General features: G+C 53.6%; 13 protein-coding genes across 18 annotated transcripts in view; 8 read left to right on the top strand and 5 right to left on the bottom strand.

Annotated features, from left to right (window-relative positions):
* LOC129210551 (arf-GAP with dual PH domain-containing protein 1-like) overlaps window positions 1–3,335 on the bottom strand; it is a 7,235-nt gene extending 3,900 nt beyond the window's left edge. Inside the window, exons 1-4 of one of the 2 annotated variants that reach the window (XM_054836362.1) lie at window positions 3,001–3,335; window positions 1,863–1,993; window positions 872–963; window positions 700–782 (exon numbers count right to left, since the gene is read on the bottom strand). In XM_054836362.1, coding sequence (XP_054692337.1) covers window positions 700–782; window positions 872–963; window positions 1,863–1,993; window positions 3,001–3,091 — 397 coding nt within the window. In that variant the 5' untranslated portion in view covers window positions 3,092–3,335. The remainder of the gene's footprint in view (window positions 1–699; window positions 783–871; window positions 964–1,862; window positions 1,994–3,000) is intronic. The other variant, XM_054836370.1, reaches the window with a different exon arrangement.
* A 2,038-nt stretch (window positions 3,336–5,373) lies between these two features.
* NOL12 (nucleolar protein 12) lies at window positions 5,374–8,908 on the top strand. 2 transcript variants are annotated; one of them, XM_054813351.1, is made up of 6 exons: window positions 5,374–5,472; window positions 5,574–5,679; window positions 5,880–5,928; window positions 6,366–6,508; window positions 7,412–7,465; window positions 7,547–8,908. In XM_054813351.1, exons 1-6 carry the CDS (start codon window positions 5,396–5,398, stop codon window positions 8,303–8,305), a joined length of 1,188 nt encoding a protein of 395 aa, XP_054669326.1. In that variant the 5' UTR covers window positions 5,374–5,395; the 3' UTR covers window positions 8,306–8,908. The 2 variants fall into 2 exon arrangements, with proteins under 2 accessions (XP_054669326.1, XP_054669327.1); XM_054813352.1 differs by having other exon boundaries at window positions 7,412–7,512; window positions 8,163–8,908.
* Window positions 8,909–21,270: 12,362 nt separating this feature from the next.
* Window positions 21,271–35,932, top strand: TRIOBP (TRIO and F-actin binding protein). Of its 2 annotated transcripts, XM_054804531.1 has the most exons (14): window positions 21,271–21,530; window positions 25,451–25,507; window positions 25,861–25,929; window positions 26,383–26,472; window positions 27,304–27,413; window positions 27,874–28,432; window positions 29,076–29,186; window positions 31,182–31,329; window positions 31,741–31,852; window positions 32,313–32,472; window positions 32,828–32,941; window positions 33,254–33,340; window positions 34,242–34,405; window positions 35,133–35,932. In XM_054804531.1, exons 1-13 carry the CDS (start codon window positions 21,525–21,527, stop codon window positions 34,401–34,403), a joined length of 1,785 nt encoding a protein of 594 aa, XP_054660506.1. In that variant the 5' UTR covers window positions 21,271–21,524; the 3' UTR covers window positions 34,404–34,405; window positions 35,133–35,932. The 2 variants fall into 2 exon arrangements, with proteins under 2 accessions (XP_054660506.1, XP_054660514.1); XM_054804539.1 differs by lacking the exon at window positions 25,861–25,929.
* Window positions 35,933–41,258: 5,326 nt separating this feature from the next.
* On the top strand, window positions 41,259–42,204 carry LOC129212157 (histone H5). Its single transcript, XM_054840365.1, has one exon. The coding sequence runs from the start codon at window positions 41,444–41,446 to the stop codon at window positions 42,017–42,019; it is 576 nt and encodes a 191-aa protein (XP_054696340.1). The 5' UTR covers window positions 41,259–41,443; the 3' UTR covers window positions 42,020–42,204.
* A 1,969-nt stretch (window positions 42,205–44,173) lies between these two features.
* Window positions 44,174–50,134, top strand: GCAT (glycine C-acetyltransferase). Its single transcript, XM_054812721.1, has 9 exons — window positions 44,174–44,404; window positions 44,495–44,625; window positions 45,224–45,325; window positions 45,851–45,997; window positions 46,292–46,446; window positions 48,240–48,322; window positions 48,704–48,875; window positions 49,289–49,410; window positions 49,796–50,134. Exons 1-9 carry the CDS (start codon window positions 44,197–44,199, stop codon window positions 49,945–49,947), a joined length of 1,272 nt encoding a protein of 423 aa, XP_054668696.1. The 5' UTR covers window positions 44,174–44,196; the 3' UTR covers window positions 49,948–50,134.
* A 2,639-nt stretch (window positions 50,135–52,773) lies between these two features.
* On the bottom strand, window positions 52,774–53,778 carry LOC129197478 (noggin-like). The gene has a single exon (XM_054805975.1). It carries the CDS (start codon window positions 53,721–53,723, stop codon window positions 52,956–52,958), a length of 768 nt encoding a protein of 255 aa, XP_054661950.1. The 5' UTR covers window positions 53,724–53,778; the 3' UTR covers window positions 52,774–52,955.
* Window positions 53,779–55,656: 1,878 nt separating this feature from the next.
* On the top strand, window positions 55,657–58,219 carry GALR3 (galanin receptor 3). The gene is made up of 2 exons (XM_054843795.1): window positions 55,657–56,715; window positions 57,328–58,219. Exons 1-2 carry the CDS (start codon window positions 56,315–56,317, stop codon window positions 58,217–58,219), a joined length of 1,293 nt encoding a protein of 430 aa, XP_054699770.1. The 5' UTR covers window positions 55,657–56,314.
* Window positions 58,220–66,464: 8,245 nt separating this feature from the next.
* On the bottom strand, window positions 66,465–74,502 carry ANKRD54 (ankyrin repeat domain 54). The gene is made up of 8 exons (XM_054839400.1): window positions 74,073–74,502; window positions 73,605–73,652; window positions 71,096–71,194; window positions 70,586–70,657; window positions 70,134–70,181; window positions 69,884–70,008; window positions 68,908–69,015; window positions 66,465–68,238 (listed from the first exon to the last, which is right to left on the bottom strand). Exons 1-8 carry the CDS (start codon window positions 74,311–74,313, stop codon window positions 68,164–68,166), a joined length of 816 nt encoding a protein of 271 aa, XP_054695375.1. The 5' UTR covers window positions 74,314–74,502; the 3' UTR covers window positions 66,465–68,163.
* A 196-nt stretch (window positions 74,503–74,698) lies between these two features.
* Window positions 74,699–84,450, top strand: EIF3L (eukaryotic translation initiation factor 3 subunit L). 2 transcript variants are annotated; one of them, XM_054839383.1, is made up of 13 exons: window positions 74,699–74,816; window positions 74,908–74,956; window positions 75,087–75,297; window positions 75,863–75,942; window positions 76,227–76,288; window positions 77,468–77,537; window positions 78,244–78,317; window positions 79,286–79,457; window positions 79,723–79,877; window positions 80,673–80,843; window positions 81,845–82,342; window positions 83,359–83,439; window positions 84,194–84,450. In XM_054839383.1, the coding sequence occupies exons 1-13, from the start codon at window positions 74,784–74,786 to the stop codon at window positions 84,230–84,232; spliced, it is 1,695 nt and encodes a 564-aa protein (XP_054695358.1). In that variant the 5' UTR covers window positions 74,699–74,783; the 3' UTR covers window positions 84,233–84,450. The 2 variants fall into 2 exon arrangements, with proteins under 2 accessions (XP_054695358.1, XP_054695365.1); XM_054839390.1 differs by lacking the exons at window positions 74,699–74,816; window positions 74,908–74,956; window positions 75,863–75,942 and having other exon boundaries at window positions 75,219–75,297.
* Window positions 84,451–87,869: 3,419 nt separating this feature from the next.
* On the top strand, window positions 87,870–109,064 carry MICALL1 (MICAL like 1). 2 transcript variants are annotated; one of them, XM_054832867.1, is made up of 16 exons: window positions 87,870–88,074; window positions 94,229–94,277; window positions 96,119–96,260; window positions 97,372–97,475; window positions 98,199–98,335; window positions 100,653–101,233; window positions 101,740–101,803; window positions 102,895–103,277; window positions 103,615–104,093; window positions 104,529–104,663; window positions 104,989–105,115; window positions 105,472–105,562; window positions 105,944–106,017; window positions 106,378–106,492; window positions 106,823–106,869; window positions 107,185–109,064. In XM_054832867.1, exons 1-16 carry the CDS (start codon window positions 87,929–87,931, stop codon window positions 107,304–107,306), a joined length of 2,796 nt encoding a protein of 931 aa, XP_054688842.1. In that variant the 5' UTR covers window positions 87,870–87,928; the 3' UTR covers window positions 107,307–109,064. The 2 variants fall into 2 exon arrangements, with proteins under 2 accessions (XP_054688842.1, XP_054688849.1); XM_054832874.1 differs by lacking the exons at window positions 87,870–88,074; window positions 94,229–94,277 and having other exon boundaries at window positions 96,121–96,260; window positions 97,376–97,475.
* Window positions 109,065–109,113: 49 nt separating this feature from the next.
* C1H22orf23 (chromosome 1 C22orf23 homolog) lies at window positions 109,114–113,546 on the bottom strand. The gene is made up of 6 exons (XM_054832880.1): window positions 113,317–113,546; window positions 112,954–113,016; window positions 112,404–112,589; window positions 111,809–111,943; window positions 110,371–110,471; window positions 109,114–110,067 (listed from the first exon to the last, which is right to left on the bottom strand). Exons 1-6 carry the CDS (start codon window positions 113,477–113,479, stop codon window positions 109,960–109,962), a joined length of 756 nt encoding a protein of 251 aa, XP_054688855.1. The 5' UTR covers window positions 113,480–113,546; the 3' UTR covers window positions 109,114–109,959.
* On the top strand, window positions 113,528–117,019 carry POLR2F (RNA polymerase II, I and III subunit F). The gene is made up of 5 exons (XM_054832893.1): window positions 113,528–113,664; window positions 113,831–113,900; window positions 114,051–114,181; window positions 115,630–115,701; window positions 116,832–117,019. Exons 1-5 carry the CDS (start codon window positions 113,645–113,647, stop codon window positions 116,920–116,922), a joined length of 384 nt encoding a protein of 127 aa, XP_054688868.1. The 5' UTR covers window positions 113,528–113,644; the 3' UTR covers window positions 116,923–117,019.
* Window positions 117,020–120,262: 3,243 nt separating this feature from the next.
* On the bottom strand, window positions 120,263–131,095 carry SOX10 (SRY-box transcription factor 10). Its single transcript, XM_054813343.1, has 4 exons — window positions 130,959–131,095; window positions 129,344–129,798; window positions 123,148–123,413; window positions 120,263–122,759 (listed from the first exon to the last, which is right to left on the bottom strand). The coding sequence occupies exons 2-4, from the start codon at window positions 129,751–129,753 to the stop codon at window positions 122,044–122,046; spliced, it is 1,392 nt and encodes a 463-aa protein (XP_054669318.1). The 5' UTR covers window positions 129,754–129,798; window positions 130,959–131,095; the 3' UTR covers window positions 120,263–122,043.
* Between the last annotated feature and the right edge of the window lie 2,214 nt (window positions 131,096–133,309).

Below are 133,309 nucleotides of genomic sequence, written 5' to 3'. Positions count from 1 at the left end.
GCCACTTTTAAGAGCATTCTTCCACAGGCATGGTAGGCATCAGACAGCTGCATGCAGCCTGGGGTCCTAGCCACACCTCTGGGATAACGGACTTGATGTACTATTGCTGAGAACAAACATCTGAGAAGGAGAGGTCTCACCTCTGACTTGCAACTGAAGATGGTGGTGTTCCTGGGTTTGCAGCCCAGGTAAATGGTCACCAAAATACATTCCCAGATGCTTTCCACCTCCTCTGACAGCGTGAGAGCCGTCTCTCCAGTGAACACCAGAGTCCTGGCCCACGCAGACCCTGGCATGGGACCAGAACTGTGCCCACTTGACTCTGCAGGCCCTTGGGCTCCAGCCCCTTGTGTCACAGCACTGGCAGCGACATTTCAAAGACAACTGCTGTGATTAGAGGGGGTGGCATGCAGCAGGACAGAAATTCCTTACTGCAGAGGTCTGGCTCCACCAGGACAGCGAATGCCTTCGAAAATGCCAGCTGGTAATACCAAGCTTGGAAGCAATCCATGGCAGTGCTAACCTATGCTCCCCACAATTTAAACTCCCCCAAAACAATGCCCTGTAAGTACCAGATGGGTTCTCAGGAGAACGTGTGGGATTTGCAACACTGACGCTATGAGCTTTCTCCTCATGGTGCTGAAAAGCTTCCAGCGAAGGCTACAGGCAGGATATTTTGATGCTGTGCTCTGCTCTTACCATCAGAATATGGTAGCTGTTTTCCCGGCTCGGTGAACTCTTTGCGTTCGTATTTGGCCCGTATCCACTGTTCTCTCAGCACTCTGGGGAGAGAGATGACAGGTAGATCAGAAACAAGCTAGAGGAACCCAGAACTGCCCTTCCCCCTTTTCTTCTGTATGCAGCAACTTACTGGCAGTCATTGTAGGTTGGCTGGTAATAGTAAATAGGGATGTGAGCTTCATATGTGGCTTTAGCCACAGCATTCCCGTGCTTGGCCAGAAACTGCAGAGTTAGACAGAGAGTTAGTGCCTTCGCTTTGATGCAGACTCATGTTGGGCTTTTTGTTTCCTGATCTGCTACAGGGCTAGATGCACATTGAGCTCTAATGGAGCATTCTCTTTCCTATCCATTGCAACATCCCAGCAAATTTGGCTACAGAAAGGTGGGTCTCAAAGGTCTTGTCTACTCAGAAGTTACATTGATTGCACCTGAATCAACAGAATGCCATAAACATCACTTCCGTGGGGCTGGGTACACACACATTCAGTGGATTTGCTGCCGTGTCCTACATCTCTGTGGAGACAGAGTTCAATGACAGCTCTGCAATGTCATCTGGGAGGACATTCCAAACCTCTTCGCTCCTCTCCAAAGGGCAGTGAGATACAGATTATTTTCTTTGGATCTCCAGAAAATATTTTCAGTCCCCTGAAGATTAATGGGTTGAGGGGGGTGTAACAGGGTGAAGTCAAGTTCCCATAAATGCCATTTTTCTCAAGAGATCACATTATATCTGGAAACTCTTCTCAGAGCATGGAATTGCCCAAGATTTTCCCCTTGGACTGCTGAAACATTGAGGCAGGACGGACGGTGCTAGCGAGTGGGAAATGCGTAACCTGGAGTGGCAAACACCCTGAGCCTTGGCAAGATACGTTGCAAGAGCTCTGTGTTAGCCATAAAGTAACAGGACATGGGGACAAACATCAGGCAAGCGCATCATCCCTCTCCCAGTGGGTTATGGGGAATTATCCTCGCTTAAGTATCCAGAGCATGAGTAGCAAAGGGACTACATATTAGATTAAATCTCCAACTCTGTGAGGTCAAGGGGCTGATTTTCCCAGGACATGTTAGTGCATGGCCTAGACTCAACCCACCTGACATACTAGTGGGGATAAAGATCTCACCTGCACCTGAGTGTCATCCCACTGGTCCATCTTCAGGGATTTGACTTTGCTGATGCTAGGGATGTTGCGGTGAATTCCTGAGCAGCTGAGGCATATAAAGACACCCAATGTAGAGGATGCCCAGTCAGGATCTGAGGGTATAAAAAAAGGGTATGACTAGAGGTGTTAAATTCCCCTGGAAGATATGCCTCAACTGAGAACTTCGTCTGGAGAAACAGAGAGCTCGGTGACCACAGTTTCATCCGAGCTGATTAATTAACATCCAAGGTACAGGCAGGAAAAAGCATAGCTATTAGTCCCTCATTACCCCTGCTTCAACCACTTCATCTGAATCTCTATTGACCTGAACCTTGAAAAATTCCAAAGTGCCCCGCGAACTCTCTTTGTGTAAAGGGTTACCCAAGATGAAACTGAAACCGCCTCTGGGAAAAGACTCCAGGAGCTGTTCAGTGCAACACAGCAAATCCCCAACATGATTTATCTTGGGAAGTGGAAAGCGGCCTTGAATCCAAAATTCTCCAGGGACAATTTAAGAAGGTAAAATGGTACTAATTAGCCCAGGTTTGGGTTGGATGGTACATTCCACGTGCCCCTTTTAGGAGGAGTACGATGGGTGTTTTTAGCAGCGCTTGTAGGACCTCAAACTGGATTCCCTTTTGAGAGGACAAGCCCTTCAGTGAAAGAAATCTCCAAGGTGCCTGTGGCAGGTTGTCAGTTCACAGCTGAGTCACAGAGGAGACAATGCCCTCCTGAATCATGCCTTCTTGCTGGAGCGGTTAGGATTTCACCAGGAGCTTTCCTGTCAGGTCCTGACTGGGAATGACCTTGATTTGTATTTGAGATCTGACACGACTACAACCCACAGTGCTGCAGCTACACCCTCCCCGCTCATCTGGCGCTACCATGTCCCTGTCCTTCTACCCACCGTCCTTCTCCCCACGAGCACTGCAGCAGCACCTCCTTCCTCCCTCGCCAACTCACCTCCAGGGAGAGGAAGCGAACATCCAGACAGAGCAATGCTTCTCCTCCCTCTGCCCCAGGCTCCTATGCAGTCAGATAGCCAGCACCAAACTGCTGCTAGAGACCAGCCCCAGCTCCCTGCTTCTGACCCTTCCTCCAGCAGCCTTCGGGGACTCACCTGGTTTCCCACAGTCTGCGCACAAAGAGTTTTCCGCTCTTCTCCACACTTCCTTCAGGGTCTTCACGCTCCTCTCATTGCCTCCAGCCATCGCGTCCAAATGCTATCTCTATGGGCAGGGGAGGGTAGGGCCAGGAGGGCAGCTGCCTGCACCTTCCACACCCGTGGGCAAACCCGCCGGGTTGCCCAAGGGAAGAAGGAGCCACCAAGACAGCCAGAAGCTCTTGCTGACAGAAGAAAAAAGGGGAAAGCAGGAGAGGCCGTGAGGTTAATGGAAGGAGTGTGGAGGCCTGATGGGCACACTGAGCCGGCTGAGCACAGGCAGGGACGAAGAGGCTGGAGGCTGAAGTGCACCCAGGCTGTGAGTGAGGAGGAGGAGACCTGCCCCATGGGCGTGGAGGGAAGTGCAGCAATTAACCACAGAACTGGTTTTTCCGCATTTCTGCTGGTGAAAGGACAGGCCAGGAAAAGAGCACAAGCAGCAAGTAAGCTGATAAAGGCGAGGCAGCCTTGGACAAGCGGCCGCCGGGCTCTGTCAGGACTCATCATGCTCTGTGGGCTGGGGAGGTTGGCTTTGGCTGCTCCTGCAGGAGCTTCCACCAAAGTCTGCTGGCCACCACACAAGCATTACACCCATTTTTAGGGTGAGGACTGGAGGGCAAGAAAGGTTTAAGAGTTCAGCCAAAGTCACTCAAGCCAGCAGCCCGGAACACAGCAGTCCTGATGCCCCCACCTACTCATGTCCATTCCTCTCTCCACTATCAACTACAGCAACCACGGCTGTTCAGTCAGACCCTGCTGCATCTTGGAGACTCGGTGTCAGAACTGAGACCCATCCCCGCACTTGCCTCCCCCAGCTAAAAGCAGCAGAGGTGCCACTGACACCAAGCAATGACGATAGCTTGAAATAAACTCTCAAACCTTTATTGAAGAAGTGCAGATGTTAAATATTTGGAGGAATGACCTTTAATAAAGAGATGCAGATGTAAAATACTCAATTGGGTGCTACGCTGTCTGCACAAGACAGCGCCATGAGCCTGCTGTGGCTTAACCCAGCAGGCAGCTAAAACATCCCCCACAGCCAGTGGGATGGGGGAGAGAATTGAAAAGAAAAAAGGTAAAACTTGTGGGTTGAGATAAAGACAATTTTGTAGGACAGAAGAGAATAACAATAATAATGATGATGATAAAAGAATATACAAAACAAGCGATGTACAGCACAACTGCTCACCACCAAGAGCCAATGCTCAGCTAGTTCCCAAGCCGTGCCATCTCCTGCCCAACCCCCCAGTTATATACTGAGCATGACGTCATGCGATTTGGCCAGTCTGGGTCAGCTGTCCTGGCTGTGCCCCCTCCCAGCTTCTTGGGCATCCCCTGCCTTCTCGTTGGCAGGCCAGTATGAGAAGCTGAAAAGTCCTTGACTGCTTGGAAACAACTAAAATCATCAGTGTGCTGTCAACATTATCTTCATCCTAAATCCAAATCACAGCACTATACCAGCTGCTAGGAAGAAAATTTAACTCTATCCCAGCTGAAACCAGGACAATATCCACCCCTTATTCTATACCATCTACGTCATGCCCAGGTCCCACACTTCCCAATACATGGCAATTAATCACCATCACTGGTGGTGGCTCCAGGTCTCATTTAAAATCATTCTTCTTCTGGGTCACTTGATAGAGAGGGCTTACAATCAGACTATAATTTGCAATACGCATTCTCCAAAAGCCCACAATGGCTAAGAAAGCTTGTGTTTCCTTTTTGCTTGTCTGCGGAGACATAGCTGCTATTTTGTCAATGACATCCACTGGGACCTGACAACGCCCGTCTTGCCATTTTATTTCTAAAAACTGGATCTGTGCAGGTCCCTTCATTTTACTTTGTTTTATGGCAAAACCGGCTGTCAGAAGGATTTGGGTTATTTTCTTCCCTTTCTCAAAAACTACTTCTGCTGTGTTGCCCCACGTGATGATATCACCGATGTATTGCAGGTGTTCTGCAGCTTCACCCTGTGCATCCAGTGCGGTCTGGATCACGGCAAATGGTGGGCCTGTGTCTCCCCCCTGGGGCAGTCGATTCCAGGTGTACTGGACGCCCCTCCGAGTGAAACCACACCGGTGGGACAAGACAGCCCGATGCCGGCCCCGCTCCGCTCCTTCAAGCCGCTCCCGCAGCCAAGGCAGCGGCCCTGGCGTGCCCCCCTCCCACTCAGCCCACCGCCGGCGGTGCTCAGGGTCCCCTCACACCCTCGGGCCAACAGCGGCTCAGACGATAAGTCCCACGGGGCCCTTCACCCCGGCGACACAAAATGGCGGGCGGGGCAGGGGGCCGTCCCTCACGGCCGGGCGGCGGCGGAAGGGGCGGGCAGCGGCGGCAGTAACGTGTTACCGGCATGGGTCGTAAGAGGAAGAAGGGTCCAGGAGGCCGTGAGGGGCGGTTGGTGGTGACTTTTGATGAGGAGAGGCGGAGGTGAGGCCGGTCTGGGCCCCGGAGTGCGGGTGGGGCGGGCATCTCCCGGTGGTGGGGGGGTCGCTAAAAGCCAGGGGGGGTCTCTGTGTTGCCGGCGGCAGGGAGTACCTGACCGGCTTCCACAAGCGGAAGGTGGAGCGGAGGAAGGCGGCGCTGGAGGAGATCAAGCGGAAGCTGAAGGAGGAGCAGAGGAAGATGAAGGAGGAGGTACCCCACACCCACCCTCAGCCGGCCGCGTCGAGAAGGGGGTCCCCCTTCCCGCCATGGCGGGCTGGGAGCGGGGCAGGCCGCGGGTTCGAGCCGCGGGGCAGGAGGGGTCTTCGGGCTTCCCCTGCACCGCTTGCAGGGGGACGGGGCGGGCGGCTGGAGCGGCAGAGGCGCCGCAGTGACCTGTTTCCATCCCTCAGCGGCACCAGGAGTACCTGAAGATGCTGAGCGAGAGGGAGGAGGCGCTCGGTACGTGCAGTGAGGCGGCAGTATGAGGGGCGGGAGGTGGGCACCTGTGGTCCGACACACTTGGCAGGGAGATCGGAGCTGGAGCAGGGATGCTCACACACCACCCTACGGGGTTGGTTCCTCGTGTGTGCCCCTGGGAAGCTAGGCAACGATCTGAGTGGTGATCCCCTCAGCCCTTTGTCCCTGGTGGGAAGGGGGTCAGGCAGGTTGTACAGAGAGGAATGTGCAGGAGGACACCTCTAAGGTGCTAATCTGAGCCCCCCTGCTGGGAGAAGCTTGCCCTTCATGCATCTAATGCCGGTGTTCAAGCCCCTCTGCCCTCTGACCCCACATGCAATGGCTGGGTCTCCCACCCCCAGTGTGGCAGTGCAGGAATGAGCAACCATATCTTGTGGAAAGTTGGGCGCTTTGCATTGCGTTATTTCTTGTTTTCCCAGATGAGGCTGATGAACTGGAGCACTTGGTGACATCACGAACAGAGTCTGTGAACATCGACCACCCAAACCACATTGTAACAGTGACCACCATCAGTGACCTGGACCTCTCAGGGGCGCGCCAGCTGGGACTGACCACCCCTATGGTAAAGCCTTTTGCTGCTTCTCTGATTGTATCAGCTGTAAGCATTCTTAGGACTGGCTAGGTAGGGCTGGTAGTCCATGAATATGCTCAAAGACATGCAGCTGTCTGGGGGCAGGGATGAAAAGGGAAAGTCATAATTGTCGCATTTTTCCACAACTTATGTTGGGCCTCTAAAGAGGAAGAAATATTCTATGTGAACAGCTCCAGACCTCCCTGGAATCCTTTGCTAGTCCCATCTGACCTTGTGTAAGTGAAAGGTGCCACAGGGATGGATGGGGAGAACGTAGTATTTTAAAAGTAGGTAAAACACAAGCAGCAAGATTTCAGGTCTTTGCTGCATGGGCTGTCCTCAACCTCTTTCCTGTGTCCTGTCTGGGAAATACTACTATTAGCATGGGGAGGGATTTCTCCCTCATTGATCCTGTGCTTGGACCACAAATAAGGAAACCAGTTCTGGTTGTGATTGCTTTTATTCTCAAAACATATTGTAACTAAGGTCTCATGTTCGTTTCATAGAGGCTTTCAGGCACTGGTTGACTTGATCTTTTTGATCTTCATGACTCATGGCTGGATTTGAGCTCTTTGGGGAAGTGTCTGTGTTAACCTTTTTCAATTGTAAGGTCATCTAATCGGAAAATCCACTTGAGGTTTTGATAGTAATTTAAGAAAAAAGCTGAAACCTTCAATTCATAGTTCAGACTTCAGTTGCATGGCCATTAAGATCATGCTCAAGAAACCTTGAGATTTGGACAGCAAGGGATGTGGATAATTAAAAACTTCATCCATGACTAGATGGTTCACAAAACAGGATGAAACCAAGAAGGCAGCAGAAACACTGGAATCACAAGACTGCCTGTTTTAAAGCATCTATAGAGATTTTTTTCTCTTTTGCTTCCTTTTTAAGGGAAAAAGTGATGGATTGGAAGAAGAAAAAGGGGAAGAGGTGGTGAACAAGCCTGTAAGAACAATGCCCAAGAAGTCCAGAAACCCCTTCCTATCTGAGAAGTATGTATGAATTCATTCAGCTCTTTGCTGCTAGGCTCCGCAAGCTGGGCAGGAGGATCTTGGGTTCCCAGATGAGCGGTGTGGTGGCAGGGAGAGGATGACGTGCTGCCTGGGCACCCGTGGACAGGAGCCAGCAGAGGGCACTGGCAGAGCACAAGCCTGTCCCGGATACTCTGTTCCCATCGCATTAATCCTTGGTGACAGTAGGAGGAGGAGAATGCAGCGAAGGGCAGGCTTTGTCCTGAACTGTTTACCTAGTCCTTCTCCAGATACTGCAGGGAAGGGTGTATTGCAGGGTGCACAGTTTGTCTCTAGGATTGAAGGTCAAAACACCGTAAAGCTTTGGCATTCTCCACGTTTTTCAGTATCCAGGATTTACAGCTGCTTTGGGGATTCAGAGAATTACTTAACTCTGCAGTGGCTGGGCAGCCCACTGCTCAGAAAATTAATTTTGGTGGTTATTGCACATGTAGACTTGGAGGTTTCCTGCCCTGTCAGGATGATGCCCAGCACAGGAGTTCCCCTGGGGCTTGCTGTGGCTGGTGTCCGCTCTTGCTGGGACATACAGGGCTCTCCTGCTGTTGCTGTGGTGTTGCCTTGCTCCTGCAGACTTTGGTCCCAAAACTTTTCTCTCTTCCTGCCTTGCACAGGATCTCCTCTCTTACTGCCACACTGCACATGCACAGCCGGAAAAAGACGAAAGGAAAGAGACCCCAACGTGGGCAAGGCCCACGCAAGAAAATCCAGAAATCCAGCACAGGGCGAACCACTAAGACTCAGCGACGAAGGCTGACGGGCAAATTGGGCTGTGATCAAGATTAACAGAGGAACTACTGCTCAGACCAGTGGCTGGGACAGCACTCCACATCTGGCCTGCTGCTCTTTGCAACCCCTTCATTGTGGGCAAGGGCCTTGTTTACTTGGCTCTCTGACCAGCACTGAGCTCAGCTCAGCCTTTCTCTTGCCTCCTGAGCAGTGGCCAGGGTGACTAGACACTCTACCCATTTATTTCTGCAGCAATCTCCAGCTAAGTGTCTGAGTGCCACGGAGTTTCTAGAAACTTCTGCTGGATGTCAGATTCTGTATTTGGTGTAACCCTTCTGCCCTTGGGCCTCCACTTCCAGAGCTGATACTTGGCTTTATCAAAGGAGAGGAGGCTGAGCGCAACGGGCACATCGTCAGGGCAATTTATGTGACTAGGAAGAGCTCTGCTTCCACTCGTGCATCAGTGCCCTGGCATTTCTGCTGTGCGGTAAATCCTTTTTCCATGGAGACATGGTGTCATCTTGCCTTGTGTTTCTTCTCCAGTGCTGGACCTGAATGCAGGGGTACTTTTTGTTTGGTGCCTGTGCCAGGTGAAATTTGGTAACTTTGTGAATAAATCTTTATGAAGTAATTTTGCTAAGAGAGAAATATTTGTGACTTATTTGAAGCATAACAGCAACTGTGCTAACTCCAGTACCAGCTGGAAAGAGGGGAGATGATTCCTGTTGCTTAAAGGATCTTGAAATTCACTGGTGCTCAGAAAAGGCAATAGCTAGGAGCTATTTCTATGGTAATACAGAACCAGCCAGAGCAGGAATGGCTCATTCCATTGTCTGCTGAATGTGCCGATGTTAATTGCGATAGCTCCGAGGAGTATGAAATGCCCTAATGCCCTTGCTCTGTGTGTGTGGCCCTCTCGAGGATGGGAGCAGCAGGGGCTGCCCTTTACCTCGGGGCTGCCGCAGTCATCAGCAGTTGATTGCCTTTCTTCTTGGGTCCTCAGTGTATGTTTTTTACCAGGATGCCTTCAGCAAAGGAGGGGGGTGGGGGGAAACCAAAGGTTTGCATGGTTGAGGAATACTGGTAGCAAAGCCAGGAGTGAATCCTCTGAGGAGGAGAGTGAGCCTAGGCAGCATGCTTGCCTGTGTCCTGGAGTATTGGTAGGCAGTAGTGGCTGTTCTGCCTCTGGCAGCCGTGTCCCCTCCCTTGCTGCCTGTGTACTGCCAAGGGAGTGACAAAGGGAGAAAAGGCCTGTGTGGCCGAATCCCACACCAGAAAATTGGCAACACAGCAGTGGGCGAGTACATAGATTCCTCATGCCAGAAATGGGAGGGGGAAGAGTAAACCAGTGCCTGAGGCTTTGTGGAGGAACATCAGAGTAATGGTTATGGCCAGCAGCTGCTGAAGCTGAGGGCACTGGCCTGATGTATCTCATCATTTCTTGGAGCATGTGCAGGCAAACAGAAATTCTTCAGAGTGTTGGGGGGGTGTCTGATCTCAACGCTGAGAGCACCTACACAACTTCTGCTGGAGCATGTTCCTCTGGAGGGAGCTGTGACGCATATGCTTATGGTGAGGAATGGGGTCTTCTTGCACCTCCCTTTCTCCTCTGAAGAAGGTAAATGGCAGGGAACTGGATTCTGTTATCCCATGTGCCACCGGCACCTTGTGTGCTTGGACTCTGAGTCCTGTCCTAGGCTGAGGCTCAGCACTCTCAGGCGCTAATTCTGAATAACCCTGGTCACATCATGAAAGTGTAGCGTGTGTGGTTTCCTCATCTCCAAAATAGCTGTGGTGATCTTCTCTTGCTCTGCCTTAAAGGCCGCTCCAGAAAGCTCACAGGGTTTATACGTGTGACCTCGCCCATCTTCCTGTCTCACCTCGGGGTGCTGGGTGTTTCAGAGCTGCAGAAACACAACTTGGGACCAAAAGTCTCACGCGTCCAAAGCGTGCGAGTGGTGCCGTGTGTGGAGCACGAAGTGTTTCTAGTTCTGGTTTGGGAGTTATGTGCTCTAGAGCTCTTCTGCGGTGGTTGGGTTTGAGAGGGATGTAGGAGGGAAGGAGAGAGAAGTTCTGTTAGGAGTGGTGTACCACACCAAGAGGACTGTGGCTCAAAGCTGGAGCACGGTGTGTGACACCATCGATCTGGGTTGCACAGCAGCTTTCCCTTCTCCCCAGGAAGTAGGGCCTTGCAGAGTGACCACAGGCAGAAGGTGACTTGCACTTGCCCCCACTCCAGGAGTTTGCTCTGGAGCTGGAATGGCTGCTGTTAAGGAAATGTACAGTTCATGTGTTTGTGAAATCTGCTGAAGTGTGGAGTCTGAACTGTGGGCTGGGTTGCCTTCTGCAGCCTGTAGACAGCGTGGCATGGTAGTTGGGACAGCAGTGGATTACCTCTTTATAATCCTGCTGGGATGTTAAGAGTGACCTCAATAGCACTTCAGTGTTTGTTACTTCGCTGCCAGGTGATTTAGAAGAATCTCTCTTTTAGTTTGTTTCCCTGGCCTTAATAACTTCCAAGCTGTTCTCAAGCGTCAGCTAAAATCTCCAACGGCCTCTTCCATGCTCTGAAAACTTCCAGTTCCTTCTGGAAGCTGCATTTTCACATTAAAAAAAAAAAGCACATATGGAAAAACTGAGGACTGAACTGTTAAATCCTGTACGGCATTAACCATCAGGATTGTTCGCTGTGCTATTGATTTCTCCATTTGATCGATTAAAGCTTTATTTTGTAATGTAAATTACTGACTCAGCCCTAGCCTGCTGTCTTTGTTATGCACAGGGTGCACGGTCAGGCTACCCCAGGATATATTGGATCAAGGATATGAGCTCCCACATGCAAGTTAGTGCAGCAAGTGTTTGCCAGACACATCACAGTTCATACCAGACTGTGGCTTAAAATTCTTCTTGTTTGCTGTTTCCCCATGCTATCAAGATTGATTTGAGCATTTTTATTGTTTTGTTGTTTTTCCCCCCAGCTGCTCACAAATTCCAGCTGTTCAGGAGGAAGCTGCTTCCAAATATAAGGTACTCACAAAAATCAACGTGCTAGCGTAGCTGCTGCTCCGTAAAGGAAAAGCAGAGACCAGCAGCTTCCTGCGCGTGCTCCCCCTTCCACGGCTTGTGCACACACTTTTCACGCTTGGCTCTGCAGCTAGGCCACCTCGGGCACCTGTGCGTTACTTATGCTTGTGCCCGAGGGCTCTCACGGAGAAATGCAAGGCTTTGATGTGGGCTGCCATGCTGGGGTTTCCACGCATGATGGCTTTCACTGGCTAGACTGCGATTCCGCACACATGCACACACAAAAATATAATTGGGATTACAGAGGATCAAAACCAGATCGGGAGCCAAAACGGTCAGACAGTTGGGGAAAAATAGGAGTGCAGTGCAAAGGAGGCATGGCTGCAATGTGTGCATGAGCTGTGATAGTGCTCTGTATTTATTGCTCTTATGCAGCATACCAAGCTCAAGGCTCTACCCAGTACAGTCCCACTGCTGCTTAGAAAGGAACTGGGGAAAAAAGTTCCTGGGAGAGTGACAAGGGCTTTTGGGGGCTAAAGGAGCTGAATAACTGGGGTTTGCGAAAGGCAGGGTTGGAGAGTGAACTGCAGACTACCTTCAACTGGTACACAAAAAATGAAATTAAGTTGTTGTTTGTTTTTGGTTTTTAAATGCTCACCAGGACCATGAAGAGAAGGAAGCTGAATTGTAGCAGGGGCAATGGAGGACAGATGTTAAGCACATTTTACTAGGAGTAGCGAGGCTCAGGCAGGGCTTGCGCTGTGGGCGGGGATGACCTCCCGTTGGAGCTGTGATGGGGACACGGTGACGTTTGTCTGTCTCGGCGCTTGCAGATGAGTCCACTGCTTTGGCACGTGTTTAGGGTTCAGGTTAACTAACCCCTGGGGTGATACCTCCGAGGGAGCACTGGGGCAGACCCTCGGCAGGCGGTGGGGTGGTCCCAGGGGAGATGCAGCCGAGGGGAAGGACAGCGAAGAGGCCGAGGTATGAGGGCGCAAGGCGGGGGGATGAGCCGCGGCCCGGTGCCCCCTCCCCAGCCCCGGGGCCGGCCGGGTCGATCGCCCGCCCGCTGCCACCGACACGTGGGTGCCCGCACCCGTGGGCGCCGTAGCCGCGCGCCTCCGCCAGCCACTCAGAGGGCGATATTCAAATCACTGCTCGGTGGCAGCCAATGAGAAGGGAAGGGGCGGGGCCTCGCTCCCCGCGGTTCCCACGGCGAGCTTCATTGAGGGGGGAGCTCGGCGGGCGGCGAGGTGCTGGGAGCCATAGGGAAGCTGAGGTACTGGGGGGCACTGGGAGCACTGGGCATGGCTGGCTGCGTGCATGCATGCATACATACATGCCAGAGGCCCTGGGGATCACAGCATTATCCTGGCAGTCGGCCCCAAGGGATGTGGGAAGCAATGATTTGCCCATCAGGCAGTGGGGTGCCATGGGCTCCAGCCATGGGTGGCACTTTGAGGGCAGGGGTGGGCAGCGATGTTGGGGTGTTTCATGCTGCATCCCTGGCAGGTTAGTGCTTAGGCTCTTGTCTGGTTCTTGGTGTGAAGGAGTCAAGAAAACATGTCCCAGTGTGATGATGGAGGCTGCAAGGCTGGCACTAGTGCAACTTGCTGCATTGCAAATGAGTGCACTGACAAACAAAAATTATAGCTTGGTTTTGGCATTGACAGTTGGCTCTGGTTGTTTTGGGGAGCAGCCATAGCCTTGATCAGCTGCTCTGACTCAAGTGCCCATGTTTAGGGGAGCAGTGGCACATTCACATCAGGGATGCTGGACTCATCCCACATTGATTTCCTGCCTTCTGTTGGTGCTTCCTCGAGACAAATTAAGATGAGCCCTCCCAGCATGGATTACATCCTCAAATCCAAGGACTTATTCTCAAAGCCTGCAGGACAGAGGAGGTGATGGTGGGCAGGATGCTTGTGAAAAGCCAGGACAGAAGTGTGGAGCCCAGCTGTTGTGCTCGCAATGCTTTTTGATCTTCACAGTTTTGCAATTGACTGTCCTACAGGTCTCAGAAATTTTAGTGGGATCAACAAGTTTAGGAAGAGTCAGTGGGTTTCCAAATTTCCTAAGCTGCTTATAGCTATCCTTTTATAAGCAACATAGTCAAGAAGAAAGGTTTCATTTTTGTGACTTTTAAGAGAATTCAAAGGAAGAAAATTTCCATCAAACAAAATAGCAGGATGTGAGCATCATTCCCTCTGTTCTCAGGGATTCCCAAATTGGGAGGTGTCAGCAGTCATTTGAGGGTGCAGTGCAGTGCCCCCTTCTGAAAGAGCTTCCTGCCAGAGCATACCCTTTTATTATCTATAATTATATGGATCATACTGATGGCCTTGCACCTGGATGCCCTGTGATTCCAGTATTGCCAGCTGAGAGCAGCAAAACAGCCTGGGAATAACATCCCTGCTTCCATAGGAGCCTGAGGCTGAGGAACCAAAAGCTCTTGTCTTCTGCTGCTGTTGCTTCCTCCTTTTCCTCCTGGCTGCCCCCTGCCAGCAACCCATCAGCCAAAGATCTTCGTCCCTGCTATGAACAATGTCTGCTTCGGTAGATGACGTGCCATGCATGAACTTTGAAGCCAACATATTTGCAAAGAGCCTGTGCCAGCACTGTTTCCGAGCCTCAGGGGCTCACCAGCACGCTATCCAGGTGAGCTCCTTCATCCCACCTGGAGGCTATGAAAACTTCATTAAGGGGCCCTTTGTTCCACATTGGAACTCCATGTGCCTTTGTAGAGATGGAAATCCCTAACACAAAGGCTCAGCCGGGCTTTCTAGATGTCTTTGGGGGAAGGCTGCATGGGGAGTGAGTCTTCCCAGGCATGGGAATCCATCATTTAGCTGTGCCCAGACCCGAGCTGGGAGCCACCTTAGCTGGGAAGGTCTGGACACTGGGTAGAAGGGGCTCAATAGATCCTGGAAGGGAAAACAGGGGTGTTGCAGATGCAGAGCTACAAGGAGGGAAGAGGGGACTGGCAGAGCAGTGACCCACCCTGGATTAATCTCTGCTTGATGCCTCCTGGCATTGACAGCCTGCCTCACCTAAAATATGGTCCTGGTGGATGTCCCTGTGGCCCCTGGCTGTTGGCTTAGGGCTGGGGCTGAGACTTGTCCCTGGGCAGCTGCAGTGAGCTGTTTCTGGAGGGGAAGGCAGGAAGGGGGATAAATCCCATGAGATTTTGGGCTCTGGATACCTCGATCCAACATGGTCCTTTAGTACAGGGCTGGACGCACAAGCCACTCCGACTGGGAGACAGCCGGTTTCATGTTCACAGAGGGTTTCATGTTGTTCTCCTTCCTCCAGGAGCAACTGGCCTGGGATGATGAAATAGTAATGAGCCTCCCTCTCTCTTTCTCACCCTCTCTCTCTTTCCCCCTGGCCCCAGGCCCTCTAAGGTTACCTCAGCCCTTCGCCCGCGATCTGCTCAGAGCTGTCGCCTCTGAGTGAATCCTGGCATGGGCGAGACACTGGAGGGAAAGCGGCGCAGACAGCCAGCTCCCCGGAGCCTCCCCCACTGCTGCTTATAAGCCCCGCAGGTAACGGGGCTGGGGAGGATGCTGAGACGCCTGCAAGCCCTGACAGAGAGAGGCAGAGGCTGGGGCTACGGTCTTCTCTGCAAAAATCTCCTTTCTTCTTGGCTCCATTGCCTCTCTCCGGGCTATACGGGTGGTGAGGGAGAGTGGCTGCCAGCAGCATCAACGTCAGCGGAAGGGGGCAGTTTCCCTGAGCCTTCATCCACACGTACTGTACTGTCTCTGGGATGCCTGCAGCATTCAGCATTAAGTAGGAGTGTGCTGGGCCTCTCTGGCCTCCTGAAGTAGGAGAAAAATCTCAACGGTGGGTTGGGAGGGGCATCAAGAGCCCCAGAGGCCAGGCTGCTCTCAGAGGAGGTAGAAGAAGCAGGCATTTCCGAAGGGCAGCCTTCCTTTTCATCCTTGACACAGCAGCACCATTGCATCCCCTTCTTCCTCGCAGGACCATGCTGTGGAGGTGGCAGGGCACGATGGCAGCAGTGACACAGACTCAGGCGGGCCCTGGGATGCCCTCCGCATTTTAGCTCCCCAGTGCGAGGTATACGTGTGCGTCGGTCCAGTGGAGGGGACGGAGCGGTGAGTACCAGCCGGGAGCCGCGCTGCTCCAACGAGCAACCTTGGTGGGAAGAATGGAGGAGGGGGAGTGGGAAGCCAAGCAGGGGGAAATCAGATGCCTTTTCCCTGATGCTCTGCCTGCTGGTGCCTGGGAAAAAGAGCTGAGCAACCCCCACACCATGCCCTCTAACTGGGTTCCTCCTGACTGTCCCAGGAGAGGTCAGGGGGCCGTCAAAAGAGTCTCCTTCCTCCTCACTGCTTCTAGAGCAAGGCTGGTGATCCCAGGATGGGCTCTGCCAGCCTGAGCCCATCCAGTGGAGAGGGAGCTGGTGTGGCTTGGGCTACCAGTGCTGCAACCCACCCCTGAGCTCTGCGGGCTGTGCTGACCACCAGCTGTCCTCTCTCCCTGCCCCACAGCTGGCACGAGAGCAGGGGATATCCCCCGCTCAGCCCTGGAGCTGAGGGTGAGCGCAGAGAAACCGGCACCGACCCCAGCGCCTGTGCCGAAGCCAACTCCGCACCTGCCAGGGTGAGATGGGGATGTCTCATGGTTTGGGTTATTTTGGTCTCCCCAGCCCCCTCGGCCCTTCAGTGCCACTTCTGCTGGGCACATTCAGAAGATCCTGAGATGCAAGGGGAGATCAGCTGAGATCCTTAGTCTGCACAAAGAAGGCTCTCCCCCTAAAGAGCACATGAGATTTGCTCTTGGATTCCCCCATGCAGACTTTCCTATGTTGTTTCTTGCCATGACCATTGATGCTGGGCTGGGGTCATCTTATCCTCACCCATCTCCTCTCCTGGTTCCTTTTTACCAGCAGCTTTGGGCTGAACAGGCTGTAACTTCTCATATATGCTTTTAACTCCTAGCCCACAAAAGCTACCGGTCCCCATTGCAGACATCTGCCCTATCTTGTCTCCCAGGACAAGGAAATGACCCGGTTGTGGGACAACGCTTTGGGATCAGGCAAACGGGACATGATCAGCTACACAGGCCACAAAGAGGAGTTGCGGCCACGAGCCCCACAGGCAGATAGACCCAGGTGGGCTCAGCCCATTCCCTCTGGATCCTGGGTGAGAACCAAGGCCCAGGGCTTTAGGCAAGAAATCTGCCCGCTGAAAGCAGGTACACTTGGTTTGCTCCCGTGTGAGATCCTAGTTCTGGTTTGCTTTCCACCCAGGGGTGTCTGAAGTTCACAGCAGATCTCTATTTAGATTTAGCATCTCTTCACCCAGTTCTGGTCCCAGGAGGCATTCAACACCTCTGTGGGCACCATGCAAAAAGATAAGGCCCCGAGTCCATGAGATGGCATCTCTGTGTGGGCTGACCATGAACGATGGGCCTCCTGGGTGTTCTCTGTCTGCATGGTTTGGCGTGCCCTCGGCTTGCAGTGCCGTGTCCCAGCACTCCCACCCCACCAGGAGGGAGTCTGGGTTTTATCTCTGCCCTCCTGGACCGTTTCTAGCTCTCCTCCGAAGACCTGCTTTGCCGTGGACGTGGTGGCATCCCGCGTTGCTCGTGCCTCCCCCAGTAACGGCCTTCTCCCCGTCCCAGAGCGCCGTCCCACCAGCCAGAAGCTCGAGGAGAGCTGGCCGAAGCACCGCATAGAGAGTGGCTATTTCTCCCTGGAGCGCCGGAAAACCGACCCTCCCTGGGCGTCCACTCCGCCGCGTGCTGCCGCCGGCTCCTCACCGGCCCGCAGCAACCCATTGGGTGGCGGTGGGCACCTCACCAGCTCCCAGATTCGGGAGCCCTGTGGGCACCCCAGCAGCAGAGGTGTGGAGGGGCGACACGGGCTGGAGAGGCAGGAGTACACGGTGCTGGCAAACCTGCCCAAGCCCAGGCGCCTCGGCCAGCGGGATGCTGTCGACCACTGCAGCTCCCGCACGCTCAGCCCCGGCCGGGTGGAGGTGGAGAGGATATTTGGCTGCGAACGCAGGTGAGAAGCAACGGGTCTCCACAGTGGTCAGAGGTCCTATGCTGTCGGGGGGGCACCGCTGAATCACTGTGCCTCAGAGAGAGAGTAGGGCTGGATGGCAAAACTCAGCTTTCAGCTGTGCTTAAATTTCCCTTAAAGCAAGGGTTGGGTTTAGGCTCAGTGCCTCCCGGCCTGGGGAGCTCCCCCATTGTGGCATGCAGGCAGCTGAGGCCATTGGAAAGGTGGAGTGAAGCTGTGCTGCTGGAAGCAGAGGGAGCAGCCCACCTTCCTCATCCTCACAGCCACCTCCTGGAAGCTGCAGGATGGGCTGAGGAGCAGGGCAAGCTATGGAAAGGGGGAAGGAAAGAGGCGGTCCCCAGTCCCAGAATAAATGGCTCCCCAGGCATTCAGGGTCCACTGTAGAAGCCACTCAGGAAGTGACAGGGGATGCTAAGAAGTACCCAGTGCTGGTTGGGTCTTGGCTGGAGAAGCAAGAGTGGCTCCGGCATCAGTGATACAGGGCAGGAGGGGACATAAACAGGGACCAGGGAAGTATCGCAGGCAGGTGGGTGGGATGTGAATGACAAGATGGAGAGAAGCTTAAGGAATAGTGTGAAGAAGTTATGGGTGAGGCAGCAGGACATGAAAACTGGGGTGGTTGACATGATGGGGACAGGGAGAGGCTACAGCACATACAGTGTCTGGGGCAGGCAGAGGTCTGCGGGGTCAGGCTTAGGTGGAGCAGGGCCCATAGGGGTTCTATCTCCGAGCTGAGCCTGGCAGCAGCCGGACAAACTCTGTGTGCCCACAGGAAATCGGAGACCCTAGAAGCCTTCCAGGCCCTGGAGGAAGGTCGTGTGGACCGGCTTGATGGCAAGACCCCGGTGCCACCCAGCAAAGGCTGCCTAGTTCGGAGGCAGTCCAGCCCCAGCCTGCCCAGGGAGGTGAGGCTTGGCTGTGCAGCAGGACCCCATCCCAAATCCCCAAGTTGGGTTACTTTTCCCTGCCACATTTTCCTCTATTTCTGCCATGTGCTTCTCTTTTCTATCCCCTTGCTCCCCCTTCCCTCTATTCCCAGCCCTTCCTTTGCCGTGGACTGGGACTCTTGGCACCCTTTGGGTGTAACAGGCTTCTCTTCAGTATGGGCTGCCTCCGTGCACGGGGATGCAATTGCTGTCTGGGGAGTTATTTAACCAAACCATCTCCCAGCCCTAACCCCATCTTGTTCCCTCTCACTGGCTTTTTTTTTTTTTTTTTTTGAGGACTCTCTGCTCTCTCTCCCCCATGTCCCCAGGGTCAGCGGCTCTCCTGGCACCTCGAGCAGCACAGCAGAGACCCCAAGGAACCCCTGCGCTCCCCCAGCCCAGCTCGGCACCCCGAGAAGGCCAGCAGGAACCGGGGGGACCCCCCGCACCCTGCCAGCCCCGGTTGGCTGCTGGAGAGAGGCAGCCAGAGCCCACGCTCTGCAAGCCCGGCCCGCCGGTTGGAGAGGAGGGCAGGGGAGACAGCAAGCCCTCCCTGGTGCTCAGAGAAAAGCTGTAGGAGCCGAGGGGAGCCTGGCCGCCCCCCAAACTTGGAGAGGGGCAGAGCCACCTGGCAGGCTGGGCGTATGGGGAAAGCCCCGGAGAGGAAGAGCCAAGGGGACTCCCTGCACCCGGTGGGCCTTGGGAAGGGCTCGGATAACAGCGGGTTGAGCCGGGCAGGGCCGCCGCTGCGGTCCCTCAGTCCCGGAAGATGTACGGAGAGCACATGGAGAAGCCAAAAGGAAATCTCCCCTCCCAGCTCGGTGCGGGGGACAGAGAGGCAACGGGTGAAGCTGGGGGAGCCGCTGCACCTTGGGGGGCCCAGGAAGCCATCCGAATGTGGCTGGCAGAGCCTCCAGGAAAAGCTGCCTCCCTCCCACCCTGGGAAGGGCACCACCACTGACCGGAAAGGCCGAGGCAAGCCCCTGCACCCCGCGAGCCCAACACGACCACTGGAGCAGGACTGGAGGGGTCGGGGGGATGCCCGCCAAACACAGGTGTGGGAGAAAGACTGTAAGCGCCAAGAGAAGCCCGTGTGCCATGGAGACTTGATGCACCAGCTGAAAAGGGAATGGAAAAGCCCGTCTAGATGTCTGGATGTAGGACTACGGCCAGATGACAGCTGGAAAAGGCCTGAGAGTCCAGCACAGCGGCTGGAGGATGACTGGAAGGGTCCTGAGCACACCCGAGACACAAACAACCCAGAGAAGCCATTGGAAAATGACTGGGGGAACAAGAGGCTTCTCATTTACCACGTGAGTAGGGCAGGAGCCAGAGGTGATGGGGACCCTGCCAGGCATAAAACTGGGAAGCTCAGAGTGGGTGGGTCCCCTGGGCTGCAAGTCTGCGCACCCCGGCTCCCCTGGATCTTCTGCTTCTCCAGGGGAGCCACGCTGCCTGCCGGGCACTGGGAGGAGGGAGAATGCTTCTCCCTCTGGCCAGTGCTGGGAGGCAGATGCTCAGATCTGGGAAACCGCGGTAAGGACTAAACCCCCATAGCTTCAGCTCCTGCTTTCTCCCCCTGCAGCCCCAGCTGAGTGGAGGCTCCTTCCCACCACAAAGCAGCACCGGCTCCTCAGGAAACCCGCAGCCACGTTTGAATGCCAGTGAGAAGCGCAACAAGGTAGGGGCCAGGCCCCAGGAATAGTGAGGACAGGCAGCTGCCCTTCCCTGGAGGCCACCGTGGGCAGCACCTGGATCTCCAGCACTTGATCTGAGCAGGCTCAGCATGGTGCTGCCATCCCGTGACCTCCTGAGCACCATGCTCACTCACTAACATCCCCCTTTCCTTCATCCTTCACACATTTCTTGGGTGGGGAAACTGAGGCACTGAGCCTTTTTTTTAAAGCCAGAGAGTGGTGAGCAGTAGACCTAAGACTAAAATCACAGTGTAGCTGCTTTCCTTCCCTTTATTATTGCCCGGTGCTATAATGGCACCGAGGATTTTACAGGGATGAAGCAGGCTTTAGTGGCATGAAAGAAGATACGGTCAATTGTGTTGGCGTTCTTGGGATACCAAAAATGGCGCGAGGGCGGCTTTGGAGGGCTGCAAAAAGTGTCCCGGGAGCCCATGTAGCTGGCAGCTGCACCCAAGTCCCTGCCTCCGTCCCCCTCAGTGTGCGTCAGTCGTCTTGGCCAGGTTGTCCCCTGCTAGGGCCTGGCTTTGTGCTTCACACAAGGACAAACTGCAGCCAGGCAGGAGGCTCCCAGATGTCTCTGAAACTTGAAACGGGTGACATGTCTTCCCTCGCTTCCCTACCCCCCGCCAGAAAGGAGCCCAAAGCCCTGAGCTCCCCCTGCACAACTGGGCTGGTTCACCTCACCTATTCCAGGTTTCTTCAGCACTGAGCTCTGGGCCAGGCACCTTCACTGTGGCGTAATTGCACAGTGGAGCCTGGCATTTCTTGATGCGCAGCCCCCCGCCCCGTTTCTTTTGGGACCCTCTCTAGCAATTCCCCTTCCCGATGCCAGCTGGCTTTCCGGGGACACCGGAGCTCCCCCCTGGACCTCCTACCCCATCTGCCAAGATTGCAAATTGCTGCTTCAGGGGTTCATTTGGGGGGCCACGGGGTAAAACCGAAGGTGAGGACTCTACTGTGTGCACACGCATGACGGGACTGCTGAAAATCCCTGCCTGTAAAAAATCCCTGCCTGAAAGAAAACCCTGCCTGGATAAGGGCTGGGCTCCCGGCGGTCCCTTCCTGGGGCAGCAGCGGTTCAGCTCGTCCCTCCCTGGGCTTCAACTTTGCCCGGGGCCAGCGGGGAGGGAGGGGGACAAGGCTCAGCTCCAGCATCGCCCTGGTCCTACACCGCCCCGGGGCCGGCCCCCCCTTTCCGTGCGGCTCGGCGGCCTCGCCCGCCCCGGCGGCTCCATTGGCTGCGGGCGGCCGGGGCGGTGGCGGCTGGCTGCCATTGGCCTGCCGGGCCCTCCCAGGAAGTTTGGGGGGAGGAAAGAAAAGTTTTTTTGGGTGGTTTGTTTTTTTTTCTTTTTCCTCCCCCCTTTTTTTTTTTTAATTAAAAAAAAGGGGGGGAGGAAAAAGGCGAGCGGGGAACGCGGGGCGGGCGGCGGAGCGGGCATGGTGGGGCCGCGGAAGCCGCCCGGCCGCTGAAGCCGCCCCGCCGCCCTGGCTGCCAGCGCCCGGCACCGCCGCGACCCCGGCCCCGCCGCCGGCCGCGGCGCCCCCGCCATGACGGTGAGTCGGGACCGTCCCGCAGCGTTCGGGATTTGGGGGGCGGGGGTCCTCCACCCGATCACTCTCCTTCCCCTCGGCCGGGCCTTGGGGGTGCCCGCCGGGACCCTGTGGGGTTGGGAAGGGGCGGCGGGGCCCCGCAGCTGTCAGCCACCGCCTCCCCGGGGTCCCTCCGCTCCCTGCCCACCGCAGGTACCGCTGGTCCCCGGGGGACTCTGGCCCTGCCGGGTATCCGAGGCTGTGGCTGAGGCTCGGTGCCTCCTTGCCTCCCTTCCCCATCACCGCCGCGCCCCCCTCCAGGGCTCGCCGCGGCCGCTCGGTAGAATCGCTTCGTTAGCGGCGGGCACCACCCAACCTAGATAGAAATCGGTAACGCTGCGCATAAGCGTCAACCGGGCTGAGGCCTGCCGAGCTCATTGCATGGATGACCACAGTCGGATGCGAAATCCGGATCCCCCTGGGCATGGGGAGCTCCTGCTCCCTGTGGGAACCAGATGTGGTTTCAGGGCAGGGAGCGTCCCACCCCTGGGGCGAGCCTTGCCTCTGCGCGGACGTCTGCCGGCCCCAAAAGGAAGGCTGTTGAGCAGACTGGGGTAATGGAGGTGACAGGCCGAGCTGTGCCCGCCGGCGTTTCACGCGGGGATGGTGGGAAAGGGAGAGCCTGTCACCCGCTTGCTTTTGTGGCATGTATAGATTCAGGACCTGCATGTGTGCTCCAGCCTGGGAGCGGTTTTGCTTCCACCAAACTGAGCTGGAGCAGTTTTGCTTTGTGTTTTGGCCTGGGGCCCATGCCTTGTGGAGTGGGTTCCCTTTTCGGAGGAGAGGAGACATTGTGCTTTCTGGGAGGCCAAAAGCCCCCCCTGCACCATCTCTCAGAGGTGAGAGGAAGCAGCGCTCCAGGACCTGTGGTTCTGAGGAGCTTTTGGGAGCGGGAAGAGCAGGAGGCACGGCGATGGCAGAGGCTGGCGATGGAAGGAGCACACCTGACCATCCCATCCCTCCCCTCAGACACTGAGCTTTCTCAGCCTGCCACAGCTTCTTCTCTGCTTCACCATCCCGGTGCCTCTGTACCACCCAGGAGCCATTCTTTCGCTCCCACCCCATCCCCTTTCCTTCTTTGGTGTTTACATTCTTCAGATACTTGTAGGCTGTTATCACCTCCCCTGTAGCCCTTCTTCAGCCAGAGCAGGCAGCTGCCTCTCCTTAACCTGCTGTTGTAAGCCAGTCCTTCCAGACATCACCTATGTCCCCGGCTGCTTGGGACCCTCTCTGGTGCCTCTACCTGGCCAGCTGCGGGGCTGAACATATAACTCTGGTGGGTACGGATGCAACCAGGCAAAATTGCTGCTGCCACCTCCCAAGCTGAAGTCTCGCCATCCGCAGCCCAGAGCTGTGCTGCAGGGCTGTGCGTTTTGCTGGGGGTGCATCCTGCTGCATCCTTGCCTCTCCGGCATCCGGATCTCTCCCAGCGATTCGGCTTTCCTGGACGTTTCCTCCTCTCACTGCCAGGCCGTTTCCTCTGGATGGGGGGTTTGGTTTGAACCTCGCTCTCTTCTCTGCTGGTATCCTGAGCTTTTTTATGCCACATGAGGAAACTGGATTTGGTTGTGGGGAGGGAGAGAAAAGTGGCTTTAGGCACTTCATGCATCAATTAATGCCTCATCCTCTGGTACCGGCCCCGCTATGACAAGAATAGTTCAAAGCCAATTCCAGAGCTGCGGCTCTGCATCTGGGGGTGGCAGTGAAAATGGGGCTGGCAGGGAAAACAGGAGCCCTGTGCAATTCTGCTGCTTGGGAGAAGCCCTCCAGGGGTATTTTCCAGCCCTGGTGTTGCACTGGGGGCAGTAACAGGGCAGCACATGGCAGCAGCAATTCTGGCAGGGCTTTGTGTTGGTTTTCCCAGCGGCATATATCCCATTAATGTTCCTTATTTCAGCACCTAATGCTTTGGGATTGTAAATCCTCAGTAAGATGAGACCCAGCTGATCTGTACAACACCCCCAGCCAGGAGTCCTTTTGCTCCCTCTCTCCCTATAGTGTTTTTCCGCCTCCGTGGAGCCTGCCCGGCTCTCTTCTGCCGAGTGCACATGTGTCCTGGGAGGGGGAAGGTTGTGCTTTGACGTTTCGCCTCCTTTCCTTCCCTCCTGCCGCTCCCAGTTCAGAGCCGGAGCTGAAGTCACCGGATTGGAAGGGATAACGGGAAAAAGGGTGGAGCTGCTGCCACGGGGAAGGAATTAATTTTCAGGGCACTTTTTCAGGGCAGCAGCAGAGCCGGCGGGACATTTGGGTCCGTAGGGGCAGGGACGTGTGCGTACCCCTTGTCTCCTAGCCACCGGCAGCGCCCATCACCTCTGCAGGAGGTGAGGCATGGGAGCCCCCTGTGCCATTTCACTCTGGTTTCCCTGCCTGCCCCCCTTCCCAGGCAGCTCAGGGCCTCTGTCAGACACTTCTGGCCAGGCCTGAAGCTGTAGCAGCCGGTGACCCTCCCCTTGGCGGACCTCCCCACGCCTGCTCAAACCAATAGCCGGAGTGCCAGGGTGGGCTGGCACGTACTGGGCTCTTGCTGCCCCATAACCTTGGGTGTAACCCAAGAGCGGCAGCTTGGGGAGATGAAAGCAGGGGAAGGCTTGGCCCGGCTGGGCGGCCAGGGAGCAGGGCTTGTGGGATAGTCACGGCCAGCCACTGGGCTTGTTTCGGGGTCGTGGAGTGGCTGTCAGCTTGCCAAGCCACCCCTTCTTGCCTACTCGATCTCGAGTGGTGATTGTGGCACATGGGGACTGCTGGTGGCTCCTCTGGGGCTGGCAGCTCTGGTGCTGGGAGGTCCATCTCTGGCACCGTCACCTCTCCGGCACTGTCCCCACCTGGTTCGGCTGCAGGAGAAGGGGCAGATCGACAAATTCTGGCTCCCCAGGGAGAAGAGGCGTTGGGCTGAATTATTTGGTGGTGCAACTTCTCCAGCGTCAGCAGAGTTGGGAGGAGGGACCAGCTCGAGCCTGTTTGGCTGACAGCAAAGCCAGGGAGAGCGGTTCCCCTGAGTCAGCTCTCCGGCACTTCACCTTGGGAAGGAGATAAACTGGTTGGGATGCCGCACTGGTGGCGTGAGGTTAGGAGGAGGCGGGGAGCGGGGGGAAACTTCTTTCTACCATGGGGTCATCTGTGTGGAACTCTGTTCATCCTCATCTTCAGCAGCAGTGGCTGAGGCTGGGCAGAGGGCATGCTCTGCAGCAGGAGGGAGCAGAGAAAGAGCGGGGCAGTAAGAAAGGAGCCCCCAGCGTCTCGGAGAGGATTGAGTCTTGGAGAGGGTCGAGTCTCTGAGAGAATCAAGCGCTGCTTCTGACTCTGATTTCATCTCTACCCTGGGGCACATTATTTAAAGGCAATGTGTTTTCACAGCTGTTGAATTGCCTCTTGTACATTTGTGGTGAGGGCTGTTTTGTAGAGAGCTACTTGTGTCTTTAATAAGTAATCGGTGGTGAAGTTACCAGAGGGATGTAGCTCTGGGGCATGGATGGCCAGGGTTTGGACAAGGTGAGTCTGGTTCTCCATCTCCGAGGCAAGCCCTGTCGGTGGCAGAGGAGCACTCCATTCTGTCTGCTTTCCTTGCCTCTGCCTCCCCCTCTCTGAATAAATACCTCTGAGGCACCTTGTGGAAACCTCCCTGCTGCGTATTTTCCTTTTTTTTTTTTTTAAACCTCTTTCCTTATCTCCTCCTTCCTCTTATAGGAATGACTGCCTGCTGCTGAGAGCTAAATCCAGCCCTTCTCCACCGGGTCCTACACCCCCATGAGTTTCCTAAAAGTGATGCCAGGCTATTCCCACTGTTGTTCTGACAGTGGGGACTCGCCTTCCACTCCCTGGCATGAAAACCCCTTTTGTGGGTCACTCCCAGACAGTAACCCTCTGTTTTGTCCTTTCCTCTCCAGCCGGATCTCCTCAATTTCAAGAAGGGATGGATGTCCATCCTGGACGAGCCAGGAGAGGTAAGCCTGAGGCAGGGGTCTGCCTCTTCCCCAGCCCCTGTTGCTAGAGATCCCCCAGTGAGCAGCCGATTTCCTTCTCTCTCAATCACTGAGGTCACTCCCGCTAGGAAAAGCAGCGGGAAGCCTTTGGTGGAGGTGCCTCGCTCTGTGTGTGGGCATGGAGATTCACCCAGCGCCCCTCTCCCAGCCAAGGGGTGCAATGGGGAGCTGGAAGGGGCATGGAGGAGGGGGAAGAGAAGGCCAAGAGGTCGCGGCGCAGAGCGTCCCTCCCTGTTCCTACATTTCCCCCGGTAACTGCCTATCCATTTCCCTCCTGTCTTTTCCCTTCCCTTCCCCTGCCCGATCGCCTGCAGTGGAAGAAACATTGGTTCGTGCTGACCGACTCGAGCCTGAGGTATTACCGGGACTCGAACGCGGAGGAGGTAAGCACGGCCAGCCTTTCTCCAGCCCTCTCTTCCTTCCCGGCCAGGGAGGAGAGGAGCGCAGCCCTGGCATGACCAGCGTGCTCCGGGGAGAAGTGGCAGCGTCCTGTTCTCCTGAAAGGCACCGGAGGTGGCGAGCCGCCCTTTGCCAAGGGATGACAAAGAGGACGGGTGTCTGGTGGGGTGGTGAAGTCTGTGGGGGCTGTCAGTGGCTGAAGTTGAGGAGAAGGGCTGGTCCTGTGGCTGGGCATCTCTGACGCTCTCAGTCCACACTGCTGGCTGCCCCTCAGATTAAAAGAGGCCACACTGTGCCGGGGAGCTGAGACTGGCTCCTGGAGAGCTGTGGGGTAAAGGCAGAGGCGGCCTGTGCTTTGGTTAGGGTGCCGGCAGGTGACGGGGCCTTTTGCAAAGCCGAGTTTGCACTGATGTCCTAGCGGGTGGCTGTGCTTGCAGGCTGATGACCTTGACGGAGAAATCGACCTCCGCTCCTGCACGGACGTGACAGAGTTTGCAGTGCAGCGCAACTATGGCTTCCAGATACACGTGAGTGTCTGGCACCACATGGACGTACAGTGGAGGCACCAAGAGACACTGGGTGGGAATGCACGCTCCCTCCCTGTGCTAAGATGCCGAGAGGCAAGCCGTGCAAACCTTGTGCCAGGATGGTGGCCTGGCAAGGCTGGTTGGTGACACGAGTGCTGCCTGCCTGCAAAGGAAGGAGTAGAAGGAGGCTTTGCAGGGCTGGCCAAAGGCTGTGCTGTAGGCTGCCCAGGAGCAAAGCTAAACACCAGGAGTGTATACTTAACCCGTTGGCTGAGGCAGCTTCTTTAAAGCCATAGGGAGGGAGTGGTGAGCACTGCAGATCTCCATGTAGCCTAGCTGACTGCGCTCTGAGTAACAACCTGTACCCTGGATCCAGCCCCAGTACAATCCTGTCCTCTGCTACTTGCTGTAGCAGCAGGAGGTGGCTGCTAAGGCAGCACAGAAACCGGTATTTCTGTGGGTGTGCAGGGTTGGGCACTTCACGGTCTGGATTTCCCTTGGCCTGCTGCTGTACCTCAGCGCTAGTGCCCAGCTCCCAGCGCCTGGATGGCTGGATTGGACCAGCTCATGTTTGGCCAGTGTGCCAGCAAAGTTTCTTTTGCCTTTGCTTGGAGATGGTCTCATGGAGGATGTGTAACAGGCTTCCCCGCAAAGAGGTGTCTCCACTCACACCACTCCACCTGACCACAAGAGTCTTTGAGACAGCGGGTGGCCTCTCTAGCACTGTCTGCCACCCGTGCGAGCAGGTGCTTGGGGGTTTTGGGGAGCGAGTGGGAGCTGCCTGCACCTCTGCCAGGCGCTGACAGAGCCTCTATTGCCTCCCCGGTGCAGACAAAGGATGCCGTCTTCACCCTGTCAGCAATGACCTCGGGCATCCGGCGCAACTGGATCGAGGCCTTGAGGAAGAACGTGCGCCCGGTCAGTGCTCCAGACGTCACCAAGTAAGAGCTACCTGGCGCTGCTGCTTCTCTTTCCCCTCTTGCTGACCCTCTCCCCTAGCAGGCAGGGACCAGGAAGGTCCCTCTGGAAATGCAGCTGCTCCCAGATCAGCCCTGCCCTCCTGCCCTCCGCTCGTCCTGAACATGGCCTGGAGACACCAGCCAGTGGCAGGGGTTGAGAGCCTGTTGGCTCCCGCTCTTGCACCCGCTTTTTTTTTCTCACCACATCAGTTTAGCCCAGTTTCTCCACCAGCATGGCTGGAACTGGGGGTGATCCTCCCCGCTCCATGGAGGAACCCGTTTCCCTGAGGGATGGGATACTACAGGCCCAGCCCCATGCTCAGGGTGGGGTTTTGTAAGGCTGGACTGAGCAAGAGCTGATCCTTGGGGAGTTGGCAGTGCCTCCATCAGCATCCTTTCCCACGCAATGCCTCTCCTTCACCAGCTGCTGCTCTGGTTTCAGGCTCTCTGACTGCGACAAGGAGAACTCCTTCCGTAACTGTGTCCCCCAGAAGGGCTCACTCCGGACAGAGGAGCAGCAGCGGCCGGGCTCAGGCTCCGAGGGGAACTCAAAGGGCGGTCACTGGAAGGCGGATGGGCAGCGCCATGCCTTTGACTACGTGGAGCTGTCTCCCTTGCCGCAGGACCCCGGGAATCAGGGGTCCCTGCAGAGGACGAGAGGGAGCTTGAGGACCTCCGACCGAACTCCCAAGCACGAGGAGCTAGAGCGGGATCTGGCTGTCCGTTCGGAGGAGAGGCGGAAATGGTTTGAGACCCCTGACGGCAGAGTCCCAATTAGTGATGGCCTGACAGGGGACTCTTCCCGCAAGGCGGGGGAGCAGGACCTCCCCGCTCCCCCGCTTTCAGAGGACCAGCGGATTCGGCTGAATGAGGAGATAGAGAAGAAGTGGCTGGAGCTGGAACGCCTTCCCTTGAAGGACTCACGGCAGGTGCCCTTGACAGCACTGCTGAACCAGAGCAAGGGGAGCCACGGAGACACCAACGAGGCACTGAAAAAGGAGGTAAGAGCATCCCTCCTCTCTGAAACTGGGATTCTGGTGGCCACTTAGTGTGGTCCCTGGCAGCAGGAGGCTGCAGAAGAGCAAGTCAGAGGTGCAGGGAGATGTTCGTTCTTTCTGGCTCCATTTGCCACCCCTTGAGTGCATGGGAGCTTTTGCAACCAGATAATGCAAGGATGGAGACCTGCTTTCACACATCTGGAGAGGTTCCCCAGGCCACGTTTTGGTCCAGAATAAGTTAGTTGATGGCACTGCTTGCATGGAGTCTGCATTTCCTGGGAGTACCTCCACAGCGTCTCTTCTCTGGCTGTTCCCAAGCCTGCAAGCACTTCACCTGGCAGCCTTTGAAAGGAGCCATGCACTTGTCTGTCATCCCAGCTACATGTGCAGCAGTGGCTTCCTCCAGCATGGATCCACCTCTGGAAGTTGGGATGTCTCCTCCCCTCCTTGCTAGTGCTTACTGGGCTGGGGCTGGCTTTGCCGATTTGGTCCCTTGGCAGGCTGCCATTCCCGTGGGAAGCAGATATTGCCATTGGCTGAGCACAGTCCTCCTCATCTCTAAGCCTGCTGTTCAGATGTGGCATGTTGGTCGGGTTGCGGCACTTTTCCACCCCGGCTGAGCATCTCTCTCCCCTCCTTGGCGCAGGTCCAGTCGCTGCGGGCACAACTGGAGTCCTGCCGGGCCCAAAACGAGAGCCTTCGGGAGGCAGCAAAATCCCAGGGAGGCAGCCACGTGCCCCGGGGGTACATCTCGCAGGTGAGTGGGGCACTGGACAAGAGACTCTGGGGTCACTCACAGTCCCAAACTGGGAAATGTCAGGACTCAGCTCATTGCCAAGCAGGTATCGCTAATCATTGGGTTGCCATGGTGACCCTAACTGGGCCCACTTGTAATCAATGTTAATTACATAAAGGCTGGTGTGTGTGGGCTGGCTTTAAAGGGGACAGAGTATAAACGGGAAGGAGAGTTAGGGGAGAGGTGTAGGATCTGTGCACCGTTTTGTGCGTGGGTGTGGTGCTGGCCTGGCCTGGGCTGGGGTGATGAGCTGTCCCCCTGCTCAGGAGTGGGTCAGCAGCTTTCTGCTGAGCCGCCTGCGTGTTCCTTGGCGGTTTGTAGCTCACCACATGTGGTTCTTGCTAACAGGGGCTCCTGAATCCCTTGTTAAGAGCAGTCCATCAGGCCCTGGGGAGCTCCTGTGCCAGCCAGCGCCACCCGAGTCCTGAAGGTCACTCTGACAGCACAGCCTGTTTGTTTGCTGGGATGGCACGTGGGAAAGCCCCCAAAGCAGAGTTTGCTCACACTTGAGTCTCTCGCTTCTCTTTATTTATTTCGCCCCCCATGGAGTCATCCAAAGCAAGCAGAATCACATTCCGCAGGGATTTCCTGGAGGGAGGCTGCTGTTCCACCACACTGCGGGGATTTCAGGATGCACCCTGTGCGTTGAAAGATGCTAGGGGTTGGGGCGGGGGAGGAAATTGGGGCTGGTGAAGCCTGTTGCAGCAGGCAACCTAGCCCAGATAAAGAAACCCACAAGTCCCGTGGTGCCCAGCCCAGCCTCTTACCAGTCACTCTGGCATCTTGATTTAATATTTACAGCTCACAGGCCTCTTTATGGTCAAAAAAAAGCAAAAGAAGTGGGGAGGAGTGACACCTTATCTTCCTAATAACTTGGCTCAAAAGGGATTTCACATCTGAGGCCAAGCTTGGCCTTTCCCCAAAGGGCTCGTTCTCTCTCTGTCTGCCAAGGTTCACAGCCAGTCTGTGGACAGATCACCAAATTGATCCCTCACCTTTTACTCTCCTTGGAACGATCTGTGAAGCTTCCCAGCTTCCCTTGTCTCAGCAGGGAGGAGTAGCCAGCAAGGACTTGTGTTCCCACAACGTGCTGCAGTGCCCTTTATATCAGCCTTTGCCTTAGTACTAGGGGAAGGAGTGGGATGACAGGGGGCTGTTGGGGGATGCGATGGCTTCCTGGCTCTCTGCTGTTGTCTTAAATTATATTTTGGCATGGTTTGGTGGTGAGCAAATCCTGAGAGGCTTGTGGCTGTGCTGCCAGTGTCTGGAGGGAGAGCGGAGTCATAGCTCCGAGGTGGGAACCGCTTTGCTTTGTTGTAACACCAGTTAACCACAGCGCCCAGTGCTGAAAGAACCATCCCCTTGGTCTCAGAGCCGTCAGAAAGGAGGGCGAGCTGTGTGAGGAGGATCCCTACCCATTAGGCTTTGGGGAGGGCTCTTTGGCAGCCGTCATCAGGCCGCAGGGCAGTACAGGGTGTCACTTTTCAGGAGAGCCGGCTCAGTTTTCATTGATTCCAGGGGATGCTGCTTCATTTAAAAGGCAGATACCGAGATGCAGTTCCCGCTGTTGATCTCCTCCAGCCAGGCAGTGCAGCCTGGTGGAGGGTCTGGATGGGGTGTCAGGCACATTATTTCCAGCTCTTGGCACAAGAGGGACATTCCTGTCTTGCTGCTTCAGTTTTAAGAAGAGCAAGAGGAACGTTTCTTCCTCTGCAAAGCTCGAGGGAGTTGCAAGATGTGTGGCCCTGTCAAATGATTGTGTTCAGTGATAAAAGTGCCACCTCGCTTTCAGAAGGAAAAGATTCTCCTGGGAAGTGGTCTCACTTCTCTCAAAATGGCCCTGGACTTAGGTGAGGTTTGGAAAGGCAAACATCAGCCTAGCCAGGTGCCTGTCCTGGCCTGAGCCCTTCCTCCTGCCCTCCTGGTCCCTCACCCCTCCTTTCCCTGGCACGGCAGGAGGCCTGTGAGCGCAGCCTGGCCGAGATGGAGTCGTCCCACCAGCAAGTGATGGAGGAGCTCCAGAGGCACCACCAGCGGGAGCTGGAGCGGCTGCGGCAGGAGAAGGAGCGGCTGCTGGCGGAGGAGGCTGCGGCAACGGCAGCAGGTAAAAGTGGACACCAAGCTGTGCCCCTGCTCAGTGGGTCCCTCCTGCCTCTCCCAAATGTCTCTTGTGAGAAACCAGTCATCCCAGTCATCTGGAGCCACACTACTGACCCTACTGGTGTGATGCTGATGCTCAGCACATTCTTGTAGGCAGGCAGGACTGGCAGAGATGGCAGAGAGCTCCCACGCTGCCCTGTGTTAGTCTCCTTGGCAGCGCTTGGTGCATCAGGATAATCCTGGGGCGTGGAGAAGATGGGGCATGCCCCAAGGGCAGAAGGGATGAAGGGGGAACCTGCAAAGACAGGCCTAGGAGCCTGCAGCAGCAAGAGCTTGGCTGGTTCCCTGGTGTGGTTTCTCCAGATGTGCCAGAGCTGGCACAACCTGATCCCCTGTCTCTCGTTCCCCTCTGCAGCCATCGAGGCACTGAAGAAAGCCCACCGGGAGGAGATGAATAAGGAGCTGGTCAGGACACGAAGCTTACAGCAGTGCGGCTCAGTCTCAGATGCCCTCCAGAAGCAGCACCAGTAAGAAACCACCTCTCCTGCTCCCCTTGCCCAATGCTGCTGCCCTGTGCCGGTGTCACCGCCCCCCATCTGCAGTCATAGCCCCCAGCTGTCCCCCCTGCCGCCTCCCCAGCTCCCTCCCCAGGGATGGTGGGTGCCCAGTGGTGACTGCCAGGGCTGCTGCCGGGGCAGGGAGGTCTATCCCCTGCTTCGCTCTTTTCCCCTGTAGCACCTCTGTTTTCCCTATAGCTTCTTCCCTCTACTTTCTTTACGGAAAGCTCCTCCATTTCTCCTGCATGGCTTGAAGCTTCTAGAAGCACTACACACACATGTGGGAGGGTGGAAACTGAAGCCTTGGTCCACAGGGGACGTTATTTTGTGCCAATGACTGATGTGGGCAGAGGCTGCCCGTGGCAGGGGGAAGGTGGCCAGGGACTGGCGAGGATTGTGAGGCAGTGATGAGTTGGTGCCTCTTTGACAGGTTGGACGTGGATTCCCTGAAGCGGGAGCTGCAGGTGCTTTCTGAGCAGTACTCCCAAAAGTGCCTGGAAATTGGGGAGCTCACCCAGAAGGCAGAGGAGCGGGAGCAGATGCTGCAGTGCTGTCAGCAGGAGGGGAAGGAGCTCCTCCGGAAAAACCAGGCAAGAGAATGCCTTTCCCTGCCAGCAGAGACCACAGAGCACATTCCTCCCTCGCATAGCACAGCCCCTCTGTTAAAACTCCCCTATTTGTTCATATTTCTTCCCTTCTGAGACTTTATCATCAGAAAGAAAAATAATCAAGAGTTAGAGGCTGTAGATGGGCCTGTCTTAACTATGCTGTTAAATCTGGCAACTGTATTCTTTTCTGCTGGTTGTAGGTGCTGCCATCACCTACGGGCAGGGGGTTACTAGAAGATGTCTAAGCTGGAGTAGGGCTGGCATGAAGATGGAGAGGTCAGGACAGCAGAGACGCCTGTGCCATGGCTACTCTGACGTCATTTGGTTTTTCCCGCAGGAGCTGCAGACCCGCCTCTCAGATGAGATCGGGAAGCTGCAAAGCTTTATTTCATCACGGAGCTCTGGGGACCGCTCTCCGCACAACAACGAGCGGAGCTCCTGTGAACTAGAGGTATGATGGTCCCCCCGGGCTGCCCTGCTGCCTCCAACCCCACCCTGTGCTGGGGGTCTCCTCCTTGTGGCAGTTTTGACTTGGAGCAGGTAGGAGGGGGGTGCCGGATGGAGCAGCAGGGCTAGTGCAGGAAGGAGGTACGCGCAAGCTTCCCCTCCGTTGCTCTCCCGGGGCGCTCACGCCGCTTCCTGCCCCGGCCCTCCTGGTCCTTCCTTCCTTTTCCACTGCTGCGCTTGCGCCGGGGCCCGCCGGCCTTCCTGAGGCGGTGGCTCTTGAGTCACCTCTGGTTCCTCTCCCCCCTGCCTGGCCCAGGTGCTGCTGCGGGTGAAGGAGAACGAGCTCCAGTACCTAAAGAAAGAGGTACAGTGCCTCCGGGAGGAGCTGCAGATGATGCAAAAGGTTGGTGTTTACTGGAAGCCATTGGGAAAGCGGCGGGAGAGGGGAGGGAGGGGAGCACCAGGGCTGCATGTCAGCAGGGTTTGGCTGGGTTTGATGGGATGCTCAGGCCAAACCCTCTTGTCACCTGTGCTCCTCATCCTTGCTTGCTCCCAAACACGTAGCAGCCACATGCTCCGAACAGCACAGGCTGGTGTAGAATTGCCTTGTACAAGGGAAACGTCACGGAGACTTTGCTGCTGGTTTCCCCAGATGTATATACATATAAGCATGGACAAGCCAGGAGCCCTTTCCCAGGTGGGAAGCCTGGATGAAGCCTGCCTGGCACTCCACTTCCCCAGCTGCCTTCTCTATCCCCTAGTTGTCCCCTCGCTCAGTGGATGTTTCCTTGGACTGTTGCTGCGTGTGCTGCTCCCTCCGCTGGCAGCAGCTCCTTCAGAGGGGTTTTCAAAGACCACTGCCGAAGGGGAACCTGAAAGAGGCTTTGAGATTCAGTGATGCTCCAGGAGTTTATAACTAACTTTCTCACTTAAGCTTTTTGTCATATAAGTGGCTGAGACCGGCCCTTTCAGTGGCCTGCATCTCTGGTGGGGTTTATTTTTCCCATATGGCTGGCCCAAACGCACATGAGCCATGGTAAAGCCCACATTGCCTCCTCCATCTCATGCTGCAGATCCCCGCTACTGCAGGACCAGCGATTCTGCCTTCCTCCCCGGCCCAGAGTTTGGGAAGCACTACCTCCACGCTCTTCTGAATGGTTTTTGTGTGGCCCAGATTGGGATGGGCTTCAAACCTGGGGCTGGCTCTCCCCTCCTCACCTGCTGGTCCTTTGACTGGGCTTGCCTTGCAGCCCCCCTCCCTAATATCAGCCCTAAAACCTGTTAACCTCTCTCTCCTCTGGCAGGATAAGAGATTTGCCTCAGGGAAATACCAAGACGTCTATGCAGAGCTGAATCACATTAAGGTGCGCTCAGAGCGAGAGATCGAGCAGCTGAAGGAGCACCTGCGCCTGGCCATGGCGGCTCTGCAGGAGAAGGAGTCACTGTGCAACAGCGTTGGCGAGTAACGGTGAGCACCGGAGATGCTGGGACGTCCCCCGTGGGTGCAGGTGGCTGAGACCGTCTGCCTTGCTTTGACAAGGGGATAGAAGCTGCCAGTTCCTCCTGCTCCACTCATGCTGAAACTTTAGGCTTAAACTTTTCCTTCTCTGGTTCTTGCATCCTTTCGTCCTGCACCCTTCGCCCTCCTGTTGTCCCTGATGTTCTCCCAAGGTCCCCAGCCCCCTTCTTGCCACCCTCCTGCAGCCAGCACCATGTGCTGCTCATCCAGTCTGGAGGTGAGAGCCAGCCACATGCTGGCCTTTGCCCCATGGCTTGGGTGACGGCGTTGGGGGCAGTTATGCGCTACCTACATAGGTGATGTTTCTGCTGCCTTCACCTTTGAAGTGGTTTCCCTATCGCAGCACGGAAACTTTAGGTCTGCATCAAAGCAGCCCTGACTAGACCCAGCCCTCCTCCTACACTCGCCTGCGGGAATCCCTGCTGCGGCTGGGGAGGGAAGCAGGGTGACAGAAACGAGGGCATCCTGTCATCCGGAGCACTTCTGCTTCTTGCTTGGGTGCCATGGGCATCAGGATTGGGGTCACCCTGCTCCACCAGCGCTTGCTGGTGGGCATGGAGATGAGTGGGTCTGTAGCAGGGCACCAGATGGCCATTTCCCAGGGGAGCAGGAGGGACGGTGTTTCTGCACCTGGTGGGAGTCTTTCTGAACCGTTTCTGGTTTTGTCTCTCTCTAGGTCTGCTCTTCATTTGTTTATCTGTTCTTGTTTTGTATTTGCTCCATTCCTCACTTGAGGGGAGAGGGAGGTTGAATCCCATCCGTTATCACCTTGGCAAGGAGTCCCACCCACCCCCCCCAGCCTCCTCACTCCCCTTCCAAAGCTTTTTTGATGAACCCCTTTTGCCTGCGTACCTGAGCACATTGTTTGGACTGGCTCCTTACATGCACCTTCTTCAGGATTTTATATGTGAAAATTATATTTTATAGAGGAATTTTTTCCCCTGGGAAGAAGGGGAAGAGGAAAACTTTTACTACATCACCAGCATTTTCTAACCTGAAAAAGAGAATCTGGTTTTCCCCCCCTTCCCCAGCCCCGTTGCTCCCGGCCACACAGCCACCTTCGGCACGTATTCCCTCTCTTCCAAATGTCTCCACGGCCTCCCTGGGATGTACGGCGAGGAGCATGCTCCCCCTCCTCCCCGTGCCACCCCCAGGGACCTGCAGAGAAGACACGGAAGCCATAGGAGGGAGCTGCTGGCGCAGTCTGCCATGGACGTGCTTGCCTGGGACTTTTGAAAGAGGAGACCTTGGCAAGAGTCCGCATGATCGAGCTCACTCCGTGACTGTCCTTTGGCTCCTTCAAAAACCCGAATTGGCAGGAGCCCAGAGCCACGGGGCTTCTCCTTTCCAGGGAAGAGCTGTGAGGCTGCTACTGCACCCGCTGGAGCCAACCCCCCCCAAGGTGGTGGCTGCTGCTGCTCTGCTCCACCCTTCAACTTTTAACTTAATAAAATCTTCCCCTTTCGCTGAGAAAAATGTATTTGTTGAGGGAAACATTTCCCAGTGTGGAAGTGTGTGTGTGGGGGACATTTTTCCAGGTTCCTGTGTGATTTTGGGACATCCTGACCTGTCACTTCCCTCCCTCTGGATTCAGGGAGGGAAAGCAACGGGAGCACACCCAGCTGGAGAGCGAGAGGAACCCTGCAGTGCCATTATCCAGCTGTCTGCCCCACTTTGGGGCTTGGGGGGGGGGAAATAATCTGCTTCGCAACACCACTCTGAAAAATCCCACATGGACCCTCAGCCCCATGGAGGAAGAGCCGAGCCTGGGCTGCATTAGTAAATCCAGTGTTTGGCGGGGGCAGGTGCCACTGAAATTACTGGCAGAGTAAACAGTATATACAGATCCTGGGGGAGATCAGAGGGATCGCAAATGCTTTCCTCCTCCTGTTTTGGGTGAAGCACATCATTGCTTTTTTGGCAGGATGGAGGACCTGGGTGTGACTGCTCCTCATTCAGCCCCATCCAAATGTAAATGTGAGCTGTTGCTCTGCAGAAAGGCTGCTGGCAATCATGGAGGAGCCCTGATTGTGGGCTTGTGCCGGCGCTGCGCTGTCTGCAGAGGGGAAAGCAAAGGGCTCAAGGAGGACTTGGATGGAGGTGATGGATGCGTTGGCTGGGAGGCTGGAGTACTGCGAGACACAGGGATGGGAGCAGGGCTTAAGGACGTGGTGACAGCCGCAATGAGAAGAGTTAGGGCAGCACATCTTCGCTCAGTGTGCGGTAACCTCACCGTGGTGTTGGTGACCCCTGGGGCAGTGGGGTGCAGGCAAATACAGACCCACTCCTCCACGGGCATGGCTGCAGCATCTGCTTTCCCTAGGTAAGGCAAGCTGTTTTGTAAGTCACAAATTCCGGTAAAAGTGGGTTGCAGGCTTTTGTCACGTGCACAAGGCCCTTGGGCAACCCCGTGGATGGTGCAAGAGGCCACACGCTGAGCTCAGCAGCTGGCTCCCCGTTGCACCCATGCAGAGCCAGGGCTGGCTCTCGCTGGTGCTTGGCCTCCTGCCTCTGGCCTAAAAACCCTCTCGTCCCTGCGTTGCCCAAGGTCCAGGCTTTTCCCTCTGCCTCCCAGCAGGACGTGGCTGTTGCTATCAAGTTTGGGACAGAGCGAGCATTTGGCACGCTGGGGTCTGAGATGGGAAGGCAGGCGAGAGGTGACAGAGCAGCTCAGGGCAACTGCTTCCAGGCTGCAGGGCTTGGTCTTGCCATGGGGGATTGGTAGGGACCAAGAAAGGAGGAAAAAAAGAGGAGTTCAGGGCACAGTGTTGCAGGCTGGGGTGTGTGTACGTGGTTTTTAGAAAAAACAAACACTGAAACGACAGTCTGCATGGTTGTACCTACTCCTGGGGGAGGAAACCCCCAAAAGTGGGACACTGGAGGCAAGCGGAGGGTGAGCAGGGGTTGAACCACAGACTGCAGGTGCGTGCGGCTCACCGGGGGTTCGGTATCTTGGGTTTGTTTGGGTTGGTTTGTTGGCGCGGTGTTTTGTTTTTTTTTTTTTTTTCCCTTCCTGACTGGGAGCTGCTGACCCCGATAAACATGTCGTGTAAGCGCGGGCAAAATGTGTGGGTGCCTGACAGGCGCCTTCTCCAGGCTCTGTGGCTGCAGATCAGCCACCGGCTGGGCAGGAGTGTCCTGTCATCCCAGGGTGACGGGGGACCGCCGCCTCCCAAACTGGCATGGTGTTAATCAGGCGGCCCCCATCTCCCCTGCGGCGGGGCGATACGGTTACTCCGACGTCTCTGCATTGCTATCTCCTGGGTGCAGGGGAGCTGGGCGGGAGGAGGGTGGTAGGGAGAGGAGATGACCAAAATGCCCGCGAGCAACAGGCATGATGGCTGGCAGAGCCCAAAAAGCATCCCAAAACGATGCCTGTACCCCATCCACTTGCTCTCAGCTGGGTTGTGACTGTGAGAAATGTCCCAGCCTCAATCACAGGGAAAACCCACAGCCACGCGGCACCCTGGTTGCATGAGAGCCAGCATCCTGGCTCGCATAAGGAGCTTGCCCTTAAAGAACAGCTAGTAAATCTTTTAAAACAGTGGTAATCGATCCAGCAGCCAGCAGCAATGCCCCTTCGCCATTTACTGGCATCGTTAAAGCCCATTCTGCAGCTTCGTGCCAGGCTGACACGTTGCACACCAGGGGCTCAGGGCTGAAGCTCTGATGAGAACAGCTGGAAAATCAGCCAGTTTCCCTGTTTTGCCACTAAAAAAGCACTGAAGCACTTGTATCTGACTGCCAGTAAGGCCGAGTCCCACTGCTGGCGATTTTGAGCCTCTTTGAAAATGGAAACCAGGTAAAGTAAAATAATAAAATGCTGTCGTTGGCATTAGTTGCTGGAAGTGCCCCAGTGTGCTCAAATGACAACGAACAGCCATCCTGCCGCTACAAGGCAGGGGCTGTTACCCGGCCGATCCATAGCACGCCCACGATGGACATGATTTGACCATGTAAGATGAAATCCGCAGCTGGAAGTGCGTAAATCCCCACAGGGTCCGGCTGAACGAAGCACAGGGAGGGAGAAGGTAAATGGGATTACAGAGAGGATTCCTCTGCCAGGCTCTGTCCTCTGGGGTTCATTGGAGAAGCAGTATTTTCCAAACTCTGCCACCTAATGCCAGAAATGGGAGGCACTGGAGGCTCGGAGCAGTTAAGTAGTTCTCCTTGAGGAGAAAAGGGGGTGCAGGGGGTAACCCACCCCACCCTGGGCATGGTGGCAGCTTTCTGTGGTCAAAAATGCAGGCATGAGCCCAAGCCGGGTACGGGGGACTGGGTGGCCCATGGGAATAATTTTTATTTCTGGATGAGCCCCCTTGTGCTGCCTGCAGTGGGGTGCTGGTAGTGCTGGACCCCACTTCCCAGAAGCAGTGGGGGGGCTTGCATTGCCCTGCAGCCTCTGCAGCCCACCTCCAGCCCCAGCACCTCGCCAGGGGCTGGAAAACCCTTCTCAATCCTGGCCAGCACATGCTAAGGATGCATCAGTATAACATTGCAGGGCTCATGGGGTGCTTTCCAATATCAAGTTGGGTGCTTTGGGGTTACCTTGACCAGGATCCCCCCCATGTCCAAGGCCAGCAGCAGCCTGATGAGCAGTGACCACCTGTATGCCTTCCCTCCACCAAGTCGCTTGGGGGCACGGGGTCTTCCCCCTATTTTGACAGGCTAGAAATTAGGGAGCTAATCTGGATGAAAGGGTCAGAACCCCCATGTACAGGGGAGAGGGTGTTTGTCTGCCAGCAGTAGCACCCACCAGCAGAGACTGAGCAGCTCTGGTCAGCTGCAGGAGCTGCCCAGGTGATCGGCTGAGATTAGACCCCTAATTTTCAGCTGGCTAAAGTGAGGTGAAGCTTCTGCCCTCCTCCCTCCCTGCCTCCCCCTGCTCTTGCCTCCCTGTCACTGTGCTGCCCTGATAATGGCTGCCTGGGTTTTAAGGCTGGAGGCTCTGTGGTCAGCCCACGGTGATGTGCCAGCCCCGGGACTCGTGGCTGATGCTTACACACACACACCCCCACACACACACCCATCTACCCTCAGAGCCCGGCGTACAGGCGAGCCACTTCTGGCGGTTAAAAACTTGGATGCAAATAACAGCAGATGGTGCCTTATCTGCATGCGCCTGGGTTGCCTACGTGCAGGCAGCCAGCGATGGCGGTTTATGCTTGGCTAGGAAAACCGAGAGGTCCTTCGGCCGGTCAGAGCGTTGTACAGAGGCCATCAGAGCTCGCCGCCTGCGGGCTCCGTATGGGATGGAAAGCGATGTATTCATTAGATCTTAAGCAAAACAAAACCCAGCCTCAGGGGAGATGGGAAGATGGTTGTTCCTCTCTGTAATTAGAATCTCTTTGCTCTTAATAAAATGAAGTGGTTTGCAGGTGCTGTGAACCTTTCCTGCTCCCCAAATGAAGTGGGGCATGTGAAAAGAGTGGCACCGGGGAGGTAGGCACAAAGGGATGCCCGTGGTGGGACGTGCTCCTGCCACCACTGGGAAAGTATGAGGGGGCCAAGTGCCTCCTCCCAGACAGAACCATGCTGCACCCTCACGTACTGCGTGTGTGTGTCGGGGAGGGGGCATCGAATTCTATTTCTATTTCTATTTCTATTTCTATTTCTATTTCTATTTCTATTTCTATTTCTATTTCTATTTTATTTCATTATTTCTATTTCTATTATCTCTATATTTATTTTTATTTATATATCTATATCTATTTTTATATATACTTCTGTGTGTCCCTGGCTGGTGGTTTTCATGCCCCTGGGCATCCAGGATGGGTGGTGGTTACAGAAAGGTACTCACGGTATACTTTCACACCCTGCTGAAGCACTGGGGCATTTGGAGGTGCCAGGGTTCACCTCCGAGCGTCGCAAGGCGTGTCGGTGAGCACCAGGCGGCTGTGCCCATGTGTGTTTAAGAAATAAATGGTAAAACATCACCTAAAGGGCAAGATGATGATAGCGGCTACATTTAATCTCCTGGGAACAGCCGACCGCTCACCCGGCTGGGGAAGGATGGCCAATTGTCGCCATTGTATGTCCCCGCTCCATCCTCCCACAAAGACTTGTGTCCCCCCGCAAAAAGGGGACAGGCTCCTATTTGTGACCCCCCCCCGCCACACACATGCAAGGGCTGAGCTGATGTCCCCAAAGCACCTGGTGGGGAGCAAAAGTGGGGGGGGGGGCAGAGGCAGTGGGGTACTGCTGCTGAGCCTGTTTTGAGCCCAGTGCTTCCCCTTTTCTCCTTGGTGTCCTCCCTGCTGCATCTCTTGCAGTGTCCCTCCTTGTCCCCGTAGTGTTCTCCCCGGTGTCCCTCCTTCTCCTCTGATGTTTCTCCCTATGTTCCTCCTTGTGCCCCCCCAAATGTCCCTCCCTGACCCCGAGCATCCCCCCAAGTGGCCCATCCACATTCCCTGATGTTGCTCTGAGTGTCTCTGCCCTGTCCCTCCATGTCTTCCAGGTGTCCCCAGGTGCTCCTCCTTGACCTGTTGTTGTCACCCTGCAGTGTCCCTCCTTGTCCCTACCCAGTGTCCCCCCAAATGCTCCTCCTTGTCCCCCAGTGTCCCCAACCAATGTCTCCCCAAATACTCTTTGTTGTCCCCCAGTGACCCCCCTGCAGTGTCCCCCCCAAGTGCTCCTCCCTGTCCCCCAGTGTCCCTCCCCAGTGTCCCTTCCTGTCCCAGCCCGTCGGCCCGGCCCGGCCCGGGGGGGGACACACGGGGACATCGACGGTGGCGGGCGGGTGGCGCGCGCGCGCGGCAGTCCTCCCCACAGTCCGCACCGCGCCTTTAAAGGGTGCCTGCGGCGGGCGCGGCCGCAGAGGCAGAGGCGGCGGGAGTAGCGGTGCACCGGCAGCAGCACCGGCACCGCTGCGGTTGTTACCCACCGCTCCTTTCCTCAGCCTTTCCCCGCCCAGGGGCGGGGGTCCCGGGCGGGCCAGGCTTCCCGCCGTGAGGGGATAGCGTGGCGTCGCAGGGCGAAGCAGTAATCATGACAGAGAGCCCGATCCCGGTCCCGGCTCCGGCCACCAAACCCAAGCGGGCCAGGGCAGCACGGCGGCCGGCGGCCCACCCCACCTATTCGGACATGATCACGGCGGCCATCCGGGCTGAGAAGAGCCGTGGTGGATCCTCCCGCCAGTCCATCCAGAAGTATGTGAAGAGCCACTACAAGGTGGGCCAGCATGCCGATGTCCAGATCAAGCTCTCCATCCGGCGCCTGCTCGCTGCTGGCGTCCTCAAGCAGACCAAAGGGGTCGGCGCCTCCGGCTCTTTCCGCCTGGCCAAGGCTGACAAGGCAAAGAAGTCCCCGGCTAGGAAGAGGAAGAAGGTGGCCAGGAAATCCATGTCACCCCGGAAAGCGGCCAGGCCCAGGAAAGCCAAGTCACCGGCAAAGAAGCCCAAATCTGCTGCCAGGAAAGCCAGGAAGAAGTCGAAGGCCAGCCCGAAGAAAGCCAAGAAGCCAAAGACTGTTAAGGTCAAGTCACTGAAGGTGTCCAAGCCCAAGAAGGCAAAGCGGTCGAAACCCAAAGCCAAGTCCGGTGCCCGGAAATCACCCAAGAAGTGAGAAGTCTAGAGGTGTTTTGGTACTCTCCCCGCTGGTTTCTGTAAATAGCTTTTGCCTTTATTTTTACCCATTTCTATTGCATTTTATAAAGAATTGATCTATTCCTGTCTGGAAATATCTAAAACAAAGCAGTTAATGAAAGAAAAAAGGAACGTATTTGATATGGGGAGTTCCAGTTTTTAAGAGTTACTTGTCTGGGTTTTTATTTCATTGTCTCAGAAATTTCTTGCGTGTGTCTAATGTGTTTGGTTTTTTTTAACACTGGGCTGCTTGTTGTGTGTTGGGAGTGATGGTGACTCTGTCTGTCTGCTGAGGCCATGCAGGATTTCAATTGCTAATCCTGCCCCAGCTCCCTGGGGGTTGTGTGTTCGCTGGGGCCGGGCAAAGACCCTGCCTGTATTGGAGGGGAAGGAGGAACATACGGCTGCAAAAGCCACAGCCTTCCCGGCAGGAGGAAGAGGGGGTCCCTGCTCCCTCCTCCACCAGCCTGGCTCCTAACCATGGGGCTGAGGCGAGGTGTGCTGGGTGTGAGGTCTGGCTGGTGCTGGAGATAACCACCGGGCCGGCTGGGCAATGGGGCTGACCCCTGCCTGCAGAGCCGCCTCGGCACAGCTGTGTGGTGGCAGCGACAGGATGGAGGAGGGGGAGCAGGGACAGCATCTGTCCACGTTTGCTTTCAAGGAGTTGGATGTGTCCAGCAAGCGGGAAGGGGTTGATCCCCGGGGAGACAGAACAAACATGGCAATGAGCGGCTTTGCTCCCTGGGGAGGAACGGGCAGGGCAGCGGGCAGCTCCGCATGCCGGCTGGGGTGGGCAGCCAGGGCAGGGTGAGGGGGGACTGCTGGCTGTCACCCCAGGGCTCTGGCTGTGTGCCCAGCGGGGACTAGCACGATTCCAGGCCCTGCCTGACCCTGCCAGAGCCCCTCCCCAGGCAGGGCTGGGCGGTCCTGACAGCCAGGGCTGGCGGGGAGCCTGTGGGCAGGCCCTGCTGCTCAGCAGGGTCTGAGCCTCAGGCAGGAGGTGCCTAATCCCCCTTGGCCAGAGACGTCTGAACTCCTTGGATGTCAGGATCCACAACCACCTGGGCCAAGAGCTCTGAAATCCCAGGGGCTGTAGGTGCCCAGTCCCCTTGGGCTTGCTGTGCTTAAATCCCATGGGCCCAGAGTCTTCACCCTCTCAGATGGTAATTCCCAGATCCGTTGGCCTGATGATCCGAAATTACTTGGGCAGATGGTGCCTGAGCCTTTCAGCCATCGAGGATTCCAAGTCATGTAGTTCAGGGTACTGAAATCCTTGTCCTGGAGGCACCTAATCCCTTTGGGCTCTTGTTCCTAAGACCCTTGGACCAAAGGCTCCCAGACCACCTAGGCTGAGGACCTTAAACCCCTTTCAAGAGCATGGTGCCTAATCCTCCTGGACATGAGGGGTCTAAACCACTCTGGCCACAGGATCCCGAATCAGCTATAGTGGAGGATGGAGATGCCTGATCCAGCCGGACTCTTGGTGTCTAAACCCTGTGGGTCTGTGGATCACAAACCCCTTCAGCCAAAGATGCTCAAATTCCTTGGGCTTGGGTACCTAATCTTCTTCAGCTGGTAGGTCCTAAACCTCCCACACCAACAGATGCTTGGTCACCTCAACTGGGTGCACCCAAATCCTATAGACCCTTGGTTCATTACCCCCTGTGGTAGGCACCCATAAACCACCTAGATGTGAGGATCCAAATCACCTGTGCTGAAGACCCCAAATCCCTTAAGCGGAAACACCTAATGCTCTTGGGCTTGTTGATCCTCAAGGACCATGATTCCCTCTTGCTCCAAAATCCCTCTGGCCTTAGTACATGACCCCCCTACGGTTCCTAAATCCCATGGATGAGGTTCCTCCAAATCCCTTAGACTCCCGGGATACCAAATCACCTGTTTTTGGGGTGCCTAAACCACTTGGGACCGAGCCTCCTCCCCCCAAAAAAACCCCTCGCCTGAACACCTTCTAGAGAAGATGCCCGAGCTCCCTCAAGCTGCAGAAACCCGGTGGTGGGGAAGGGGGCGGAGCCACAGCGACGCCCCGCCCTATCCCCGCCCCTCCCCGCCGGCCAGGGGGCGGGTCCCCGGCGGCCAATGGCCATTGGCCGCCGGGGACCCGCCCCCTGGCCGGCGGGGAGGGGCGGGGGCAGCGGGATGTTGCGCGGCGCGGCGGTGCGGTTGCTGCGGGGCGGCGGTGGCGGGGTCGGGACCCTCCGGGCTGCTTCGGGAACGGCGGCGGCTCAACTCCGCCGTCGGTTGGAGAACGAACTTGAAGACATCCGAGGCGCCGGCACTTGGAAGAGCGAGCGGATCATCGCTTCTCGCCAAGGTCCCCACCTCCGCTTAGACGGTGGAGGAGCCGGTGAGTACGGGGTGGCGGGGAGGGCTCTCGGGTTTCTTTCCCCCCCCCCGGTGCGACGACCGTGCTTTTCTCTCCTCTCTCTTCCCGCAGGGATCCTCAACTTCTGCGCCAATAACTACTTGGGGCTCTCCAGCCACCCCGAGGTGATCCGCGCTGCCGTAGAGGCCCTCGAGAAGTTCGGTGCCGGGCTCAGCTCCGTCCGCTTCATCTGCGGTACCCAGGTACCGGGCACCGGGGCAGCATCCCCTGCTCCAGGGTAGCCTTTCTCAAGGGCCTTGTTCAGACTCGCATATGTGTGCAGAGCTAAGATACACGTGGCCAGGCAGAAAAAAAGCCTGCTGAGTCCCTGCTAGTCAAAAATCTGGAACTATGCCAACTTAAACCATTAGAACTCCTCAGAGAGCAAAGAAAAGAAACATCCCTCTGAATTCAGAAAATGAATGTCTTTTTCTCCCCCTTAAGGCTCAAAATTACAGTGAGCCTGACTTGAAACGGCTCTGTCAAACCCACCCCGGTTTATCCCCACTGGAGCCCTTTCAGAGCCCCGGCTGGTGAAGTGCAGAGAAAACTCAGAGCTGCTCTCCGTGGGTGGGGAGCTTGGCGTCTCCCTGCTGCGCTTTTGGCCTTCAAACCCATAACCGCATTTTAGGGCCGCATCTGCAAACACTTTCTGAACAGCACTAACTTCTCCCACGCACGTGCACCTTTTCTGCATAAAACCTGGCTGTTTCCTCCCCTTGCAGTCAGCGTCTAACGGCAGCGGGCAAGCGAGAACTTGTGCTGCCCCACCGGTGACGTTCGCTCCTCTCCTCTCTTTAGAGCATACACAAGGGCCTGGAGGAGAAGATCGCGCGTTTCCACCAGAGGGAAGATGCCATTCTCTATGCCAGCTGCTTTGATGCCAACGCTGGTATCTTTGAGGTTCGTAGGGCTTTCCTTGTGTTGTGCGTGGAGGAAGGAGGTGACACAGCTGCCATGCTTTCCAGAGGTTCTGATGTGACCTCTGTGCCGCAGAGAAGACGGGAGTGACTGCTGGTGGAGAACCCTGATTTGGTGCCCTTGGACTGGGGGAGCCACGTGGAGCTGTTTAATAAGCCCTCACCTCCTCCTTCCCCAGCCAGCTCCAGCTTTTGGGGAGGTCTGTCATTTTCCTGGGAGGTCTGTACCCCCCCCCAGAAGCGTAAGTGGGAGGAAGGGGTGATTCCGGAGGCTTGCTAGGGAAGAGGAGGGAGGTTTTGAGCTCAGGAAGCCGCAGGCAAGTGCCTGGCCTAAGGAAATCAGGGAATAAGGTGGCTGGGAAGGAAAGCGGAAAATTTAGCAGTGCCAGGAGAGACATGGCAGCTGCAGTCAGACGCAGCTTTGTCCTCCACACTGAAAGAGGCTGGAGGATTTTGCTGAGGTGGCACCCTAGAGCAAAGGATGATCCTTTCTGTTTGGTGTGGTCAGGCCCTGCTGACCCCGGAGGATGCAGTGCTTTCAGATGAGCTGAACCATGCCTCCATCATCGATGGGATCCGCCTGTGCAAGGCTAACAAGTACCGCTACAAGCACATGGACATGCAGGACCTGGAGGCCAAGCTGCAGGACGCGCAGGTACGGAGGTGTGCTCCAACCCCAATGCAAGGGTGCTCGTTCGGCTGTGCTACCTGCGCAGTAACCAGCCCCGAAGGGTGAGCTGTGCCTTTTCCCATGCAATAGGCATAATTTTTGTCAATTGACACAGGTAGGCACAGATAGGCAAGGTGGGGAAGCAGCAGGTTTCAAGCAATGCCCCGTTTTGTTAGATATATCCACTACAGGAGTTGGGCTGCGTCCCAGTCTCCTTTGTCAGCCCCTCTCCACAGGGTGACATCTTCACCCCTGGGGATGCCACTTTCCTTCTCACAGAAACATCGTCTGCGGCTGGTGGCCACCGACGGTGCCTTCTCCATGGATGGTGACATCGCACCCCTGAAGGAGATCTGCCAGCTGGCACAGAAGTATGATGCCCTGGTCTTCATCGATGAATGCCATGCCACAGGCTTCCTGGGACCCAATGGCCGGTAAGCGGCTGTTTCACCCCTGTTTCTCCCCCCGCCCCCCCCAATCCCAGCTACCTCTGAGGCAAGGCCAAAGGTGGTGATGACTGACATGGTTTTGTGCGGGAACTCCTGGAGCCACCGTTTCTTGAAGGCTTTGCGCTCCACCTTTGCTTCAGCCCTCCCCTCCTGGTGATATATCCTTTCTGGGTAGCTGAGGGGATTGAAGGGAGATATTTCTGCAATGACCCATCCCAACATGACAGCCTCTTCTCCGTGTGTAAGGAATGGTGTGACCATCTCATCTACCTCTCCTGGCAAGCAGTTGCTCTTCCTGATTTCCAAGTCCTTCTCCTCTCAGCTATCACTTTCAAATGCTTGGGGTCTTGGGGGTTTTGTGGATTTAGCTTGCACAGTTTGATTAATTCCCTCAGGGCAGCTTTTTCCTCCATCCCTGGAGATCCTCCAGGTGCCAAGCAGTGCGCTTGCTGCAGGTGTTCACTGAGAACAGATGCTTCGCATGCTTGTTTTGTTCAGGCACATGAGCACCAAGCCCTCCATTACATGGTCCTTCCTGCTGTCTACTGGAAGGTAGAGACCTGTGTGAGACAACACCTGTAGGAATGAGCAATGGGTTCCTCCTCAGATGGAAGGATAGTGCAGGAGAGGACAAGAGGAGAAAGTCATCTCTAAAAAAACCAAAAGCTGCTCTAGGAAGAGCTCCCTTCTAGCTCTTTCCTCTGTAGGCAGATCTCATGTGAGAAGCTGGGAAGTCCACATCAAGCTGTGAAATGGGTGAGAAGTGGGAACTAAGTAAGAACTTGCCTCGTTTTCTCACCAAGGTCATGGCAAATGTTTCATCCTGGATCAAAAGAGGCATCTTTTAAGATGGCGCTTCATCACTAACAAGAGGGGTGGTCGTGCTGAGCTTTAATATATTCCAGACCTTGTAGCTGTACTGAGCTTTCTCAACTTTGAGTCTTCATAAGGAAGAAGTCATAGATTACAAGACAAACAGACCATCCTAACTTCCTTGGGGCATGGTAGCCATCCTGTGAGTTGAGGTAGATTTTGTCACTCTGTCCTGCTGGGCTCTGCGGTCCTACCAGCTGCAAAAACAACTGTTTGACTGTACTGGGGTATGTAAGCGCACAACGGCTTGAGGAAGAGGGAACCGCTACCAAGTGCTTCATGAGTTGTGCTAGTTTCATTGTGAACCTGATGCTGTTGTCTACAACACTGTGTTTCAAGAGAGCCAACAGCTGGGTGGCCATGCCCTGTCCTGCCTTTTTGGACTGGAGGACTTGAAGCTGCAGACCATATTTGCCACGTCCAGTTGGTTCCACTAGTGTAGTCCTTGATGCGAGTGCTTTAGACCTGTGTGCATTTAGGGCAGCACATCAGCGATGTGCACAGCCCACGTCAAAGGACATCAGCTATTCTAGCCAGGCAACTGTTTCTTCCCTGGTGTATGCTAATGCTGTGGCATGTCAGAGGCGTGTGCAGGACCTACATCGATGGTTAGTGCTCTGTTTGGACTAATTAAACTTCTGTGTGGGAAGTTTGAGCGCTCTCCCATCTGGAAGAGATGAAGAACCCATGCTCTTACCTCGAGAGATCCCAACTTAGCCTTTCTGCAGGAGAAGGGAAGGTCAACGCTTGGGTTAAACTAGCACAGGGATTGTTCTTCCTTTACCAGAATGGGGAACACCAGAGACTTGGATGGTGGTGCTTTGTTTTCCTTGAGGCATCAGGTGTAGAGCAGCTTCCCTGGTGCATGCTAGCACAGCTGATAATGGACATTCCTTTTTCTACAGGGGTACTGATGAGCTCCTGGGAGTGATGGACAAAGTCACCATCATCAACTCCACCCTGGGAAAAGCTCTTGGAGGAGCTGCAGGTAAAGGCATTTCCCTATCCAAAGCCCTCCACACTCTGAAGAGCTCCACAGCATTGCTTTGATGTTTCCTTATCCCGCCTAATGACAGAGCAACAAATGCATGCTGTCCTCTTCTACTGGTGGTATGAAGCTCAGTTTGGGACCCTGCCGCAGGGTCAAGGGAGGCCCTGCCATGTGCTCCTTCTGCTGTCATCTTCCCCATGTGTTTGCCTTTGGGGTCAAGATGGAAACTCTTGGTAGAAGGCATCAGCTGTGATTTTTTTAGGCCTGGTTTGTACTGAAATTCCTGCTATAGGTGACAGGTTGGCTTTATCGAGGGGCCCCCCTCTTAACAGGTCACCCTGGGGGTACCTTGTCCATTTCTCTGTCCTCCATCTGCAGGTGGGTACACAACTGGCCCCAAACCCCTCATTGATTTGCTCCGCCAGCGTTCCCGCCCGTACCTCTTCTCCAACAGCCTGCCCCCCGCCGTGGTGGGCTGTGCGTCCAAGGCCCTGGACCTCCTCATGGAGAGCAATGCCATTGCACAGTCCATGGCTGCAAAGACCCAACGGTGAGTGGGCCATATTGGGGAGGGAGCAGAGTTCGTTGGGAATGAGTTGTCCGTATGTGTTTATTCGCCCCCCCGGTGATATCTGTGAAGGCAATTTGCAAGGGAGTGCTCCGGGGACACTGCAGGATGTGCTTCTGTGTGTCAGACAGATGTGTGGGCAGATGTGTCACAGCTGGATGCTCTGCGAGCTGGGACACATCTGCCCCTCGAGCAGCTGCAATTCCCTGGACTTGAGCAGGACACAGGAGGAGGTCACTCCAAACAGAGAGATCCCTTCCCTGCACAGGAGATGCACGGTGGAGTAGAACCACACCCAGCCCTCCGTGGCCAGGGCTCCGAGGGAAAAGCAAGGCAGCAGTGCCCAAAGAATGGGGGTGACAAGGTTTTATTCATCCTTTCATTCTCTTCACCAGGTTCAGAAGCAAGATGACGGCAGCTGGCTTCACCATCTCAGGGAAAGACCACCCCATCTGTCCTGTCATGCTTGGGGACGCTCGGCTGGCTGCAGTGATGGCTGAGGACATGCTGAACAGAGGTGAACCGGGGAGGGAGCTCTGGATGCAGACACATGCCTTGAGGGAAGGGATAGCTGGTGGTGGTCCCATCACTGTCCTTCCACCAGAGCATGTTCCTGCATGAAATCTGTTATTTCTATACCCTCCAGCTGCAAATGTCCTCCTTTCTCTTTTGGGGGGAGATGTTTACGTTAGCCCTCTTGTCCTGCCATGCTGGACTCCATCCCCATCACTGGCCCTAACCCTCATTTCTGTGCTTGGGAGCAGATGCCATGTGAAAGCCCCAAAGCCTGGAAATAGTTATTGAGAGGGGAGGGAGGATCCAAAAGCCTTTCTGTTGCCTAGTACCACCCCAGCCTCCTTCCCTCCCAGCCAGCTCCGACGCTTCATGTGTTTCCTCCCCAGGCATTTATGTCATTGGGTTCAGCTACCCCGTGGTCCCCAAGGGAAAGGCCCGCATCCGCGTCCAGATCTCGGCCGTGCACAGCGACGAGGACATCGACCGCTGCGTGGAGGCTTTCACCGAGGTGGGACGGAAACACGGAGCGCTGCCTTGAGCGGCCAGCAAACACCTCCAGCGCCTTCCCTGCCCATGACCAAGTGCCTGTGCCAGGGAAAAAGGCCTGAGCAGGACCAGTCCTCAAGACATCGCAGCCTGCAGGAGGCTGTGGCTGTTGCACCGAGCTGGCAGCGGCACTGGCAACCAGCTCTTCCATCATTAAAGGTGTCCTGCAGTGCAGTGTATATTTGTCCCGCTCCTGTTTTCTCATCTGGGAGCTGCAGCCCATCCCCATCCTCTCTCGCTGTGACCCCTGAAGCCTCAGTCCAGGCGCTGAAGCGCTGCAGCTCCTGCTCTCTCTTGCCCATGGTTGCTGGCATGCCCAAAGTTGTCTGCTTGTTCCACCTCTCCTGCAGGTACAGCAGTATCACTCCATCAGATCTGCCTGCTGTAATTCCCCACTGAGGCAGGGAGTTTCTCAAACCCTTGGCAACCTGTGCCACCAGCAGCTGGTTTGGGAAAGTGGGCATGGGCTGGCCAAAGCTCTGGTCCTCCTTTCTCCCCTTCCCACTCTCAGGTGTTGGGTGTGAGGCTTCCTTGGTCCCCAGGGCTGGCTCTAAAGCTTTACCCATCACTGCAGTGCTCCCAAACCTGCCCTAGGAGCTGCATCTTGCCCCAGAGAGGTCGTCGGGCAGCAGGCAAGCTGGGGTGGCAGAGGCCAGCAGCATGGTGAGAGGGCCTGCATCTGCCTGGGGCTGAGGCCAGGAGCAGAGCAGGTGACAGAAACCTGTAATTTCCCTCCATCAACTGCAATTTTCACGCAGCAGAGAGCACGCGGCAGGCTGGGAGCTCTGGATTTGTTCCTCCAAGCCATGTGGGATAGCGGTTTAGCACTCAAGCAGGAACAAGTGAGTCCTAGGCATCTCAGGATTGCTTTGTTTGCATTGGTTTTGCTGCAGATGAGAAATCGTGTCCTGCTGTCTGCCCACGTGCTGAACTGAGTACCAGCTGCCTGCAGCCAGGGACAGACTCCAGCTGGAATGAGGGTGCACTGTGCTTGGGTGCTGGAGCACTGACTCATATCAGCAAAGACCTGCTCCAAAAACGCTACCCACCTTCAGGCGGCCAGGGAGCTACAGGGCAATAACGTGTCTGACCTGAACCAGAGCAACTGCAGAAGAACATAGAAGTTAATCCAGGGTTGCAGGGCTTTACAGGATGCAGAGGGCAGGGGAGAAATGCATTTTCCACAGGGCTGCTGCCAAACCTTGTTAGAGCACCTGGTAGTGTAATTGTGTGCCAATTTTATTTAATTTTCCGTCTCCACAGGGCCCTGAGCTCAGCCTGCTGATAAAATATGATACGGAGTTCCCTCTGTGTGGTGCCAGGCCCTCATGGTGCTGCAAACTTGCCCCCCCCTTATCAACAGGCTGTATTTTGGGAATGGGGGGTGTAATGGGGAAAGGGCAGGGGCTTGTTCTGAGACCTCTCTTGGAACCTGCAGGAGATGAAGCTTCAGCCAGATGGGCTCTGGTACGGGGGGAAGTGAGTCCCTAAACCGAATCATTGCTGGTTTGAGCCGGATGTGTGTGCATGCCCTTGCTCCCCACTACTTTCACTCCTCCATTGCACACCTGTACCATGCACCCCCGTCCCTCCATCCTGCTGGTTACCAGGCCGGGCCTCCCCCTCTCCCCTGGGCTTCTGCAGGCCCTGCTGATTGCTCTGCTCTGCTCAGGGCAATCAACCCAAGCAGTTTAATCCTGCTCCAGCTTTCAAGTCCCCTCTCAATAGGTGAGCAGTCATACAGACATCTCGCTGCTCAGCCGCAGCAGCAGCCTCCTTCCCCTGCAGTGCGCACACTTGTTCTTGCATGCACGCATGTGCTCCCCTCTTCTCCTCCTCCTCTCCTCGCCAGGCGTCCTGACCTCCCTCTTCCCTCCATCTCTCCCAGGTCCCTCAGCAGCCGACCCCCGCGCTCCTGTTGCCTCTCCGCCTGCTTCAAGGTCGAGTTCTGCAGCAGACTGCGGTTTGCACAGTGGCACGGGAAGTGCTGGAGCCCGGGGAAGGCAGGAGGGTCAGGAGATGGCACACTGGAAATGAATAATGCAGCGCCCATCGACTGCAGGTGCTGTGTTAATACTACATTCCCAGGCAAAGCCTCCAGCTCTTTATTTCTTCAAGGCTTCCCGACCTTGGTCTGATCAGGAGCTCTTTGCAGCTTTTAGCCTGGAAAGCAGAGGACTTTTTGCTGGGTGGGATGTAAAGGCAGAGCCATTTCTCAAGGATGCAGTTCCTCGCTGACTCACCCCGGATCCTGTGTAGTGATCTGCCAGGTCCTCCTGGTCCCAAGCCACCACCCTCTACACCAAGTGGGATAGGTGTGGGATCTCCATGTCTTTCCTGTTTTACCTCCAAGTAGGGGAGTGTCCTGTCCCATCCCATTTCCATACACACCCACCCCCACGGATGCTTCCAGTCCTGAGTCACTGTTGCCCCCCCGCCCCAACTTCTTCCACCCACCCAGCTTAATAACCTCTTGCAGCTACAAGCCTGTCCCTCTTCCTGCTGACACCCTCCAGCCCCTCTCTACACCGCAGTTTCCACCCCAGGTGCAACCCACCTCCCTCTGCCCCTTTCCCACCGGCATCCCTCTGCCCTTTCTCCCTGCCCGTGGCCCTGCCCAGGCAGGCAGAGATGCCCCAGCTCGGACCAAGCCCACTGGAGCTGACGCAAATGGGATCTGAACCTGCCATCAGGCACCACAATTTTCCCCTGCATCCTTTGCCGGAGATAAATGCCGCACAAGGGCCTCTGCCAGCGCTAACGCCTCCCCACGCTGGGGGGGTGAGGGGCAAAGCAGCCACATCCCTCCAACCCAGGGGCTTCGCGAGAAACAGCAATGCCCGCAGCCACTCCCTGCTTCCTTTCTGGATGTTTATTTCTCCGCTTGGAGGATTATTCCCCCAGCTCCCTGGCCCCAGACAGCCACTTGCTTCTTCAGGCCATTTGGCTGCAAGAACAGGAGTTGGGGGGGGTCTCTGAGCAGCCCCCCCCGCAGCCTCCTCATCTGCAGGAGCACTTGCAGGCGGCCACAACTGGGTAGGGGATCTGCCGCCAGGCACAGTGCGGGGGGCCGGGGGTCTGGGGGGCCCAGCAGTGCCAGGCCAGCAGCTTGATGTGGGTGAGCTGTGCGGGGCGGCAGGTCATGCCGGGGGGCCAGGAGCAACCGGGGCCGGTCTTGCAGGCGGTGTGGCGCACCCAGCGGGGCCAGAAGACAGGTCCCAGGTCGACCCATGTGGAGGTGAGGCGGCAGGCAGCCTGCTCCACCAGCCACTGCCGCAGGCGGCGGGCCAGGACCCCCGGCAGCTCGGGGGGCAGCCCAGGGACGGGGGGCAGCAGCGCGGGCAGCTCCAGCCCCTCTGCCTCCCGCCACAGCTTGCGGCGGTAGTGCCCAGCACCCTTTGCCAGGTCCCGGCTCAGGGACTCCAGGTTCTCCTCAGGGACGCTGCCGTTACGGCTCCGGGGCTCCTCGGTTGCCATCCAGAAGGGGTCGAAGGCCGAGCCCAGGAGCCGGCGCAGCCGCCCGGGCCGCAGATGCCGGGGCTTGGGGGAGTAGTGGTAGTCCTCAGGGGAGAGCGAGAGGCTGTAGGGCCGAACCGGGGCCGAGGGGCGGCTGCGTAGCAGGTGGGCGGCAGGGTCAGCAGTGCCGGACGGTGGCAGCGGTGGCTCCCAGGGTTCCTCCAGAGGTGGTGGCGGGCCCAGGGCACCCAGCGGTGGGAGCAGGCAGAGGAGGAGGAGGAGGAGGCAGCAGCCGCGGTGTGGTCCCTCCATGGCAAGCGGCGCTGCGGCGGGCTGTGCCGGGCTGCAGGCTGGTGCTCTGCCGCATCCCCCGGTTATCACCACGTCCCGAGGCATGGCCTTCCCCTTTTCCCTGGTTACAGCGGCTGATAGCGAGACAGCGGGGACACCCCGCTCCCTCCCGCCGGAGGGGCAGGCAGGGAGGGGAGGCTGCTCCATCCCTCCCGCCAGGCCCAAGGCTGCCACAGGGGCATCGGGGCTGCTGTGGAGGGGAAGGGGCCAGCGCCTCCTTCTCCCCCTCCACATCCTGCCCCATCGTTGAAAGAGGACCTTCCCAGCGAAGGGGAGCTGGTGGCCTTCACATCTTGCTGGGTAAGGATCACCAAGCCGCGCTCTGCCTCAGCACACCTGGAAGTCCGCAAGGCATGGGTCCCGTCACGGAGGTGGATGCGGTGGCGGGGCAGGAGAGCTGCCTGGGTCACTGTCGCCTCTCAGCACATCAGTTGGCACGCGTGCTGTCCTGGGCAGTGGTGAGGGAACCTCTGGAGATGGCCTCCCTGGATGGCTAGTCCTCCCTTCCCACATGGCAGTGCCCCTGGCAATGCTGGTGGAAGGCAGATCTGGGCTGGATGGAAACCAAACCTGCTTTCTCCTTCTTCCCTGTGTCAGACACTGTGAGAGAGCCTTGATCTGCTCTGTGTCGTGCTACTAACAATTAATTAATAACAGCTAGTTATAGCAATTAATTGCTTGTGCTCCAGAAGGTTTAGTCTCATAACCCAAGGGCAGGGCAGGGGCCAGGCTCACCATGGTGGGATATTCATGTTCCCTGGAGGTGTGGGGCAACACGTCCTGAACACCTGGCATCAAGGGGTGTCCACAAGGCCAGGGTCCGTGGGACCCTGCCCCCCTCCATCCTCCCTCTCCCACCAGAGAGCAGTGGGCTTTTTCTCCACTGTGCCCTTCTCACTGGAGCAGGTAGCAGCTGAGCCTGCAGGAAGGCTGGGCAGAGAGGAGTTAACTGCAAACCCAACCTCAGGGAGAGGGGAAAAAAAAAAAACAGAGATCAATGGATCAGCAGCAAGAGCAGAGGGAGGGAAAAGGGGGAGACAGAGAGAGGAAGGAGAGGAGCTCCAGAAGGAGACAGACGAGTGTGGGAGCCAGGAGAAGAAAGAGCAGAGCTGGCGGCGGGCAGGGAAAGGCAGCGGAGCACCAGGTAGGGGTGACAGTGCTGCCCAGACAAACTCTTCGGTGGCCTGCGTCCTCCTTGCTGCTGCTGCCTGGGCTGGACCAGAGGTGTGCCCTGAGCCAGCGGCCAAGCTGCAGGCCCTTCCTCACAGAGGTGAGTGCTGGCTTCCCAAGGGGCAGCCTTGGGTTCCCTGAGCAGGGACAGGACAGTGCCCAGAGATGCCCCGCTGCCCAGGTGTGAGTGCATGCCCAGAGGGTGACCAGGGTCCTCTGCTCAAGCAAGGAGATCCCACAGGGCCAGGACAGAGGAGCCAGATAGTTACCAGTAGGACAGAGGGGACCGCAGTCCCAGAGAGGCAGGGACGACCTTTCGGTGCACTACAGAGAGGTTGCTGGGAAGGAGAAGTAGCGTGAGCTGAGGGGTGGGGGAGTGTGGGGCAAAGGAGCTTGCATGACCCAAAAATCAGTTAATTGCATGTCAACAGTTGCTAGATAACAGTATCTTTCCCTCTTGGTTGCTGCTCAGCGAAGGACAATTTGTTCTAATGATAGCATAACACGGAGAAGACTCGTTAGGACATAGGCTGTTGGCGTTCCCTGCCTGAGCACAGTGTTACTCAGGGCTGGAGGAAGTTTTGCCACAAATCACAATACCTTGAGCTGCAATAATAATTACGCTCCTTCATAATGATCATCATGTTGTGTTTCAGGCAGCTGTAAGGTCTGCCCCCTGCTTCTCTCCTAGCTGCCATCGTCCAGCCCGTGACCACCTCTCAGCATGAGGAAGAGCTGCTCCGAGTCACCTCTCCTCGGTGGAGCACAATTAGCGCAAAGGGAGCAAGGGTCTGCCAGCTCGAGGGTGGAGGTGGTCCCACCTTAAGGAGCTCCCTTGGGGCCAGAGTGTGGTGCTGCTGCTGCGGGGTGTCATCCAGGCATCAGGTCCCTGCTGCTGGAGATGGCACAGCCCCGGGGTGAGGGTACCAGAACCACTCACAGTCCCTATGGCCTCATGTGCCTCACTGAGCCCTGTTGAACACCAGCCAGGACTTAGACTTGCAAAGCAAGCGATCCCAAGAGGTTTAGCGGCTTTGGGATTGTAGGAGGAATGTAGGGGAGGTCAGGCGGCAGGGCAGGATGTCCTTCAGGGGGCTGGGAGCACAGGGGGTGCTATTGTGGGGACATGAATGCAGGCAGGAGAAAGGAGCTTTGGCTCCACTTGAGCCAGGCAGATGTGGGCTGACTGATCCCAACAGCATTCTTGCTGGTGATGTCACGAGGATCTTAATGTCATCATTTAACCAGCTGGTTGGGATTGGTATCTCTGGGAGAAATGTGGGTGTCAGAAAAAGGCCAGGATCAGGCACCTTAGGGCCAGAGCTCTGGTGGCCGCTGTGATCAACACCGAGCAGCACCCACTTGCCTATGGCCATGCACAGATGCTGTGTCTCCCTTTCTCCCCTCGCAGGTCCCTGCAGTCAGATGGGGAGATGCCAGGAGGCTGGAACGCCTCCTCTGACAGCCCAGAGCTGCGAGCTGCAGGGATTATCGTGCCCGTCATCTTCTCCCTCATCTTCCTCCTGGGCACTGTGGGGAACGGGCTGGTGCTGGCCGTGCTGCTGCGGAATGGCCAAGTCAAGTACAATACCACCAACCTCTTCATCCTTAACCTGGCCATGGCCGACCTGTGTTTCATCATCTGCTGTGTCCCCTTCCAGGCCACCATTTACACCCTAGATGGGTGGCTCTTCGGGGCCTTTGCCTGCAAGGCTGTGCATTTCCTGATCTACCTCACCATGTACGCCAGCAGCTTCACCCTGGCCGCTGTCTCCGTTGACAGGCAAGTGTCCCCTCCCCTTTGAGTCCCTCAGCTCCGGGGCAATGTGTTTGCCACCCTTGAGCTAAGGGGTGGGAGAAAGGCCAGTCCTTACCCTATTGAGTGTCCTGTAAGGAGCAGGTGGGGTCTCCCCAGAGGCAGGGTCAGCAGAACCAGCCTCCCTATCTCCCCATGCCCTCTTCCAGCACCAAGCCCAACTCTTGGCCTGGTTACCCAGCCCCCACTTAGGGAGGAGTGTAGGCACATGCTAAGGCTTGGTGTCCACCATGCAAAACCAAGAACTGCAAAACCTTAGGGCAGCAATGCACCAGAGGAGAAAGAAGCAGTGCTCTGGGTCCTGCTCCTGTCCTCTTCCCTAGTTCAAGAGGCATGCTGCTTGCCTTTCCTGAGCTAGCACAGCAGAGTGGGCAACGGAGATCTCAGCCCTGCTGTTGAGATGACCCTGATCTCTATGTGAATTCACCATAACCCTTCCTAGCAAGAGATGGGGAGGGGAAGAGATGGGTGGCTGCGTGGGAAGAGGTGCACAGACGGCAGGTCCACGGGGCAGGGGGGCAACAAGGTATCATCTCACCCATGTTGTGTTTGGTCGCTTCTCTGTCCTCTCCTCGCCAGGTACCTGGCCATTCGCTATCCGCTGAAGTCCCGGGATCTCCGTACCTCCCGAAATGCAGGAGTGGCCATTGTAGCGATCTGGTCGCTGTCGCTGCTCTTTGCAGGGCCTTACCTCAGTTACTACCAGATTGTCCATTACCACAGGGTGCCCATCTGCATACCCATCTGGGAGGACCAGCGCCGAAAGATTCTGGACATCCTCACGTTTGTCTTTGGATACCTCCTGCCTGTGACCGTGGTCAGCCTGGCATATGCCAGGACCATCAAGTTCCTGTGGACCTCTGTAGACCCCATAGAAAGGATCTCAGAGTCCCGGAAGGCCAAGCGGAAGGTCACCAAGATGATTGTGGCTGTGGCCATCCTGTTCTGCCTGTGCTGGCTGCCCCACCACTTGGTCATCCTGTGCTTCTGGTTTGGCCACTTCCCCTTCAACCAAGCCACTTATGCTTGCCGCCTGGCTTCCCACTGCCTTTCATATGCCAACTCCTGCCTCAATCCCATCGTCTATGCCCTCATCTCCAAGCACTTCCGCAAGCGTTTCAAGCAGGTCTTCACTTGCCTCTTCTTCCAGAACAAGACCAGGAAGAAGAAGAAGAAGAGAGTTGGAAAGAAAGTCCACATGGTCAATGTGGGCAAAGGTTTCACTAACAGCACCAGAGGTTTCTATGGAGGCAACACTGAGGTGACCCAGGTCCCAGAGGAAAACACCAGGAAGAGGGACCCTGAAGGTGCCAGTCATGATGCCAGACCATGGACTCACCAGCTACAAGATGCCATGGTCTCTGTGCAGAAAGAGCATCTGGAGGAGAAAAGTTTGGCAACAGCTGGCCATCCCCTAGCCATGACCCCTCCAAGAGGAACTGAGGAGTTTCTGACTGTTCATTACAGGTGAGCAAAGTGAAGAAGCCTCTTTTCCAGCCTGTGAGTAACCACTCCATTCCCAAATGGGCAGAATAATGTGGGGCAGAGGGGAATGGACACAGCAGAGCCACCAAAACCTTCTGTGGCAATGGTTAACCCATTGTCCCCACTCACCTTCACTCACTGTCCCATGGCATTCATATAGGAATGGCACAATCCACCCATACAAATGCGGAGTGGAGTCACATGTTAATGTGATGCCAAGTGACCTAGGTGTTGCATTCCTGCAAGAGGTTTTAAGGTCTCCGTTTCCCAACTTCCTAACTCGCTAATTTTGTGCAACACCTTGAAACTCTAAGAGGAAGACCACTAAAATGAAACAATCCTGGTAGAAAATCCAGGCTGTTAAAGGCACATCAGAGCATGGGTGGGAAGGGTGGCGAGAGTGCATGGGGTCATGAGTGTCAATAGGGTAGCTGGCAGCCTCTCTCCCTGGCAGGGCTGAGGTGCTGTGCCCAGCCTTGAGTGGTAAAACACTGTCCCCTGCCCACATGTCCTTTTCCCATGGTCCAGGGGCAGCCCTGGTCCACCTCCATCCCTTTCCCTAGCCCCTATATCCAGATCAGAGGGCCTTTGCCACGCTGTCTCACATGTAAGAAGTCAGATGCCTGTGCCAACAGCTTGATGATGCAAGCTCTGCGGCAGTCACTGGTCATACTCAAACAATTTATGCCATGGCAGGTGAAGATTGGAAAGGCTTGTGTGCTGACACCTCTGCGTGCCTCCCCTCTGCACCTGTGGCTTCTCTGAAGTTCAAGGAGGAAAGGACCATCTGTCCAGTCTTTTCCCTCCACCCTGCCCACCACAAGTACTCACTGGAAGATGTTTCCTAGAGCTCTGTCCCACCTGGCTTTAGCTCTTACAAGCAGATCCCGCAGGATGCTGTCCCACTTCCTAATGCTGCTTGCAGTTCAGAAATATTTCCTGATGACCATCCCCAGTTCTTCCTGAAGAGACCTGGTAACTCCTCCTTCCACCATATTGTTCCACCTGATCCGCCCCTCTGCTCACTTTCTGTTTGCCTTTTGCAAATTCCTGAGGGATTGCTGCCTCTTCTTTGATCTTTGCTTGCTACTCGGAGTTTCATCCCCTCCTTCTGGGGCTGAAGGACCTGCTGCTCTCTGAGCAATGACATTATTCATTGATATTAGCCCCATGTGTGTGTTTTACTGACTTGGCCAAACAGTTTTTTCCACGTGATGGTGAGTGAATTGATGGCTGTCACCAAAGCAGAAGAAAATAGCTAAGCTGCAAAATGATCTGTGGAGCCAGGTGACAGTTGTGGTAAGGTGAAGGAGAAAGAAACAGACCCGTGTGCACTTACTTCAATTCTGTCTCAGTGCCCCTTTCTGCCTGATGGAGAGGGTTTCTAGGAGAGTGTGAGGCCAACACCACCCAGCGGGTTGGGACATCTTCCAAGACAGCCGCTGCTGTGGGATTGCTGTAGGACCCATATCTGCCTGGGAGCAAAACTTTGCCCTGCTCTGTCCCCTGCTGCCCCGAGCAGCCGCAGAGAAGCCTTTGGCTGTGGGAGCAGCTCAACAACGCCTTGCAGCAGAGCCAAGCATCCCCCCAGTTTGACCGTGGGAAGGATGGGAAGTGCTGCGAGGATGGTGTGGTGGGACAAAAATCACGTTCACTGGATGTTGGAATTTCTCCCCTGCTTGACTTGAATAAACCCCAGTAATTTCCTTTGCCTGTCGCGTTTGCTGTGTGCTGGATACAATCTCTGCCCGGCATGGGGCTCTACAAGTGATGGAGGCTGTGTGAGTCTTCTGACCACAGTCTGGTGCTCCCAAGTCACTAGCAGGGCGTCATTTGTATTATTTGACTTTGCAGACACTGCAGAAGTGTACAAAAGGAGCAAAGCTGAGGGGTTCAAGATGGATCCAGCACTGCTGGATCATAGGAGAGGGAGAGATAGGAGCAGAGAGAGGGAAAAGGAGGGATGGTGAGAGGACAGATGGGGGGGCAATATAAATGATAAATGTGTGGTGGGAGCCATCCACAGGGACAGAAAATGGCAGTGAGAAGGCAGGACGAAGGAAGGGGCTAGAAGTAGAGGGCAGAAGGGAGGAAAAGAAGGCATGAGGGAGGTGGGAAGCAATGTACTGGCAGAGCACCCACATTTTGGCAGGAGCCTTCTCCCCACCCCAGCAGCATCACGCTGCTCCGGAGCTGAGGTGAGCATCACTCAGCACATCAGCTTTCTCCAGTATTTTTCTGCATCATCAGGCTGCCAGAGAAGCCCAGAAAAACACTATCCAAGTAAGGCCTTTGATCAGCCTAGCACACACGGGAGGGAGAGAGCCGGTGGGATTTACATTGCTGCAATGCCGTGATTTACCACGGTGCCTGGCAGAGCTAGGCCCAGGCAGGTGGCTAACTTCACACAGCTCCAGTTTTGTCACGTAGTCGTGACATGAGTAGAGAGAGGAGAGGGACTGAGCAGGATACTCGGCTTCTCCAGTGTGCCAAGTCAACATGCCACAGGTAATCACAGCTGCCTGAGGCCATCCTCTGCGGGGATGAGACAGCTTCACCATGGGGACACAAACTCTGTGATGCCACCTACTTTGAGTGCAAGCAGGACAGATCCTGCTGCATTTGCCAGCACAGGCATAGCCCCTGAGCATCTGTCCTGTGGCTTGGGAGCTTTTGGTGATGCTGTAGGACAAGCTCAGGAATAAGAAGGGAACAAAGACAAGTCACCTGAGAGACTGGGAGAGGGGAAAGGGACTGCTTTTGCTGGCCAGGCAAGCCCTGAGGAAGGGAAAGGGACCGGCTCATGGAAGGACCTCCATGGTGAGAGGCAAGGGAGAAATCTCCATTAGCATCACACTTCCTGACCACATCCTAGGGGCTTCTCTTTCCTCCAGGAGAGGCCAGAATCGTCAGGCCCACACCTTATGTCCAGTGAGATGGTTTTCTGTTGGCAGCGAAAGAGATGAGCGTGCTCATTCAGATCCATTAAACTGAGCTCAAGCCCCCCAGAGCTCCTCAGCAATCTCCTCTGCAATCCTGCCTGGAATGCCTTGGCCACAAATCATCAGACCTGCCTCTGTCCCAGCTCAATATTTACAGTAAACTTTACATGATTGCATCAGTTGTGCTTTCCCTTAATTACATATAGTGTATAATTAGTGCTGTGTGGGGCTCCCGAGTGTCTAACTCTTAATGTGAAGCAGATCTTCACCCATAATGCCCTAAGAGCAGTGAAAGAGGGAAAGCTTGGCAGAAGTGAAAGCAGTGACATTGTGGGATGCTCCAGACTTCCATGCTGCAGCTGGGAAACAGTTACAGATCTTCATGGCAGCAGTATGTTTCAGAGTGAATACGTTTGCCCTGAACGAGGCAGATCATTCTCCTTCCATGGCAGTTCACTTCCCCCAGCCCCGCTGCCCACAGCCAGCATGTGCATGGCGATATCCCTCCTGGCAAAGCCCTGCAGGCTGACTCTCCAGGTGGAGACGCAAGGACTGGGTGCTACAGCCATCTCCATAGCCTGGAAATCTGCAGGGATCACACTGCTTGCTTTCTAGCTAACTAGAACAATGAGGTAGCTAACGCTGGGGAGCCCCAGCCAGCAGAGAGGACCCATTTACTGCCATCCCACTGATCGTCAGGAGCCAATTGCCAGCATGAGCAGTCAAACGTGAAGTTGTTGGAGGCTGCACAGCCTTGTCGGTGGTGTTCTGAGCCCCACATGGGCTGCAGAAGCTACCAGTGTCCTCACTTGTCCCCGTGCACGGTGGGATCTCAGCAAGGCAGCTGTGGTCTGGGTCCAAAGCAAAGGGGTTTTTGGGCCCATCCTTGTCCTTCGACACTCTCAGTGCTTTAGGCGTTGTACAGCGGGGCTGGGGATCATCAGGCAGCAAGAGCTTGCAGAGCTGTGGTGTGCGTGAGCAGAGCCATGAGCCCCCCCTTTTTTCTCTTCTCTTTCTGTCCCCTGCTTCTGCTTGCATAAATTTTCCCTTATTGCTCTGTCCTGCCTGCTCTTAAAATTCCCAGGTGATGTGGTATTTCTAACCCTTGCTGAAGCTGTTGCACGCCTTACTAGAGCTCAGCTCCAAGGACACCCCCTTTCTCCGTACAGAGGCCAGCCAAAGCGCTGTGTTGGGAATTATTTTTCTTTTTCCATTCAAGTGTTTGATGTTGCTTTCTGCACCTTAAGCCTCCCTCATCTCCTATCCTTGTTTCTGATTTCTCCGCCTCCTTTCCTCTGTAGTGGCTGCTGCTCCTCTGCAGCCGATGCCTTTCAGCAACATGTCCAGAGGGCTTTGCCTACCTTCCTGGGGATGGCTAGTCCTGCAGCCACCCTTTGCATGCGATGCCGTGGCTGGTGGCCAGCTCATATGGCCACAAGCAGCCTCCAGGTAACACGGATATCTGCATCGTTTCTGGGGGTGAGGCCCCGTTTCACAGCCCAAAGCATCAGAGGGAGAAGGGAACGGCGGTCAGGAGCAGTGATGCAGCACCTGGGCTGTTGCTCACCCCTGATCCTGTTCCTCCTGATCCCAGCTTGCAAAGGAAGTGGATGAGGTCCACTCTCTTCACATTGAGGTGAAGCCTAAATAAAACAGGACAGAGAAGACAGAGAGAAAACCTAGGGGAAAAAGTGCATTTAGCACGGCAAGCATCGGCAAGCCCTGGCGCCCTTCCCAAAGCTCTGCCTGGTGTTAAGCCCCAATTTTGGGGAGTACAAGAATGGGAAGGGCAGATGCTGAGCCTGGCTTGGGGAGGCTCTGGAGCCAGGAGGGAATTCCTGTCTGCCCAGTAACAGCGTACATGCTCCAACTGGTTTCACGGCTCGAAGGTAGAGGTGAAGAAAGGGTGTTATGTCCTTGATATAAAGCCGGGTTTAATTAAAACTGAAGGAGCTTGATTGCTGTTTTCCACACAGCCTCCCCTCAGACTGATTATCATTCTGCAGTCTCTGCTCCCAGCTTCTCACCTTAATTAATGACTCCTTGCTTATATTTTCTTTCCTACTTGTCATCACTTGGGCTGACGAGCTTGGCTTTAACCCTGCAGAGGCTGGTTTGCCACACCAGCTGAGTGCAGCCGTGCTGGGAGCTGGCACAGGGCAGAGGGAACAGGAGAGGCAAGGGCAGGTTGGGGCTTTGCGGCTAGTGGTTGGCACCAGCTTCCCTGTAAGCCAGGCATAACTACCCTCTGCGGACCAACTTAGTCCTGCCAGTTGTGTGCCAGTTCTGGTGCCCGGGCATCTCCTCAGCGTGCGTGCCATGAGCCTGATGCTGCTGGGAGGTGTCAGACCCAGGTACCAAGATGCTGATGTGCAAATCCGGCAGCCCTGGGAGGGATTTCCCTCTCTTCAGACACGTGGGCTGGGGGAGACGGAAGGCCAGGGGAAGCTGTTACAAGGACGGTTCCTAATTCCCTGGCAGAGCAATGGGCTCAAGTGCTGCCCTTGTGCTTGTGGGAACAGGACCTTGTACAGACGCTCTGCCAACAGCCGGGACGGCACTGCGAATGCACCTCACAGCACGACAGCCTTGCTGGCCAGAGAGGTGATGGTGTGATGGGGTGGTCAGGGCACGTAGCACTATTACCTATAGGGAATTCTGCTTATTTGCTTTTGGGTTTAGATGGTGGTTCCTAATCAATGGCCAGCCTTAGCTGTTTGCCAGCTAATTATTTTAATTCTTCCAACAACCATGTGCTCTCTTCCCCTCTCAGAGCTTTCAGAAAAGCCCAGAGGAACGCTGTTTGCCATATCTCCTTTATCAGCTTCCTAATCAAAACTGCTGGCTCTTCCACCTAGTTGCCCCACGGGCCCCGAGTTGCCTGGGGCTGCTCTCCCACGCTGGCCAAAGCAAGCCACGAAGAAAATGCACAAAGAAAGCATCTTTCTGCAAGTATCTTTCCATGACGGAGGAGATCTGTCTTGCTCACAGAATGAGCGGAGGAAGCAGATGAAAGGGTGGGAAGTTTGCCAGAGATGCTTCATGGGGCTTCTTTAGCAGCACAGATAATTACGATGATGGATTTGGAGTCTGCTAGAAAGGCAAAGGTGGAAGAAGTAATGGAGTTCAATGTTGGCTTGATACCCTGGAGTTTAATTATTTCAGCTACTGAAGAGTGGAACGGATTCTTGATGTTTGCACATACTGCAGCGTGCGCTTTGCATTGGTGAGTGGCTGCTTCAGAGGAAGGCCTTTTGCTTAATAACATCCATGCAGCTTTGCTGGGAGGCTTTGTTCAGGGCTGTTGCTTCTGCTCTGGGTCCTCAGTGAGACACAAGCAGGTTTTCAGTCTTCACTTGCTTGGATGAGCCACATCCTCAACCTGGCTGGTTTTGGTTGTGTCTTACAGCACAGTAGTGGCTGCAGAGCCAAGGAGGTTGCTGCTGGGTTCAGTGGCTGGAGATTCAGCGCGTCACTGCAGAGCCGTGCTCTGAACGAGGAGGGGGAATGGAGTGTATTTGGAGGCCAGGTAGTGGTGAGGGGGAAGCAGAGCCTTGGGTAAAGTCCTGGTTGACATTATGGCCCCAAGGAGGGGGATACACCACCACTCAGGAAGGGACCTGGAAGGTATGTTTGATGGTGTAGCACAAGGAAAATGAGGAGGTTGGACTGAGTTTAATGGTAAAATAAGTAACAGAGGGAAACCTGTGCTGTTGTTTCCATTCTCCATTACTGCAGCAGAAATCCGTGGGAGATGCAGAAAGCTGCCACCAACCTCACACCTATGGGTTGTGCAGGGAAATCTGTGGCCCAGGGTGCAAGGGCAGGGGGAAAAGCTGCTGAGAAAGGCCAAAGACTCTAGGCCAGAAGCACCGGGAAAAGCAGACAGTGCCAGTAAACAGCTCCCAGCACAGGGTGAAGCCACATTTTCTTCGTCCCCTGGAACAGTTTTTTCTCCTTCTTTCCCTCCCCACCACTTAACTCTTTTGAGATACAGCTGCTGAGCATGGCAGGGTAATCAAGGCTTTGGCATGACAAGCTGGCACAAAGAAACCTAAAACTTTTCTCAGTCCAGTGCCAAAACACATGACATTGCTCTCAGCAGCACAGTGCTTCAACCCGGAGGCAGGAAAGTAGGGCTGAAGGACTGACTGTGGCGATTCCTACGTGATGCTTATTTTCCCCCCTGAAAACCAGATCCTCTTTTCTCTTTCTTATCTGGTGTTACTGCTAAAGTAGCGGCAAAACTTCCTACAAACCCACTCCTTTTATTTGCCTGAGCTCATTGTGCCAGTCTCCAGGGGACCGCCAGCGCTGCCTCAGCTCCCACAAAGGGAGCAGCGCTGCGAAAGAGGCAAGACAAACGCTCCCGGCTGGCTGCAGCACCCCCACCTTTTTTCCCCTGAGTGCACGGTCAGGAGCAGTCATGAAAACTCCAGTGCCAGGCAAGACAAAGGCCTGAAGAGCTTTGGACAATAACATCACGTGGGCTCAGGCTAAAAGCTTCACTCTGAGTCCCAGCTAGGTGTACTCCTGGTTTTGAGGAAAGCTTCCAAGCTGCGTCGTTAGCAGACAACATCAGCAACCGACTGCAGCAATAAACAGGATTTCAGCTGCCTGCTCTTCAGGCACCTTAATGGTCTCCTCAGCAACAAGGCTGTTGAGTGCAGAAGTGGTGACAGACAGGTGTACACAGACACAAAGACAGGGCTGTGAAGAGAGGAAGGAGCAAGGTGAATAAAGACTGGACACAAAGGTCACCCTCTCCTCACACAGGGACCACCCTGGAAATTTTCTATCCTGCCCAGATGCCCCTCCCCAGCCCCTCATCCCCTTGCTGTCTCTTCACAGCACAGCCATTTTATCTGACATGGGGCAAGGCACAAGTTCAGCTGCCTTCTCCCCACCAGCTCCATACGTATGCAGGAGTGCAGACTAGGCAAGGCTGGTTTTCCTCTTTGCAAAACATCCCACCTTCCAGCTTGAAGCAATCCTGCTGAGATTCTCTTTCCTCTCTTCGTACAGTTTCACAGCAACTAACTAGATTTAAGCTTTGTATTTCTTGGCTGTGGGAGTCAAGATCAGAAGGTGAGTCAGCAACCATGTACTTCGATATGCAAACAGACTGGTGTTTGAATTCAAACAACTTTGCCTTGTCACTTCTAATCTCAGTACTGGATTTGACAGTAGCAGTTACCAAGTCCAGTGCTGTGCCTGGGGCCTGGAACGCATATAAAGGAAGAGGAATGAGCCTCTCTGAAGAGAGAGAACTTGGCTGAGGAGTCTGAAAAGGCTGACAGGATTTTATTGAAGTTCAAAATACAAAAAGGTCAGATTGTCTCCCACCTCCTCGGTATCCTTCCCATCCAGCATATCATAACAAAGCATCGGTATTCACAGTGACAGCTCCAGCCAAACCGCAAGACCATTAGTCCCAGCCATGGCCTCCAGCATCTCATGGATGAACCCATCTAAAAGCCATGCATACTTCTGTTATCCCAGCTTTGAACACGGAGGTCCGCTTAGCCTCTTCCTGGACAAGAGGCCAGATATTAGAGAACATGCTGACCGAAGGTCTCTGGAGAATGCTCCAAACTGTGGCTGTTGCATGGTTAAGCTGAATCCTATGAATGAACACTTCCAAAACAGCGATTCCTAAGCTGTGGGATGGGTATTGCTACCAGCATACCATGTCATTTAGGTGTGGGACACAGGCGGGAACTCAGATTGGGCATGTTCTTGTCACCCAGCTGCTATTCGCACCCTACCGACAAGATTTATGGATCCCTGCTCCAAAACAAAGCTATCTACATCTTCGTTACTAACCACAGTGGGGCAGAAGCAAAAGGTTAGCAAGGGCAGTTCCCTGCATCCTTCATAGCTGCATCACTTCAGGCTCCCAGCAGAGGTCATAACTCGTTCCTCATGCTGCACTTAAGGTCCTACAGCAGCACTTCTCTATTACAAGCAAGAAACACAGTATGGGTCAGCTCTGGGTCTGGTGCTGCTGAGGCAGCTGTAAGTCCACCTCCAGCCCAATAATGTGGCTGAATATACAGCACCTCCTGCTGCAACTGGACCTCTTGCCCGAGACCGCCAGTAATAGGAAAAACAAAAGTCAGTTATGGTAAGGTTTTTTTGCAAGATGTAGATGTCTGCCTAAAACTGCGTTAGGATTAAGTCACGCCCCAAACCTTATTCTTGTATCTAGGCAGCTCTGACTTGCTAGCTGTCTATCTGGGCATTTTTTTTTTGCAAGTGTTTCACTGTAGTATTTAAGCACTAACTTGCAGCAGCGATTTAAAAAAAAAAAAAAAAAACAGTGAAAGCTGTTTGTCTAGTGATTAAAAGCTTTGTATCTCATTTGTAACCAGACAGCTTCTCTGCCCTCTGACCACAGGCTCTGGGGAAGGTTAGGATTAAGCCTCGGTGTGTGTTTCTCAAGGCAGTATATTTGCTCAGCTGGTAGCATGCAGAATTAAGTGTGTGTTGCTCTCACGGCACAAAGCCTTCTGTTGTCCAAGGCATCCACTTTCTCCCCCATACAATCAAGTACTGCGGAGGTGGCAAAAGGTGCCTGTTCCCAGCATTTCTGTGCTTCTGGCCAGCTGCTGAGCGCACTAGTCAGGGCTGGTGATTGTACATGGCATCAGCCACCCCCTACAGTGAGCTGAAGTGCTTAGGAGAAGGCAGAGTATCTCAGGAAGGGGTATCCTATTCAGCACCAGCCCATCTGATAAAAAGAAGAGCAGCTCTTTTTTTCTAGAAGTCTCAGCTGCAGCACTCTGTTGTCCAAAGCCTGCTGCCTCCCCACGAGGCAGCTGTGGCAGCACCCACAGGGACAGTCTGAGCACCACCAGAGAGTGGATCTAGCAGGAACAGCCACTGGCGGCAACATTTTTTCAGTGATCTGGGAAGCAAGCTTCAGCTTCCTCTTTTTCTCTCTTAGGCTTCTCCTCCTGCATCAGGAAGACGACTTGGAAGCCAATTACCTCTTCTCCATCTTCTGCATCTGCAAGCTGAGTGATGTGAAGCTGGCCAGGAGGTCTGTAACCTCATCCACCTGACAGAATACAGTTGGCCGTTAGGCAAAGGAATGCAGTTGTGCAGTTGACCACCAACACAGAAGAAACCCCCATGCAGCAGGGACCACCCTTACACCAGGACTGCCAGTAATGCCCATGCTGAGCTTACACTAGGACATGATCCCTTTGGTCCCACAATCGTGTAGAAAGGCTCCGGTCCTCACAGTCAAACAAGTCCTAATCTAGGGCAATGGGAGCTTCTCCCCATTCCTCAAGGAGGTTGATGCTTGACCTCCACCTCATGTGATTTAGCCAGCCCTTAAAATAGAAGCATGTTGCTGCAGTACCCAGAACTCAACAATGGTATGGCCTGTTTCTAAGGGCCAATCTTTTGTAGACAAAACCCAAACAGGCCCTACAACCCTGCGTTGCTGTACTGATCCTGGCCTTAAAATGCCTGTGCCCTCAGCACATCTGATCGCCAGCTTCTCTGCTGAACTGCCAGGCACAGCGATGCTTTCTGCATTTTGAATTCCAACCTAAAGGAGTACCACAAGTCATCACATAACTTGGCCACTTTACCCAATGTGAGCAAGAACACTTCCATAACCGCGTCTTCAGTGTCACTTTGCTCATGCAGGTGCATTCTCCTAAACACAGAAGTCACAACACAAGTAGGTGACTCATGGTAGCTCAACGCTGCCTACCTGCTCCTTTGTGCTAGTCATCTGTAACCTGGAGCAGAGGTCATCCAGCTGTTCCTTTTGCTCGTGCCTCCCCAGACGGTCCAGGTATTCCCGCAACATCTGGATAATCTGAAACCAACAGGCATAAGAGGCAAACATCAGACAGTTGCACCAGGCTGGGATGTTTTTACAGGAAAAAATAAATTACAGTTAAATTGCCAAGCACAGCCTTGACACTGCGGTACGTGGCAGACTACATGATCCATAGAGAGGAACACATGCAAAGCAACCGGAGAGCACTAATGGCAGCATCAGAGCCCAGTGAGTCACCAGAGGTGTTGATCAGCCACAGATGGACTAGTTGTGATCCCTGTGCCTGGTTTAAGAACAGGGAAGAAAGACAGGCCCAGCTGAAGAAGCATAAGGACTAGCCCTGAAAGCACCAAGCTTTTCTTTATGGCCAGCTAGCTTCCCTCAGTGTGAGGAGCAGGGACTTCCCACTCCAGAAGGATGTGCTTGTGCACTGAAGATGAAAATCCTTGTGACTCCTATATAGGTCCTGAAGTGAGGCCCACATCTCATGCATTTGTGATGCCACCCTGTGACTGCTTTCCTATCCCATGCCTCCACGTATCAGAGCAGGGCAGACAGCGCTAGGTGTGCAGAGTCCCTGCTGGAAAGTGCACGCCATGGCTACAGGCCCACGCTGTGGTCCCTCTCCTGCCACAAGGCATCTGTCTCACATGGCAGCTGAAGACAAGAGAGTGCTCCCTACAGCCCGAGAATTAAGACATTCAACGCATCCTTGGCCTACCAGAGCCAAGAGAGGTCCTGTAAAAATTCAGAGTAGCAGTTGGGAAAAAGGAAGGTCTCTGAAAATAGAATGAAAAAGTCAAACTCTCCCCAGAGCAGCTAACAGCCTACAGACAGGTTATTTAAATAAAGGGTGCAGGAGACTGCCAGGGGCCTTACCACATCATGGGACTGTTTCTTTTACCTGTTTCACTTCGAGACGTACGGCCTCCAGGCTGTGGGAGAGTCCTTCCTGCAGGATGTTTAGCTTTGATTTAGCAAGGTGCAGTGGGGTTCTGCCAGCTCGATCTAAGGCATCAACTCTGGCCCCTGCAAGATGCATGAGCAAGGACAGAATGTGAGATCTGTCTTCGAGATTTAAGTGTCCTTGGGGAGTATCAACAGGGGCAGGGCAGGAGAAGGACAGGCTGTAATTGTTATAGAGGAAATGTTACCTCCGCGCAGCAGCGTGGTGATGACAGGAACGTGGTTCGTGCAGGCAGCTGGGGAGGGAAAACACAGGACACACAACTCAGAGGTACTAGCAGACAACAAAGAAATTTCTGCTCAGGTGTGGAGCTTGCCGCTTCCCAAACGGCGCTCTGCCATGAGAAAGAGGAACAGCCCAACTGTTAAGGGTAACCTCATGCTCAAGCCTAAGTATTCTATCTGGAACAAAAATGCTCCTTGGGGCTGGCAGAGGGAAGGAAATGCATTTTCTCTACCTCTGACCCTTAAACCTTCATAAGGAGCAAAGCTAATGAAATGCAAAGAGTCCCTCCTAGGTCCTTAAAGCTGGGGATGCATATTGTGATGCACAGGAAAGAGGAAGGTAGAGAGGAAAGAAACAGCAAGGCGGTGTTCACCTCACCACTCTGCATGCAAAGCTCACCTGTGTGGCACTTACCCAAGTGTAAGGGGGTGTTTCCCAGCCCATCTCTCTGGTTCGGGTCAGCCCCATGGTCCAGAAGCAGTTGTACTGGGAACAAGGAAACAGAGCCATGTCAGTTTCTTCCCTCTGTCCCACAGGTCAGGCCCACACGGGCAGCAGCCACCAAGCTGCCTTAGGGATGCTTCTGCTCAGCTCATCAACTTTCTCCCAGAAACAGGGGACGGAGGTTTGCGCAGCAATGCAGAAGGACCCAGCACAAAGCCAGGCAGTGCCACTGCCCCGGGCTCCCAGAGGGGAAGAACTGGGACTAAGGACACCCTTCCTCTGCACCAATACAGCCCTAGAGCTGGGAGCTGCTGCTCCCCCTTCAGCAGGAGGACAATGACAACCTCTGGAGCCAGAGTTCAGCTGGCAACTTTGCCAGAACACAGCAATCTCTGTCACGTCCTGAACCAAAATAAAGAGCACCCCTTGAAATCTCTGCCACAGAGAAGTCGGATGACAGAACTCCCCCTCCCCACTCACCAATGTGATCGTTGCCGTTGCAGGAGGCAAAGTGCAGGGCTGTCCGGCCTTTGTCGTCCGCAGCACAGGGGTCAGTTCCATCCTCCAAGAGTTGCTGCACTGACAGTGCCAAGAAGGAGAAGAGAGCGGGTAAGTTGAAGGGGCACCTGCTCAGAAAGCCGTAATGCTACCCACTCTTCTACAGTTAGATACACACTCTGCCACCTATCAAGTCAACTGGACTTGAACCAGCTCCAGCCAGCATCCCGGCTCAGCAGAACCAGCCTAGGCAGCGTACCCTCCACCCTCTGTTACAGCCTTCACCAGATTCCATGTACTGCCAAAAAAAGATAAGCCAACAGCTGTAATGGCTAAGACTAAGGATCCATCTAGCCAAGTTTTCAAGTTCCAAGGACAATCAGCAGCAAACACCTACAGAAGAGTATAAAAGACAGCAAGGAAGTGGGGCTAACTCTCACAGCCTTTAGTCAGCTGCATCTCAGGCACTTCCCAAGCTAGTATTAGCATCCTGAGGTTACTATCCCTCCATGGGCTTTCTCCATAGATTTACACAATCATCTTCTGCATCTGTGTAAACTTTTCACATTAACATGGACCCATGGTGAGAAGTTTCACAGTGTAAGCACATGCAGTGAGAAAAGTCACCTCTTCACACCTCTTTTGAATATGCCCCTTCCTAGATTCATCTGAAACTCCTAATTTTTGCCATGCTAATGCTGACTACTGTTTGGGAAGTAGGCAGGTGAGCACACCAACCTGCCAACAGCAGTGCAAATATACCCCTAGGAGATGATATATTGAAGTGAGCTAGTGAACAGCCTGAATAGCCACACCATCATCTACTCACATGTGTTCCCCCTTGCTTTTCCACCCAGCTACTTCTTCAATACCACCACCACTGGCACTTCTTGTAACCTGAACTACCTCTTTTTCTCAGATAAGAAGGAAAAAACTGCTCACGCAGAAGACAGAGAAATTAGTATGACTCTCCAGTATTGGGTATAACAAAGGCAAAGAGTCCAGTAAAGGCTGAAAAGATTAGGGGCATAAAAGTAGCATCTATAGCAACATGTGTAAGGGCAACTGTAAGAGCTATTACTCCTGTTGTTTTGCGATTATCATGATATAGTAATCACTGTGTAAAATGAAGCTCACTCTGTAGCTGTTAAAAATACCGACAGATTCACCACATTTTGAGATCTTTAACAGTATATCCTACAACCGTAAAGAAGGGCAAGACAAGAAACTAGATAGCCCAGACCACTGAAAGTCACCATTCTCCTCAGCTTCCAGAGGCAGAATTATAGTCACATTTGAATTTCTTCCTGTATACCTACTGCTTTAAGTGTGGTACAGAAGTAAAAGGAACACCTGAAGATGTGGAAGTAGCATTAAAGGGGGATGTTTGATACTCCAGAAGACAGGGCAACTGACAGTGCCACCAGTGAGAACCATTAATGGGGAATGCTTTACCTAGTCCTTCCCTGGAGCCAGTAGGAAATGACATAACCTCTCCGATCCAGTGCCCCCACAGGAAACAGCAAAGACTTTTTACTTGTTGATGAAGAATAAATTCATCATCAGACACTTCCTCAAGTTGCAGAGTACACAAAACACAGCAGGATTGTAAACAGGGGAACCTGTGTATCAAATACAGGTGTAAAACTCTAAGATGGATCGAAACGAAGACTTTCATAAAGCCTGATTCTTTCATTCTTCTTCTTGACTTGGTGACTGAAGCCAACCAAACCTTTCTGTACTGACAGAGCTCACAGAGTGACCTTATCCATCAGTTCATGAAACAAGGTGTATTGTGGAGCCAAAGGGTGAAGCATGCCAGACAAATGCCTGTAGAAACTGGGAATTTCTACAAGTCAAAACAGTTTCCAATTCTGTTCACAGAATGGCCTGATGAACAGTTAGGGGACAATATAGTCTAAAGGGCTGAGAGGACAGTACAGTCTAAAGAGGGACAATAAGGGGCAAATAACATATACCAATATTGCTGCTGAACACTTCATATCAAACCTCACCTAATCTACATTACGGAGAGGTAAAGGGAGTCATGGACAGGCCACGAGCCTTCTCTGAAGTCACTGTGAGAGGCAGAGTCCAGCACTGGTCCTGGTTCCGATCTACTGGGTCACACTGTCTCATCACACAGGATATGGCTTAGATAATCATAACTTTTCCACCATACTAAAACACTACTTTCTTGCTGCTTACAATTGGGCAAAAGCTACATACCAAAAAAGTGCAGTGCTGATTTAGCTTGAGGCAGTTGGAAAACTAACACTATGAACCAGAGGCAGTGAAAAAGTGAGTATTATAACCAGCCTCACTCAGAGAATGAAACAAGGCTCCAGAAAAGCAGTTTCTAGATTTGCAGCATCCAAAGCACCATGTCCGCAAACTATCAGCGCCCTCCTCCTCCTCTCCTAAAATAGAGGTCCTTGACAAAACTGCCCTTCCAGGAAAAGATCTCAAGTAGGACTGGCAGAAGCCTTACCTGTGTCCAAGTCGTTGCTATTGGCAGCTTCACGCAGCCTTTTCAGAGCTACGGAGGAAAAAAAGCAGTTACTGGAAGGCACAGAGGAAAAAGGAGTGGTTCCCTACTGAAACATCCCATTCTGGCACTCGAGCCCCGGTGCCAGGCCCAAACCACGCTGGTGCTGGCTCAGCCCAGAGAGGAGGAAGCAGGACATCAAGATGCCAGGTAAGAAGCACTCTCCTTGTCTCCTCCTGAGGCCGGCCACAGGCCCTCCCACTCCCTATGAGCTTTGTCCCCTGGCAGAAGCAAGGGTGTCTTCCCAAGCCGCCCACCAAACAGATCCGACCTCCTTCCAGAGGCCCCGCACACAGGAAAGTCGAAGCTTTGCCTCTCCTCCCCGCCGAGGCCCGGCTGGCAGCATGGCTGCTCCCCGTGCGAGGGACGGGCCATCCCTAGGAGAGGCGCTCCCCGCCGCTCTCCGCTCACCGTGGCTCTCCTTGCCCGTAGGCCCCAGCCGGCGGTGGAGGCGGGCGGCCCTGCGCAGGCGTCGGGCCGGGATCTTGCCCGCGGGCTCCTCCCGCTGCCACAGGACGTGCAGATAGCCGAGGGGGGCGCCCGGCACAGGCCCCAACACCAGCCCAGGCCCCAGCTCTGGCTCTGACGCCGGCTCCTGCTCCAGCTCCTGCTCCGGCCCCGGCCCTGCTGCGGCCCCGCCGTCGCCCTCCATCGCCTCACGGGCCGGGCCGGGCCCGGCCAAGCCAGGCCAGGCCGCTGGGAGGGGGGAGAGGAAGGTCGTCGCTATAGCAACGGGGCGGTCCGTGTCCTCTCGGCCAATCAGAGGCGCCGCAGCCCTGTGGGTACAGCCAATGGGGATGTAGAAGGAGTAGGTAGAAGGAAAGCGAAGAGAGACGCGAGGCGGGAGGCAGAGGCGGTGCCCAGGAAGGACTGACGGGGAAGCACGCTCTCCAATCAGAGCAAGGGCGGGTCATAGGCCGCATCATCCCATGGCAGCTCAGCAGTCTGAAGACAGACAGTTGTTTCAACCAGTAGAAGGACGCAAGTCCCGCTCCGCCGCCGCAGCACTTCCGGTCGGCCGGCCCGAGCCCCGCCCCTGGTCCCACCCTCTCTTCCTGCCCGCTCCGCACTGGGCTCGCGTTGCCGCCCGGAGTCCTTTCCCTGCCGCGCCGCGCCGCCGCCATGGCCTACCCGGGGGAGGACTACGACAACGAGGTGCGGGGCGGGGGTCCCGGGGCCGCGGGGGGGACCGGGGGGGTCGTGTCGGGGCTGCTCACGGTGACTCGCTGTTGCTCTCTCTCCACAGGCCGCCTACGACCCCTATGCCTACTCTAACGACTATGATATGCACACGGGTGAGTGCGGGACTCGGCCGCGCCTCCGCGGTGGCCTGTCGGGTGCACCGCGTCTGCTGGCACCCGGCTGGGTCTGTAGGCCCGGGCCGGGCTGTGGGGCCGCCGCTTCACTGCTCTTCTTTCCTCTCAGGAGACCCGAAGCAAGACCTGGCCTACGAGCGCCAGTACGAGCAGCAGACCTACCAGGTGATCCCCGAAGTGATCAAAAACTTCATTCAGTATTTTCACAAGACGGTGTCGGATCTCATTGACCAGAAGGTGTATGAGCTCCAGGCCAGCCGTGTTTCCAGTGATGTCATTGACCAGAAGGTGTACGAGATCCAGGATATTTATGAAAACAGGTATAAAGCCATCTTTCCCTCAAGGGTGGGGTATCACTGTTATGGAAGTATACCCTGCCCTTAAAAGAAGAGGCTGACTAGTACCTGTCTTGTTCCAAATTTGGGCTTTCTCTAAAATACACTGTAAGTTTTGATTTGATCACTGGGGAAAAAGACCAAATATTTCCAGGCCATTAGTCTGACAGAAGTCTAGGTGAGTTGTGACCTGTCTGAAAGAAAATACCAGTCCTGTGCCTAACAGGTATGGAGGCAGCAAAAAGTGACTTCATTAGTGCTAGTACTGTTGTGTCTGTTCCCTACAGATACTCTTGCGTATAGCTATGTTACTTACCATAAAAGAAATGTGAAAGTAACATACTCAACCGTTCTGTATTTCAGGGATAGATTGAAGACTTTAATTGTTTAGTTTGCCATTCTCATTCTTTGCTTCAACACTGGACTAACTAAAGGGAGGTGGTGGTGTTCTACTTTCATCAAGTCCAAGGTCTCTATATTGTCATCTCTAACCCCAGCTCTCTCATACTGAGAAATGGTTTCTAATACCTCGTGTGTATCTCTCTTTCAGCTGGACAAAGCTGACAGAAAGGTTTTTTAAGAATACCCCGTGGCCAGAGGCTGAGGCCATTGCACCTCAAGTTGGAAATGGTAAGTCTTTTCCTTTCTCTTTGCTTGTCAGAGAAAGAAGGAAATAAATTACTTTTGATACATGGATGAGCAGGTGCATGATGTTGCTGCCACTTGAGTCAGTTATCGTTGTGCACTCTGGCAATGCGTTCAGTAGATGCCTGGCAAGAAGTCAAAACTGAAGGAAGAATCCTTTTGCGTCTCCCGTTATCACTGTGGCAGGAGGAGCACCACCGGTGTATCTGATAAATCCAGTTGCCTAGGCCCTGTGGCTTGTTAATGTCCAGTTTTGTCATCTTTTCCAGATGCCGTTTTCCTCATCCTATACAAGGAGCTATATTATAGGCACATCTACGCCAAAGTCAGCGTGAGTGTTTGTCCTCTGTCTTGATGTTGGTTGCATGCTGGCTTCTCTGTGCCGTGAAACTTGCCAAATTTTGCTGCTACCCCAGCATCTGTGGTTCCATAATTTTTGCAAGACAGGATTGGATAGCTTTATGACTTGTAAGTCAAGTTGCTTTAGGGAAACCTAAAATTCTTCCTTTTTGTTAGTTTAGTAAGGATTCACCAATTGCTGAAAAGCAAAACTTGATTGTCTTTCTGAGGCTCGTTAGCTGCCTCCTCAAGCTTGGATGTAATGAGTGTGCAGGTTTCCCTGGCAGCTATATGAATAAGAAGGCCTGGTCTGAGTTTTGAGGAGGCTATTTTGTAAAAGTTTGTTACTGACACCAAACGTAGCGGTTAGTGAGTTAGGAAAGAAGGAAGGGAGGGTTTTTTGGGAGGGAACTGAATTTTCTTGGTAGAGCTGTAACTGCGAGACTTATAGATCAGTTGGTTTTGTGTGTTTCTTTGTGGCTTTTTGTTCTTCAGATTAGCAGGTTGGGTGAGAGAGGGTGTCACAAGAGGAGGGTGCATTATAATAATAATAACAACTGCAGTTTTGATGTGGACCAGGGGGTGGAGAAAAAGGCACTTTAAAAAGGCTGCTGAATTAACCTGAGTCAGGCTTTAACAGGAGAGACTGGTTTCACAAGCTGTGCTGTTAGTGGTTCTCAGACTGCCCTTGAGTGTCTCTAGGTGAACCAAGGAAGATGATTCTAGGAAGAGTGATTGCCTACTGTTGTTCACTGGTCTTTCAAAGTCTTTAGAAATACTACCTAGAAGCAGCATTGTCAATTTGTTAAGGCCTCTCATGAGGGGAGGAGGAAGGAAGGAAGGCTGTTGAAGGTAGTAGAAAGCTCTTGAGTCTGGACAGCAGAGAGGAGGAGAAGGAATGCATCCTATTCACAGAAGGTTTGAATACTCAGTCATCCTGGGAGAAACTGTCCTTACAGGAAAAGTCAGCCCTAGCCTATGGGACAAGAGTGATAAAATTTCAGGTTTTCTGGGTGGTGCTGGTGGGTGTCCTGGTTGAACGTTGGCTCTAACATTTCTGAAGTAGACCCTCTACTGCTGTGACTATTGACTGTCCTTCATGTGCTGTTGCCCATAAACTCACTCCTGCCGTTCCTGAGACTAAACAGACTGTACTGACTTCTCATTGCAGGGGGGGCCCACGCTGGAGCAGAGATTTGAATCCTATTACAACTACTGCAATCTCTTCAACTACATCCTCAGTGAGTGGCTGCAAGTCATTTCTGCTCTGTGAGTGTTGGAGAGGAAGAGTAGATGGAGAGGACAGAGCTGGAGAAAGGGTCAGAAGAACTGGAACATGCTTGTTTATAGATCATACAGGGAGAAGTAGTCTACGAGCTTTCCATATGTTTGGGTTTGTTGAATGAAGAGCATTTTACATGCATGCATTTAAAAACACAAAAAGCACAAATAGTTTCTAGTGCTTACTGAAATACTGCAAAAAATAAAATTTATTTAGCTTTCTGACTTGCTGAGAACTGCTTCACCTATCTTTATTAAAAAGCAAAATGAAGCTGTAAGCTAGAGAAGACTTGCAGTGTTTCACAACTGCTTACTGTTGTTGACTCCCCTTGGAACAAACTGTAGTGTTTGTGACTCCCTGGCAGACTTCCTGTGGAGAATGGATCAGTTAGGATAAACCCCTGCAATCTGTGCACAGCTTCTGAGAATCACTGTTGCTGAGCAGTCACGCTCTAGAGATTAACGCCATACACGCTCGTATTCTTTAAAAGTGAAGGCAGTCGAGGTAGCCGAAGCTACTTATCACCACCCTAATGGAAGCTTCATTCATCTGCTGCGTCATCTCTCGTTTCAGGGAAACTCTTGTGTTCTTTAATTCCTCCAGCTCTGCCACTGTTCTTGCTCAATGTATTAAACCTCTCATCTATTACTTCTGTTCTTCTGCAGATGCTGATGGCCCTGCTCCTCTGGAACTGCCCAACCAGTGGCTCTGGGATATCATTGATGAATTCATATACCAGGTATATGACTAGAAGACTGGGCCATTTTGGGGTGGCCTTGCCTCTGTTAGCTCTATAAAATTTTCCATGTCCTCTCTCATTTTCATAGCTAAGATACCATTGCAGGTCAAAAAACTTTGGTGAGCGCTGTTACTCCTGGGTCACCAGGTAGATTAAGTAATTGTAAATGTACAGATTTTTAAATGGATTCCTGGACTTCCATTGCTATTTCTATTTCAGTTGCTACTTAGGGGATTTTTTTAACTCGCCTTCATTTCTGATTTGTGGAAAGCAGCCTGACTGAAGTGTGCTATAATCACAAAGACCTTATGAAGATACTTGTTCAAACTAGTTTTATTGTGTTCTATGGTTTTACTTTAGTTTTGTATTTCTTAGTCAGTAGGGCCTTTATGGTTGCACTGAGAGATTGCTGACCTAATTTGAAATAATTTATGGTCTATGATCTTGATGTTAGGAAATTTTTTCCACTTACTGTTCTGAGTGCAGCAATACAGCTCTCAAATGCTGTTGTTTTTTTCTCTATAGATTCCTTTCTCTGTAACTTTTTATTATAGACTTGCCTGGAATTCCTCAAGTACAGTCTTGTCAAGCTTGAGAATGAAAAAGGATATATGCATATATAGAAAAAGATGTGTGTGTATGCAGACACATGACTTCATCATCCTCTCTTCTACCTGTTCAGACAGCAAATTTGTGGTTAGCTGCCTGCCTTAATTATCTGAGAGATCCTTCTCTGCTTCCTTCTGTCTTCTGGCCTTTTTCCTCTGCACTGTATCATTTTTTCCCTAAATGCTTTAAAGGTGGTATAATTTGCCATTTTGATTGCCAGGTGATCTCAGATGAAACTTTTTTCATGTGATGTGTAGCTTCTTGTAACGCATTTGTGTGATCAACTTGTAAGCTTAGTGCACTTAGCTGAACATCTCCAAACTAGCTTCTCATCATCGAATCTCTGCTTTTTCCTGCAGTTCCAGTCTTTCAGCCAGTACCGCTGCAAGACAGCCAAGAAGTCTGAAGAGGAAATTGACTTCCTTCGTTCCAACCCCAAGATCTGGAACGTGCACAGTGTCCTTAATGTGCTGCACTCTCTGGTGGACAAATCCAACATCAACCGACAGCTGGAGGTCTATACAAGTGGAGGTGAGCTAGCTGGGTGCTGCCAGGCAAGACTGGTGTCTGTGCTGCCTTGCTTTGATTTGACCGAGCTCTGTTAGCTTTGTTTGGGAGTTGGATCAAACCCTTAATAGGTGAATGGATTGACTGGGAAGAGGTTCTGTTGGCTTTATGTGAGAAGTGCTGGTGATTGAAGTTGAGGTCTTGCTCCCTTTGCTTGTAAACATAGAGGTGTTGAAAGGGGAGCTTGCTTCCTTGGAGGAAGGCATTGTGGTTCCTTTTTTTTTCCTAGGTGACCCTGAAAGCGTGGCTGGTGAATATGGTCGCCACTCCCTCTACAAGATGCTGGGCTATTTCAGCCTGGTTGGACTACTGCGTCTGCACTCTCTGCTGGGAGATTACTACCAAGCGATTAAGGTTCTGGAGAACATCGAGCTCAACAAGAAGGTAATACAGCATGTTTTAAACCTTCCGTTGCGGTTTTCCAAATGTCTCTGTTCAAACATGCCGGTGAAAGATTGCCGTAATGAATCTTTCAGCTAAGGAGCTGTTTGTAGCTGTTGTAGTTGTCAGTTTGTATTTGAACACAGCTGGAGCTTTGGCATTAAATCAAGCCCTGTGATAATGCCTGATGCTGTTGCAGCACAAATGCTTAGTTTTTTAGGAGGTTTGCTGTGTTGTGCAAGGCAGTGTTGTTACAGGGAATATTATTTGAACTGTAAGTGGTAGTGCAGTGGTAGCTAACTGAACACATCATTCCCACCTTAGTCAATGGCTCATTCTTTTATTTTTGACTCTTGTTCTTGCTGTGCCCACTCCCACCTTGCATGTTTTTGCCCTAGAATTGGGTGCTGCTTGTAGTAACAGTGGCTAACAAAAGCCCAGCTGCAACACGGGCTTGGCCCAAGGCTTGGCACAGGTCTATGTATGTGCTGTCTGGCACAGGACGTGGAGCGAAACAAGGGGAAGGGGGACTGAGCAAAGTGGTATTAGGCACAATGCAAGAGTCCTCTGCTTGCAGGAAGCTGAAACTGGAAAACATAGGAAATAGGATGATCTAATAAACAGCGAGGAAGCTGCTGCAGGGATGGGTGGGAAGTGAGGTATCCTGAATTAACCCTCTCCTTTCTATATTTGGGATGGGAGTGAAAGCAGAGGTGGCTGGATTCTGGGTAACGACCTGTTCGGATCAAAGGTGATTGTCTTCCCCTCTAACGTAGCATGTTGATCCTTCCTTTTCAGAGCATGTACTCCCGAGTGCCTGAGTGTCAGGTGACCACCTATTACTACGTGGGCTTCGCGTACCTTATGATGCGGCGCTACCAGGATGCCATCCGTGTCTTTGCCAACATCCTCCTCTACATCCAGAGGACCAAGAGCATGTTTCAGAGGACGACCTACAAATATGAGATGGTAAGAGATAGAATAGGTTTAGACTTCCCAAAAGACAAAGCTGCTATCTTCTTTCCTGCTCCTCCTTCGTCACCTGATAACCTACATCTAATAGTCCAGCCTTATTTTCTTGGACTATGCTGGTGGTGGTGACTGGGGATCCTTTGAATTCCTTTGCCATGTGTGGCAATATTTTCTATTAGCTGTGTTACTAGTTCCTTTGGTTGTTCACCGTACAGTTGCCTCTGCTCCATCTGCACTCTCCCTCTAGGCAGTATTGTTAATGAATATCAGTTGCTAATGATATTCTTGTTGATGCTTCTTCAAAGTCAGTCCTGTTCCTAGTCCAGTCCTGAATTTCAGGTTACTGCCATTGTTGGATATATTTCCATTACCAGATAATCATTCACAGACTGTTTTAATTCAGCATGGCTGCAACAAAACTCCTTTCTCTTTCCACCTAAGCTGTCTGTGGTGCCTGTTTTACCCCCTGCTGCTGCTGTCTCCTTTTCATCCTTATGATTCATTTCTCTTTGTGTAGCCAAATCCTGCCATTCTTAATTCCACCACACTTCAAAAATGTGTTATGTCTGTTTCAGCCACACAGCTGTCCATTTCATCCCACACTCAGGTAAATCTTCCTTCTCAGTCTTTTCTTCACTGGGGTCCCTGATAACCGTCCCTTGCCAGGAGATGGTTGTTAAACTATGTGCCTTCCCTTCTCCTCTGCACTTTTTTGCACCAAAGCAGTCAAACCTGCTTCTGGCCATCCAGGTTCTGTATGGCTCTGGATACGTTCACTCTGTACTTTCCTCTTGTCCAGCCCTCTTTTTCACTGATGAGAGCCTTGATACGGCATTCATCTATCTGCTTTGCCCAGAGGCACTGCTTCTTTGTGCTGTCCCGCTTGAGCATTAGGACCATCAGTGCTCTGGGTCCGTCTCTGAAAACTGCAGCTCCCAGCTCCCACTGGCACCATAAAGCCTGAGCACATTGACAAGCCAATCTTCTCTCTGTCTTAGATTAACAAGCAGAATGAGCAGATGCACGCACTCCTGGCCATCGCCCTCACCATGTACCCCATGCGCATAGATGAGAGCATCCACCTGCAGCTCCGAGAGAAATATGGGGATAAGATGCTGCGCATGCAGAAGGGTGACGCACAAGTCTATGAGGAGCTCTTCAGTTACGCTTGCCCCAAGTTCCTCTCCCCTGTGGTGCCCAATTATGACAACGTGCACCCCAACTACCACAAGGAGCCCTTTCTGCAGCAGCTCAAGGTCTTTGCTGATGAAGTTCAGCAGCAGGCCCAGCTCTCCACCATCCGTAGCTTCCTCAAGCTCTACACCACCATGCCCGTGGCAAAGCTGGCTGGCTTCTTAGACCTCACAGAGCAGGAGTTCCGTATCCAGCTGCTCGTCTTCAAGCACAAGATGAAGAACCTGGTATGGACCAGTGGCATATCTGCCCTGGACGGGGAGTTCCAGTCTGCATCTGAGGTCGATTTCTATATTGACAAGGTTGGTATCTGCTCCTTGCCGTGTAGGAAATTCCTTCATCCAGGAAATTCTGGAAGTGGCAGCACCTAGTTTTGCTGCAGTCTGTGGGGAAACATCCCTTCCTTCCTTTGCCACGTGAGGGGCTTGGCTACCCACAGCGAAGTCGTAGCCCTGCTTAATAGGAGTGTCAGTGGATAAACAGTGATGGGCTGTCACAGGCAGCTTTGGCAGTCACTATACCCAGAAAACAAAGGTCCTAAATATCTTCCCCAGGACAGAGGGGGAAGACAGTTTGTTTGTCAGTGTTCTGAGGAGGTGACAGCTGGGTAACAGATAGTGCTGTCACTGTGTCAGGTGGGATTGTCAGCTTTGTAGGTCTCCCTCACATCTCTCATTTGGTTGATAAAGCAGGAATCTTGCTTGTTCATGTAACTGGTCAATTTTTCACTGGAGCGGCATTTATCTCTGTCTGCTCTAGGAGGAATCGAAACACAAGGTATGGCCCTGTCGCCATCCTGCCTTTGGAGCTCTGCGCAGCAGGAAGCACAGCAAAGAGTCTTTTAGGACTTCATGTTCAAAGAAGATAGCAGTAACCATTAGGTTTCTTGCTTGGAAGGAGAACAGGTTGCCCCTTGTTCTTGGTCCTTAGAGCAGACCTCATCCTGCAAGATCTCATGCTATGCCTCAGCCTTGCTCTCCTGGTAGATAGCGTGACTCTTAGCTGCTGGTAGGGGGAAGCAAAGCATGAATCTGGGTTGGGACTGTCAAACCGTTGCACAGAGAGACAAAAATAAACAGTGTGCAAGAATATGGGAAGTGAATACAATGTGAATTTGGGACCCATCCCAGGCAAAGGTATAGGGAAAGCAGCCCACAGAGAACTGAATGGTTGCTGTAGGACTAGCACAGGTCAGGTATGTGTGATGCTGAGCCAGCGCTGGAGTGAAGCCCCTTTGGTTGCTCCTTACGTTTGGCAGTGCTTGCTGTCTCCCTGCTAGCGCAGTCCTTTTCTTGACCTCATGCTGTTCCCTCCCCAGGACATGATCCATATTGCGGACACAAAGGTTGCTCGACGCTATGGGGACTTCTTCATCCGCCAGATCCACAAATTTGAGGAGGTGAGGCCCGGACAGGAGAGCTGTGTAGCTCCGTAGGAAAAGTGGAGCAAGCACTGGGCTGTACAGGCCTTGGAGGAGCCATGTTTGTGCGAGGCAGCTGTGTGATGCCTTGCTGGGGCGAGCCCCGGCTCTGCAAGGCACTGGGCAAGGACAGGTGGTTTAAGCAGCAGCTGCTGGTGTTTGAAGAATGGTATGTTTTTGTGTGAGAAGTGCTCATTTGAGCCACAGTGGAAAAGGAGGAGGGTTTTACTGTCCAAGGGCACAGACTCCATTGTTCCTAGATAGTTGTGGTGTTCTGGCAAGTAACACAACCAAATCACATCTCTACCCTCATAACTACGGCTCTAGAAAGTGGTCTCAAAGATTTCTGGAGCACAGATAACTTCAGCGTTCTGCTCAGCCAGGACGTGACGTTCTGTCACTGCTCCACTTTCCAGTGCGCAGCAGCCTCTGTCAAGAAACTTAGGCAGCAAAATCCTGAGATGTGGGGACTTGAGCAATACAGGGTTGTGATATGACTGCTAGAAATGTGCACCCTCTCTTCTTCCCATGTCTTCCTCTGCTGTCTTGGAGAGGAGGGGGGAGTTTTACTAGTTCCCCTTCTATTTTGCATACTGCCTGCACTTGCTCAAGAGCTTTTTGTCAGTGAGTTGGAGAGGAAGGAGTAGAGGCATTTGATAAAGGCTGCTGAGGGGAACAGTAGTGTATGTCAATCACTATGTATTTTCCTGACTTTTGCCTTCTCTGATTCCAGCTGAATCGAACCCTGAAGAAGATGGGCCAGAGACCCTAAAACTTCTGTGGATGCTGTGACTGGCCTAAGCAGAGAAGTGGGTGGGAGAGATTATTTTCTTTGTGGTGAGGAAGGAGAGCTCAGGGTTCTGGCATTTCTGTGGAATCTCCTGTGACTCTGAAGATTTTTTTGTACTTAAATAAGCAGACTCGTTTGGCTCAAACTATCCTACAAAGGACAAGACATCTAATAAATTAGTGGATTTTTCCTGGTGAGCATTCAGTATCTGATGTACTCATTTATTTTTCCTCCATGGAAGAATATAATTGCATCTGGAGACATGGGCAGCTGCTGTTGCTTTGTGCTGCTCTCTTTGGTCCACGCTGTTGCAGGTGACAGTGGGGAGTAGATCTCTTTCCATGCTCTGTAAAGGCACTGCGCACAGTGAACAGGGAAGGCTGAGGAACTGATTAACAGGGAGAAAATCAGCTGTTCCACAGTGTTTCCACAGGATATGGAAAAAGATGCAAGCTAATATTCCTTTTAGCTCTTGCTCCACACATTGAATAAACCTGAGTCGTAGTTGTTTTCCTAGGAGGTTGCATTTTTGCCTTCCCACCCCTCTTTTCTTTTAGTTGCTATGAAGTAGAAATTCTCCAAAGTGGATTGACAGGTTTTTAAAGGGAGGGGGAGGATTTTTGTAAACATTCAACCAATATTAACTTTGGTCATCTGATGATATGTCCTTGCTGGAGGGTGTGTTTTATTTCAGTACAAGTGATGCCCAAGTCCTGGCCCGTAATTTAATGGAATTTTTTCCAGAAAACTCCCTGAGGGCGTTTAATGTATTAAAACCCTTTAAATGCTAATTTTCCCAACTCTCTAGCCACTTTGGAGTCTTCAAGGCAAACTTGCAGTGCCTTGAAAAAGAAAAAACAGTTGAAAACTAGCCCTTTACAAGGACTTGTAAATATTGGGGAAGAGAATGTGAAGAATGAATCGCATCTCATGTGCCCTCCACACCCTCTCTCCCCTCTCCTTTTGCTGTCTTTAAATAGTTTGGTGTTTGAGTGGTAGAAACAGGTGCAAGAGAAAAACCTGCATGTGTAATAGGAAAGCTACACAAAGCATGCTTCATATATACCATCTGCCTCTATTATGTACCTCTCCCTCTCATTCCTTTCCACTGAGAGAGGGGTCCTGGCAGTCTGGCTTTACGTCGTATGTGATTCTGTTTAGAAGTCAGGAATAAATAGCCTTTGTTGGATTCTACGCTGCGTTTGAATGAGGGTCAAGTTTTTAGTGTCCTAGATACTGCTTAGAAGTAAACTGCATTTACCATCAGAAAGTCGTGTAACTCGGGTGGGCAGGGTACAGGCAGCGCAGAGTGAGATTAAATGGGCAACTCCTGCTGGCCTTCTAGCTGCTGCCGTTAGTGTTTTGCATGCTAAGAACTTACTACCCCCAGTTCTGAAGGGTTTGAGGCAGCTATATCATTAAGAAATGAGAGTACTAAGATGCCACTGCATAGCAGCAGCCCACAGGAGCTGGGCTCATACCAAGAGAATCTGCTCCTTTTTATTTTTAGGGCTGGCACTTTTGCTTGTGGATGTTTACCAACAGCAGCACAGTGAGCATAGCTGTCGACAGCAACTCTCCTCCTATTTTGTTGTTACCCAAAACCTAAATCTTTCCCAGAACATGTGCTAAGATAGATGTGATATACAACAGGAGACCCTCTGGCAGGGCAGTATCTCAGTCATCAGTTCCAGTTCATAGCATAGCAAAGAAATCCGATGTGTTACTGGGATTTGGTCTGTTTTAAATCGGTGATTGGCATGTTGGAATTACAGACTTTTAATGCATGTTATGTATCATCTTAAACACTCCAGCTGTTACAAGCTGTTCTCAGGTATACGAATATGCTGCCGCTGGTGTTTGTGTCTGCCAGCGCGGCTTCCAGAGGATGCACAGAGACCATCTGCTGGTCTGCCTGGCTCCACGCCTTGTCAGAGGGACTGCTGGAGGTTAACTGAGCGGGACTGGCACTTGGTGGAACGAAGCCAGGAAGAGCTTGCAGCCCTCTCATGCAGTGCAAAGATAGGCTCAGCGAGCCTCGGTGCCTGGCACTGCTTGAAGCTAGAGGAATGCAGGGCGCTCAGCAGCATCAACAGAGCCCCACTGCCGCTGGAAAGGCGGTCTGCAGGGAGGCAGGGTGGGTTGGTAAGAGCTCGAGCCTGGCCTGCCACAGCAGGGGTTGGTTAGTGGAAGTATTCTCAGGCGGTTCTGGTCAAAATGGTTTTATTAGAGGAAACCACAGCACAGGGTTATCTGCTCTGTGTCTCTTGACGTGCAGTCGTGAAGGGAGTGTGATTATGGATCCTGGAAAAGACCGTTAAGAAAACATCCATGATCCTGCTCTCCCTTAGGATGTGTCAGGTCTGGGGGATGCTGAGCTGCCAGCTCTGTCAAGCAAGACAACGCACAATTTCCTTTTTCTGTACATAGTAGCTTTTCCAGTGATTTATTCCACAGCTCAGGGGGAAGGCTCCACAAGCCATTCCACTCAGAATTTATTTTTCACTTGTTACACCTCTGGGGCCATGAAGTGATAGAATGAAACAGTGGAATAGATGAAAGAGGGTGCTAAGCATGAGATCTGACTGGAGAAAAGAACATAAAGCTGATAAAAAAATATGGAGGGGACTCTTAATGATTTGGGACTGCTAGCAATAAGCGCAACATCAGTGTTGATGGATCAGTCTTCCACAGAGGTAGCTATTGCCCTCCCCTTTGCCTAACTGGAAATGAAAAAAATGTTTAGCAAAATAAACTAACATTTAATAGCGTGCTTTCTCCCCCCTGCCTTGTCAGACCATCACGCTAAGCATGCAAGCCACCTCTCGTGACAATCCATCTCCTTGATGTCGCGGGTTCCTGAGATTGTATCGCACCCTTCCGCCACTTCTTCCTGGGCTTCCTGTGAAGTGCTGCCTGTGACTCCAAATGTCCTTATCTTCAAAGCCCTCCCTGGCCCCGTGCCTACCCCGGGAGCCACCTACACCCACACAGACTGCACTGTCTGATGTTTCCATGTCCTCTGCTGCCACAGCTTGTGCCCCTCAAACTGCTTCTGCCTGAACAGGATCCAGAAATGAGGTTGCCTGGTGTTTTTTGCTTTAGCTGAAATTAAACTTGAGTTCAGTCCCAACTGTTTTCAGTTCCTGCTTGCAGTCCTCCCCCTCCTTCAGGGACTGAGAGGAAGAAAAGGCTACAACTTTCGTTCAGGGTTTTTCTCTGAGAATTCAGCCTTCCCCGAGCTGGGGAGAGCCCCGGGGTGGTTGTGTCTCCCCAGCCTGCTGCAAACAGGAAGCAAAGGGCCCTGGGGCCTGGCCCTGCTCTCAGGAGCGCTCAGCTCTCCTTTCTAAGGGGATCGCCCTGTCCCCTTCTCTGCCGCATTTCCTACCTGCCCCGCCGGCTGCTCAGGGTCTGACTCTGCCACCCGTTTCCCAGCCCTTCCCTTCCCCTCCGAGGAGAGGCTGCGGTGTTCCTCCCTGGTGCGGGGAGCGGGCAGGCACCGCCGGGCACCGTGCAAACGGGCGGCTCCGGCTGCCGCGTGCCCCGGGACCCGCAGGCCCTGCCCCTCGGAGACCCCGCCCCTCGGAGACCCCGCCCCCTCCGAGGCCTCGCCCCTCACTGCCCGGCCCCGGCCCTGGGCTGGCGGCGGCGGCAGTGGCAGTCCGAGCGGTCGCCCCCATGTCGGGCCCGCGGGGCGCCCTGCAAGCCTGGTGCCGCCGGCAGTGCGAGGGCTACCGCGGCGTGGAGATCCGCGACCTCAGCGCCTCCTTCCGCGACGGCCTGGCCTTCTGCGCCATCCTCCACCGGCACCGGCCCGACCTCCTGTGAGTGCGGTGGCGGCGCAGGCCGCGCAGCACCGGCCTCGCCTCACCCGCCGCGCCGGGCGAGCTGCCGCGGGGCGCGGCTCCCGTCCGCGGTTGCTGGGAGGAGGAGAAGGAGCGGGGGGGGGGGAAGAAGAGACAGCGCGGAGATTTGGGATGCGGGGAGCGCTGGGAGCCCCGTTTCTGAGGAGGCCGAGCTGTCAGTGCCCCTTTGCCGCTGTTTCGGGGGCTGCCGGGGTGGGCGGGGAGCTCGAAGGGAGCTGAGGGTGAAGGAGGCGCCGTAGGAGACGGCTCCAGACTGGCTGGCAGGGAGGGACGGTTTCCCTGTGCATGGGTGTGGGGGGGTTCAGGGGCAGAGAGCACAGCAGTGGCTCCGTCACTTTCCGAAATAATTGGGTGTGGGGTCAAAGGATGCTGGGTTACAGCGAGCAACCTCCTGACCCGGGCTTGCAGACCCATCAAGGTCAGGGTTAGCAGGAGTCATGTGGTTTAAGGCAGAGGAGAGCATGGAGGTGGGCTAGGTCCAGCCTTGGGCTAGTGTGCTGCCGTCTGCATTGCTGGGAGCGGTGCCTGCCAGGGAGGAGGCATGGCGCTAGCAGCTGGGTGTGCGGGTGTTCCACCTCTGCGCCAGGTGGGCATTCCCACTTCACGAGGACCAGAGTCCTGCCTGGCACAGGGACCTTCTCAGCTGCCATAGGCAGCCACTCTGAAACATGCAGAGCCCTGGACCAGGTCGTTTCTTGCATTTGCTTACAGCTTGTTTTCTGTGGATGCCACAGTGAAAGCAGGAGGTAGCATATACCAGCAAGGATATTTAGTTGTGCTGGTCTCCCCTGGCAAATGGCTTGGAGTTGAGTTTCCTCTGTCCACCTCCCTTTTGAAGGGTGGCTCTGAGGGGGAATATGAGTTTAAAGAGGCAGCCAGTTTGGGATTGCTTGGGGGCATGGTGTCTATGGTGTCAGGCTGGAGAAACTGGCTGAGCTGCTGGAAAGAATCTGCCCCAACCTGCCATGGTAACCATGCATGCCCCAGCGCTGCTGGGAATGCACCTCCCATCTGCTCTAATCTTCAGTAGCCCTTGCAATGCAGGTAGGCATTGCCCCACCTTGCTGTGCCTCTGGCATGCACGTGCTTCTCGCCTGTCAGTAAAACCGAGTGGTGCATCCCCAGTCACCTTCTGCTCCAGGACTGGTGGTTCTTCCTCTAAGGTTGCTTGAATTGACCAAATCCTCTTTTCTTAGCTGGCTCTGGAACAGTCTTTTGTCACAACAGAAACATCTAGCAGACAGAGGTTTGACAGTGATTCCACTGTGGAGTCTGCGGTGTCCATGACAGGGCAAAACAGGCCTGTGTTCTTAGAAGCAGAAGCTAAACAGGTAGGCTAGGAATCGAACCGCTGCCTGCCGTGTTTCAGGTGGTTGCCACAAAACCCTCAGCATGACATTTGGGAACCACCAAGAGCTGAGACGTACAGTGGCTTTGCATCTCTCTGGGTCTTGAGGGAGCTGCATGGTCTTGTATTCCAGCAGCTCCTGGGTGGTATGGCTTGCTCTGACCAGCTAGGATGGACCCTCTGAAAACACTCCCAGTTGCAAGGCTGCTGGAGGGGAAGGGGCAAATTAAGCCAGGTACACTTGCAATTACTGTGTGTCTGATTTTTTTTTTTTGTAAGTAGCACAGTAACTGGGAACTGAAAAGCAGAGGTCCAGCAAAAGCTTATGACAAACACCACTAAAACCACCTGATGCTTCCCCATTAACCATATTTACCATCCCATTAAGCAGCAGCCGTTGTTCTTAAGTTGTCAGTGGGCTTAAATCTGCTCCTGGCAGATGTCCTAACTAAATGCTTCACAGGTCCCTGCATGAGCTGAATTGTAGAGACAAAGCCCAGGGCCTTACAAGGACATGGCATGTTGTAGAAGGATTTTCAGAGGGTGGTCAGAAGAGTAGCATCATTTCATCTGATTCCAGCTTCTTCAGCCTGTCCTGATTTGGAAGTGGGAAGATCAGATCAGAGGCAGTAAATCTCCTGACAGCAGAGGAAAAGTGGTTGCCCTTCTTTTCTTCTAAAGTGCTTTCAGTCAGCCCAGTAATGGGACTTGGCAGGGATCTGCGAGTACGTTTCTGACCTCGCGTGGTCTTCCTTTGTATGGGGCTCTCCTGGCCTGCGTGAGACAGCCGCGGTGCTCCCCGAAGGCTGAAGTTCCTCTGTACTCAGCCACTTCCTCGCTTCCTGCTGGCTTCCCCTTGGGTCGCAGTGGGGAGGAATGAGCACATCCATACAAGAGCTGAGCTGAAGCTCTCTTCTCTGCCTGTGTGGCAGTGCTCCTCTGGCACCCTGATCCTCTGGGCTTTTTTTTGCTGCTGTGGTGGCTGTTGGTCTGTCCCGGTTGTCTGACCCTGCCTGGACGCCCCCCTGTTGCGCTGGTAGGTGACACAGTGGGGAAGAGGCTGTTGTGAAAGGCCGTACGGATAAGTGAGGCTGAGGGCAGTTTTCTGCATGACCCCTGGTTTGAACACAATCACCTTGGGATAAGACAGGTGGCATCGGAGTGATGCTCCCCTGGAGAGCTTTGGAGCAGCTTCTGCAGAGCTCTTGGAAACACTAGAGTTTTTTTGGGGGGGGGTAATGAAAGTAGGCTGGAAGCGCTCAGGGTCTACTGAATCCAGATAAAGGTGTCTTGAACTGACCGCCGTGGATGAGGTGCATACCTGCAGGACCTGTGTGTTGAACCATGGAGCTGAAAGTCCCTGACTCTAGCTCCGCTACTGTACACACCTCGCTTGGTTTCACTGCCTGCCTCTCCCAATCAGGGAAACAAGAAACTTGGATTTAGCCTCTGACTGCACTGCTAGCTGTGTGATCTTGAGGCGAGACATTTAATCTGTTCTTTTCCCTTGTCAGTTAAGCTGGAAGCATCCGGGGCAACTTGACAGTGGACTGTAGGGATTAATGAGTTTGTTTGCTCAGTGCTTTAGAAATCTAAAGCACAAAATTAGTGTTTACAAGGCATTTGCCACAGCTTAGTGAAGCAAAAAGCATCTTTTGGCTTCCCAAGCTGTGCAACCTCCCCAGAGCTCAGGGGAGGTTCTTGGCATTCGGGGGTGAGAAGAATGAGAGAGCATGGCACATGCCTTTCGAGTGCTGAGAGAGATGGAGGCTTGAGGAAAACAGGAGATGAAAGCCGTGTGTTAGAAACGCTGTTTTGTGTCCCCGGAGCCGTGGGTTCGGTTGCAGGCAGGATCACAAATCTCATTTGTTCCTCCCCATGTACTGCCTGCATTTCCCTGACAAGACCTGGAAAGCTGAAGGGCTTATTATGCGGCACTGCCATTAAAGTGGTCATGATTTATATTTGAGGAATCCAGGAATTTGCTCTGGTTTTAGCTGTACGGCGCACCCTTCCCCCTTCCCTGGGTCTGCTGTACTCCCTGGCAGCTGCCCTAAACCCCGGAGTGCTTAGTGGCTCTGCATGTATCTAATTAGGTAAGCGCTTGGGATGTTATTTGCATGGAAATACTACTCCAGGATATGCTACGACACTGGGGTTTGCTGAGTCAAGACAGTTGTTCAACTGGGATAGCCAGAGTCTCGCCTATTCTTACATCCGATCCTTTGGACTGGTATGCTGTCAGGAGAGGAGCCTGAGCAGGGCTGGATGAAAGGCTGCTGAGATCAGGGCAAGGAAATAATGTGACACGCAGCCAGATGTCATGGAGCTGTGAGATGGCAAGTTCTGGTCTTTCTGCAGAGGAGGCAGTTTATAGAGAGGAAAGGGGTACATCTGGGGTGACCTTCCCCCATGCCTGAGAGGCCGTGGTCCTTGCACGTTAGAACAGGGAACGTGCCCAGAGCTGCAGGGATGCCACGCGACAGAGCGGTGCGTGGGAGTGCTCATGTTGGGAATGATGGAGATCAGTGCAGTCCTGCTTGGCTTGTTTGGAGAGGAAGCTGGAAAACACAGTGGAGAGGGATTGAATAAACTGTGATCCCTGGGGCCTTGTACTGATGGACTTCAATATCTTGGGTAAAAGCTGAGAGTCTGCAATCCTGCATTCGTGGAAAAAAATCTATTCCCTTGCTGCTTGGTAGACCCCCTGTTACCTCTTGAGCTTCATGTCCTCTCTGCTGACATCTGCTTTCCCAGGCAGATTTGCCCTGGTTTACTAAAGCAGCTTTGGTTTGCTGGGGCAGAGTGGAATGGACATGATTTTTTTGTCTGTCAAAAAATACTCTCCCAGCCCAGGCCACCAAGGAGTCTTTGAGCTTCCAGCTGCACCACTCCCATATCCTGAAAGTGAGGGCGTTCAAAATGAAGGTCGTGAATGTTTAGAGGGCAGTTGATATATCAACTTTGCTGTCATCACTTCTCCTGTGTTCCCAAGCTGGTATTTTCTTTAAAAGGAAAAAAAAAATACAGTAAAGTTACAGGAGTTCTCTAGGAAAAAAAAAAAAAAAAGACTTAGGGAAGAAACATCTCGCATTGGAAACTAGTCATAAATACAAAAAAGGCACTAGTTTTTGCATGAAAGTGAAGGCTGCAGCTGAAGCCTTTTGTGACCAGCATGTGGAGAAGGAAAAGTTACGGTATTTGGAACAGGCCGAGTTCTGTGCACGTATTTGCATGAGCTTTCAGAAAGGTGCTTAACATAGAGCTGAACGTCTGGCCCATCTTCTGCGTGTCTGCCGCATTAGCTCCCACAGCAGCGAGCCACTGCAGTTTCATTTATCTGGGAGGAAACGGCACCAGCAGCCTCTTGCTTTTGAACGGAGGAAGTGTAGTTTTATGGCGGCGCAGGCAGCTGGGAAAATCTTCCTGAGCTCATCACGGACTTCCTCTGCAGCATTGGGAAAGGCGTGCAAGGGGCTTCGAGAAGGGGCTGGTTGCCCTGCGGTGCGGCGCTGGGGTGGGTTGGGTCCACGTTACAGGAAAAAGCAATAAAACCCAAAGGGGGTTGGAGGAAGGGAGGCTCCCACAGCCCCTCTCTACCGGCGCACGGCTGAGGATTCACTCTCACCCAATTCCTGCACAATTCCTTTGGGGTGGGGGACATGTTCCGCTCCCCAGTCTGAATTGTCTTTCTGGGTTGGTCTCCCAAGCTTTGGCACCTCTCTCTGGGCCATTGGGGTGGCTTCACCTGACCCTAAACCTCTCTGGGCTCTGTGTATCCAGCTTGCAAGCACACCCAGATGCTTCATGAGGGTTTTTTGGTAACAAAGCTGAGATCCTTGGCAGGAAGAGGCTGTAATCAGTTTAGCAGCATGATGCTGTTTTCACGCATTATACCCACGCGCACATGCAAAAGGCGTAAGTAACTTCTTCCTGTATTTCTCCCCCTCTATTGAAAACCTGCAGACTGTTTTAACCCTCCACCCTCTGCTTCTCTGACGAAGGCAGCTGGTTGATCCCTGCGGCCAGGCTGATTCAGTCCCCCAAAGGGATCCAGGGGAACAAGTGAAATGCCACAATGTGCCAGGGTTGGGAACTGCTGGGGTTCCTCTCTGTGCCCTGAGCGCCTTGCATTCAGCAAGCTGCCCCACTGTAAAGGCTGCAGCCGAGGACAGTTTGCTGTGTACTGCGAGTGTTGGGGGGCCAGCGAGGATGGAAGTGCAGTTTCTGTGTCACCCCAAATCCTGGGGTGACCTCAAATGCCTTTAGGTGGTGCAGGGAGGTTTGTTTAAGGAGTCTCGTAGGAGGGAAAGATCTAGCGCAGGCGGTTCTTTCTCTTGAGGTGAGGGGACCTGCTTCCCTTCCTCCTCCTGCTGTTGTGCTGGTGGTCTTGGAGGGGCAAGTTCAAGGTGATGTCGTGCACCCTTCAGTGCATCAGCGTGTGGTGCTAATCAGAACGTGGCCCTGGTATTTCTGCAGACTTTAATCGCGAGGGCAGAAAAAGCGGGTAATGAGAGATGAGAGTGACATTTTAATTTCCTGGTCACCACCCATTTGGGATTTGGTTTCTTTTTTTAATCACAATTTCCCTTTGGTTTCTTTGTCCCTTTACAACCTGAAATCTGCTTTGCCAAGGTTTTGTTTATTTAGGGTCTTATATGTTGAGTTGTTGTAAGGTTGGCTGTCCTGAGAACGAGCGTGTGGTGGCATTGGGGCACTTTTCCTCTGCACCTCATGTGACTTTTTTGTGCTTTCTTATTTCAGAGATTTTGATTCTCTCTCCAAGGATGATGTCTATGAGAATAACCGCTTGGTAAGTCCCCATTATGCAGTGCACAGAAGGAAGAAGGGACTTGAGAATGACTTGATGGAGGTCACATAGCACATGGTGAGGGTGTAAGAAAAATCTGTGACTGTAAGTAACAGGCAGGAGCTTCTCTGGAAGCATAAGGGAATCTGAAACAGCTTCCAGCCTGTGCTGAAGAGAAGATAGGATGATTATCCTGATAGTTGCCAAGACAACATCTCAGGTGAAGATTAAAATGGTGCAACATCTTCTTGCCCTCAGCTATTCCACAGTTGCAGGCAATGGAAGCGGGAAGCTTGTTTTGCTCCAGGCATAAACAGAGAGGGAAGTTGTGCTGGACCTAGGCTGGTCTGCAGTGTTCTCCTCCTGCTTGGGACAGCTGGAGCCAACAGCAGAAGCAGGCAGTGGGGGACGGACAGGGGCTAGGGGTAGGACAGAGCAGCAATAGTCTTGGCATCTTTTTCTGTAAAGAAAGACCTAATTGCTGCAGGCTCCACCTAATGGTCTGTGGGGAGACATGGGCCATCACCTTCCCAAGATGAGTTGAGCTAGGTCATTTGGGTTTTTGGGATCAGGGGTCCCCAGTTGGGTCCTGGCCACGCCCTTTCCTACACCATTTGGCCCCTTTCAGCCAAGAGCAGCTATCTTTTCCCATTCGAGAGCCACATGATGGGTTTCTTGTCCTGTTAGTGACCCCTAAGCTGGGGTCTCCCTGCTCCCCGCTGCTTGCAGCCTTGTGTTCAGCAAGGCTTAGTCCAGAGAACCAGCTTAAAGCCAGGCTAAGCAGAGCTGGGTGTCCACAGGGAGCATTTTACACCCCCCCAGTTACTGCAAATACCCTTTTTTGTTTATTTCTCCATTCCTTTTCTTTAGATCCCACGCCCTGCACAGCATCTTGTGCCCCAGAGACCAGGCGCCTTCAGTCTTTACCCACGCCCTGCACCTGGTCACCATTCAGCGCCCACACCACTCATCCCCTCCTGACTCTCTTTCTCTTCATTCCCTACCATAGTTGCACATCCCCCCTCCCTTGGAGATCCATGTGGGTTTGCTGCCCTTGCCACAACGGTGGGATGGCCAGTGTATAGCCAGTAATCCACATGCACCGCTAAGTGGGAAGCTCTTAAACAGCTATTTTCCTCCTTTACTCCTTCCTTTCAAGTAGCTGTGTCTGCAATTGTAGGAGCTGTGTGCTTCTTGTCACAATGTCCTTGTCATTTCTGCTTGCTGAGACACAGAAAAGTACTGAAGTGTCTTGTGCATGGTGGGCTGCTGGTTGTTGAGCCAGGATAGCTATGTTAAGTGTGGGAGGGGAAGATGTGGCACCCCAGAATATGAAAGGATGGGCAGAATTGGTGTTTCTGTGGGGTGAGTGTTTGGGGTAGCCAGGGACACTGCTCAGTAGAGCTGGTGTTTGGCTGTGTCACTGGAAGTATCTGCCAGCCCTAGGCCCTTCACGGTGCCAGCCAAGGCTCTGCTGAGCTCTGGCACGGGGGCACTGGTGGTGTGCCCATTTTATGGGTTGAAAAAACGCTGGGGTTTTTTTCCGATGAAAATTGAGACCTCCTGAGAGGTACCCTCCCTGTCCCAGTGCACCCCTCAGATGGGAGTTGCAGGGGCACAGGGAGCTGAAATGACTTGGAGGAAAGGCCAGCAGCAGCAACTTGTTTCCTTGCTTCTGATGCCACCTTTCCGGTCAAGCAGCATGTCTGGGAGCCTCTGTCCATTGGGGATGCCATAGAGTTACTACTTAACCTTCCCCAGGGTCCTTGCAACTTGATTTCTCTGTTATTTTTCAGAGAGCATCAGTTTTCAATCCTTAACACCTCTCTCTGCTATTCCTGTAGGCCTTTGAATTGGCAGAGCGGGAGCTGGGCATCCCGGCCCTCCTAGATCCCAATGACATGGTCTCCATGAAAGTCCCCGACTGCCTCAGCATCATGACTTACGTGTCTCAGTATTACAACCATTTCAACAACCCCAGCCAAGGTGAGTGTCCTCCCACCCCTCTGGCTTCCAGTTAGCCCCCACTTGAGTGCAGGAAACCCAGCATTACCTTGTGCTTACTCCTTCCTATGGCAAATGGGAACCATGTGTGTTTGTGGGGAGGGGGAGAGGAGTGGGTGGTACCTGCCTCTCCTAGATCTTGCTGTTGCCGGTGAGGAAGGCCTGGAACAGGGAGTGGAGTAGGGTGAGGTTTCACAAGAGGTGGGAAGTGATTTAACAGCTCAGGCTGCAGAAAGAGGAATGCCTTGTTTCTCCTCCCTCTGCGCTGCATTCCTGCTGCTTGGGTTGGGCCACCACCTCTGGTGCTCATCAGACCCCTTTGTGATGTGCTTTAACCCGCTAAAATGGGAGAAAGCTAGATAGGCAACCTGCCTACCGCAGCTGGTTTTTATCACATCAGTAAAGTGACTGGAGGACAGAGGGAGAAGAGCCAGGGTGGAGTGTCTCAAATCAGCTCATCTGTCCTTGCAACTGCAACGTGAGCTGAGTGCTGCTCTGAGACAGCTCTTCCAGTGCATCCCTCCTGGGTGGAGACCAGGTCTCCAGGTCTCCTCTGCTCCGCTCTCTAGCCACAATGTCAGATAAATCTCTTCCATGTGCGTATACTTCTCCAGTGATGCTGGTCTCCCAGCCGAGGACTCCCGCTGGGGACTGGTGTGTCAGCCCTGATGGGCAAAGGATGCTTCACAGACCTGCTGACAGCCTGGAAGCCCTGCGGCCCAGTGGGTCTCGACAATACATCAGCAGCTACCCAGGGTGCTCTGGGCTTTGAGCATGGCTAAGGGACTTGGTTACAAGAAAGCCAAGCAGCATTTGATGAGTAAATCAAATCACAGTGAGAGGCCGGTGTGCCTGGGCCAGAGAAGGGATCCACAGCAGGGCCAGGCTCTCTGGCAGCATCGCAGCCGACCCATTATTAGATTATGTTTGTCTCTTCCGCCTAAAATAGGCACTGAAGTGTTGGGAGTGGCAAGTCCCGTCCTATGTCACAAGGCTAGATGATTCTATATATTTTTTCCCCTCCCCTTCCCCCACATGGGTGGTGTGAGTCACCACTCCTTGGTGCCTGATCCTCCTTGCCTTCTGCCTCCAGCCAGAGTCCCTCCGCCTATGAAGCGCCCAGCTGCTGCCTCCTCGCCTCCTCTGCTGGCCCACAAGAAACCCGTGGCTGCGGTAGAGAGTCCCCCGGCACCACAGGTACCTAATTTCTGGATTCAAAGCTAGCCTGAGGCAGTGATGCTCCCTGCGCTGTGGGTGAGGAGATGGGAGAGAGCCCGTCACGGTGGGACAGATCTTTGCAGGGGGCTACTTGTGTATTTTGGGGTGGGAGGGGTGTTTGGGATTTTGGTGCCTTGAGGGACTCAGCTGAGAGAGTGTTTTCCTTCCAGGAGTCTGTGGACTGAAATTTGTCCATGGCAGGCAAGAGTTTAGGTGAATTGGTGCTGGATGGTTCCTTGAGCCACCCAGGGCACAAGCACCCTCCTTCCTATGGGACAATAACCCTGTAGATGAGGAAAGAGCAGGAATGTGGGATTAGAAGAGCAGAAAAGATGCCTTTTTCTTTCTTGGCCCTTTATTTCAGGTTTTAGCAGATATCTGAGATGGCTTATTTTCCAAAGAGAGGGGGTTGGGTTCCTCTTGCAGGTCCCTGCTGACTGGGGTTTAGATTAGTCCCTTCTACAGCCCCTCAGCCCTAGATAGGGGCAAGGCACCTTTTGAAGTGTCCCCTTCTAATTTGGGAAGAGGCAGCCTGCCTGTGCCTGGACTCAGGGGCAGCTGTTCTGTGCGTTGTCAGCCCCTGAGCTGTGCCGCAAGCACTCGGCGATGGGTCTTGCACAGGGAGCAGTTGCTCTGGAGGAGCCATGGCCTGGGTAGCAGCTCATGGCCCCCATCCTGAGCTCCCCGTGTGTCATGTCTCAGGACGATGCCCCCTCAGACCTGTCGGAGCAGTCCCAGCGCACCACGCTCAGCAGTACCTGCGCAGCCTGCCAGCAACACGTCCATCTGGTCCAGCGCTACCTGGCTGAGGGCAAGCTCTACCACCGCCAGTGCTTTAGGTATGTCATGGCCAGGCCCGGTGGGGCAGCTGCTCTCCTCGGCAAATTGGAGGTCAGTGGCCAGCTGCACCCCATCTTTGTGTGTCTGTGTGCTTAGGCAACATGGAGCATCAACAACAGTGTCCAAAATGATACTGAAGAGGGTTTGTTTGCCTGCTAGCCCCCTATCCCAGAGGTCTGACTAGCCCCTTGTGTCCAGCCCTGTGCTCCCTGCCTCCCCTGCTCCCTGCCTCCCCAGCTCTCTTGCACTTTCCCACTTCACTGACTTGGGACCCCAGCCCCTTGGGCTTCTCCCACCTCCCTAAACCAGGATGCTCTGCCTCTTTACCACCTGCCTGCCCAGAGCCTCCCCCGCGCACACCTTCCAATGAGGTCTAAGCCAGGAAGGACATCATCCTACAGACCTCATTCCACCTACACTTCACGTCCTCAACTGGATATACAGGCTCCCACGCTGCCTGGGGTGGTGCTGAGCTCTTAGGAGAGCATGTGGAGAGCTGCAGACAGTTACCAAACTGCGGAACAAGGGATGACATGTCAGCAGCTCTGTGGTTACTCCCTGGGTGCAGGTTCTTACCTGCAGGACCTGTGAAGTCATTTCACTTTGCTTTCCCTGCTCTGATGATGAAGGGATGAGATCTCTCCTGTGGGCCACAGGACAAGAGCTGGCAAGTGGGCAGCTGGCATCTGAGGACAGAAATATTGAGCCAGTGAGAAGATAGGGGAGGCCTTGTTCACCTGTATAAACAGTTCCTGCCAAAGCCAGATGGGGATGTGTCATAGAAACAGCATTGCAGGAGGAGAGCTGAGCTGGGACCCATCAAGCTTCCCATCTGCAGCTGGGGCAAAAGCAGGAGCTTTGGGGTGCAGGTGCAGCATCGCTTATGGACCAGGCATAGGAGAGGTGCTGTGTCTGCCTCGGCACAGCTCGTGGCTCTTCAGATTGAGCAGTGTTATCCTGAGTGTTTTGCCTCCTTATGCTTTTCTTGTCGTCTTTTTTTTTTTTTCTTTCTCCCCCTGCTGATTCATGGGCGGTGTTTTGTGTAGGTTGATGGAGATAAATCCAAAGCAAACCTCTTTCTCCCCTCATCCGAACTTGCCACCGCTTCATTTCATCATACCTATTCTCTCTAAAGCCCCTGCGTTCTCACACTTCTGCTCTAAATCTCAAAGGAAATCCCTGTCAACTAGACACTCAGAGCAGAATTCCTCACCAAAATTATCTGCTTGCAGTGTAGGGCAGCCAGCTGCTGCAAGTGCCAGGTATTCAGGCAAGAAGGAACAAGCTTGGTTTTCGTAGGAGTGCTGGATCAGCCCCTTGCCTTTGACTCTTTCATGTATGCTATCCACCTCCCTTCCCAGGTGGAAAAGGGCTGACTTGGTTGCCAGTGTTGTGCATTACGCTTGCGCCTGGAGGGCTTCATTAGGGAGGATTCAAAGGCTCAGTGGGGAAAGAGTGGATGATCCAAGGAAATGTGGCAGACAGTGAAGGACAGGGAAGCTATCAGCTTCCACAGGCAAGGCAGAGTGTAAGAATGGCCCTACTGCATTGTTCCCTCGTCCTTCCAGCCAAACGCCGTGACCCTGGTGGGAGCCACGGTCAGCACCAGTGAGGGTGAGCGTGAGACCAGGCTAGGCTTGTATGCTGCTTCTCCTGACTACTCTTCAAGCCTCCAGCGTAGGGATTTCCTGAGTTGGAAGTGGCATGATTTTATTTAATACTCAGAGTTTGGGGGGGTTTGTTTTATTTTTTTTCCCACCACAAATGTGTGTGACGGTTCTTTAGCCCACCTGGACCCTTGGTCCCTGCTAGGCAGCCCGTAGCCTCCCTGTGCCAGTTCTGAACCAGTGCTCTCTAAATCCAGTTGATGCTCCCTGTTTCATGTCTGTGAATGGTTGATCCCTCTCCCCCTCCCAGGGCCACCTGTGATCTTGTAGCTCCTTCTCCTGTCCCCCCACCAGCTGCATCTTTTCCAGGAAAACTGTGGGTTTCTACTTTTCCAGGTCTGGAAACCATGCCGTATTCCAATACCAACTGTTATGCCTCCACATCTATTAAATCCTTTCCAAGTTGAAGGAGGAACCCAAATGCACGCAGTATTTGAGTTGTGAACTCCCCATGGGTTCATGCAGTGTCATGGTGACGTTTCTCTTTTCCTCTCCTTTCCCGAATGACTTCTCCAAGACTGTGCTAGGATTTAGTAGCAGGGGTGAGAATTAACTCCACGGCCCTGCAAAGATCTCCCAGGTGCGTTGCCTTCCCTGAAGGGCAGGATGGTGTCCCCCATCTCATGGGTCTCTCTCTTCTCGTTGGCAGGTGTAAGGAGTGCTCCAGCACACTGCTCCCAGGGTCATACAAGCCTGGGACAGAGGCAGGGACTTTTGTCTGCACGCAGCATCGTGGTAAACTGGCCATGAGCGGGAAGGCGGAGAGGAGGCCCAGCCCAGCCCAACAGTCACCAGAGCTAAGAACTGAAACTGGGGCTGGCAGCGTGGGTGAGGATGCCCTCCCCACAGGAGCAGAGGTGGGGAAGGACGACGGCGACTCCCTGGAGAGCATGGCAGAGACCCAGATGCCTGCAGAGGGAGTAGCTGGCCCAGTGGAAAAGGACAGCACACCCAGCAAAGCAGAGACAGCGATGCCCCCTGCTCACACAGGCAGTGGGGCACCCGTCTCCCAAACTCCCCCCAGACCTCCCCTTCCCAGCAAGCCCACAGTGCTCACCCAGGAGAAAGCCAGCTCATTGGACGGACGGCTCAAGGACACGCGGCCCACCCCTGCCCCAAGGAGGACCACCGATGCATCAGCCCTGTCCCCTCCAACATCTCACCCCGTCCCCCGTCCCAGGTCCACTCTGCAGGGCGAGGGCAGCGAGTGTGGGCCTGGCATGGTGAACGGTAAGAGAGCACAGTGGTGGCAGGGGTTACCCTCTGCCTCCCCAGCAGCCAAGGTGGTCGGCTGCAGGTTGGATGAGCTTTGTTCCTTCTCTGCAGCCTGATGCCCTTCTGCCTCCTCAGGCTCAGACACCAAGCCTTCGATTGCCAGTCGTTCCTACAGCAGGGAGAGCAGCACTAGGCTTCACGCCTGCCTGCTCCCTTTTATTTCTCCAGAGCTCTCCGGGGGGTGCTGCCAGTGTGGAGGAAAGGTGGCAGTGCTAGTTTGCAGGTGTTGGGACAGAGGGGCATGTCAGTCTTCCAGGTGCAGCTCCCAGGGTGGGGTGGGGAGAAAAAGGCAAAGGGGATGTTTGGGGTTGACTGGCTGTGGGAGGAATGCCATGAAGTCTTCAGAGAGTGGGAATAGCCAGCCTTCCATGGGGAGATGTGTAAGAGGTGCCTCGTGTTGATTTAACCTCTTTCTTCGTGTCCTTTTGGTGTTGTGACAGTCTGACCCTGTGTCTTTCTAGGTAGGGTACCTGAACCCAGCCCCCCTGTCCCAAAACCCCGAGGGAGACCCTGCTCCTCTGATCGGTACGTCCTTCTGTTCGCAGATCACCTGCAAACCCCATAGCAAAGTGGGGCTGTGAGAATGGCTCAGCTGTGGTCTCCTCTCCCACCCCAGTCAGCCCCTGCTCTTGAGGATGCAGGCTATGATCAGGTCCCTTCCCTTCCTTTACCTAACGGGTGCCAGCCTAGTACCGTCAGGCTGACAGTGTTTGTCCGTACCTCCCAGGGTCTTTGTCTCTTAGGGTTTGTCGAGAGTTTGGGGGCTTCAAAAAGGTGTTTCTGTGGCACATACAGGCTGCCAGGTGCCTTCTGAAATGACCCTGCTTGTGGGTGCTGAGGAGACGACACTTTGTCTGCCTTGTGGAGGGTTTATCCTGGGAAAGGTCCAGTGCAGGGACATTGTGAGTGCATGGCTGCAACCTTTACACCTCATGGGCTCGCACCCAGGAGCCCGCTGGTTCATTCTGGCCTGCTCTTGGGACAGAGGTTGCACAAGCACTCCAAATTCGCAATGGCCAAGGAGCAGGTGAGCGTGGCAAATGACGGCCACTTTCTTGATGAGCCATGATTCATGGAGCCATGCGGCAGGCTTGCCATGGGCTGTTCCCCTGGAGGAGCTATGGCACTTCCAGCTGCAGGAGTTAGCAAAGAGGAATCCATCCCTGGGATGCTGAGGTGATGAACAGCCCTGTGAAGTGTAGGAAGGGAGCGTGACCACAGAGGGCAGGTATCTGATCACGACTCCCCCTCCATCCACAGCCTAGGGAGCAGAGCTGGGTGTAGGAACAGTGTCAGGGAGGGGAGAACAGCTGTGCCCGTAAAGCTCAGCCTTTACCCCTGCTTAGCATATGGAGGCTGTAATACTCAGAAATCAAAACACTGGGCCCAGCGTGCAAGTCAGGTGGGTTGTACTCCCCTCAGGCCTGTAGGTTTACCCAAAGAGAACAAGACTGTGTCTGGGGAAGACTAGGGTCACCCTGGGATGAGAAAGCTGCTTCTGCATGAGACACATCCTGCTCCATCCGTCCTTTCCCCTGAGGGCTAAGTCCCCCTCCTGTGCCTCACCATCCCAGATTGTCTCTGCTCTCTGCTACCTTGAGCTCTCTTTCTTCCAGTGCTGGAGCTGCTGCGAGAGCCAAGGACCCACCGTGGATGGCCTTAGTGCAAGCAGAGCCCAAGAAGAAGCCAGCTCCCCCTCCTCCCCCGGGAAGCAGCCACGAGACTCCGAGTAGGACTTCAGAGGAGGATGGGGAGGAGGTGGGGAAAGCCAGGAGTGAGGAGAGCAGGTCTGATGCCGCAGAGCCCAAACCATACAACCCCTTTGAGGAGGAGGATGAGGAAGAAGAGGAGAGTGCTGTCACCCAAAAGAGCACACCTGAGCAGGAGCAGAGCGAGACTGCTGCAAAACCTCTCCACCCCTGGTACGGCATCACTCCCACCAGCAGCCCAAAGGCGAAGAAGCGGCCAGCTCCACGAGCCCCCAGTGCTTCCCCACTAGGTGAGCTTCCCCCCACTCCTTTATCCCTCCTCTGCAACCCCTGTGCAGCCCCTTGGAGGCTCCCCCTTCCCAGGTGCCTCTGCATCACCCTGGCAGCCAGGCCTTTATGCAGTGGTGGTTGTGCTGGGACTTGTGCTAGCCATGTCCTCTCCACCCACTGGAGCACAGCACTTGCAGGCAAGACCTTTGTGCTGGATGGTCCCTTCTGTCTTCTCTGAAGACAGACAGACAAACACTGGTTCCCTTTGCACTCGCCCCTGCCTCCAGTATGTACCACTCTCCTTTTCTCTCCTGGCTGCCCCCTGGTTCCTCCCTGAGCTCTCCCTTTGCTTTGCAGCCCACCACCCCATCTCCAGGCTGTCGCACTCCGAGCCATCATCCTCCACCCCATCTCCAGCTCTCAGCCTCGAGAGCATCAACTCTGAGAGTTCATCCAAGGTGCTGGGTGACACCGATGAGGCCTCAGTGCCCAAAAGCTCCTCCGAGCCCACTGTCCACACGCCGACAGCCACCAAGACCTCTAGCACTGACACGCCGCTGGCCAGCGTCTCCTCCAGTGAAAGCCCTGCTGCCCCAGCCAGCCTCTCTACCAACTCCTCCTTCTCCTCCTCCAGTGAGCTGGCCAGCTTCAGCGGGGAGGCGCAGCCCAGCACCCCGCACACCAGCAGGAGCGTCTCCACTGGCAGCTTAAAGACCAGCCCCAGCCGGCTGCCCCCCAAGCCTCCTGCTGGGGCTAGCCCTACACCCATCCTCTTGGCTTCAGATGGGGGTGCTGGGAGCCCTAAGATGCCCTCCTCGCCCAAGCCACAGCTAAAGGTGAGACAGTGACCTTCCTCCCATCCAGATCAGGGGGTTTTTCTTCCCTCTCCATCACTCAGTCACGGCGGGGATTGTGAGACCAGGCTTGCCCCTTAGATCTGGTGTGTCACCCCCTGAAAAAGCAAGCCTCAGGCATGTACTCTGCCTGCCCCACCTGCTAGAGAAGAGGCAGGATGTCGTGTGCTCAGAGCAAATAGGCAGGGAACTGTGAAGGAAAATAATGCAGCATGCTTGTTAGAGAGAAGCTGGGGAACTGATGCCAAAGAGGAGCACAGTTGGGTTTTGCCCCATGGCTAGGCTGCTGGTGGAGATCAGTCCTTTGTTCCTCCTCTAGGAGTGTATGGGGCAGGACAAACTGTAGGGCTGCCCTGTCTGCTCAGTCCCTTCCCTTTCCTGGACCCTCATGTATTTCCTTTTGTCCTCCCTCTCCAGTCTTCCTGCAAAGAGAACCCCTTCAACCGGAAGCCATCGCCTGCCGCTTCCCCCTCTGCAAAGAAACCTTCCAAGGGCTCCAAGCCAGTGCGTCCTCCTGCACCAGGTCACGGCTTCCCACTGATCAAACGCAAGGTAAAAGGGCCCTGGGGAGCAGGGGGTGAAGAGCCAGCCCTGTACTATCCCCCAGGACCATAGCTGTATGCACGCATCCTGCTGATGCATGTGTGGGTAGGGATTGCAGCACGTGGCTCTGGTCGGGGAGGATGGTGTCTAGGCTAGATGCTGTTGATAGCAGCACCATGGTCTGCCTTTGCTCCAGAGTGGGGTGTGGATTTCGGATCTACACTTAGGCAGAGTGGTCTGTTGTCCCCCAGCCCCCGTTAGCGTTGACCAGCCATAGGGCACCTGGAAACTGGAGGTTGATGGTAATGGAAGTCTCTGCCTTGTGGTTTGGCAGGTGCAGACAGATCAGTACATCCCTGAGGAAGACATCTATGGGGAGATGGATGCTATCGAGCACCAGCTGGACCAACTGGAGCACCGTGGGGTGGCCTTGGAGGAAAAACTTCGCAGTGCTGAGAATGGTATGTGGAGTGGGCTGTCTGTGGGCGAGGGGCAGGATTGACCATAGCGCTGCCCCTTGTCCAGCCCAGGAGGTAGCAGCGGTGACTTCCTCCCTGCTGATCCTGGGGTTGGAAGAGCACAAGGGGCTGTGCTGGGCTCCTAGAACGGTAACAGCTCTACCCTGGGCATGGAGGTGTCCCTAGAGTGGAAACAGGTGGGAGAAGAGATAAGGTCTCTCTGGGGCTCAGGAACAGGCTGAGGACAGGTTTGCTCTAGGCCAGTGCCCCTCTCCTGGCTTGGCGGAGCCCATCCTGCTGCAGGGTGATGGGATCCTGCAGGGCTGGGGATGGCTCCGAATTGTCCCTTTGCTTGGCAGACAGCCCTGAGGACAGCCTGCTGGTGGACTGGTTCAAACTCATCCATGAGAAGCATATGCTGGTGCGTCACGAATCAGAACTCATCTACATGTAAGTGCGTGCAGGCGTGTGGGTAGGCACTGACGCTCTTGTGGGGAGCCCTGTCTTAGCCCTCCTGAAATTATGCTTCAAGGGGAGAGCCTGACATGGCCTCCCTTGCCTGGAGAAGGGAGGGAAAGAGGGCAAGCAGACAAAAGTATCCAAACACACTTGGAACTGACCCACTGCAAGTCACCAGAGCCCCAGCAGCATCTCCTCCAGGAAGGCCTTGAGTAGCCAAGGCTGGTCCCTGCTGACATGTGGCTCCCTTGGCTATCTAGGATAAGACCAGCATCTCCATGGTTCTTTGCAAGCTCACCCCATAGTCTGGGATGATGTTCTGCCTCTCTGGAGCCTTGCAGTGGTTCCTGACAGTGTCCCCCTCCCTTGCAGCTTCAAGCAGCAGAACCTGGAGCAGCGGCAGTCAGACGTGGAGTATGAACTGCGTTGTCTCCTCAACAAGCCAGGTAAAGCATCACTCTGGGTGCAGTTACCTCCACTTTTCCCCAGATGTCATCTCCCCTCTGTCTAGGTGGGTCTCAGGTGAAGAGAGACAGGTCTTTAGGGATGCCAGCACAATCAGCTGGCGTTAGAGCTGCTGTCCCCTCTCACTGCATGCCCCAGCCATGCGCGGGGACTTGTGCCTTTTGTCCCTGTGGGATGCTACCTACAAGGCTCTCCCTCCACAGCACCGCTAGCCCAACTGGCCCTGCAGCACAGCAGGGTAGCAGGGGATCATGCTAGGGGATCTCTGCCCCAAAGGTCTGAATTTTAGAGCTCCTTCAGCCATTTAATTGCCTGTCCTTCCTTGGGGTTTGGCTGGGTAGAGAAGGACTGGACCGACGAGGACCGAGGGAGGGAGAAGGTGCTGATGCAGGAGCTGGTGACCATCATTGAGCAGAGGAATGCTATTGTGAACTGCCTGGACGAGGACCGGCAGAGGTGAGTGAGGAATGGGGTGGGCTGGGGGAGAGGGGAAAAAAGTGCAGCCTGTCTGACTCAGCGCCACACGAATGGCTCATGGGGGTGTCCCAAGGTGTCCCTGTTGCTGACGTCTTTCCCAGACTTCCCGATTCTTCTCTGAATGCCTTGTGTGGGAAAGACAGGGCAGTACTTGCAGCACGTGGGATTTATCCTGGTAGCAAATGCTCACAAGACAGTGATGGATCTGCCCCTGCATGGCTTCTAAGTAGGAGGTTCTCTAGCCTTGAACAATACAGCAGCTGTTTTCAGGGCTGAATTGCTGACCTATTTCCCACTCTTTTCTTTCAGAGAGGAGGAGGAGGATAAAATGTTGGAAGCCATGATTAAAAGGAAAGGTAAGAAACAGTAGAGATTTTTGGACTGATGGTTTCACTGCTGACCCCAGCGAGGGGCAGCGTAAGACGTTCATGAAAATGTGTGCAGGAGGAGAGATTGAATCTATTCTGTGCAGATGCTGGAGCCTTTCCTGTAGGGCTGTTAAAGTTTGGGGCACAGTTGTGCTGCACACCCCTGTTATCACAGGAAGAAGCGTGCATACAGTGGAATGCTGTGATTCATGGCTCTCGCCCTTGCCCCTGGGGGGTGGGGGTGTGTGTGTGTGTGTACAACCATCAGCATCCCGCAGTAACGACCTCCCTTTGCAACCCCAGAATTTCACAAGGAGACAGAGACCGAGAGCAAGAAGAAAGGCAAATTCAAGCCCATGAAGGTGCTTAAGCTGCTGGGCAACAAGCATGACTCCAAGAGCAAGTCGCCCAAGGAGAAAAGCTAGAGCAGGGGAACACCAGCAGTGGGAGGGATGTGCTGCCCGACTGCCCTGGCCTCTCCGCAGCTGGCTGGGATGCCTGCCAGGAAGGGGGGCTCGTCTCCCTCCGCTCCCCTCGCTTCTCCTCCCACTCCCTCCCCAGCCACCAGAGCTGCCGCCCCAGGGAGACGCCAGCCCTCTGCCCGGAATGGGGGAGTCCAACCAAAGCGCTCCTCTTCCCAAGGCTGCGGAGGAGCCTGACCGTCCCCTCCATGAAGCCTTGCTAACGAGGTGGGGAGAAGATGGATTCGCTTTTCGGATACATTACCCCATTGCGTGTTCTTGTTATTAACTGAGGAGCAAGCCAAGGAGTTTGGTGTTTGTGGGAAAACTTGCACTAACTGCCCCCCGTCCCTTCTCCCGCTCTAACTGTGACAGTTCCACGTGCCTCTGACCTCTGCCAGGAGGGGACTGGGCCTGCCCGTCCCTCCCTGCCCACCCGCTCTTGTCCCCTTCCTGTCCTATTTTTAACTTCAGGAGAAAACTCTGGCATTAGAATCCATAATTAGAATTAGGATTCTTTGGGTTTTACTGGCCTAAACTAAAATGTTAAGAAAACACTCCCGCATCACAAGGCTCTAGAGCCGTAGCCAAAAAAATAACTGGTGCCCTATTTATTTTGAGATGTCCCCTCCCTCGAGTGCCAGGGCTGGGTGGGCTCCATTACAGGGCTGAGAGGACCCAAGGGGACGGTGCACAGCTGCTAGGATGTAGCTCACTGCCCTACTCAGGACATCTTACCCCCCACTGCTGCTAAACACCGCTGACTCTGCTGCCTTTGAGGGGAGGGAGGAACATTCCTTTTCCAGGCAAGGACAGAAAAGCTCAAGACTGACTCGGTGCCGGCAAAAGGGGCACTAAGCTTGTGCCTCTGCTCACCAGTGCCACCCTTGAGCGGGGAGAGGCATGGGCGCAACTGACCTTGACCCAGCTTCATCTGTGTATACTTTAAAAGTGTGCAGGGGTTGGCTGGTTATTTTTTACACCTCCTTTACTAGATGAATTCAAACCCACCCTTAAAACTTTTTAAACCCCTTATTTTATTTGTCATGTGTGTGCGTGTGTGTACATTGGAGGAGGGATTGGGGGGGCAGTGTTCTTCCAGCCATCCCTTCTTCCTACCATTTTTGTTTCCTGCCTTCTCCTCCAAGGCGAGGAGCTATTTATTGAATTGTTGGATCAGTCTGAATTAGTGTCATGGGTGTTTGGTTGGTCAGCTGTTTGTCATGCCTTCTCGTTAGCAAACTAGACATAACCAGCCCCGAGCAAACTGCTGCAGTCCCTTCTAAAAACCCAACGGGCTTTAGCCAAAATGCTCTCAGAGCAGTGCCTTGCAAGGTGGCTGGCATAGCGTTCTGGAAAGGGATCCTCGTTTCCCAAAACCTGAGGGACCCGAGCCCCTCCTCAGTCCCAGCGTGACTGGGAGGTGGCAAGCTCAGCCCCATGCTGGTGACGCTGTCTCACTCTTGCCGTACCCCAGCAGGCTGATGAGGAGCAGTGGAAGGGGAGGGGAGATCCCAAAGCACAACTTCTCTCCCAGGAGAAACAAATCTGCTTTAGAGCCTGCTGTCACGTCACTGTTGCCAAAGGCCATTGGGATCGCTGCAGCCTGACACCCCTTGGCCCCGCACCCGGTCAGAACTCTGATTTGTAAATTATACTGTACTAACTCCGTGACTTCCATTCACCTGAACAGAAATAAAAGAAACATTGGATTTAAAAACTGATTGCGGCTTAGGTTTCTGATTCTTTAGCACACTTGTGCTGTCCCGGGGACAGGGCATGCTGCCTGACTTTGGACAGTGGCTGACAAGAGTATTGCTAAGAAGCAGATGGAATCTTAAGGAAATTGGGAGGCAGACTTTATGCTGGGATTTGCACAGGAACAGCAGGGCATCGTGCTTCAGGCTGCTAGAGGACAGAGGTGGGGGGTACATATGAGATAAGCAAACAGCCATTTCCAGGCTCAGTGGGAAGCTTGTGGCTATTGTGCATACCATGCTTTTAGGAACCAAAAAACCACAGCAGAGAGCAGCATGTCCTGGGCTGAAATCCCCTCTCTCTCCTCAGTGCCTGCCCAGTTCAGCTGCCACTGAGAAGTTTGCTGATGCACACAATCGTGCTGACCTGCAGTAATGCCGGAGGCTCATGTTTGCGCAAGGCCATGCAGCTGCATCTTCCTCTGCGCTGTCTGCCAGCACAGCCATTCCCAGGGTCGTGGGGACAGGAGCGGGTCGTAGATGTGAGACAGTTATCATGCTGTCGTAATGTCCTCTTGGTGGATGGAAAGGAGTGACATTTTTATTGGTGTATTGCTGTACTCCGAGGCATTGCATAGGCAAAAGGAGGCTCTGCTTTGTCATGTTTTGGTAGCTGCTGCTGTGTGTTTTCATCTCTTTAATATTGTTGAGCAAGAAGGGATCCGGTGCGGGGGTAGGATTTTACAACAGCTTTTTTCTGTTACCAGGTATGTACAAATTACTCCTGCCTTCTGGCTTTAGGCAACAGGTGGTGCTGCCCCCTCTTCGGCACAGACACAGACCAGCCCTTCAGACTCTGATGCCAAGAGTCTGGGAAGAAGAGATGGGAACAAACTGCGCTTCTGGTTTTTTCCCTTGGCCTAGTCATGGGGATCGGATTTGTCCCCACCAGGGAAGATGTCTTTTGTCATGATCTCTCTCATTTCCTCACTTCTCTTCTTGTCAATGATCTCCATCTCACGCATTTTCTGCAAAACACAAAGGGGAAGGACTGAGCGGGGAGAATGCTGGCAGCTTTTCTTCTTCTTCTTTTGCCAACCCCGTGAACAAAGCTTCTATTTCCCTGATTAAGTTACGTGCAGACATGGAAAAAAAGGCTGAAAACCTCTATTTCCCAAATTCATGTCTGTCCTGTGCCATGAAGGGAAACAGGTCTCTTCCCTTTCTCCTTCCCCACTCAGGTAGTGGAGGGAGACTCTGCTTTAAGGTTTCTGACACCAGGGATTCCCTCCATGTGTGGCACAGCCAGTGCCGCCAGGGCCCTCGCATACCTGTGAGATTTCAGTGAGGACAATCCTTCGATACTTCTTGCCCTGTCCTAAAGCGTCCATCTCTGCCAGGAACTCCTTCCTCTCCTGAACTTCATTCACCACTGACAGATAAGAGAAAATACTGTGGAAACAGGATTCAGCCAAAAAGCAAGAAAACATGTTTCTGTCTAGATCTGAACCCCCAATTTTCTAGCTCTGCTTGAACAGCAGTCCCACCAGGGGAAGGGTGATGTCTGCTGTAACACTCATCTTGGACATGTGTTCAAAATACCTCAGTAGTCGCTTATGCAAAAGGAAATCATAGACTCATAGAATGGTTTGGGTTGGGAGGGACCTCAAAGATCACCTAGTTCCAACCCCCCTGCCATGGGCAGGGACACCCTCCACTAGACCAGGTTGCCCAAAGCCCCATCCAACCTGGCCTTGAACACTTCCAGGGAGGGGGCAATATCTCTCCTGTCCATCCTCTTACCACTCCCCACCTTTCTAGTAACTTTTTCTAGTTTTCTTTGTACAGACAATTCTCTGTTGCTTGTGGGCAATTTAACCTGTCTGTGGATGGAGACAGAACCTGTTTAAAACTGTTGAGGTTCATTAGTTGACATGCATCACTCAGTGACCACAACCATCTCTGCTCCCAGGACCAGCATAGGTACAGAACATTAGCTGCTGCTTTGCAGCACAGACCTGCAGCCAGCTGGTCCAAATCTTGCCACAGAAAAAAGTACATGGGTATTTCAGATGTGTCAAGGACAACACTCAGCTTGCGCAAAGTTTCAGAGGATGTGTAAAGCCAGCTGCGCTGGCTTCCCTGCAGCAGGATCCAAAGCACCCCTTCTGTACATGCTATTCTAGCGTTGTCCATCTTTGTGCTGCCCTGGCTAGCGACAGGCTGGCTGGGGTGTGCACACACATTGAAGATTCAAGCACAGAGAAGTATTAGGCAGGGTTTTGTCATCCCAGAATACTCTGCAGGCCAAAGTCCATCACTGCTTAGAATTCTGCTCAACATTTAAGCTTTGCTAGGGTAACTGCTGTGATCTTGGAGTGAAGGAAAACAGAGCCCAAACCACAGTCAGGCTGGCAAGCATCCTAGTCTATGTGGAGTTATGCTGGCTAGAAAAAGGACCCGCAGTACCTGGGATTCCTGCCCAGGTCACCCCGCATGTCCCTAGGGTGTTCCCCTGCCAGCAGAGTTCATTTTGTGCGGGCAGCCCAGGGAGCTTGAATCTGCCAGCAAACCTCTGCAGTATAAGCTCTGTGAGGTCAGCTGGATCACAGCGTCACAGGAGCAAGTCCTTTCTCTTGGAAACTGGGCTTTGTGCCTCCTTCCGCAACCGGCTTCAGGTTACCGGCATGGCCTGCCACCCCAGCCCTCAGAGGGAGCCGGCTTCCTAGGCTTCCCGCCTGCCTTCCTCCAGGGTACGTAAAGACATACATTCTTCAAACCGGTCGGGCTCAGGTATCTCCTCTTCCTTTGTCTGAACTAGTGTCTGCTTCACTTTGTGCTCCACCACATCCTTCCCTGTCGCTAAGATGTTTTGTAGTCTTTGCTTCTCCTTTTCCAAATCTCCTGTGAATGACAAGGGGAAAAAAATTATTAGCCTGTCTCCTCAGGGAGTACCTGGTCGCACCATTTCCCTGCCAATGATGCCAGAGGAAGTTAATGACGGCCCATCTCCAGACTGAATTGTGCAAGCATTGTACTGGCATACCTGTGGTGAAGAGCCAACCAAACTGACATCAGAAGTTTGACTGACTTTTATAAGCTAGAAAATCACATAGCACTCCCTTCTTACAGAGGGAGTGCGTGAGTCCGTATCACCTGTCACCCCTCTAGCGAGCAGGCAGAAGTCAGGGGGCACTTACAGCAGATGTTGCCTCAGAGATCTCTTTTGAAAGCATCTTTGAAGACAGAAAGCATGAGGACGAAAAGCAATTAAGATACTGAGATTGCAGGCAGGGGATGGATGTGAGGGGAAGAGAGGGACTGGGCAGCATAATTTATTTATTAGCGGTGTTTGCTGACTTACGCCTTGCCCGTGGCTTGAATTTCTCTCGGGTGTAGGCATCTCCTGCCTGGCAGATGTTGGCAGGTCGGAGATGCGGTTTAGCTGAAAGCCTGCATGGCTGACAAACTGCTGGGGGGAAAGCAGGTGCTGCAGGCGCTGGCTCTTTGGTGGATGTGGGGTGGCACTGGAGGGGCAGGGTATCTCCTCCTGGAGAACAAACCAAAAATATTGGTCAGACAAAAATATAAGTCAGACAGAAAAGAGCCTCGATGGATGGTCCTGGGCTACCACGAGCAGAAGATCTGCCTGCTGATCCACTGTAGCACCACAAGCAAAGACCCTGGGTGCCACAGATGTCTCACCCTGGTTGTTGGTACACGCTAAGATGAGACAGGCTGTGGTTCAAGTCACACCATTGCGTCTTGTTGCCTGGATGATCCTTGGGGACACCTCGCCCTGTATGTTCCCGTGTGTCAGCAGTAGCCATGCTGCTGTTTTAAAACACTTGCTCATTCAAGCAGGCTGTGAGCAAATGTCCCTGTCTCATGGTGAGCAGCATGACATCACTCACGTTTCACACAGTCCATCAGGTATCGCCTCTGGAAACGTGTCAGCTTCGACTCCTCCATCATCACTGAAAAACATGACGTATGGGCGAAGACAGGCTGGGGAACCTGCCCCGGGGCGCTTCCCCCTCACAACCAAACCCAAAGGGGAAGGTGCAGATTTAGAAAACTCAAGCCGGGGCGGCGCCACCAGCGCCGGGCCCGCCCGAGGGAACCGCGGTGGGACGCTTCACTTCGGGGCGGGGGGTACTCCTCCCTGCAGCGGCCGCCGTGGGGGCAGGACGGGCCGGATCCCGGCGCTCCGGCGGTGCGCGGGTTACGGGGAGGCGGAGCAGCCGGGCCTGGCCCCCGCCCCCCTCCCCCGTTACCTCTCAGCAGCTCCCGCGTTCCCAGGCTGTACCGGGCTGGCCCGGCAGCGCGACCGCCGCCGCCACCCCCCGCCGCGGCCGAGCTCCCGCCGCGGCCCGGCACCCCGCTGGGCTCGGCCGCCGCCGGTGCTGATGTCACGTTGCGACGCTCCGACGTCTCCATAGCGACGAGCGGCGCCTCGGGAGGGAACGGAGGAACGGGGGTGGGGGCAGCGCGGCGGCGCGTCGCCCTGGCAACGGCGCCGCCGGGGCACTTCCGGCGGCGTCACGGCGGACACCCGGAAGTGATTCCTACTTCCGCCGGGCACGGAGGCGCTGAGGAGGCAACATGTCTGACAACGAGGACAAGTGAGAGCGGGTTTGGCTGGCGGTGGGAAGGGGAGGTGAGGCGAGGAGGCGGCGGCATACCTCGGGTCGGGTCCGGTCCGGTCCGGTCCGGTCCGGTCGAGCCCGAGCCCGAGCCCGAGGCGCGCCCGTGGCAGCTCGGCCTGCAACGCGCGTGTCCTTCCCGCAGCTTTGACGGGGATGACTTCGACGACGTGGAGGAGGATGAGGGCCTGGAGGACCTGGAGAACGCGGAGGAGGTGGGTGCCCCGCGGGCCGCCGCGCCAGCCGGCCCGGGCCCGCTCTGCCGGTACCACAGGCCTGTGTCGCAGCCCGGCTAGGCAGTCGCTGGGGCTGAGGAGGCCTCGGTGGTGGGCATAGCTGAGCTGCAGCGCTCCTGCTTTCCCCAGGAGGGACAGGAGAACGTGGAAATCCTCCCCTCCGGAGAGCGGCAGCAGGCGAACCAGAAGCGGATCACTACCCCCTATATGACCAAATACGAGCGAGCCAGAGTTCTGGGCACACGTGCTCTCCAGATAGCGTGAGTATTTCACCCTGTATCCTGAGTGTTGCCACAGCTTCTCCCTTCCCAGTGAAAGCTGCTTTCCTCCTCCTTTAAAAATTCCTGTATTTTAGGTAATCCCTTACATGACTGCTGAGCTTGCCGATCACCACCTTGGTCAACACAAGCACAGGACCATGGAGCTCTTAGTTGCATGTGACGTCTCTGTATCTCTCCTTGGCTGAGACTGTGGTACTTGTGCCTGGAGAGGGGGCCATTCAGCAGCTGCAACAAACCTTCCTAGGTCACAGGCAAAATGAGTAGGGAATGTGACAAACTTATCCTGGTTTCTGTCTTTCATGAGGGAGCCAGCGTGGGCTGGAAAGCTCAGAACTGGTTTGCAAAAGGCAACGTTGGAGGGAGGGATGCTCCAGAATGTCTTCACTTGATACCGCAGAGCTGTAGGAATTGGGAATGGAGTAACCAACCTGAAATCCATTTTAAGTGCAGTTGCATTGTGGCAAGCTGTAATTTTTTTTAAAGTATTTGCAATAGTAAGGCCTAATAGGAAATAACATTTACATCCTATTTTAAGTACTGTTAAGGCTGGCTGCTCTCAACTTCATCCATTTACCTGACTAGACTTGTTTTAATAATACATATCAAAGTTTTGTGCTTTTAGAAAAACCACCTTATGAGTGAGATTATTAGGCTGTGGCAAGGTTTGTCTGAAAGAACATTTCTTGAGTTTAATCTTGCTTGTATCCACCCTGAAAATATGCCTTTCGTCTCTACATCATTTAGAAGCTTGTAGGTGGTGATCAGGTCTTTCCTTAATCATCACTTTGCCAAGCTATTCTTTGCACAGTCTTCACTCTGTGAAGCTATTTTGTGCACATTCTTTCAACTGGTGGAAGGCCGGAAAAAAGGGGGAGACAGGATGGGCCCATGCCAGGCCTTTAATCCAAAATGCTCTGGCGCCTGGTTCTGCTTCACCTACGTATTCTGCCTTCGGTGCTGAACCTAGGCCAGCAGCAGCCCCCAGTGGCCTTATCCACGCATAACGTGAACTTTCTCTGCTGCTGCTGTCTAATGGACATCTATCATCACCCGTGTTTGCTCTGCTGTTACAAACCCCTGCAAAATGCTTGAGTTTGGTGGGTTTTTTTTTTTCTTCCTAGAGGTAGAGTGCATCATAAATCCAGCCCCTTGCTTTCCCCCAGGGAAAGCCTGGAAGGTGTGAGCAAATCAGAATGTAAGAGATGTGCTGGAGTTGTAGGAGGCATGCTCATTTTGCAGTGTTTCCATTGTCTCTATATTGGATTCATTTTAAAACCACTCTTTTTCTCACATTTCTCACATTTCCACCTCTCACAGCAGAGGGTGACTAGAAGGGTGTGGATCTGAGCGGCCCTTCAGCACCGGCTGGTTGGCAGAGGAATGCCCTCTCTGCATTCGCTCAAATGATTGTTGATGTTCTGTCCTAGGATGTGTGCCCCTGTGATGGTGGAGTTGGAAGGAGAGACAGACCCCTTGCTGATTGCCATGAAAGAACTCAAGTAAGTCTCAGACTTTGGCTGTGAGCATGTTGATTTCCATAAAGCCAGCAGTCCTCTCCTTGTCCCAGCATTTAGCAGCTTATTCCGAGATAACCATGTCTTCCCTTGATAACAGTGAGCACTATAGTTGCCTTCCCCTTTTTCACCTTGGGACTTCTCCACAGCTGCTCTCTCCCATCCTAGTTGCTCATGCAAAGTACTGATGATTAGGAGTGCCCTGAGAGGTCGTGTTCCTGTCAGATCTCCAGCCTCCATCTGAGTTGCTTCTGGTCGCTGTCTGAGTGTAAGCTCTAAAAAGTAAGGCAGGGTGTGGCAAAGTATAGTGGCATCCTGTTCTGGCCCAAAATTCAGTTGTAATTCTTGGTATGAGGGAGCTGCTTTGCTACTGGAAAAACAACGGCCCAGAATGTGGTCATTAAAGAAGTTGTATTACTTTTCAAGTCTGATACGGTTGAAACCTGATGCCCTAGTTAGATTCCAGACTGCTTACATTCTGCTGACTTAAATGTACTTCCATTAAGTTAAATTGTGTTCAGCATTTTCTTGCTTTCTAATTGGAAGCACTGTTAGCAGATGCTGTGCTCCACCCCAGCTGTACAAGGTTTTGGTACCTGAATAGTCCCTACTTCATGTATCCTTCTTAAAATGTAACTGATGTTCTCAGGGTGCAAAATACTCTGTAAATATCAGTTTGTCATGAAGGTTTTCAGAATTCTACCACTTTTGTAGTGTCTTGGGGGGAAAAATCTTCCATCAAACAAAAAGTGGGTTTGTTCTTAAAGTACCTTGATTTCCCCACCCACTCCCTGTATCTGAGTTAGATGCTTGGGGTTGTCTCATAGTGAGTTCAGGTCACAGGGCTCTATTCCTGCAGTAGCAACAGAGGACTGACCTTCTGTAGGTCTTTGGTTGTTTCAAGTCTAAGGGTGCTCAGCGCTTTGCAGCTACAAAAGGGGGAAGGTTGTTGGGAATTCCCTCTACCATATTATACCAAATCACTGGTGCTACACAGATCTCTCTTAAACCTGATGAGCTTGCTGAAGTCACTAAGCACCTCAGTTCCCATTGCCTGCTGAAGTGGTATAGTGAAGGCTCTGGCATTTTCGTTCACTTCTCTCTGCTCCTTTCAGAGCACGCAAGATCCCCATAATCATCCGTCGTTACCTACCAGATGGGAGCTATGAAGACTGGGGTGTGGATGAGTTAATTATCACAGACTGATCAGCCTCCAGCCGTTGTTTTGGTTCTTTCCTTCTCCAGAGATGTTTCTATTTTTGTCTATATTTGTGTAAATAAATTATAAACCTCCCCATTTTAAGTTAAAATGTGTTTGGTTTTTTTTTTTTCCCTCCCACCTTCTTTTTCATCTCAGTCCTACATGCCCAAGAGAAGACTTTCTTTCTTCTTCCTGCCAGCTTGGTCGTTATTCTTTCTGTGTCACAGGCCATATTAGTAAGATTAGGGAGGCGAGTGCCATGCTTTTCTTGCAGCTCTTTTTCTACCTGCGAAGGCCCTACCTTTTAGCTAGGCTAAAGACTGCAGTAACTACTTCCTCCTCCTCCTCCAGCACTGCTCCTCCCTGGTTGTAGATCCGATAGCCAATTAAACTCCTGCTGTAAAAAACTGCTCTTGCAGGTACTTTGGCTTCAGAAAGACTCTAGCCCTCCACCCCTGTCCCTTGAAATGGGAGTGTTGAGACACCTCCATCGCTTCCCCCTAGACAGTTGGGCCTTTGTGCCCTGAGCAGGTTGCTGTGGAAACCCCCAATTTCCTCTCTGGCCAGGGCTGGCTGTGGGGCTTCTCAGGAGTATCGTAGAGCAGCTCTCATCAAATCACCTATTGTTTCTCTGCTCCCGCTGCTTATCAGAAGTGGGGATCCCCTTTCAGTGGCACTGCCCCAGCCGGAAGCACAGTCACTGCTCGCAGTCCCACCAGCTCGGCAGCTGTAGGTTGTTGCCGCTCTTGCTCCTTGTACAGCCGTTCTCTGACACGTGGTAGAACTGATGACTGTGGGCGTGTGGGTGCTCTCCAGCCATCTCAGTAGCGCATACTCTGGTGGTTATTACGGTGGCACAACAGTAGTTAAACCCTAGAGTTCCTTTCATCTGTAGTGTGATGAAAGATCAGTCATTTGTCCCCTTCTGGTATCTGCACTCTTGCCTCTGATGTGCAGGGAGGTTACATGCTCAAGTCAAGAGTTGGGTGGATGTGTTACAATCTGCGAAGGCTTCCAGCCAGCTGCTACCTAGTTTTCATTTCTTGATTTGTGTGCTCCAAAATTCTTACTCTGCATGAGGAATATCTGAGCTCTTAGGCAGAACACACTGAACCTTTCTCAATTATCTTATTAAAAAGTACTCTCGGAATTTTTTGTTTGTTTTTTTTGTTTTGGGGTTTTTTTAAGAGAAGAAGAGGGAAGGTACACCTCACCTATGGTTTCTGCTTTACATTAATTTTTCTCTTTATGCTGGTCCAGGAAGAATATTTCCAACTAGTTTGTCTTAAAACTTGTGCTTATATATAAAGTGTGCATTCTCTATGCTATATGCATGGTCGTGCCTGCACACGAGCATCCATGTCCCAAAGGGAGTTTATATGCACCTGCCTGGGAACTCAGCTCATATAACCAACCTTGAATGTCATTCTCTTACTGCTCCCTGTAAAAGCACCAGTCCATCTTTCCTCTGTTGGTATGGACAGGAGGGGCTGGTTTTGGGTGCGAAAATGCAAGAGCTGAATGTGTCCCTGGGCAAAATGACAGGTCAAAGGGAATGTGGAGATGCTTGCAGGTGTGGGAAGGGGGTCGACTGTGAGGAACACAAATGCTTCCTGGTCCAGGCCATGCTTACCAAGAAAAGGTTAATTTGCAGCACTGTGGCCTTCAGCCTTCTCCCCCCACCCTCCATGGAATCCTTTAATCACGTTGGTGCGGTGAAATTTCAGCCCTGAAATGGTGCCTTTGTGCAATCGTTTTGGCGTCCGCCATGGAGCGAGGGAGTCGTTTTCTTGTCCTTTTTTTTTTTTTTTTTAAATGGCTTCTTTGTTCCCTACCGGCCTCCCCTCCCCAGCCTTGCATCTGTATCAGATACGATTAAAGGGATAGGGAAGGATGCCGGGCCAGCTCCTGCTAGGCTGCAGGAGGAGTGGTTAACCCCTCTGTTACCAGTGGCATTCTCAGTCCTGTCTTAGTTGTGAGGACCCTCCTAGGTGAGAGGAAGCATCCCCTTCCACTAGAGAATGGTTGAGGCAGAATCTCAGGCAGAGTCCCACTTGCTTTCTTAATTTGCTTTTTGAAGAGCTGGAGAAGGTACTTGTGTGAGGTTAAGAATTTTATTTTTCCACTCTTCTGTTCGACCACACCAAGTCCTTTCTCTCTCCCACCCCTGTGATCAGCTCTCCTGCCCCTAACTCCACCATGGCTTCCCTTCTTCCCCAGATGTACTCCTGATCTGCTCAGCAGTGCAGTAGTTCCCTTCTGGACTCTTCCCACAGGCTGTAATTTGGGGTGGAGATTTCTCCTCCTCTCCAGTGAATGGCCACAGTCCTATTTTGCATGGAGCTCTCTAGCTGGCATCACCGTTGTTAAATCCATTAGGCCATTCTGCTGCTGATGCTCTTGGCCCCATACAGGACTTCATCCAAATAATGCTGTGACCTTTAAAAAGCTTTGAATGTGTTCCACAGTTCCTAGACATCCTGCTGACTCCTCTCACCCTTGAAGTTTTTAGTGAACACAAACTCACTGGATCAATCACATGCGTCAGCATTGAAACCCTTTGGAATCGAATCAATTTGTAATTGTGGAGTCTCTGTGTTAATTGGGATCCTACCTTGCTGCCATTGGCTTTGAGAGATGTTCTGAAGCAGACCAATATCTGCTGTGCATTTTCTTTCCAAACATCTTCAGATAGCCTCCCAGGACCTGACTACACCCAGGATGTCTTACTACTACAATGTCTTAGTACTACAGGACGTCTATTTCAACACGTAAGGAGGTGTATACATCTATTCTTGAATATACTGTCTGTGTGTGAGTGTTTGTATTTAGGTTCTTGCTTGTGGAAGGCAAGAGGCTGGGGGCTTGAGTTTCTACAGAGAAACCAATTGTCACTTCCAAAATACACAAGTTTGTGTATGTGGGGAAGTTTGGGGTTTTTTTTAAAGATATGTCATCTGCCACCTGATGATGAGGAACCAAGACAAGAAACCCCACACTCCTATTCTGGAGAGCATTAACAATGACACTAAGAAATTCTTGGGTGAAGCACCTGCAAAACAGTGCTCTTTTTAATTGCATGTGCTGAATCTTAGCTGAAGCACAGAAATCAGTGTTACTACATTTCTCACTGACGAAATGACTGGAGCTGGGCTGTGAACAGAAGATGAATTTCATCTCCATGAAGGAGTCTGGTAAGCCAGTCAGAGTTCTGCCTGTGTCCTCTTTGTGACAGGCAGAGGAAGGCTGTGCACAGGATCCGTGCAGCGGTGTGACCCTTCATACACTTACTGGGGGTAAAAAAAAGAGACTTGCAGGAAAGAGGTCAAAAAAAACCCAGACAGGTGAAAATGAAACTTTTAAGTTTATTATTCCATATGTTTAATGCAGAGTTAATGGTGCTAGGACAGCATAGAGACTGGGGAAGGGGAGGTGGGGGAGGAAGGTGCTACTTGCATAAATAAAGGGACAGGGCTGGAAGAGGTTACATGCGTACAAGAAGCAAACATTCTACGTGATCTTTTCAGACACCACAAGGAGAAGTCATCCATAGCTAAGGGAGGCAGGAAGGGCATCTGACAGTCATATCAGCAGAGGGATACAGCGGCACTGATCACAGTCCATGTTTGGTCAAAATTTTATCTTTCTAGAGTGGAATATCCATTGGAAGGTCCCACAACATGTCTCTGCGATCAATTGCCAGGAGTCATCTTTTCCTGCAGCAGCTTTTGTGCCAGTTCACTCCCTGGCATGGCAAACCACCCCAGTCCTGGAGGTGACAAAGGAGAAGTAAGCAGACTGTCCTCAGGTGTTGGGCTGAAAAAAGGAGGTTGATCTGACTGCGAGAGCTGGTCGCTTCCAGTTTGAAACCAAAAGGTGAAAACAAAATTCCTTTGCACCTAAATAGGCTTCTTTTCTTTACACTCATCCAAGACTGGGTGTGTATCTACCTTGCTTAAAGTCATAGGAGCATCTTTCCATCCTCAGTGTAGGTAGGAGGGTGATGTTGACTGACTGGAAGACATGATGAGCAAACGAGCAGGGATGCACACCACATCAGCCTGAGTTTGGAGTAGGGGTTCAAAGAGAGTATTGGAATTAACTCGGGGTGTTGGCAAGTGCATAGTAGCTTTCTTGGTGCCTCTTTGTTTCAGAGAGGCGCAGTCAGACACGGAAGAGCAAGGACTAAGTTTGCTCAGAGGTGGTTTGGGATACTGAAGAGGTTAGAAAAGACTGAGATGCCAGAAATGCCAGACATAAATGAATGATATAGAGTAATTGTAAGAAAGGAGGATTCACCCACAGCACCTTAATGATTCACCGGTCCTTCCCCACCTCTCTTGCACCTCCATACGTGAACACGCATGCGCACACAGGCTGTGATATGAGTAACACTGAGATGGACAGTGTGGTTCCTGAGTCCCAGATGATGTTCAGGTAAGCCTTAAAATTTCAATGCAGGAAAGAGTGTGGGATTAAACACAGACAAGACGGAGGGAAGAGGCAGGGAGAAAAGCTAGGATGCAGCTGTGGAAATCAGCAGGGAAGCAAGCGTAGGTTGGTCTTCCAGCGGGGTTCAAGATTCATGCACGTGTGAATCTTAGGCAGGACTGCTGCACGACGCTGATCACAAAGAAGCCAGCTGTGCCGTCCTCCCTACTACTGCTCCCATAACGTGTTCACCAAGGCTGAGCAACCACCCTTCACCTGCAGCAGGTGACAAAGTGTTGGCCATTGTGGCCTGTTGGAAACACTTGCTAACTACCTGGAGCAGTTTGGGGAGGGGAAGGAAAGGACAGTCTCTCTTGTCGTACAGTCCAGGGTGCACACAACGAAACCCACCATGGACCAGTCATTCCATGTCTAGAATCCTCATCTAGAAGGCCAATAAGGTGTCGCAAGCCAGTCGCGTGGCCTGCGTGAAATTGGTAAAGGGCGAAAGGATGAAAAACCTTCCTCTAGGCGGGTGAGCCAGCGATAGCCGGGGTCAAGAAAGGCACTTCTGTATACTCAGTGGGTTCTGGTGGCTGGATGGCACTGAGTGACCTCGGAGTTCGGAGGCTCTTCTGCCTGTGCTGATTCTTCGGAGCCTTTCCGTCGCTGCTTCGGTCACCGTTCCCCATTCCCTATGGTCTGGAGAGAGTCGTATAGACGGGCTGTTCCCAATGTGTGGGGCTGTGGGACTGTGGCACAGAGGGTGCAGGGTCAGAGATGGCAGTGTAAAGGGGACGTTGGGAAGGTCCCATATAGGAGAAGGCAGAGTAGAGGCCAGAGGCTTGGGTGGAATGGCTGTAGTAGGGTCCCGACGGCTGGTGGTCCGGGTAGTCAAACTGTGGCCTGGAGATGGAGGGGAAGGCTGAACCGTAGTGGGGCAGACTCAGGGATGTGTAAGCTATCTGGGAGGTGGAGGGCTGGTCAGTGTAATGACCTCCAGGGGCAGACCCCTCCGTTTTCACCTGGGCCTTGGAGTCCACCACCGATGAGGTGGCAGTGGACAAGGAGACTCCGTGCTGTTTGGAGATCCAGGCAGAGTGTCCGCTGGCTGCAGCCAGGGCGCTCCCGAGGCCGTAGCCAGCAGCCGCTGCTGCCGCGTAGCCCCCAACATGGCCTGGGTGGCCAGCGTGTCCGTTGGGCGGCAGATACTGGTCAAATTCATTCACATCAAAGGTCTCCATGTTGGACATCACTTCATGGCTGATTTCCCCGATGTCCACATTGCCGAAGTCAATGTGTGGCTTTCCCCCTTCCCCCAAGGAACGCCCTTCTCGTTTGGAGTCGGCTTTGCCTGCCTGCAGCTCGGTCTTAGGGGTGGTGGGAGGTGTGGGGGGCCCATGGCTCTGACCTGCAACGTGAAAAACATTTTGAGGAGGAAAGAGAGAGAAGAGGTGAGTTACTGCTTTATGCCTGGGCTTTATACACATGGTGGCTCCGCTCCGCTCCGCAACTGTCTGGCTGGAGACTTCAGTGGAGGGAAATAGCCAGACAAAACCAAACATGGTTAGATCATGTGGAAAAAGAGGGAGGGTGCAACGATATGTTGCCTGACCAGAGGAATGCAAGTGCCCGTGAAACTCAGGCATGTCCCTATACTGCTGACTCCAGCAGAGTTTGTTGGGTCATGAGCAAGGTGTGAGCCACGTCGCTAAGGCTTTCACCATGACAACTTGTGTTTTTTGTGCCTCCAAGTTGGCTGTAACCTGTCAGTAAGTTCACAGAGACCTGGGACTCACCTGAGGAGTGTTCTGGATGACCATCGGACATGGGCGACCCTTCACCGGGATGCCTGTGATCCAGGTGGGTGTTCTTGTAGTGGGCCTGGATGGCGGCAGCCCCTCCAGCCTCCCCCTCCACCTGGCCTTCACCCTCGCCCTGTGTGGCCTTGCCGTTTTTCCGCCGGCGGGGCTGGTACTTGTAATCGGGATGGTCCTTCTTGTGCTGCATCCTCAGCCGCTCCGCCTCTTCGATGAAGGGCCGCTTGTCACTTTCGTTCAACAGCCTGCAGAAGCCAAGGTGGTAAAGAAGAGAAGAGGGGAAGGAGAGGGGCAGGTACGTCAGAAAAAAACCCCCATCGTGGGACACAGCATGTAAATCCAGATGTCAGCGTGTTGCCTCATTGAAGGTATTTCGCAGAACAACAAGGAGAGCTTGGAAGTGTTTCAGTGGAGACAGCAATGTTCTCCTCCTCCTCGTTAATAATTAAGCCCTGATGCTGTTTGGTGCCAGCCCTGGGTCCCCCTTTCCCAGCTGCGTGGTGCTTCTCACCTCAGTAAGTTTAAGACCCTCTCTTACATTGCCCAAAGGCAAAGCGCAGCCTTTCATAGCCATGCAAAATAAGGCTGGGCAGGCTGCTTTCAAAGACTTTGGGCAAAATTAAGGGCAGTTGGGATCATCCTTTGGGCTGAGGCAGTGTGGCACACCCTTGCTACCTTAGTGCTGCCTCCTGCATGTCTCTTCCTGAGACTGTATTTATTGCAGTTTAACCTCCCACCCTCCCACAGGCTCTGCTCCAAGTTCAAGGCTATGCTGAGCACAAATGGCAGCAGTCGGTGTTGGCTCCACAGTACCCATGTTGCTGCATGGACCTTGCTGGGCCTTTAAGCATTTTGCAATATCCTAGAAGGGAATTAAAGAAAATTTTGAAGGGGGGAAAACAGTGTATTCTGCTATTCCTGGAGCTCCTGCTCACCTTAGACATGGATAATGCAAAAGGCTGAAGCACAAAGGACCGCCCTTTCTTGAAATTAGCCAAGCAGTTGTAAAAAATTTAGCTGCTACATTGCTAGGCTTGTTGAAATAGATGAGCTTTGGTCTCTGGATGAAAGGCACTGCAGAAATGCAAGCTCCTTCTCTGTATTCCTGCCAGATCATGGGCTGCTGTAGTGAAGATAGGCTCTTCCAAGGAAATCGTGAAATGTGCATGCAGGATGGCTCAGAATGCTTGAAGATGAGGTCAACCTCATTGCTCAAGCCTTTAGCAGTGTCTCGGTTGGAAGCACTTCAGTTTCATTTTATGATTTTTTCCCCTCAAATATTGTTGTGACTCAAGGTCATCCTGCTTCCAGCCAGAAACCAGGGCTCTCAAAAGGGACCACGCTTCCCATGACTTGCAACTCCAACAGCCATTAGAAACGTCAGGGCTCCCAAACGGCAAAAAATATTCCATTTATGAGATGCCCATGCCTTTTTCCCCCCAACAAAAGAACTGCCTGGGGATGGGGCTATGCCAGCACCTTGGTACCCCTGGAAGCCCTTAGCACTAAAATGTGACCAATTCTGTTGAACTTTAGGCACCGAGGAAGATGCAAAGGCCTGAACTGGCCTGAAAAACTGAAGGTGAGGCGTGGCTCAAGGAGCACACAGATGAAACTATGGAGGGAGATCAAAGGGATCACCGGCAAGTAATGTGTTGGTTTCCAAGCACCCCTTCTCCCTGCTCCTTGTGCATCCCCCCAGCCAGCAACCAGAAGATGTGTGGCACTGGCTGGAGCCCATTACGGTGCTGACCTGGGTTCACTCCTGGCAGCTTGAGCAGGTCGCGGCCGCACACCGCATTCCTCCGCTGCCTTAATCCCGGAGATTAAAGCAACTGAACCACTGTGAATCCAACACCAGCTTTCCTGTCTCCCTCCCACCACCGTACACCATGCTCACACATCCTGGAGGGCTCTAATCCCTCAGCCTGCGCTGCTCCAGACAGCCCTCCAAGTGGTCCGCAAGGATAGGCTGGCCAGCCCCCATAGGCATCACGGACTTGGAGGTGACCTTGCCTTGGTAAAAATTTCATCCTTGCAGAATTCTCCAGCTCCATGGGAGAAGGAGAATAGAGGCAAACCCTGTGGCCTTGCAACCCAGGACACTTCAGTACAAGGCAGCCAGGCTCAGGCATCTCTGCACTCCCAACCCAGATGGTGCTAAAGCTGATAAGATGCTGTGGTTGGGAATGAAAAGTCTCTTTCTCCATGGGCACCTCAGCCAGCTTTGGTCTGCATGGCACACTGCACGGAAAGCTCAGAGCAGAGCCTCCTGTGGAGACCAAAGCTCAGCGTCCCAGATGCGTCTCGTAGATGGCGTGAACCAGAGTCACTTGAGGCTATGCAGAAGTCAGATCTCTGCCCTCTGAGCTATGCCCGGGTGCCTCACCTCCTCTCTCGTTGACAGCAGCCCGTGGGCAATGCCACCAGCAGGACAGCAGCAAGTCCGCTCCCCATGTCTTTGCCTTCTCCTTTCCAAGGCTGCCTGCTCCCTCCTCCCTCCCGCTGGGATCAGAGCTCAAATCGGCTTTAGTAAAGTGAAACTGGTGCGAGCAGGCAAAGGCCAGGAGATTTGGGAGGATTTGGATTTCACTTGCTTCCTGCCCTCCCCCTTCTGCCCCCCACACTTCCCAGTCCGTAATGCAAAGGAATCTCGCATGGGCAGAGAAGTTATGGATCACAGAGCAAAGCCCTTCATGGGGCTTAACCAAGCCCTCACCACCCTCCAGACAAGCGCTCACCCCCTAGCCAAGGGGAGAGGGGCAAGCATCCAGCACCCTGCTCCGGAAGGAGAAAGAAGGGCTAAAATCTTTCTGCCCGCCTCTTGCAGCCTCCCCTTCTGCTGCCTGGCATTGCACCGCGCTGTGTGCCAGGTGACTGGCTCGGCAGCCAGAGGCCTGACCCTGTGCCGGGACTCAGCTGCTGATGAGTCAGTGTGGTGCTGGGGGTTGCGCATCGGGGCTGATGCAAGACAAGGGCTGGCTGCAAGCAGAAAGCAGTCAGGCGGGCTCTCCTGCACGTCCACAGCCCTGGATTTTGTGGGCATGACCCTATTCCCTGGGTGCTGCCATCCCTATGGAAAGATCTCTCCATTGGGTCCCTTCGCTCCTCCCTACCGAGTCTTCCTCCCCTTCTTCCCGTGCCTCACTTGTTTTTGGCCCTGGAGGTGGTGCTGGCTGGCATTTTGGCTGAGAGTCATGCCGACATTTTCAGCAGCCAGCCTCCATTTGAGAGCTGCTCCCTGTCCCATCCCAGGGAAGGAAAGCAGCCAAGGCGAGATTTCATGACTGTCAAGCACAGAAACCCTCATTTCTTCTTTTTTAGTACATTCAGTTTGTCAGCTGCACCCCTCATGCACCCTTAGTGTGCACAGACTGGAGGAGGTGTATGGGGCCGTAAGCCCCCCAGCACCACACTCGGGGCCAGGCAGGTAGCGTGGCCATCGGGGCATCTCCTGCAGCCCTTCCCAACTGGGGCCCATGGAGGACACAGTGGTGGCACAGAGGCGGAGGAAATGCCAGACTTTAAAAAAAAAAAAAGCCCAGGCTATTGCAGACCGTTTTGCAGAGGAGCACGTGGGACGGCACTGGGGTTATCGCTCAATCTGCTAGCTGCCTTTCAAGAAGATTTCCCAGCCTCTGCCATCCCCACCCAGTGCCGATTGCTGGGGACACGCTTGGTTTAATGGTGGTCTGCAGGCAGTCTGTGCTCGTCAGCGCTCGCCTCTCTGCCTAACGTGCCCTTTACCTGTGTAAGCTCAGAGCAGCCCACACAGAAATATGTCACCCACATTTTCCAAAGCAACTAGTGATGTGCTGTAGGGTTTGGGTGGCCACCTTGTAAGGATGGGGAAACATGAACAACCAGGGCCCTTTGCAGGGACTCTCATCAAATGTTGAGACTAAGCCATCCAGAGCAAAAACCCAGCGCTTGCAGTTGTACCGACGTGTAGGAGCTATACCTTGGGGACAGTGTAGATGAGGACAGTGGGAACCTCAATGGAGGAAGACCCAACCATACTGTGGCTGGAAGGCGAGGCTCAGGGCTACTATCCTGGTAACCTTTGGGCCACTTCCCCTGGGGTTTTGTGGTGTGATATTTCCCCCCCCAGCCTCACAGAAAGACACATGCACATGTTCCTACCCAGGCCAGACACTGACTGCACCCATAACCCAGCTTACTCTGCTGTACAGTCCCGGTAGGGGCTAACACAGCTCGGAGAGCCGCAGCGTGCGCTAGGGACACTCAGAGAGGAGACGTGCTCATGCAGAGCAACCAGTGGCACACAACAACCCCACGCCTGATCCCGCAAGCTTCTTGGCCTGACCCACGCTCCCTGGCCACACGGTGCCCTAAGAAACAACCGGGAACCTTGACCATCACCTGGCAGCAGCGTCCCTCTGCTCTGAGTCCCATGCGGCCAGCGGCGGGAGCCATGCCCTCGGAGCAGGGAGGCAGTCGGGTGCATGAATGTGGCCACGGCCCAGGGGCTGTGTCTCCCTGCGCTCTGAATGCGATATCTATGGAGGGGTTTACTGCTCTGCTATATTTTCAAGGGAAATGCAGTGTCCGGAGGGAGGCCATTGCTCTAAAATCTGGCAATATTTTGCAATAAAGGAACAATACCTTGAAATAACTTTGGGAACAAAATGTTGGGTTCCCCACCCCCCCACACCCCCCCTTCAGCACAGCTTCACAGTACAGAGACTGGCAGCAGAGCCCCAGGCAGGACTAAGTGCCTTGGTAAAGGGAAGGGAAAGCAGGGGGGAACAAAGCAGGAAAGAGCATCAGATGAGACATCTGCAATCACACCCAGCCTTCAACTTCCCAAAGAAATCCCTTTGCTGGGGTTACACTAGACACTGGTGGGTGGGGGTAAATGGGCTGACGTAGCAGAGGGAGAAGCTAATGCCCAAGGGCTCAGTTCCTTGTGAGCAAGGAGATTTGAAGCCAGGAGGAGACCTTGGCATCAGCTGCTGGATGAGGTGTGTTTTGTTTCTGCTTGGAAAAAATGTCTCTTGGCCCACCCAAGGTCGAGGGCTTCCTCCATGAAAAGCCATCAGGGCAGGAGAGGGAATGAGAAGGCCTGTTTGCATGAGTTTTGGTTTGTGTTGGTTGGTGCAAGGCAAGGGGGAGGACATTGCTGGGGACTCGTGTCAGAAAGTGTTTATAACAGGTGGATGGAGTTATCGGCAGAGACTGTCAGATGGGAAAGAAGTGGCACGGCCAGCCTGACACACTTGGCTTGGTCACGATGGGTCTCTGCACACCCACAATCAATTGGGGTGGCCCGTCAGTCTGCCAGAGGAAGGAGAAGTGGGTTGGAGAGGGTACATAAAGGACTCAGGGTTCTGCACGAAGCCAAAATGAAAATAGGCACAACAAACTGGTGGGGGCAGAAGGACAAGCGTGTCTGTGCCAGCAAGAACGGAGGGCATCTCTCTGAGTGCAAAGGGAGATGGGGCTGGTTTGAGCCGGCACGTTGCAAGAGAGCCTGCTAAGGCTGGGACCGTTGCAGGTCTCTTCCTTTCTGCTAAGCCTCAGCCCCCACTTTCTAGCAAGGTCTCTCCTTGTCCATATTGCTGCACCTGCATGGCCTGCTAAAACTGGGACCATCCTGGGAAGGACACCTGGTTCCCTTCCCCTGACCTTCCTCCTCGGCTGTAACTTGGCTTCCCGCTTGCTCTGCGGCCCTGCACAGAAAATAACCCCTCTTGGCATTAGGACCTGAGTTCAATCAGGCTTGAGGCAGCCACCAGTGAGTTAAGTTGGATGGGGCTCAGCCTGGTTCCTGCTAGTGCACGACTTGACCCAACAGAGAGGATGAGCCAAGAAAACAAGATCTCCCCTGGCAGTCAGGCAGGAGAGGACCAGGATGAGAGTGTCCTGGTCGGGAACAACAGGAGAAGCTAGTGGGAAACATGTAGAAAGGGCTGCTGCCCAGGATGGAGGTGAGCTCTGCTGAAGAAGCCTTCACTACAGCCAGCCACCACTTCTTGCCCCAGTCACCGACTAGTGCCTCCTGCGAGGTGCCTCCCCACAGGGGTAGAAGTCTCCTCAAGGGACACCCCTTCCATCCTGCTAAGTCTTCATCCTTCCACGTAACTACACAGTCCTCTCCAGGACATGTCCAGACCCTGGCCCTCGCACTCCCCCTCTGCTCGCCCGCTCTTACCTCCAGAGCTTCCCCAAGGTCTTACTGAGCTCAGCGTTGTGGAGGTGTGGGTACTGGTCAGCCAATTTCCTCCGGGCAGCCTGTGCCCAGACCATGAAGGCATTCATGGGCCGCTTGACGTGGGGTTTGCTCTTGTTACTTCCATTGACCCGGACGGGCATGGGTACCAGGGTCCAGTCATAGCCGCTCAGCACCTGGCTGACCGCCTCGCGGATGCACACCGGGAACTTGTCATCGTCCGCCTCTGAGTCTTGCTGTTCCTTCTTTACCTTCCCCATCTCCCCGTTCCCAGAGCCGGCGAGGTGCGGAGAGTTGTCTGACACCATGGAGGGTCCTGGCGAGAGGCAGTGGTGGTCTTCAGAGCCCACTGGGCTCATCTCCACCTCTGAAAGGTCTTGGTCATCAGCCATCGTCACTCGTGAGCCTTTTCTCCCTTCTTCGCGTCCTTCTTCTCACTGGGGAAGGGAGGGAGGAAGACAAAAACAAAGGAAAGAAAGAGGGGGGAAAAAGATAGAAAGGAGAAGCAACCACCAAATCCAAAAGGGAGTCCAAGCTCTCCAAAGAGCTGACCACGAGACAGGGGCTGCTCGATAAAAGCACAAGCAAAGCAATTGCCGTGCACACCGCAAAACCCGTGATCGAGGGGGGTGGAGATGGGTCAGGGCCCCTGATTAATTGCGATATTGCTCCCTATCTCTACAATCGTCTGGAGCTGACATGTGCGGAGGGGCCTGCGGCAAGAGGGATCGGGGGGTTGGGGACCTGAAAGGAGAGAGACGGGTGCAGCTCCCCACGGGGAGCGGGATGGGGATGACAGCCACAAAACTTGTGTGGGAAAGTGTCCCTTTCTTTTGAAGATGTTCGATGAAATGCCAGCACGGCACTCAGGGAAAGACATAGGAGGGGGAGCACCATCACGGTATCGGTAAACCAGAAGGGACGCATCTCCCGGCTACCGGGGAAGCTGAGCGGGTGTCACTGCTGGGCAGGGAACCAGCCCGGAGCCTGGATCTGCACCCAGAGACCCTGATCCTGGCTGTGGCAAAATGCCTCTGCGGGGACACCCTCACCCTCGTCTTGCAGCTGATAAGCCAAGTGACTTAAAATGCATCTACATTGCATCCACGCACATCCGCCTGTCTGTGTATGTATGCATACACATATACATATTCACATATATATATATACACACAGATGCAAACACACATCACGTTTAACTTTGAGACAAGCCAAGGCTTTGGGTTGCCTGCCTTACACATTCCTCCTCTCTCCTGTCTGCAGTCACCTTTAGAAGTCCCTGCCACTGTGCAGCAGTTCCCCCCTTGGAGAAAGAAATGCTCTGAAAATAAAGGCCTTTCTATCCCCCCCATTCAGAAATTTTAAAAAATTTAAAAAAGAAGAAAGAAATTTTAAAAGAAAAAAAAAGTGATAGAAAAGCAGTCCTCTGGCTTAGCTGAAAAAGAGCCAACACAGAGCAAGGGCTGCTATCTGTCCAGTTTCAGAGGGCGACATGGACCCTCACTGGGGAAATCGAAAAAAGTAAGAGAAAGTAGGGGGAAAAAAGCACGCGTGAACACACACGCGCATGAGAATGAGCTCAGGTTGGAAAACTTACATTGCTGGCCGGTGTGCCGGGCAGATCCTGCGAGGGCTGTGATTTGTATCCCAATAGCCCCCCTGTTCTCCCTCCCAGCCCTGGTGGCGGCGGGGCGCGCGGTGCGGGGAGGCTCTCAGGCGAGTGCCATTCCTAGAGGGAGGCTTGGTTTTTACTAATACCCCGCTGGATGTCTCTAGCTGGATTGCTGCTTAGCACCGGGGGAGGGAAGGGTGGAAGGTGGAGCCAAGCACTCCTCAGAGCCAGAATACAGACGGTCGGGGATGGTGGGGAGGGGACACGGGCAGCCCCCCACCGCACCATGGCTGCCAGCACATTTCCCCGCTTTCCCCTGGTGCCAGCTTCTTTGCAAGAGCCCCCAACGTTGGGCTGCTCTCAGCAGCGTGGCTGCCCCAGAGATGGTGCTGGAGGATTCAACTCCAGGGAGTTTGGGGAGGCTGGGGTGCTTTGGGGAGATGGGTGTGCACCCCAGGGATGGGATCCCTCTCCTTTCCCCAGACAACATGACTGCTCCTGCGGGTCTGGTGCCCCCCATGTGCCAAATGAGTCCCTGGTCTCCATCACAGAGTCTCACAGGAACCCTGGTGTGCTGCCACAGGTTGGCCTGGGACCCTTGGGGTCAAGACGCTGCCAAAAGAGTTCCCTCATTCAGATCTGAGTCTGTTGTGTGGGGAAGGGGATGCAGGTGGTCAGAGGTGTCCTGAAGATGGAGGACATCAGGTCCAGGGATATACCATGCTGCTGGACAGTGGATACCAATTTGAACCTTCTTAGGACTTTTGCACCCTAGGGATGGGCTTGTCACAACATGTTCATGTCTTGCCAAGGCAAGCAGGCTCTGCTTCCTCTGACATGCTGAATTGCTCCTGAAGGCAAATGCAGGGTCTCTTACGAGGAAAGGGAGGTCTCCTGATGAGAAGGACTCTCTCACACTCACTGACCCCGATTCTTGCTGCTTGTGCACTAGGACACATAGAGGATCTCAGCACTCAATGGGTTAGGAAGTTCTCCATCACATCTTCCATTTTCTAGCTTGCTTTCCTTCCCAGATGCCTCTGGTAGTTGGCTTCTTTGGTTTCCGTGTCACTGGGGCTGGTATAGACTAACACCAACCCTGTAACCATGAGAGGTCACCCATGAAAAATCTGATGATCCTCCCAGGTCCTCCTCAGTTAGCAATGAGATAAACCTAGCTCCTGCTGCAGCTCCTCACTGGAGAGCCAACCTGAAGATGCACCAGTGCTAAGTCAGAGAATACAGAGAGATGAATGAATATGACCCACGGAACCAACTTCAAGGATTTCAAGAATACTTTCAACTCCTGTTGCAGATACTCACTCTCCAGAAACTTTATGTTAGAAAGACCCAGCAAAACCACTGGCTGGTACCACAGGAAACATAAGGGAACCAGTCCCAAGGATGGTGCTGAGCACCTGAGCTGAAGCCCTCAGAGCAAACCTGTGGGGCTGGCCACTGCCCTTGCAGACCTGGCTAACAGTGTAGAGCCATTTCCCCGCGTAGGGCCATTTCCCTGCATGTCTGCCATTGTCTGGAGGAAATAAAGCTCTGAAACTGCAGGGTGGCTGCAGAGAAAACCTCACTAGAGTGCAGTGACAAGTCTTTACTTAATGGAGCTGAGAGGGGGAATGGCTACATGACATTGGCATCAACCAGGCAGAGATGCTTACAGGTGCCTCTGTGGTATGGTCTTGCACCCCTTAAAGAGACCTCTCGAGGGACCCTCTCCAACCTTTCTTCTCTTTCTTCAGCATTACCTGCTCCAAAAAAAAGATGGACTCAGATACTCTTCTTCACATGAAGGAGAGAGAGTTCCTTTCTCTTGGGTGCCAAGAAAACTCAATGGAAAGCCTAGCAAACCATCATCGAGACCCTGTTTCCTCCATCAAAGCAGTATCATCATACAAAGATGACCACGGCCCACTGGATGCAGAGTCAATGATGCTGTGGAGTTTATGGCGTCTTTCCCCAGCCAGGAGGGTCATCCTCAAGCTTCAGGGACCCTGCATGTGAAGTGTGGGAGAGCTGAAGGGAGGGGAGGGTTGATCTCCTGTCCATTGGTAGAGAGCTACCACCGAGAAATACTGCCCTGCTTGTTTCCTTGAATGCAGCCATCCTCCATCGTGGGACAAGGAGGAAAGATGTCATAGAAAATGGTCAGAAAAGGATGTTTATTTGCCCTCCATTCAGGTGCATGTTTCCTGTCTATGCGAAAGAGGTGATGGGGAAGGGATTTCTCATTGCCCTCCAGAGTGGGGATACAAGGTGCTGGGAACACAGTGGTAGGGAGTGAGAGGCTGGGGGTCCTGCTAGTGCTTTGATAGAGAAGATCC

The sequence above is a fragment of the Grus americana genome, chromosome 1 (assembly GCF_028858705.1).
Source record: "Grus americana isolate bGruAme1 chromosome 1, bGruAme1.mat, whole genome shotgun sequence".
Classification (NCBI taxonomy): Eukaryota; Metazoa; Chordata; class Aves; order Gruiformes; family Gruidae; genus Grus; species Grus americana.
This window is presented reverse-complemented; position numbering and strand designations above follow the sequence as displayed.

Coding starts and splice junctions, on each gene's coding strand:
- MICALL1 (XM_054832867.1), top strand. CDS start 87,929: ATGTCGGGCCCGCGGGGCGCCCTGCAAGCCTGGTGCCGCCGGCAGTGC. Junction 96,261..97,371: donor TTTCAACAACCCCAGCCAAG/GTGAGTGTCCTC, acceptor TTCTGCCTCCAG/CCAGAGTCCCTCCGCCTATG. Junction 104,664..104,988: donor TCCCACTGATCAAACGCAAG/GTAAAAGGGCCC, acceptor GTGGTTTGGCAG/GTGCAGACAGATCAGTACAT.
- LOC129212157 (XM_054840365.1), top strand. CDS start 41,444: ATGACAGAGAGCCCGATCCCGGTCCCGGCTCCGGCCACCAAACCCAAG.
- POLR2F (XM_054832893.1), top strand. CDS start 113,645: ATGTCTGACAACGAGGACAA. Junction 113,901..114,050: donor ACCTGGAGAACGCGGAGGAG/GTGGGTGCCCCG, acceptor TGCTTTCCCCAG/GAGGGACAGGAGAACGTGGA. Junction 114,182..115,629: donor ACACGTGCTCTCCAGATAGC/GTGAGTATTTCA, acceptor GTTCTGTCCTAG/GATGTGTGCCCCTGTGATGG.
- LOC129197478 (XM_054805975.1), bottom strand. CDS start 53,723: ATGGAGGGACCACACCGCGGCTGCTGCCTCCTCCTCCTCCTCCTCTGC.
- EIF3L (XM_054839383.1), top strand. CDS start 74,784: ATGGCCTACCCGGGGGAGGACTACGACAACGAG. Junction 77,538..78,243: donor TCTCTTCAACTACATCCTCA/GTGAGTGGCTGC, acceptor GTTCTTCTGCAG/ATGCTGATGGCCCTGCTCCT. Junction 78,318..79,285: donor TTGATGAATTCATATACCAG/GTATATGACTAG, acceptor TTTTTCCTGCAG/TTCCAGTCTTTCAGCCAGTA.
- TRIOBP (XM_054804531.1), top strand. Junction 27,414..27,873: donor AGTGCTCCAGACGTCACCAA/GTAAGAGCTACC, acceptor CTCTGGTTTCAG/GCTCTCTGACTGCGACAAGG. Junction 28,433..29,075: donor ACGAGGCACTGAAAAAGGAG/GTAAGAGCATCC, acceptor TCCTTGGCGCAG/GTCCAGTCGCTGCGGGCACA.
- GCAT (XM_054812721.1), top strand. CDS start 44,197: ATGTTGCGCGGCGCGGCGGTGCGGTTGCTGCGGGGCGGCGGTGGCGGG. Junction 48,323..48,703: donor AGCTCTTGGAGGAGCTGCAG/GTAAAGGCATTT, acceptor CTCCATCTGCAG/GTGGGTACACAACTGGCCCC. Junction 48,876..49,288: donor ATGGCTGCAAAGACCCAACG/GTGAGTGGGCCA, acceptor TCTCTTCACCAG/GTTCAGAAGCAAGATGACGG.
- SOX10 (XM_054813343.1), bottom strand. CDS start 129,753: ATGGCTGATGACCAAGACCTTTCAGAGGTGGAGATGAGCCCAGTGGGC. Junction 123,414..129,343: donor ACCTTGGGGAAGCTCTGGAG/GTAAGAGCGGGC, acceptor TGGCTTCTGCAG/GCTGTTGAACGAAAGTGACA. Junction 122,760..123,147: donor TCATCCAGAACACTCCTCAG/GTGAGTCCCAGG, acceptor TTCACGTTGCAG/GTCAGAGCCATGGGCCCCCC.
- C1H22orf23 (XM_054832880.1), bottom strand. CDS start 113,479: ATGGAGACGTCGGAGCGTCGCAACGTGACATCAGCACCGGCGGCGGCC. Junction 111,944..112,403: donor ATTCAAGCCACGGGCAAGGC/GTAAGTCAGCAA, acceptor TGTCATTCACAG/GAGATTTGGAAAAGGAGAAG. Junction 110,472..111,808: donor GCCCGACCGGTTTGAAGAAT/GTATGTCTTTAC, acceptor CTTATCTGTCAG/TGGTGAATGAAGTTCAGGAG.
- GALR3 (XM_054843795.1), top strand. CDS start 56,315: ATGCTGTGTCTCCCTTTCTCCCCTCGCAGGTCCCTGCAGTCAGATGGG. Junction 56,716..57,327: donor GCCGCTGTCTCCGTTGACAG/GCAAGTGTCCCC, acceptor TCTCCTCGCCAG/GTACCTGGCCATTCGCTATC.
- NOL12 (XM_054813351.1), top strand. CDS start 5,396: ATGGGTCGTAAGAGGAAGAAGGGTCCAGGAGGCCGTGAGGGGCGGTTG. Junction 5,929..6,365: donor CGAGAGGGAGGAGGCGCTCG/GTACGTGCAGTG, acceptor TTGTTTTCCCAG/ATGAGGCTGATGAACTGGAG. Junction 6,509..7,411: donor TGGGACTGACCACCCCTATG/GTAAAGCCTTTT, acceptor TTCCTTTTTAAG/GGAAAAAGTGATGGATTGGA.
- ANKRD54 (XM_054839400.1), bottom strand. CDS start 74,313: ATGGAGGGCGACGGCGGGGCCGCAGCAGGGCCGGGGCCGGAGCAGGAG. Junction 71,195..73,604: donor TAGCAACGACTTGGACACAG/GTAAGGCTTCTG, acceptor TGGCACTGTCAG/TGCAGCAACTCTTGGAGGAT. Junction 70,182..70,585: donor AAACACCCCCTTACACTTGG/GTAAGTGCCACA, acceptor TTCCCTCCCCAG/CTGCCTGCACGAACCACGTT.